The sequence below is a fragment of the Centroberyx gerrardi genome, chromosome 2 (genome assembly GCF_048128805.1).
Source record: "Centroberyx gerrardi isolate f3 chromosome 2, fCenGer3.hap1.cur.20231027, whole genome shotgun sequence".
Lineage (NCBI taxonomy): Eukaryota > Metazoa > Chordata > Actinopteri > Beryciformes > Berycidae > Centroberyx > Centroberyx gerrardi.
The window spans coordinates 24,865,588-24,987,483 of NC_135998.1; the positions used below are offsets into that span (position 1 = coordinate 24,865,588).

Here is a 121,896-nt window from a genome sequence, read left to right on the forward strand (position 1 = left end):
CACACACACACACCCTGGTCTGCAGGGTATTTATCACCAAACTTGGCCTGCTCCTAATTTTCTAGCTGGACCGAGTCGTCACCTGTCTTCGGGCGGTGTTTTAATTAGGCTCAGCAACAGGCAGCAGCGCGGCCCGTCTCCTGCTCAGGAGCCCAGGAACTGTGGGACTGAATAACCTGCGGTAGCCTGTCTCTCCACATTCTTTCCAACTTGCCGCACGGACTGAGGACTGGACTGAGACGCTCTCATAGTGGAGCTGTGTCGCCCCCTGTGGACAGTGAAGGAACTACAGCAGCATCAGTGTGGAGCGGCCGCACATTAATGGGAATGGAGCAGTAGAATCTGGATAAAATCTGGGTATTCTGTGTGGCGCTGGTAAGTACAATTGCTGAATAAATAAATGAAAAGAAATCTCTGGTTAACTCTAAACATAGACTGGTGTAGCAGTGAATGGGGTTTGAAAGTTTTCCCAATTGGACTTAATGCCATTTTCCACGACCTAAACAAGCACTTCCAGAAACAAACAGGCCTTCACGGCACTTTAAAGCTCCCAGACGCTGTATTTGGCCGTCTTTGGACTGCTGAAGGTGTTTTAGATAGGCTGAGAGGGAGTTTTGATCAGTTTTTAATTGCTTGGTATAAAAGGCTGAATGGACCATTTCCTGGTTCTCAGTTAAATGATTAGAGAGATCAAAGACTACACTAATTGATATGACACACAGTGAACCCAATGAGCACAGCGTCAGGTCAACAAGACACCCGCCCCACCCACAGGAATGTGTGTTTGAGAGCGCGTGTGTGTGTGCCTTTATGTGTGTGTGTGTGTGTGTGTGTGTACACTCACCTCTCCTATTTGAACGTGTGTCTCGTCAACAGACTGCGAGTACGACTGAATGATCTCCTTCATGTGGAGAATGTGGTTTTCTTCAATGTCCTGAAATTTCTGCAACACAGGGGGAAGAAGGGGCGTTATGGCACGGCAACGCAACGTTCGCTCGGAATTAAAAAAAAACGGCACGCCAATAAATCTTCCACGTTTTGTCAGTCTCGTTAAATGGGTGTGAGAAGCGAGATGAGCTGAGAACAGAATGCACTGGAGGAAACTTCGCTTCCTCATTCTGTCCCTGCCACTTCCCGTGTGTCGCCTCTATTTGGGTGGTCTGGAAATCAAGGCACTCACTCACGCACACACACACACATACACATACAGATCCTCAGCACAAGATGTCAATTATCTGGGGTGGGATGTTCATGAGATACATTGAGGGGGGTTCGTTTCTGGGCTCGGCGCGGTAGTGCGGCGTGCTGCACTGGGGGAAAATACAACTCTAAATGCTAGTGTTTACTTCCATCTGAGCCTGGCTCTGGGCTTTTGGGGTAAACCGAGGAGAATGACTATAAATAATCATAAACTGGAAAATCACAGTGTGGACGGAGAGGAAGATGAGCCTTTCTAACCACAAACACACACACACAGATAGAGAGCCGTGCGTTCCTGCAGATAACGCTACACACACGTACACACAAACAAGACTCCGCTTTTGTCATTCCCAACGATAACAGCCAACATACACTCCTCGCACACGGACACACCCACCCACCCACAAACACACTCAGACAAAGGGAACACACATGTAGGAGCCCCAGTGATGTCAGAGAGCACATGTGTTGAGTGTTTATAGCTCATGTCCACATGTGCTGCGTTTGAGATGAGCCGTAGACTGTGATGCTGAGAAGCAACGCTGCAACGCTGCTTTCTCTGGGGGAAAACAAAAACGTCGGGCTAACTGGAACCATTTCTGGTGGCGGGGGCTGCTGCGGTGCGGGAGGATATGCAGTCCAAATTCTGCTGATCTGATTTTAATTTGGAGTTTATCTAATCAGCCCTTCAGATGGATCCAATCAGGGCTTTCCACAATGATTCCGTTAACAGAGGAAAAAACACAATCTGGAGATGTTACAGGGCACGGAACGCGGAACACACACACACACACAAACACACACACACACACACTCATACACACAGAGCGTGTAACACAAAACATGCACACAAGCATTTGACAGATTACACAATGACAGAAAGTGTTGCATACCGCAGAGACAGACACAAGACAGAGTATGTGAACACACACATATAAGTGCATGTATCATTAAGGCGCGCACGTACACACACACACACACTCTCTCACACACACAAGACAGGGTAAATCAAACAGACCAATACCTGTGCAGTTTCTGCCATCTTCTGTTCAAACTCGGACTTGGCTGTGGCATATTTCTCCACGTAGGACTTGTAGGCTTCTGTGGCTTTTTTGGCCTTCACTCCAGCCTGCAAAGAAAAAGAGAAAAAGACAGACGGACAGATCAGTGACTATCACTGGTCAGTACATGATACTGTAGACAATGGCCCTTTGTTTTCCTGGATCAGGTGACAAAAGAGCAAGGAAACCAAGCTGACTTTACCGTCTGAGGAGAAGAAGCTTTTGGGGTTTCTTTTCTTCTATAGACTGGAGGGTTACGGCACCATCATGCCTGTATTGTGATTGTGTGTGTGTACATGTGTACATGTGTGTGTGACCTCCCACCTTGTCCACATCTCTCTGGGTGGCCCCCTCCTTGCGGAGGCGCTCCTGCTCCACGGTTTTGGCATTGTAGATCTCCTTGGACTTCTGCAGGGCCTGGGAGATGGTCTGGATGTTCTGCACCGCCTCCAGGGTGGACGCCACCTCTTCCTTTGTCTTGCAACACACAGATGTCACGAGCATCAGCTAACACTTCATGTGTGTATGTGTCATTTATTTCTCCACTAACTATAGAGTTGTTTCTTTGAATAGTGGTGGATACAAGCACATTGTAACAAACTGGAAGATTCATTGTAGCATAATTGACCTGGAAAGCCCTTGAGTTTTCAAAATATAACAGGTAATCACTGTACAGAGGTCCTTTATGCTCTAGTGAAACATTAACGCTGTTCCTCTGTTCCACTCTTCCACTCTTCAGAGTGTGACACAGTACTGCAGCACAGTACAGTGGGAGCATATTAAAGCTGGCATACAATATTGTATATGACTCCACACTGTACTAGAAACTATTACAGACTACTTCAGTGCAAACTGTAAAGATTCATGAAGTCATTTATGCCTCTGCATCAAATTACTTAACAAGAGAACATAAAACAAGAGACTTGCAATTACTGTGGCAACATAGTAAGCTTCGTCATTATTGTTGTTACTTGTAATGATGACTGAACCTTCCTTCTTACTCATTTTTATTGGGTTGTGGTATGATGTACAAATTACTGTTGTAAACAAAGGATGAACAAATCTAATAATCTATACTGAATGATGTACTTATTTTGAACAGCAATTCCAAAATGGGTGTTTATCTTTTGTTGTTCATACTTTTTAAGAATGCACTGTATACGCATGTTAGCGAAGGAACACAACGAAGAGAGGAACAGCGACTGTAGGGAGGTGACAGAGAGAAACTGCGGCAGCCCTTTTGTCATGGCGAAAGCACACTGCTCTACTAATTCCAAGCCACTGTTTTACTGGCTGTAACGTGTCGTGCCGCCTCACGCATGAGATATGAGCTCATGGTGTGTGTCTCAGCAGGGAGGGATAGAGGAGTGAGGTGTAAAACAATGCTTCACAAAATAACACTGCACGCCACATTCTCTCAAGATGGGGAACAACTACTAAATTATTTCAGGTTTCCTGTGAAGGTGAACTCCTAGTCCATAGTCCATACTGTAAATGTCAAGCTCTTTCTCTCTGAGGGCAAATAACCAGAGTGAGAACTTGGTAAAAAGGAAACGACTGAAAACAAAAACAGAGGTGAGAATGGGTGTATGTTTCAACCATTTCTATGGAATTTAACTTTCCTCTATGAAGGCCAATCTGTGCGGCTAGAAAGGCTCAACAGCTGCCCCGTGTGGCAACACTGGAGCACTGAACTATTTGTGACAGTGGAAAGAAAAAATACTGTTCAAGCAATGGACTGACACACACAAGTGCCCTTACATCTGCCTGAAGGTTACAACATGTCTAATTCTACACCCCTGTACCTTTTTGTGTGCCTTGGCCTGGTCGTCCACGTACTTCTGCACCTCCTTTATAAGCTCCTGCAGCTTTCTCACTAGCTCCAGGTGACAGCTGGCCAGCTTCTCTGTGGAGCTCTTGAACACGTCCCACACCGGAGCAAACGTCCTGGGACACAAGATGACGGATAGAAACGACTCAGAGACGAGGACAGGGCAAAACGTTCACATTAACATGAAGTCATCCTACTCATGTCTATAAAGAGTAGCTTACACTTACCCAAGCTGGGAAAAATTGCCAGCTGACTTGGCAAGTTTGGTCATTGACCTGGCATATGCCTCCTCAATAGTACTCCTAGGACAGAGCAAAACACACACACACATGGAGAATCAATTAAACTGATCAACAACACCAGTTCAGATAATATCAAGTCAATAGTATCATATATTAATAATGTCATAATACCCTTTAAACACCCTGATATTGTATAGTATGACAAAGTTTCTCCAAAAGTGATAGCAACTAGGTTACAACTCAAATAGAGCAAGTCATAGCACAGCTTCAGATCCCAGCACTTGCAGTATAAATGTTTGACCACATGCAGCGTGTGTGGGAAAATAAGTGTGGTTGAACGTGTGATTGGTTCATAAACCTCATGTTGAAGCTGAGAGAATATTCAAGTTAGTGTTTGAATCCCCCGTTTCTCTCTATCCTTCCCTCTTCATCCCGTCTTTCTGCAGCAAAGTGACAGAAGTTGAAGAACTTGGAACAATGTTATAGTGGAGGCCTGAATTATGCATGTCTCATTTAGTCAGCCTCTCTCTGCAGTCACGTCACAGGAGCAAGGTCAGCCAGGGGGAAGCAGGACAAACACACACACACACACACACACACACACAAGAAAGTAAACCCATACATCATGCAAACTCACACACAGATACACATACATGCACATGCAGGCACATAAACACACACACCTCATCTATTACACTTAGTTGCAGGGCCAGCTACTATATGAGGCTGGTCTACAGGAAACAAATGATGTGTATGGATTATGTAACACGGAGTGCACAGAGTGGTTTTCCCCATCAGAGGGCGCCGTGGTGCAGTATTTGAGAGGGGGGAAACCATGAGACATCACCATTAAGGCACACTGTGAAGCCCCAGTGAACCTGGAAGCTAGCACAGCGTAATTAAGCTACCCTTAAGAAATATAAGCAACCTCGGTACAACACAAGTAACCTAATGTCTACCTGGCTGTCTGCCTGTACACTAAAATGCCCTTCTCCTTGAATACTGCCAATCACGTCCCTGAATGAGCACTGCAGACCACGGAGAGTGTTAGTAATTAAGGAAATGAAAAGTCCTAAATGTGCTTCATAACGACACAAAATATGAACAGATCAAATTGTGAAGGTAACTTTTACAAACAGGGAAGTGGCAATCATAAGCGTCACTCCACAATAGAAAGGTGTATTTCAGTTTTGTCAAATCCTTGTAAAAGACACATTGCCATATGCCACAACAGAAGTCATATTGTTTTATTTCACCTCCTAAAACTAGGCATGTAAATTATATTGTGTATTATACACAACAGTGAAACAATCTACAACAATCCACAAAATGAAAAGAAGTTGATTTTCCTTAAGATCATGGTATATTGTTGGTGTAAGATAACTTGTAACTTGTCAACTTTCATCAATAAAACTTTCCAAATATCTTTCAATAGAAACTTGTGGGGAATTGAGCATGTCAAATACTCTACAAAGTATTGATATAATACTTTGGCTTATTGTTTAATGGTCGAAGTGTCTGAGTGATCGAGTACAGACGGTGGAATTCACTACCGAATTCCAGTGGTAGACCTTCTATCATGTGGGAGGTTATAAAAACACACTTCTCACACAGTAACACTCGTCACTATGAAGTGGGAAGAATGTGAAAAGAAACCATTACTATGGTACTATCATGCTGCAGAGACTACAGGTGTGTAACATGATGCCAGTTTAGGGGTGGACTCAGGTGGCGGCTCCATCAGAGACAACAAGGAGAGGTAAAGTTGCAAAGCATGTTCCCAGTCCTGCACCTTTTTTCAGAATTTTGTACTTATTGACTAATTATGTTCATTTATTTCCATGGTTCATTTCTATAATGAGAACAGACTGAAGTAGTTTGAGGAATATCTGTAGCAATCAGGCAAATTGAGAGTGGATATTGGTAGCAGTCTCAACCAAGCATTCAAGCACAATACCAGCAACTACAGCTAAAGGTGCAGAGCCACTTGAGATCACATTTACATAACCAGTAAAGACACACTAGACATCTGCTGAAGAACTAGACACATTAAAAACAGGTTAATGGTTAATGTCCACTGAGCACTAGAAGTGATGCTTTAGCTCTCATAGCCCAGGATCTATGGCCCAGTTTTACACCAAGCAGTAAATACATTATATTTAAACAATGCATAAACAGCTGTACATATCAAACATATGCACCAGAGAAGTCCATATGTACAATATAATGCTTAATTTTTGTCATGTACCCAAGAAGACGTCTGCTAAACTTTCACTTTTAAACTCTATGAGGCATCATTTTAGCCTAGACGGCTATAAACCATTTATATATTTTTAAACAGCTTTTAAATTGCTCAGTGGGTGAGAAAATGTGTTGAATGAACCTGATGCATCATATTGTTTAGAGAGGGCCACCACCTCAGCAGACTGTGTATCCGACTCCAGTGTCTTACCTTTCTCTGATGAACTCTGTTAGCTCCTTGGAGGAGATTTGGCCATGCTTCATGTTGTGGTAGAGAACATCAAATCCATTATTTTTTTCCCCCTGCATTTCAGAGAAAAAAAAAGAACAGAACGTAGAAAGATCAGTCACCGGAGCAGGCAATAAGTCCGGCAAACGAATATACTTCAGTTGGTGTCCCTGTTTTACCATGAAGGCCTTCTCTACAAGCAGCATCCTCATTGTTTGCATGGTTTCCAGCTGCACCTGCAGCAGACTCTGGTCTACCATAGTCACCCTGGCCATGGTTCTGAGTTACGGATGTTAAATACGTTCACTACCGCGCTAGACTGGTCTACGTTCTAACATGTAATGTCAGAGATGGCCAGACAACTGTCTGTTTGTGTGCGGTAACCATGCCACTCTGTAACGGTGTCTGGTTGCACTGATGCTTTAAAAAATGCATACACTACTACTTAATAATTCATATGAAATGGACATGTATTGGTGAGTCCTTTAATGTTTAGGCAAAAAAAAAATCAAACCTATATATGATGATAATAAACAACCAGGCCTGTATGGTAGAGATACAGTGACACAAGCAATTTGTTCAATAAAATCAGATAATCTTGAAGGCCTTTGTCGGACAATACATTTCAAACTGCTAAATAATTAACTCACTCCAGAGGGAAGCAGCACTGCGTTACTAAGCTACTTACAAAATATAATAACAGATGAAGTTAATGTACTTCCAATATCTAATGCCAGGACTGATAAGGAAGTAGGCCCATGCACACTGACAGCTAATGTAGGCTACGTCATCAATCAATCAGAAAGCCTGCAGAATCTGTTCATGTTTCTGAACTTTCACCATTTAGCTATAGACCTCAGATGGCCCTTGCTAGAATGGCTTTTTAAATGTTCTGGGATTGTATAAAAGAAAAGAGCTACAAAAATAATTCCTTAGTCTTCACTATTATCCTGACCCAACTTCAACAATACAGTTGTGAGAAACATCTAGGTAGGTCGAGGCCCATATTTCAAGAAGAAAGACAAAGTTGGTCTTCTGAGCAAAGCTACATGGTTAAAAGCAGAGCCTCAGTTTTTATAACACACTATTCTTGACAAAGCTTCAAGTCAAAGCCTCCTCGTCTCTTCTGAAGCTACGAATTACTTTCATTCCTCATCATCCACCTCTGTTTCTTCATTACCAGGATAGACATCGTGGCTTTAAGCTAGGAAGTGCCCATTGTTGGAATATGGATCTATCGGAGAAAACAGCCAGCACCACAGCTAAACTCTATTAGTGTACAATAGATCACAATAATAGCCACTGACAGAATTAATTGTGCTAGCCAAGTTTTCTAACATTACTAATTCTTCTAATCAATGTTTGGATTTCCAGTGTAACAGGTCTGGCCTATCTAATGTCCAATCAATTCACCCTTGATAAGGAGCACCTTTGTCTTATTACCCCTAGAATGATAGGCAAAAAGCAGTTCATCTTCATTTTTGTCTGATCTGTGTACCAACTTTGGTTCACCTCAACCCGTGACCGACACACAGACGTTTCCTGGTTCCTGGAGGAAGCCACAGTCAGCGGTTTGGTGTATACCATCAGTGCCTCTTTGCAGTGTGCAGCTTTGACACATGGGTTTAACCTTGTTTTCCCACATACACACAGATCAAAGGTCAGGAAAATTTGTGCCAAAATGAAGCTCTGAGCTAGTTTCAATAAGGCTATATTTACAGAGCAAACAGACATAGAGAGAAAGGAAAGCATCCTTGTCTGGGCGACATCTTATTGACCTAAATTTGACTCCAGTGAGCAGCAGACCACTGAGATGTGCTTCCTGTTTGAGCAACACAACTGTACAAAAAACATTTTAGCTTCAGCATCGTAAACGTACGGCTGGCCTGCCGGCAACAAACAGCATGAAGTGCAAACCGCCCCACGCATCAGATATCAAGTGGGGAATGTGACTGTACGGACATTGTAGCCAACACAGTCACAAAGCACTGCTACAAGCACAAGAAACACAAGGTGAGAAACACAATGACAATTTGCCAATCAGCCTACAAAACGGGGAAGTGACGAGAACGAGAGAAAGCACGGCTCCAAACAGAGCCGAGCAGCAACAGGAAGAAACTCCATTCTGTGCAACCAATGTGCTCATGTGGAATGCGATATCAAAGAATACAAAAGAAAAATAAAAACAAACACAGGAAACAGTTCAGGGCGTTTTTACTTAGCACTTTACTTTTTTACTAAGCACAAATGACAAGCATTCATGCATTTGATTCTGAAAATAAATGGTGTCGTCTACTCTTACAAAGCAGCGGCCAAGATCAAGATAAACATTTAGCCTCGAACAAACCTAAAATGCCCCAGGTTTATAAGTGAACTATAAATCCCTTATGAGTCCAGGAGCGAGTTTAGGACTGTACCACTGCCTCTGCAGTGCAACACCAGGGAGAGGTGACAGCAGAGCGCCACACAGCTTCTCAAAGCCCTCATTTGGAGACTCATTGACAAAGGCCCTCGTACGGGGTGATTAATATTCCAACCACACATTGTGAAATTCAGACGCACTCATTACGCTCGGATTTAGACTGAGAGCTTTCTAACCCTCCGCCCCGCCCCGGTGAAAGATAACATGCTGAGCGGTTGGCACACTGATGTCAATCACTGCCTGTGTGTGCAGCGGCAGCACAGAAAGCAACAGAGAGAGCTTCTCATGAACTGACAGAGCTCAAATAAGGAAAGAGAGAGCGAAAGGTGTGTCTGTCAGCTGTCCAAAATTGAATCTGTGCCAATATTAGCAGTGACAACAATAGAACCCAGCACTATTATGTTAAATCCTGGCTGATGGACTGTACTATGTATGACCCACAGAATGAGGGAAATTATGTCTTCTACACTGTATGCTTTTGACTGAAAAGAGGAACGGCCCAAAAACGAGACGATTTACGTAATGGCTGAACATGCCCTAATGCTTCTGCTGGGAACAGTGGTTTTACTCACTCAGACCCAGGGAGTATGCCAGTTGGACAGCCAGCCCCGAAGGCAACGGCAGCACCCTCACTTACTTAATAAACTATAACTTCAGGCTTACGTGTATAGATTGATTTAGGCTAAAACTAGTCTGTTTCTAGCACCTGCCCTGCTAAAGTCCTGTTACACTGATTGAAAACTAGTGAGGAGTGAGACCTCTTTTTGATGTGAACGCACTCTGAACATGAGCGAACCAGCTTTGACTCTAGATTCTGCCACCTAGCCTACTTCCTGAAGACATTTTCACTCCCTCGCATTTTCTAGTCCCAATTCACTTTCTAGGAAATCACCACACAGACTCCTAAGTCAATAAGATATTTAAAGCAGACAATGAGAGGGGGGTAAAAATTCACAATGGTATATCAAATGGCTGTGTTGAATTTCTGTACCATCAAGCCAGAGCCAGAAAACCTCAGACTACTATACTAAATATTATTGTATTCTGTGTTCACACATGAGAATAAGAGTCAATGTAATTGCCAAGTACAACAAACAGACAAGCATTTGTCACACATGGCTGGCACCCTCACTCTGAAATACCACTTTAAAGGATAAGAAGACAAACATGCAGTGCTGCTGTTTATCATGTGACATCTGCCTGGCAGAAGAGGACAGGAATTTATTCTCTCAGTTACAGCACAATACCACTCTCCATATCCTGTGTGTAGCGAGTTAATTGTTTATTGCCTGAAAGCCATTACACTGAAAGAAGTCTGGTTATCTCTCAGTATTATACTGTATATACTTCTTCTAAGAGAACTGAATTCAACTTAGCTTGATCCTCAGTTAGACATACCATTTCAGTGTACTAAAAGAGCGATGTGGTGTTTTATTCAGGAGGTAGTCTGTGACTTTTTTATTTCTCTGATGTAGTAATTCAGTAAACAACACTCTGAGTGCCAAGTAGCCTGTTTGCCTTACCTCTGTCTGCTTTTTGTGACAAATAATGTTAAATAAGATTTAGCAAAAGAAAATTATAGCCTAGCTATTTCCTAATTTGAGCTGAGCAGAAAATGTGTCATGTGATCGTGCAGTAAAAGGTTTAGACAGACTTAGCTTTAGTTAGCTTAAATAAAACATGCAGAACTAAACGTGAGAGTAATTCAGAAAAAAACCCACATCACTGACCAAAACAACTTCGGTTTTAGAGATGCTGACACTTTGGGCCTAACAAAAACAAATTTGTCATGTCTGTTAAAGCCATTGCCTTAATATATAGTATATGCATTCATCATACGATAGCGCAAAATATAAGTAGACTAAGTATTCTTTAGTGATTTGGTCATATAGGCTAATTTCCACTAGCAGAGGTCTGTGCACACACTCCAACAGGACAAAGTCCGGTATCAACAGTCTGCCTACTGAGACGTGTAAGAGAAGCTGGAACTCTCGTTTCCAGGTTGACTGGCTCTGAATGACTGTTTCAGTGAAAGCAGTGGAAAAAAAAACGATCCCCCGCACACTTTCACTGAGGCGTTTAGCATTAAGCAAAGCTTAACAAGTCTCCCTCTCCCCAGACAGACTGTAAACGGTGGCCTGGTGCAGCCTGTAGACCCTGGAGCCCCGAGCACATAGGGAGTAGACAGCCGGATGACATCAGAGTGTCTGCCCCAGGTCATGTGACCAGGATAAGTCTGGGAGCGGTGCACTGAGCTGTCACAACGCATCAGACCAACAGCAACACACACAGGGTATGTGTGTAGCAAAGCACACATAGGCTGGGCTCGGCTGTGGTGCAAACCTAAGTGCAGAAGACCTTGGGTTGGGGATGCAACATCTAATATATGGCTACTGGATAAATGCCGTAACACGCCACTGTCTCATATGTCTCATTATGACCCACATTATTATTATTAACCCACACTAAATACAGTTCACAATGTAGGAATTTATAATTGTTCAAATACAAAATGAATCACAACATCCACAATTCTTTCTGCAACAACGTCAATGTTGACCAAAACCTTTTTCACCCTTGATACCGGGAGAAGATTTTCAGAGATGCGACTGGTTCTCATGGCTCGATCTTTGCTGTAACCTCACAACTCGATCTCAGGGCAAAACTTAGAACACGCTGAACTCTGCTTCTAAAAGACCAAGATGGAAAGCGAGATTAAAGCCCGTGTGTCTAATGTGTTTGGTGACCTTGTTACTTGAGGCTCGGTCGGAGAAAGGGGGCGACTGAAAGAAAAGAAGCCACTATTCTCAGTTTCTTCGGTCTTATTGGGAAACGTCACACTCATAACTAACCACAACTTGTGCAAGGGCGACTGTTTAAGCCCACTTGCGCAGTCTGTAGTGTGAGAACCTATTAGACCACACACACACGACAGACACCAGGGAAAGGAAGGCTGTCCTGGGGCTGTTGGCTGTATCAACATTGTTTGCTTATCGCACTGCCATCTTATTTTCCCATGAGATGCTGGGGGCTAACAGACTCCACATCAAACACAAGCACATCATAGATTCCTTCACAACAGCCTGTTAGTCCTACATGTATTGCCTAGTGCTGTTATTAACCTGACACACTAATCCACTGACTGAGTCATTTCAGTGCATGCGGGGACAGTTTCAAAACACACAGGCCCATATCCTATGAAAACTACCATCTACAAGCCACAGAGGACCAGCCGACGTTTGCATATTTAAAGAAAAAGGGGAAATGGCCATTTGAGGCGCACAAATCTCTTGGCAAAATAAATCTAGTGAGCGGAAATGTTGCAGTGACCCATCAAGTGATGCAACCGTGACAGAGAAACGACACTGTGTTTCCATGTCTGGCTCCTGATTCCCTAAAGCACTTGTTTATTCAGCTGAGGAGAGATGCTGTCCACATCAGAGATTCACGGCGTGGTCACATCCAAGGAAAAGGGGCAAGAAAAATGTCTCAAAAATACTACAGAGAGAGAGAGCGTGGGAGATGGAGAGAATGTGTGTATGTGTGTGTGTATGTTGTGTGTGCGTGTGTGCGTGCGTGCGTGCGTGCGTGAGTACTTCTGTGTGCCGTGCAAAAGTGGAAATACGTCAGAAAACTCAAGATTTAACAGCCTACTGTGTGTGTTTCTGTGTGTCTTCGTGTCTGTAAATGTGAATGATTTGCACTCAAGTCAAAGGGAAATTGGATGCATCTCCAAATGCCGAGTGTGTCCTGCATGTTAAACGCACAGCTGATCTTTGCCATCACTGGATTCTCTTGTGGCTCATCGCAGGGCACAAAGGGCAGATTGAGGGATCAGGAGTGTCTTGGCTCTCCTCTTTTCCATTTAGTTAATGATGAAAAGATCATGGAGTGTTCTTCATAAAATGGCTTTTCAAACTGCCTGGCACTGCTTCCCAGGTTACTTTAAACCCCTTTCAGCCCAAAGACACGCAGGTCAGGTGAACTGGAGACTCTATATTGCCCATAGGCATGAATGTGAGCGTGAGTGTGTTTGATGTAGTATGGTATATAGTATGTAGTATATGTATATGGTGTAGTATGGTAAATGGTTTATAGTGATGTAGTATAGTATATATAACAGGTAGGCTACATGATATGATATAGTATGTAAAGCCCTACATGCTTCTGATAAAGGGCTATATAAAAAAAAAAGAAACTTTACTTGACTTCACTGTCCTTTCACTAACAAGTTCATGTTACCATCTTTCTCTAGTATTCTAATGGAAGAGTTTCCCTACAGACTTCACCTAGAATAACTACACTAAATTACAAATAGAGCAATATAAGATACCAAAGTAAAGAAGTATGACTACAATTCAAACATTACAACCCTAGAAGCATGTGAAAGAGGTCAGCTGAGGCTCTCAGCAGTATACACTTGTTGTTCACTCACTCCAGGAAGCCAGGCCAAAAATATATCCGTAACCGTCTACTAACCACCGTATCACATCAGCTATACATATTCATATTCTGCTGATAATCTACAGCATATCAGCAATAAAGGCATAAAATACAACCTGTGATGTGTTTTGGCAACATGTAATGCAAACTAAAGCTTCACATTTCTGGGAGCTGTGAGTACACCTGTTAATTGACAATAACAAAGCAAAGCAAAGCAAAAACCCATTAACATTTCACTTCCTCAGTCATTCCATTTATCTATGGCAGTTCTCCAAACCAAAGGAAAAAGGGTGATCACAGTCAAAGAGATTACAGCAAGATTAAGAGTTCAGCTGTCTGCTTGTAAGCCTGTAGTGATCGGAAATATGATCAATTCTTAAGTGTATTACCAGTATGTACCTACTACATAGGCTGTAATGGGCAGAAAATATAGTACAATAAATTAGCCGAGGTTTAATGAGCAGTAACGAAATTATAACCTGAGTTGTTATATATTTTTTCATAACATTTCCTCTGTGGTTTTTACAGTTTTGCATAAAGAAATTAAGCAAGAAAAAGAAAGAGAAAATGGTCTAAACGATAGATCGATGGGTAGATGTGACACGTGAAGACAAGATTCACAACCTGAATTAAAGACCGACTACTTTTCAACCTGCTACATTGTAGCCACGTCAAATAATAACCTAGGTGGGGGGGGGGGGGGGTGACGTCTGGGCAGTTAAAAACAAACACTGTGCACAGTGAAATACTGTTATAGACGCTGTAGCATTGATAGTGGAAAACATCAACTAAAATGTGCAGTAGTATCTGGGTGAATTCGTCTTTTAAAACTGTTCTCTAACTCACTAAACATCTGGCCTCTCACTGAAACTTTGTTACGGAAGAAAATGACGCGTCCGGTCAGCGCTGCGACTGACAGCCGAGGCGTCCAATGGCTTTCATGGAAAGGACCATAAACATTCCAATCGAGCCCGTGACAGCCAATTAGCGGAAGAGGGGCGGGTTCTTTGAGATCTCACGTTAGATGGGTTTACAGAGGCCCAATCCCCGGGGTGGCAAAATAATAATCGCCGAGGAAAATTAACGATGGCCAGGGGGTTGCTGACCCAACAAGTCTGGCGGGCACCGGGATACCGGTGCTTTAACCGGAGCAAGCCTATGAACCGGAGGACTACCTCTGAAAAAGTGAATAATCCTTGATTTCTGGCTGACATGAACATGATAGGGAGGAAACATCAGCTAGACAATAATAAGGAATAGCACCGGTGTAAACAAATTTAGTAAAAGCACCACCTACCCAGAAATTCTCTAGGAAGTAGGGCGTAATCATCTTGCTTTATTCCTCTTCGCCGCAACACTTTAATTAGTTGCAATGCAATTTTTATAGACGAAATTGCTCCACCGTCCTCCCCCCGTTTCTGTTGTAACTGCCTTTTCCCCGTTTTCCTCCTCTCTCCCCTTTCTTCTCCCTTCCCACCTCAGACTCCACCTCCGCTCGGCTGCTTTACGTTTCTCCCCCTAGATATTCAGAGTCAGCTCGGTGGAGGAAATAGCGCCACCGCTGGCGGATGGATAGCTAGCCGGAGCGTCGCAGGGTAAACTGTTGCCTTCAAGTGCTCTCCGAAAACTCAAGTTCCTCTGCCTGTTTACCAAGTCGTCGCGTCGTTCATGTGCACCCAGCTCGGAAATGTTGATATTTCCGACTCGTGCTAAAGAGGCCAATATGAATCTCGTAATAGTAAACATTCAATTATAAACATTTTGGTATCCCAGGCCTTTTTGTTTTTATTTGTCTGCATGCAAGAGAGTCCCCGCTAGCGAATTCTGCCCTATACCGTACTCAGGCTTCAATAGCTTTTTACTTTAATTACCGGTGCTAAATAATACCAACGTTGATACACGCTTGTTATGGTCAGCCTGTTGGTACGACCAGCCGATCCAAATGTACGCTCATGATGATAAAAGATTATTAGGCTGTAGGTGAACAGACATCAGTACAAAATCACCGTGCGAAATACTTCCTGACATTAACTGAATATCCCTGCCACTTTTTTCATTGATAGCCTACCTGATTGACACGACCACCCTTATACCAGTTCAACCATCCGCTCATTATTTTTGGATGTTGTCATGAAGGCTACTGAAGATCACATTTACACTGGTGTTACTTGGCTATAAAGGAAAGTATATGTAGATTAAGTCAAAAGTAGGCCTTTAGGCAACATTTTCATCTTATGTGACCTTAACGTTTTCATGCATGTAGGCCTCGTGTGATGTAAAAAGGAAACCAAAGTGTTTTTTATTTTGTTTAATTTCACTACATTATTAGGCTAATGAATAGAAACTGGCTGATGGCATAACCTGCCTAATTAGCCTACCAATAAAGGTCCATTCAGTTGAGCTACTTTTGTTTTTTCAATTATCTCCAGAATTCATTGTCTGAACAGCATCTTTGATCTCATTCAAAACATGAGTTTCATAAAGGGAACTTTGTCATTTCAAATGTTCTGCTTTTCCTCAGAACATTTCTAGTAATGTAGTGTCTCCAATTGCACCAGATTGATTGTATTCAGCAACCTAAGCCCATAATTTATTAAACTAAACCCAATTTGTTGTGTTAGAAGTCTATTTTGGACATTTGTCTTGAAGATCTTTTCAATAATCACCTTGCATGTGGTCTGTCATATCGGCTTCAGGTTTTTGAAGAATTGTACAAAGAACATTTGATTAGAATAACACAATTGAGCCATTTCATTGACACTGTTAACATTGTCTGCAAGGTCAAATGTGGCAGTAAAACCCGGAGCTGGAGTCTGAGATTACCTTGGTCCAATGATGTGAACACAGACCAGCCGTATCGCCCAGACCTGCCTGTTTAAAAGTTGTGAAGGACAGTAAGACTTCAGACATTTTCCCTCTCCCATATTTCCATATAGGCCATGTTGATACATATTGTAGCTGCAAAAACTGCTCTACAGAAATTGAGAAAAAGACAAAACATATTAATGTAAACAATTTATTCTGAACAATGTACAGATTCAAGCAATGGTAACCAGTCACACCCACTATATCATCTTACAAATATTGTTACAAAATTACTACAGTACAATATAGACTCTTTGCATGATCCAAAATATTTGGTGGCCCCAATAGTATTACTTCTTTAAAATTCAGCAGCTTATAAAAAAAATTCAAACCATGTCTATTAAAATGATGTTTTTCTAATCTTAGCGAAAATGATGAAGGCAAAAATTCTAATCAAGTTTCAAGGCTAAATGGAAATCAGAATACAGGAGGAGATGTTTGACTAGACATTCCATTGTATTGGTGGGTGCTTTATAAAAGACAAATTTTCAATAAAGCTTTGTAGAAATCTTCAAAATATCAGTCAAACTTCAATTTGGAAACATTGTTATGCTTATACCAAGCTGTCAACCTGTTTATTTGCTTTTCTACCAGGTGTCTCATTTTTCTTCAAATATATATCTATTGCAAAACACCAACAAAATCTCTTAAAGTATTTGCTCTCAAGGCATTGTGTACACATTAGACTACATATCTACCAAAATCTGATTACAATCACTTTTGACAAAAATACATAAAATATGTGCAAGTTACCATTTCCAATTTATTCTCCCAACTCCACCTTGTAATTGTAATTCTGTGCATGTGAAAGTAAGTGTAAGAGTGAGTGTGTGTGTGTGTGTGTGTGTGTGTGTGTGTGTGTGTGTGTGTGTGTGTGTGTGTGTGTGTATGTGATCATAGCCTCACATGTGTGAGCTAGCAGCGTTGCACGCACATAAAACACTAATGTTAATAAACAACATCCACTGATATCCATTTCGGGTTATGAAGCGGGAGAGGTTTGCTAATCTCATTTGTGAAACGGAGATGGAAAAAGGCATACATATGGAAAAAACAAACAAAACGATAAACAAATCGGAACAACAATAAACACAGACAACCTGAGGTTACTAAAACACATATTCAAGTAGTGAAACACAACTACAATGTATAGCAGCAGTCAATTCAGAAATACAGCACAGTAATGGTGATTGTTTCATTCTGTGTTTAGGCCTATTCTGCTCCAATTAACGAATGGCAGCCCATCATGCCATGAAGCTTCTGCTTTTTTGCATGCCAAACAGCTGGAATGTGACACAGACAAAATCATTTCAACTTCAGGACACAAAGTGATGTGGCACAAACAGGCGCATGTGCATGCACACATGCAGGCCTGCCTCTGTATTCCATGATGCATTATATCCAGTATTCACCACGGTTCAACTTCAACTGTTTCATTTGCTTAGCTTTAGTAGAAAACCACTCGGATAACACTATTTCACAATATGAAATATCTGAGACAGTAAGACTTTTCCTTTTATAGTCTTACAACCTAATTGCATCAAGATACTTATTGCATTATGCAAGGACATTTTAACAGCGATACTTAATTTATTAATGATTTGTATTAACACTAAGCTCATATTCTGATGAGTGAATGAATTTTGAACATTTGCAATTTAAATAAGTGCATGACAAATACTGCAGTTATTACTCTGGCCAGCAGAGGAAAAATGATTGGTTGGGCATAAAAAAAAACAAAAAAATGAACTTCCTATCACTCCACCCCATCATGGAATACATTCAGGCTATGTGTGACTTTAAACACTTCAACACTTTAAAAAAAAACATAAGAACAGAGCAAAGCAAAACAAACCAGGACAAGACCATTGTTGTAGTTTCACAGTATTTCAAAACAATACACACAGCGATGGGGGTAAAAGTTTAGGGAGAACGCTCCAGCAGGTTTGAGTGAAGTTAAAACTCAAGTTCAAGAAAGAAATCCCAGTGTTGCAATTCACTAATAATTACTATGTAATTTTTCTGTAACTTTAAACTTTAATTAAAGCCCCCCTCCCCACCCTCCCATGATCCCCTTCCCAAAATATGTTGGGATGTGAGGGGCCACCAACATGCAAGGGATCAAGCATTCAAGTACCCCACGAAACAACCACTCGGAACATTACACAGTCATCCTCAAGATCATGCTTTTTAGCACAAAAAGCGAAACCAAACCGAGAACAATAGCGAAACCAACCGATAACAAAACCTCAGTACACTGAAAAAGAAACATATTTAAACATTGATTGATGTTCTGTATGGTTCTGACAGCCAACGTCACGAACGTCACCGAGACAGGATTCGTCTCGTCGTCGTACAGTCCAGGAAAAAAAAGAAAGAAAAAAAAAGGATGACGACCACTGCACAGGACGCTAACCTGCGCGCTATCCCCCACCCCCCCACCCCCTTACCTCCAGAGGCTCAGACAATATAAAGCCTTATAAAGCATCTAGAGCTTCGATATGCTCGCTGATAAATGTCCATGCACACAGCACGTCACATCCACAGCACATGACCAAACTGAGAGATTCACTCCAAAGGTTACACATTGATCCACACACCTGGCCCGCCTTCGAGAGTCACAGCCAAGATCTTACATATTGCCTAACTTCTTGTTTGTAAACCCAGTCATGCTACACTACAGTCGACCACTGTAATTCTCTGGTAGAGGACAAAGAAAACTGATAAAACTACAAGGTCGAAGAAGAACCTTATCACAGGGCAATGACAGCTATCAAATGCAAACACACATCACTAATGCTCTACGGCTTCCCACTTGGATGCAGCATGCTACCTATTCCCCCGACTGTTAAGTTGCTCTTAACTAAAACAAAACCTTGTGCTCTCCAGTGACGTAAATAACAGCCTTTGCCCTGCTAAACAATATGAACACTTCATTCTTTGAGACAAAATCGCAGAAATTATCTGATTGAGAACTATAGAGATGACAAGTTATTCTTACTGTGATATGCAGCATTGCAAAATATCTTCTCCATGGTCAGCTCCAATATGATGTGTTATTACCATCGGCTGCCAAGCTATCCTTGTGTTTGAAGACAAAATATCTTATTATTGGACCATAATCTTCATGCCATGCCATCTCCTGATTTTAGAACCATCTTCTGCTTCCCTGGTAGAATTCAGTCTATTTAAACTGCCGCATGCCGTTTACCTCATCTGGAGTGCTGGCTGACATGACTTGATTAAAATGCACATCTGCTATGAAGACTATGTCCTGCAATAACCTTTCTTCGTTAAGTGTAAACTCCTGCTTTCACCAAAACTAAATAGCAAACGCTTTATAGAGTTTTGCAAAGTTGTCTTCATTGTTCCGTTTCAATTTCCTCTCAGTAGTTCAGGTGAGAGCAAAAAAAAAATCACAAAATAAAAACTAAAAAAAAGTTGCTGAATTTGTATAATTTCTGATTGAGATGTGAAGTGATTAAAATAATTTTTTCCTCCCATGATAAGGTTGTTCCGCCAGTCCCTTCCCCCCCTTGCCTGTGCACAGGGGCATCGAGTGCTGCGGCTGCCACCTCCCTCCCACCCCGTCCAGAAGGTTGGGGAGGGGTCCGCACCCCTTCCCTCCCCCCGGCTGGCAGACCCTTCCCCCCAGTAAAGGGTAACATGTTCCCTGGGTAAAAGAGGTTCCCTATATTGGCTCCCATAGTGAATGACCTGTTTGGAAGAAAAAGAGGCAGGCGTTAAGACTATGACACAAAAAATACTGCACATTTAAAAAAAAAAAATTAAAATAAAGCAATGCCACATTCTCGTTCCTAGAGATCAAATCAATCAGCTTTTCAATTTTATTTCATTTTCTATTTCCTTAATTCCCTGGATAAGCAAATGATAACACAGCAGAAACTGACCCCACTGAAGAGGCCCATTGCTATGGAAACAATTACACCCCGTAAAAGGTTGCCAGCCGTTCCTTCAGAGGCATGGGGAACTGATCTGAGAAGCGCGTCCAGTTGTCCTCTCCCACCTGGTTCTTAAACCCGTGAAGGATCTGAAATCAAACACCGTCACAAGTTCAGACCGAGTTAAAGCAGATCTCCGACTCTCAAAATAGATCTTGTGTGTCTGACAGGGTTACTGCAGCTTTGCCATTTTCATTAGTTTAGTAAATGATTTCAATGTTATTTTATTGTATTTTAAATCCGCTTTCCATCTCAATGTAGTTTAAGCTGTAGTCGGATAGTGTTTTCTGGGTAATAGTTGTTTATTTATTTATTTTTTTTATAAATGTTCGATTTTAGTTTAGTTTGTATTGAGTTTTTAGTTTTAGTTTTTCCAATGGTCAGGTATGCAAGGTGTGTTTTGGTAATACAGATTTTTGTACATAATGACAGAAAATTGGTCTTAGTCAAAAAATCATTGAGTAATGCTCAGTTTTTACCTTACAGAACATGTCTCGTAGATCATCGTTTGGATTTACCCAGGAGGCCACTGCATCACAGAAGAATATAAAATCCTGAGAGAGAAAAGGAGGGAGTTGAGGCAACACAGAATTTCAATCATTTCAACTCACACAGCATTTATTAATGACATAATAACCCCGCTGCTCACCTGCACTACACCGCCTGGATTTACACTGATCATAGTGCAAATGCCTCGGAATGCAGAGTCTTTCTCCTCATTGTCTCTTATATTTCGTAGAGAGGTGCACCTGAAAACAAGGACGACCGAATTTAACACCAGACGCATCAGAAGGTGTCGTTAAGAGACAATTTCAGAATAACACTGCATAGATTTAAGCTATCTCTCTCTCAATTGTCACTATAAAAATAGAACAAGTCAGTATATATGAAGCAGCGAACTACACATTTATGTCTCTACAATATATACATAATATCATTATGTTTGTGAGAAATAAACAAATCTAGTCTAATGCTTAATAGTGAACTTGCCATCCTTAATGCTAATGTAGCATACTTTGCTTAGGCAGTTTAGGTCTTGTCTTATTATCAATACTTCATCATACTACAAATAAACATTATTGTGGGAAGATAATGATTTCTTTCATATGGCCTAGGACAGTAGCAACCCAAGCATGCACATCAAACAGACTGAAATAAAATAAATAAACATTTTAACTCACACGACTACTTTCTGTGCTCTTATAATAACTTCACTTAGGCTTTGTCTATGAGCAATGTATTCAGCAAAACCACATCTATAGCACCTTGGAAATATAATTACTTTTTTAAAGATTAACTAGAGAAGGTTTGGGGTAATTCTGGGATAGGCACATGCAGCTGGAGGACTACTAAATGAGAAGGGGATTTGGGAATGCTCTTTTGCAGCAAAGACTGCTCCCTTTCTCTTTTGTTGAACCAGCAGGCATGTGACAATCTGATCCCATGCACCTTTTAGGTTGTTAGCGACAATTAACAATGACAAAAACTGGAAATTAAACAAATTAATGTATAATACATGAAGGTGCTACTGAGGCAAAACAAATCACAAGTAGGACCTAAAAGAGGACAGGGTTAGTCACATGGTTGGCAATGATTACGAACTGATTCATAAAAGAAAACCAACAAAAAAAAAAACAACAGAAACGACTTCTTTTGAGAAAGAGAGTGAGGAGTGAGAGAGAAGACAGGGACAGAGGAGAAAAGAGAGCAACAGTTAGGAGACAGACAAGAAGATAGGAAGAAAGCGGAGAGAAAATGAATTAAAAAAAAGATTGAATAATACACACCAGGGTCTTATAAACTGCTGTAGCATGGGTGCCACCTCTTGAGGACAAACGTAACCAAGACGACCAATTGTTATTGCTAAGGTAACGCAATCACGGTTATACACCACCAAACGCCAACCAAGACATGAGCAATGAGGAGGGGAGGAGAAAAATAAAGAAAAAACAAACAACTCAGAAACATAAATCAACAGAATCTGTGTATGATAATAAACAGAAGATTTCACTAGTGTTGATTATTACTGCCCCCTAAGTAATGGGGAGGAATGTAAAATATGACACTCTAAAAAACAAACAACACGTTTAAGGGAGAACACTTTGACAACTTTGACAAGACATTCATATCAAAAAGGCAAACAATGGCATCCCACTTTAAAAAAATCATATGGATCAAACTGCAACCTCTTAAGTGTGTTATAAAAATTTTGAAATTCAATAGCTTATATTAAAATGTAGGCCTCAGTGTAAGACACAAGCAGGTGTATTTGAGTGGCCTAAACAAGAACAGTTCAATTGGGCTTTCAGAGATTTCTCCCTTAAACTCACAGAGGTTAATTTTCCATAAGAAACAGAAATGTTTTTTTGTCTTTTGAAAAGAAATGACAGATTACTCCAAGCCAACTACATGGAGGGAGACTAGTATCCAGCACAGCAGGTTCTTATGAGGCAGAGAGGAGGGAGGACCTAAGTTTAAGAGACACAAAACTATGCAACATTCTCATTAACAAACAGGCATTTATGAACAGTCCAATGACACATGCAGAAAGCAGATGGTAGGCTCATTAGAAATCAAGTTCAGTGCAGGATCAGCTGATCAGACAAACTGATGGTGGCGCCATGAACTCCACAAATATTTGCTGCCATCCCCAACCTTTACTGTGGCATTACATGGCTCTCTATTCACATTCAAATTTAGTTCCAGTGGTGGACTGGATCTATCGGATGTCTCAACAAATAAGATTATAAGATTTGCACATGGCCGGAACATCTGATTTTGTTTATATTAATTTCGTTCACTGTCTTGTTTTCAATGAATACAGTGAAAAGTTACACAATATATGGTCAAAGGGACATCCAGACATTTTAAACTGCTTTAACGTCAGTTGACTTGGTTTATCTTGAGAACAAATTCATCCTTCAAATCCAAACATTAATACATTTTCATGAAACCAGATTGGCATGATCCACTTAGGATTATTACATATCCTGCACCAAACATTTGCCATCCTTAACAACATTCAACATCTATTGGCAGATATGCATCCACATTTAAAGAACAGTAACTAAAAGCAACAAATAAATAAACTGACAACAAACAAACAGGAACACATCTACAGAGTCCCTACTTTTCCATTATTTAAGCAGGTTACACTTCACCCTTGCATGGGGTGCACAGATAGGGGTTTATTTTAGTCGACTTTGACTCCAAATCACAATTTCAAAACTGAATGTGCAATAACAAGAGCAGAGTGTAACCTTGTTTTGTTTTTTTTGAAGGCTCTAGTCTAGGTGCTACATTTCTCTCAGCACCACAAAAATGCTTTTAGTCGGTTTAGGGATTTCCTCAATCGTTCAGGAGTAGTTATTATTCAAGTGTTCAGTAAATATTGTGTTTGTCTAAAGGGTTTAAGGTAACAATTAACCATGTGAGGCTGTGACCCCACCCGTCTGTCTCACCTACTGTCTATATTCTGCATTTTGTTTCATTTCACTATGCTACTTAACCTGATGGTGCACAGTCAATCCACATCAGTTAATTCCAAGACTGGGCACTTACATGGCTCGCTCGATTCAAGAGTGTCAAAAATTTCACACCGGGGCAAAAGAATGATCAAGCATAATCATACTTGCTTTCATTTTCCTTTAGATCAGTTTACAGGCCACACTGCCAGGTTACAAATCAGTAGCTGAATAGTTTGGATACTTTGGGGAAACCAGCGAAACCTGTAAGGCTCAGAGCTTGGGGGAGGGTTTTTTTTTTTAAACAGAGATTAATGGGCAGGGCAGGCACTCCAGTGAGAGTAGTGCATCCTGGCTGTATGGACCTGTGTGTGAGCACCTCCCTGTGTGTGTGGCGGACTGGCTGGCTGGCTCAGCAGTGCCACCGAGTGGTACCTGTGTTCTCCAGCAGAGTCTTTGGGGTGTTGGGCCTGTTAATGATCTCCACCAGCTGGTGCAGCACCATGGCAATGTAAGGCTGCATTTCAGGCCCTGTGGGGGCAGGAGGAAAGAGGTTATGAAATATCAGATGACTTATCACTCGTGAGAGCATGGCAAATAATATTGTGACCAATGTCTTGAAAGTGAGACACTCACCCATTTGTATAGATATCTCTCCAATTGCCCATGTTGCATTGTTGCACACTGATATTAACTCTGGGTTTAAATTAGTACCCAGTATGGGCATAAAATCAGCTGGAAGAGGGAAAGTGAGCAGACTTAGGAACTGACTAGAGACTGATCGTCAAACAGTGCTTCACCGGAGTCAGCTGCACAGTACATACATACCGATGCACGGTTTGACATGCTGGAAACAAGCCTTGGTCAGATCTCCCAGCAGAGCAAAGGAGCTCTGACGCACCTCTGGCATTTTATCCTGAACAGATGGACAGAGAACAACAAAGGTTAGCAGTGCCAGAGAGTTTGTGTGTACGTTATACTGTCAAGCATTCACAGCTCTCACCTGCATGCACTGGTACATGAGAGTGAGAATGTTGCTACGAGCAACCAGCTGCTCAATGTTGCCTCCCAAACCCTCGGCCAATCCACTAAGGAGATCTAAAGCCACGATCATGAAGTCCTTGTCAGGGGCCTCGTACTGGTCTGGCTGAGACTGGTGAAGCTAGAGGAGCGAAAGAGTAAGAGTTGTATTAAATGTAACATGAAGAGCAGACGTCACAACAGGATACAAGAGGTTGGTTGGCCAGGACAAAGGAATCAAGCTATCAAATTTTTTGAGTTATGTTAAGTTTTTTAAGTTATTTTAATTATTTTTCGAATCAACACTGAATCACATAAGGCAGAAAGTCATTGTTGCACTGCTGTCTGTGGGCTAAAACTTTCAACCATGTTGCACTTGTCACACCCCAATCAGTGGTGTCAAAGCAGCTATTTTGACTTTGACAGCTGATGCAAAACACCTGCTGTGACATCACTGATTGAGGTGTGACCACAAGTGCAACATGGTTGACAGTTTCAACCCACAGATAGCAGCACCTTATGTGATTTAGTGCTGACTTTAAGTACTGCTCTTTAACTGCTGTTCCCATCATACACCCACTGAATTGGTGACTAAACTTAGATTAAATTTACGGTCGAACAGTTTGACTGTTTTTTGACTGACTTACTTCGAGCCACTGTCAACTGTTCTGGCATTTGCAATGCGTAGTGTATGTGTGTGTGTGTATGCAACTGAGGACCCCGCAGACTCACCATGGCCTGAGCGAGGGTCTTCTGGACCAGGTTGACACAGCGCTGGTACACAGGCTCACAGTAGGGCAGGAAGCCACTCTGCAGGGCGGTGGCTACAGACGACAGGCACTGAGGGAGGTGAGCAGGGGGCGGATACAGTGAGTGTCCTGTCCACACACTTTTTAATCATAGGACTTGCGTTGAGACCACTGCTTACTTCGAGCCACTGTCAACTGTTCTGGGATTTGCACAACTGTACTTTAGTAACTTACTTCTAGTAAAGGGAAGAGATCTTTGTCTTCATCCTTTAGTTGGTTCCATTTCTGGATCAGCGGAGGCATCAACATCTGGATGTATTCCTAACAAATAACACAGATCACATTAGTTATTACACCGAGTCTGCAACCACACACAAATTAAGGCATCTATTTAAAGGGAATAAAAGCAAGCAAAGGTGTTATATTATCTAATTAAATGTTAAGTGTGTGATAAGATTTAGTATTTGCAATTATATGCTCGTGAAAACTAGGTTACATACTGTATGTAACCCAGTTTTTCTGGCAGGGAAAAAACAACAGTAGCTATTAGAAGTGTTCCTCCACAGACACCGTAGTGCAAGTCTTTCCCCAATTATACCCAAAGGGCAAATGAGCACTCTATTTTGCCTACTGGATTTCTGCCGTTCTCCTAATATACTACTGCTCATTCCTATTAAGGGGCTACAGAGGAGCTTTCTATCGCACTCATTCACTGCCTTTGGGGAACCTAGGTTACATACATAGCCTACCGTTCCTTATCAATTTGCTCACTTATGCAATGCTTGGTACGGAAACACACCATCATGCCCCAACAAGGCCAAAGAAGTCGACTAAGAGGAGGAGTGTGGTTACATCCTATGAGACTCCACAGAAGAACAGCTTGTACCGTGCTGGGGGCTGTGAGATCAACAGTTCAATCTCTCAAAAATGTGAGGGGAAACCCAGTTGGCTACACAGTAGGTATCTTTCACAAAAACATTAAAACAACACCAAAAAGTGTCAATACCCCTACTGAAGCAGGCAGAGATTTAACCATCTTTGCATTATAGGCTTTAACAGCAGCCTCTACAATGAATGTGTAAAATATAAATGTGAGGCAGAGCAGTTCTGAAAACATAACATAACATAACATAACATAACATAACATAACGTAACATAAACAGAACATAAATGCTTAGCCAAATCTTAAACATTAAGCAAGATGGATATAAAATGAGTTATTAATTATGACAAATAAAAATAAATGCAAAGCCTGGATGCCATGTAGATATGTGCACAGGGCAGAGGGCATAAAGCCTCCTTTCCTCTTCAGAGGCAAAGGGTGGAGGAAGAAAGGCCCCTAGTCTGAAAGCCAATGCCTCATAGAAAAGGCTGGGTACATTAGGAATATAATTTGGTTCAGGGTACAAAGTGACCTTAGATTTGTCTGGTGCAAAAGAGATACAGAAGCGTGGTAGGTACATCTTAATGGTAGAAATGAACATGTTGTCATCACAAAAAAAACCCCACACAAATATGGATGTCAATCATTGGGGCATCAAAGTGAACAATAACCTTTTATAATAATTAATAACTATTCCCGTCAAGATCCAGGACCACAAATTTCAAACTTCTCGCCTGGGAAACTCGACTTCCCCCTTTGCCTGAGTCAGTAGGCCGTTGTACAACAGCAGCCCCCACAGCTTCCCATGTAAGAGTATACTGTGCTCTGATAACCATGGTTACATGATAAACATGGGAACCACACACATGAAGGCACCTTGGCGATTACAGTGTCATGTAGGCTTTTTGATCACTGGTGAGACATTGCTTCCACTCCAGCGGTGTGTCCTTGTCCCTCAGTCAGAGGATCAGAGTGCAATGAGCATTTTCTTTGGAGGTGAAAAGATCTGCATCCGAGAGCATGCAGGTCTCTCCTGAATTATTTTGATAACACCTGCACAGCTAGCCTGGGGACACTTGCTCTTGTGAGTCACAGCTAATTAGCTTAGCAGTAAACAGTAGCTCAGAAAGAAAGGGCCATAATTGTGAATTTGCCCTTTCAGGTATGACTGTACAAAGACTTCAACTATGACGTCTGAAGGTACACTTACTGTAACTAGCACTTTAAAACCAGGGATAACGAGTTAGCAGTATGTGCTACTAATTTTATATGGACTGTATATATATAAATGTGTGAAATGAGTGAAATAGCTGTGTTCTACATACCGGTTTATTGAGATGGTGACCCACTGAGTCTGCAAGTGTTCCTATGGCGTCGTAGAGAATAAGCAGATTTTTGTGCTGGTACTTGCTGAAAGCAAACACCAGTGTGTCCAGGATGAATGCCAGGTAGGGCACTAGCTCTGTGCAAGCCTCCTCCTCCAAAGTGGCAAAGGCACTGGTGAAGAGAGATTAAGATGGGGAGAGGGAAGAGAACATTGTATAGGAAGCAATGTGACTGCAACCTCGCACCGACATTAACACATTTGGATGCATATCAATACCCCGAGGAAGAATATGTGTGTAGAGCACCTACCCAAATATAGTACAGGGTTCCCACTGTGGCCTTAATGTAAAAATCCATGGCTTTTTCATGGCTTTCCATAACTAAGTCAGAGCACTTCCATGATCTAAAAATATTATTCCTTCTTGGTTTGGTAATGTTGTTTTCCAACTCTGAAAGGTTCTAAAGAGGTGAACGGTGTGGCTTCCACTACAGTTGGGCTTGCTGTGGAGAGGTGGCCAGACAATGTATAAAAAACACCATCTGATGCAATAAGCGTGTCAATCAAGTTGTAAAATACATTCTGGTATATTCCTGTAAAGTGACCCATTTGTAAAATTCTGTTATTTCTGTCTTTCCCTGTCAGGAATATACCTCTAAACCAGTGGGAACCCTGGTATCAACACACATAAAAAAGCCCAGAAATGTACAGAACTCAGGTAATTAGTCACAAGCAAATTATCCAGAAATGGCACTCACCTGCAAGCAGCCTCCTGCACACGTTTGTTGCTATCTAGAATACGTTTGAGCAGCTCTGTCATGAGGGGCTTCAGGTGGATATCCGGGGGCTGGCTGACAACCCAGTGGGCGTAGCGGCTCAGGGTCCAGCAGGTGATGGATCGCACCAGGGCCTTCTTGTCCGACAGACACTGATTGAGATGGGGAATAAGCTCGGGCAGGTAGGGGATCATGCCCTGCATGCAGCCTGGGGATGGGGACAAGAACAGCATCTTAAAATCCAAGCAAACATTTCTTCTGGTTCCTTATTCTGGGGGGGAACTGACGTCCCATACTCAATCTGTATTTTCCCACCTCTTTTCTCTTTCCCCTCCCACAGTTCTTACCCTCAGCGATAGCCCCCAGCACCAGGATGCCGGACTCCTTAATTACCCACTCTGGGTGGAAAAGCAGCTCTTTGAGTAGCGGCAGAATGTGCAGCAACAGGTCGTCCCTGAACACGTTGGCCAATACATCCAGCGCTGCCGCTGAACACTTGCCTAACGGGTGGAGACATAGAGAGACATACATACAAACATATATGTGCACAGACACACATCGCACAGACATCACACGAGTACAGCACACACAAACACAAGACACACAAGTTATTAAACAGTGTTCACTTGCTAGTTCTGACTCAGGAGTAAGGGAGATTGTAGAAAGGCAGAAGGGACAATAGACAGAGGTATGGAGACAAAAGCAGGAGCTGTACGGAGACAAAAGCAGGAGCTGGAGGGACTAGATTAGGGGAAGAGTACAGTTCGAGAGAGCTGTGTGGATACAGGCATTGAACTCACGCAGGTTCCAGTCGGAGATGGTGTCATCGTCATCCAGTTCATCGTCATCGTCCTCGTCGTCTTCCTCGATCCCATCGCCCTCATGCTGCTGGGCAACTGTGCGCGAGCGGTGAAAGCGCGGTCTGATGTCCTGCTCGTTGTCAGGGATGGCCTCATCTTCCTCGATGTCACCCTGATGACACACACACACACATTTTTTCCAGACAGTTTAATGTATGCTGCAAGAAGATTATTTTTAACCCAGCTGAACAGTGGCTAGACTGCTACATTGCATGTGTGCAAGAAAAAAAGAAAAATCACAAACAGCATGAATGTTCAATCTGATTGGAATCAGTTAGATTTCTCTTGTCTGAGACATTTCTATAGTGTGAGATCAGCTCAGTTTGATAAGAGTACATTAGTTCTATTAATGGATTATCATCATGCAAGTGAATGTTTTCAGACCTGCCTTCCAGTTAGTGTGCTAGCGGGTTTAAATAAACTACCTGTCTGCCAGAGTGAGGACTAGAAAATATTTGTACCAGTATGTATGTGTAATAATAGTGTGGCTGCTCAGGACATGCCATGGTCAATATGTTTGGTAGCCTCTATCTCACGCCAGAGGTGTTGTTAGTACTAGTGTTTCTCAAAATTAAAACCAGTTTTTCCATAAACCCAGATGCCTCATGTTGCAAAGAGGATGTTGTCTCTTTGGTCAGAGGTTTTTTGTTTCACTTTAGTGAAGAGGATAAACATGTTGAAAGTGATTTCCATAGGCCTTTCACTCATTCCACCATCTGCCATTATGAGAAAGCCTGAAAGCTATAGCTCTGTTTGCTTTATAACACACTGACCGCTGTTCTTCAGCGCAATCTGCCTTTGTGCCATAAAGCAATACAGCACATTTCCCACAAACTGTGCTGTGGCACACAATGTAAAATGCAGCATAGAGGCAGGAAAAGGTGGTGGTCTTGTTTGTTTGAGGTAATTATACGAATGTCTACAAATGCACGTGGCAAAGATTTATTGATGTTGCAATGTAACATGTAGCAGCTTTGAAATAATACAAATGTATTTGTACAACAAACAAACACACACACCTCAACTGAAGTGCATGCCACCCCGAGTCGAGGAGCAATCCATCTCCTTCCAAGCAGATATGTCAATCAGGCCACACAGACTCACCTTGAGCAGAATAATGTCAATCTCGGAGTACTTCATCCCGTTGACAAGCACCGGAGTGAGCCTAGAGCAGGAGACAGACAGGACACATGAGAACAGAGGGCAAGGATAGGTCTGAGCCCACAAGCAATCACTCACACCTTATTTCTGCTGCGGGCACAGATTAATGTGTCAGTGCGGTGACAGCTGTTACAGCTGAGGTCAACAGCTAGGGCCCTTAATCAGCCGCCCTGAGGTGAGGTGCAGGAGATGAGCATCCTGGGACAAGGTCTCCGCTGACTTGCTGCCAAGGTTGCTGCAAATCAAGAGCTTTCAATATCTGCACTGGAGTGTATCGTACACATGTGTATTTATGTCCGCGGGAGTGTTCTTACTGGGAGAGGTGTCCACACAGCACGTCCTTACACACCGGCTGCTCTGCCAGCGTAAGCCAGAACTCACAGGCCTCCAGGGCCACGTTCTCGTCTTGGTCCTGAGTCCTCTGCAGCATGTACTGAGACGCAATAATGAGAAATCTTACTTTATGATATTGATTATGATATTTATATATATATATATGTCATCTTGAGCTAATCATAAAATCCACAGAGCACAAATTCTGTCTCCATCTTTACAGAGCTTTATCCCAGTACTTGACTAAGCCACACTCTCCCTCTTTCAATCTTTCATCAGCCTCCTGTCCCCCACTCCGACCATCTCTATTATCTCCCAGGCTCACCTCTATGATGTTGTGCATGTGTGGCAGGAGGCGGTCCATGCGGACCTCCAGCAGCATGACTAGAGCTCTGCACACATTCTTCCTCACCTCTGGCTCCTCATCTGCTGCCAGGGCAAACAGGTTCTATAGGGGGTGGAGAGAGACCAGGGTCAAATCTCTTCCTTGGATAGTGAGATAATTAAGAAACTGAAGAATTAGCAAAATGTGTAGTTTTGGAATTGCCGGCAAAGATTTCTGTAACTAGTTTAAACCTCTACGTAATATGGCTTCTTTCTGGACACCAATTTATGCTCAAGTTAATACAGTATGCAGGGAAAATACTGTTAAGGCCAGGTCTGGAACTTTGAAAGCTGCCCTTACTTTGCCCTCATTTAAAAAAAAGTGACAGTGCTGATAAAAGACCATTGTATTACAAAATGTATTAATTTGATGCTGTTAAATTTGATTTCATCATGTGCTCATTTTTTTTTGCTCAGCCGCATACACTCTTATTTACCCTGGGAGTAGTCTCTGCTTGTCTAAGATAAGTCATGTGTTTGGCTGCCGGTTAAAAGGCAAATTTCCCACTCAACTTGCATGAAATATGAACATGAAATATTGAAAACTATCAGGTACATTTATTTAAACTTTGGTAATGTAGATATAAGCAAATCCTGACTGTGCTGCGTGTATAAAGATTGGAGAACAGATGGAGTTTAAAGGTTTAAGCTGTCCAATAAGCACAAGCCACGTACACATGTCTGATACTACTGCTGTTACTAACCTGATAAATACAAATATATAGTAGATTACTGTTGTGTCAAGCTGGGTATCAGTTCAACCACTCAGCTTCTTAGTTCAATAGCCTAAGCTATTGGACTAAGATCTTTATTTGGGATAAAATAATTGAATAAATACTTTTTTTTTTAGGCTGAATCTTTAATTCTTGTGATGTAAATGTTTGATACATTTTGTGGATAATGACTTATTGTAATTAATATAATTCTGTAATAATATATTTAAAACATTTCCAGTTTGATTAAAGTCTTCTCTGTGTATAGTATATAGCAGACTGATGCTGATTGCTTAGAGCAGAGGATGAGAGGTAAACCACTGATGACTTCTGAAGCAAGGATGTGCGATGGCCACCTTATATGTCATTGTCATATAAGATACCTGAATGTCCTCCTGTGTGTGTGTGTGTGTGTGTACGTGTGTGTGTGTGTCTCTGTACACATAAATGTGTGGTGTGTTAGTACAATGAGAGGTCAAAATGCACCGAGAGGCTAAGAGGTGAAGAAAAAAATGAGGCGTAAAGATTACAGTCCATTACTGTCAGACTTGCCTCAATGAAGGGATCGATGTGCAGCATGAGAGCCTGAGTCCTGCTGATGATGAACTGATTGACGCAGCCAATGGCATGAGACCTGCAATGCACAGAGGACACTGAAGAACCACAGCAACATGCTTCCCTCACATGTCACACGCTATCAATGCAGCCTCTGTCTCAGTCTCTCCTCCATCTCTTCTGACTTTAGATCTCAACACGGGTAACTCTTCTTTAGTCCAAGGGCCAACTGCATTTAGATAGATTTAAACGTAAAAATGTTTAGACTTAGATATTTAGACTTTTAGTCAGACTTGCCATAGACATCTAAATTTACTTGTTGCATAAAAAATACTCAGTGGAGGCTAATCAAATAATTAATTGCACAGATATGCTCTGAATTGTGGGCAAAATAAGACACTTGCAAGAAAAGGTCTTATTTTAACTTTTCTGACTCAAAGTAAGTCAGTTTTCATTTCAATGCAATTAGGCCTAGTAGTCTGTCAGACTACTCTAACTAGATAACGTTATAATCAGTCTTTGAAACTGATCCCAAGGATCTGGATAAAGTGAATGAGTGCCACCGTTTTGGCTCTGTGATTTATTTCATTAGAAAGCAGGAGCAGGAGGGAGAGTCTGTGACAGCAAACTAATTCTGCAACCATACTTTATAATGCATTTGTGTTGCTGCAAATTCTAACCGATTAGATGTAGTTAGCAACTGTATTATTACAACATGAATTTTCATTGCAATTTTTTCATGTTGTGAAGAAACATTTAATCAACTTAGAGAGCTAGAAAAAAAACAGGGTTAAACAACATTCAATTTCTTTTACACATGTATCATCAACACAGAAGTAAAATAAATGCACAGCATGAAACACTTTGCAGAAGCATTGCATTGCAGTGCTTCTGCCAAGTGTAATGCCAATAGACTGATGCTGCGGTAACAGATTTTCTCATTTGAAATGGACTGTTGGAAAGCAGCACATTCAATGCAAGCGTGATTGAGAGTTAGCTTCATAGTCATTGGAAATGGAAAGTGCAGGAGGAAACTTTACCTAATCTTGGGGCTGCTGTGCTTGAAAAACTGCAGAAACTTTGGGATCATGATGTTAAGAGGACGATCTAGCATGTCACTGTCCAGGATCTCAGCAGAGTCTTCACAGATCTTCTGCAGCGCCCCAAACGCTCCCTGAGGGGGGAGAGAGAGAAGGAGCAAAAGTTAGTGATGAAGTTCCACTGTAAACACACTGCAAACTCGGAAGAATTTATAACTCTGTAATACTACTAGGCAGTCAGAGAGACTGGTAGCATCACTGACAAGTTTACTGTACCCCCAGCTACCCAGATACTACTACTACCACTACTAATAATGTTACTGATCGCTGTAAGGAAATTCTCTTTTTACTCGCCCCCCCTCCAGGGAGGTCAGACTGCAGGGTCAGCTGCAGACCAACGCCTGTGGAAATGGTAGGGATTCAGTTTTTTGCTCAAGGACATTTCAGCAGGGTGGATTCTCACCAACACAGGGGCCTTGAGCCCAGGCCGTCCGGATCAAGGACATTATTTCTTGCTTTCTCAAACAGATGATTTTAAACTTCAGGTTTTGCTAAACAGTGTAACTTTTAGTTTGGTATGCACTGAATAGCATGTAGGGTATCTTTGTACGAGTCTCTGCACAGTACAAGAGCTCAAAAATCCACTCAACTTGTTCATCCATGATCTTCAACAGAATTCATCCACTTCTGCCCCAATGACCTTCAAACACACACACACACACACACACACACAAAGCCTTGGTGCATCTGTATCTCAAGAGAGATACTAACTAGCCTTTTGATTGATAGCAACTACCAATCAACTGCATGCTCACACTTTATATGCTGCCGATGTCAGTCTCCCTCACAAAAATGCAGTCTCAAGAGCAGATACAAGAAAGAGCACAGCATTAACACTGAGGCTGTCTGAAATGTGTTTCCATGGTAACCGTTCCCATACTGGCATTCCTTTCAGATGACTTACAGACAGATACAGCATGGTTTCAGAATATGTAGAGGAGCAAAAGGGGTGAAATGAGACTAGGAACACGAGGCTAAGTCTGTTTCAAGGTCGCCACCGAGAGGGACATAATGCAACATAACAGTGTTCATCAATAGGCAGCTAATGAGAAAGCTTTTATAGCTAGCTAGCTCACCTGCTAGGTGCTGCTGCTAGGAGTAATGTATATATTGTAATGTAATGAATAAACAAAAGATTCAACCTGAGGTCTACCAATTTCAACAGAGGTGGGAGTACATCTTAGAGTGTAAAAAAAATCTTTGTGTGTCTCATTTGCGATAAGACCTGTCTGAATCTGAAGATGTGCCATTGACCATACTATGCTGGTTAATGCATGAGGAAATCGCCACTTTCATAGCCAGCATGGGGGATTTCATTAGAGAGTTCGGGGCTAAAAGATGATTAAGCGACTTAGTTTTTTGTGTGACATAAAAGTTAATATGTGTCACACACTGGCTATGTTTACATGCACACAATAATGAGACTATTGCCAATACTGCAATTAAGGCAATAGTTAACATGATTGTATAAACTGACAATTCTCGATAATAATAACAATACCATATACATGACTGAAGTATTTATTTTGATTATCCAGAGAGAATTGTGGAAATGGGATTTTTTTGGAGGGCAAAAAAAAATCATTTTTTCCTGCCCCACCACTGTTAAATTTAACCAAACAAAAACACTAAAGTTTGTGTACTTATTTTGCAACAGCCTGGTGCTGGTTGCGCAAGATTTAATCTAGGTACCCACATTGGTTGTGGGTATCGTGCAGTGCTTTGAAAATGCGCACACATCCCTCAAATTAGAGGCTGCAGATGGAACGACATACCTGTCCTGCTACCTTTGGCTGGACATAGGGATTTTATCAACCAAAATATATCCTGCAAGCAGTCGTGGATGACAGACATTGATAAGAATCACCCCTTAATCTAGTCCAGTACAGGCTACAGTTACCTTCTACCTGCACTTAACCTGGTGAGCAGGACACATGCACAACTTAACCACAGTTCAAGAAATGCGACGAAGGTGTATACACGTCCTAACTGATGTCTACTCCACATATGTTACTGCGATTATGCTTACTTCAATCAAGAGCATAATTGCATTAACATAATCAGAGTAAGGTGTTTACACGGGCTCTGCCTTACTCGCCCTACTGTCTTAATCGCATTATAATCACATTTTTGATGTGCATGTAAACCTAGCTAGTACACTGTTAGTGCAAGAGCCAAATGTAACAGAAAAAGAGCAAAGACTGCTCTTTCACTTGTGAGTGAGTGGTAAACACGCCAACCATCAATACGTTACTGAATGCGGATATGCACACAAACCCAACAAACTCAAAGCAGAATTTACTATAAGATTCACTTTTTTTTTACAAACCCATTTGTAGTTGGCGAGAGACAGAATAATACCACAGAGAGAGAATGAATGAGTTTGCCTCTTTCATCCCAGACACCAGGCCACAGTTCTACCTTCAGGCAGCGTACACCCTGAGCACGTTCAGAATCACATGCTAGGTGTAGGTCTACACTCTTTCTAGCTGCCTTCCCGCTAACGGCCGTCAATATATAGAGAAGACAAAAAAGTAAAGTAAATAAAATTAAGACAACCCTCCGGATGTAATTGTTGTGTTTTGCAGACACTATGAAAGAAGCTAAATAATGTGTGTGAGGCGGTTATATACTGAATTTGTTCTCGTTTTTAAACACGGAATTGCATCGAGATTGAGTGGCGCTCTCCATGGTGCTGAATAAGCAAATTACCAGGGGCCAGATAAACATACAGCCTAGTGCACGGGTCAATAGCATCACTTCAGTTCAATACTTTTTACATTGAGCTATATTCATCACTCAATTTTCATTTAGGCATGTATATTCACAGTCACAACAGTTGATTCAAGATGTAGCCTATTACTACTCAATATGCTGACATTCGTTTTAAAAAGTCAAATTCAAATAGCCTGCCTATACTTTTCAAAAACACAACTGTGACCCACTGTCTCTGACCAGAGCCATGCAGGCGCATTGCGCGACCATAAAGGACGTTTCAGATTGATCAATAGCCTAATCGACACACTGGTGTACAGATACATTCCAAATGGTTAATTCCAAGAATCTGTGCTATGAAGTAATGACACTTTTGAAGCATTTATTTCTATAATAAAATATTTTTCTACTTGGAGGCTAGGCGCTGGTGACTGTCATGTCTCTGCCAAGCCTAAACGACGCCTATGAGCACACGTGCATGCTTTCAGGTTGGGACGCGGGTCGGGTCTTGAATTAACGGGTTGGGCCACTGGTTATGGCACAGGTGTCCAAAGTCTGACCGTTTTTTTCCACTTCTTTCGATAAACCTAAATGCAACAGAACATCGGTAGCCAGCAAAGTAAACAAGGAAGTGTGTGAGCAACGCTAAAAACTATCAAATGGACTATTGTAACTGAAATGCTGTCAGCTATTTTTAGCTGTTTAACTGCAGTGTGAGTGTTATTGTGTTGAAAGGATGTGTTTTAATCACTTTTTGGGTTCAACTGTTAGAGACTGTGTCTGCCCTGTGTGTGTGTAATGGAGAGCAGCACTCCTGGCGATCTGGAGGTATGACAGTAAGTGACGAAGTTTTGAACACAATCAACCATTTATTAGTTAACATAGAGGGATGTGATCAGCTGACACAGCAAAGCAGGGTGAGGAAAAAAAAAACAGGAGGACAGTAGCATCCATTATGAGTAAGTGAGCAGGGTTGGGAAGGTTACTTCCATTTACAAATACACAGCATCTGATGTAACTACCCCTTGTGCCGTTTTAGGAGAGTACCTACTACTATTACTACTACTACTATGTAGAAACCTTTCTTGGATTTTAAAGGGAAAAGGGTGAGAGTAGGTATGTCATTGAGATCAAGTAGGCACCTCCAATCACAGATGTTCGGTGTAATTAGGCCCACAGCACCTCCAGAAGACTCAGCAATATGTTCTGTAGTCACAGGACCAACCCCGTCCAAACCCACTTTCCACACTAAACGGAACTATATTCATCCACATCCCTGTACCTACACTTGGGCTTGTACTTAGTTCACAAAGTTACCCAATCATTTCTAAACTCACTATCGGTCTCAACGGCGATAGGCTAAGGAGACTGGTTTCTGAACTGCAGAGCGGGCTGTTTCAGAAAAGTCAGATTAACAAATTGTACCAACAAATAGAGGCTAAAGGGACAGCTGACCTGGCTGGCTTCAAAATGTAATAATGTGCATTTGTGTGCCAGCGTGTCAACAGATAAGGGCATACAGATGGGAGTGGCCTTAACGCATACCAATGACGTTGAAGAGTCTAAAATGTAATCCTCCCTTGGAGTCGTGCTGTGGAAGGTCATTAAATGCAAGAATGCAAGTCATGCAGATGACAGCACGCTAGCGTAAGGAGAGGTATGCATTTAGTTAACCAAACGTTTCCTTCAGGCTCCTCATTCGCAAATATGAACATTGTGTTCAAATAAGGCCCGGGACGACAAAGCATTAAAACACATGTGCATTTGCCCTCCAAAGTGGCATCAAACTTCACCCTGACAACACCATCGCAACCACTTCCCAACTGCCATTAATCAAAACAGTAAAACTGCTCTTAGGCAAAACCTATATAAAGCCATCCGCCAACGTTCTAGGCACTTGGCATCCAACACACCTGCTCAAGTCTTTTTATAGAGCACATAGAATGGGGTACAGCATGGCGGCAAAGGGGTCTCTTCCAACAACTGCTGCTCTTAAGCAGCAAAACAAGACAGAACAGGACATGGCATAGTGTGTGTTTGCAATGTCCACTGTTGGCAAGTCAGTCAATTAGGCCCAACTGAAGATGTCATCGCATTCAAAGCTACAGGAGCGCAGTATTTACCCAGCTCACTCGACCCTCGTACCAAATACCCCTCCTCTCTCTACCACCCCCTCTCTCCCTGTCCCCAACAGCAGCAATGAGTTACAGCTCTGTGAGGCTGTGTGGGGGACTCTGCTGTGCACACATGTAATGAGGATAATCTAGTAATAGGCTGATGAGGATAATCTTCATGTGCAGATATAACACACAGACAGAGGAGATGTGGACTGATCAAAATGGACCAAGGCCAGCATGTCTGAGATCCGTATTCGAACGTGTTGGAGCCCCGTCCCTCTCAGCTTACAAGTCGCACGCAGTTCCCTTCATCTGCAGCCCTACAAAATAATGCCAAAATAGGTTTTCAAGTGCAGTTGGCAGCAATGACGTGGATTATTTAGAAGCCCCTATGGCAATAATTAATGCTTTCAAAAATGAGTCTGGCACAGCACAGACATTGCCTTCTCCAGTACATTTACAGGGTCCATCGGGCCTACCGTATTCATCCTGGTTTGTAACCATCTGTTCTCCTTGAAATTCATTTTCACTTTTCTGAGTGAAACTAAAAATAACTATCATCAAGCATTACTTCATTACACCAAAACATGGGGAAAAGGTAGCCTAAGGAAGCATCACTAGCAAACAAGATTCATTTCCACAATGAATACAAGGAAATGAACTAGATGCCCCACAAAATACAACTGAAAGCACTTTCATCAAATTTGAAGTCCAATGCAGCCCAAATCCTTTGTCAGAAAAGGAGCCCAGCATCACCAAATACCTGTCTACTGTGCCTACAGGTGTAGCTACTGCATTCACAGGTAGAATAGATAGGTAGGAGAATGCAACAGCTGGTAAATGCAGTTTAATATGGGATATGGGAAAATAGCACCCCTGATGTTGTTTTGATCAACAACCCTATAAAGCCTAATTTGTGCTATGGGGCAGTAAAAATCTTTCATTCTTACTTTATCATAAAGTATATCCACCATGTCTTTTCAAAAAACTGAGCACATTTGTCTTGAACTTATTAGACTTGTGCAATAAACTGTCAGTTTGTTGACTGTTAAAAATAAAGGCAAAACAAGAGTGTGAGGAAAAAGAGATCCAAGGTGCTGCAAAATAGCCTCGCTTCCTTACCCTGATGAGGGCCATGGGGTCAAAACGTGTTGGGCACATTAAACCTTTCATATGAAATGTTAAATAGAATAAAAGCTTCTTAAAGGTTCTTAATGGTTAAAGTTGGTGTCATTTTCCAGATTGGCATATGAAATTACTGCCAAACTAGCTAGTTGTTATCAGTAGCTCCAACTAATTTGTGGGACGAATTATCTTATTTCACACTATTTTCAAGTGGATAAACACTCTTAAGTAACACTTAAGTAACCATGCAGGATGTTAGCGATTGGTGAGAAGTGCCGTGTGAGGCGGTACTTCCAATCTAAACAAACCCAACTTCACAGTATGTTAGACCCACCTGCTCTTGCCCCTTTCATCCAATGAGGGCTTTCTGTGTGCGCGCATTGCTTCTTTAAAAATAAAATGCATATCGTTTGCTTGTATACTACTATTTTATGCTTACATCTTCGACCCATAAATCTCCTCCATGGATTATGTCACTACATATCTGTGAAGTTTGGATTTGATATCGTAATTGACGAGCGATATCATGAATGGGACTGAATGGCAATTGTGTGACAATGGCTTGTAAACATCCACAGTAATTTCGTGAGAAAGAGAGAGGCCAATCTGGAAAATGAGGCTAACTTTCACCAACACCAGAGGAATCCTTTAACCTATTTTGGAGTGCCTTGAATCTCTTCTTCCTCATGCCTTTAATACCCGTTTTTTCCATAGAGCTCCCAATCCGGCTATCTTTAACATCAAAAGCTAAGAAGCTTTCCAGCCTCCTAACTGTTTTTCAAAAACAGTGTCTTATGAGCAGAGGCTACATTTGGTCACCGTTCCAGTGTTAAGCCTTGCACACATACACCTCAAGATCCTCTCTGCAGAAAATAGCTGACCTAAATCTTAGCTTCTGAATGAGCTTTGTACAAGAGGCTCACTGTGTAGCTACAAGGAGAGACATTTTTGTGTGTATCTTATATGTTCAGTAGCTCATTTACTTTTCCTATGTTTTACAAAAGTTTACTAATGTGACTCACTGATGTGACTCACTGAAAATCATATGGCCATTTGTGCATTACGCTGTGATGAATAACACTCTGGCAGGACACATTTTAAATACTCCTTAGCCCAGCTGAATTTAGCATATTTTCCTGCAGAGAGTGTGTGTGTGTGTGTGTGTGTGTGTCCAACTACTGTGACCGACTCCCCTATGGTGCCTGATGTTGCAGGCATATGCAGCTGACGGTAAATAAATGAGCAGTAGGTATATAAGAGTTTAAGTGTGGGTACAGCACCATCAGACAGATCAGATGTTATTGCTATGGTCCAACATCCAGAAGCCACCACACTGCATTATGGAACAACAATTTTAGGGAGCATGTACCCACCATTCCCATGTGGCAACACTGTAAGTACTTGACATAATCAAGGCTTACTATATCAAGCAAGTACTGTAGAGCAAACATTTAATCAGATAATGCCAGACATCAGATTCACAGTGTTCTGGACTAGACCTGAGGATGTTATTCAACTGCATGTCACCCCTTTAATTCCAGAAGTAAGGGGCACAAGGAGAAGAGGCCTACAGCGGTTACGACCCATCCAATCGAGAGGGTCGATGTGTTCCAGTCTGAGCCAAGCGTCCCTGCTTCTCCACATTCACAGCAAGCATGCCATACTGCTGGACTGGTCCATTAGCACAGTGAGGAGGACAATGAACGGGATGCAACGATGGCATGATAAACTACAGAGAAAATGCCCAACTTGCAGTTAAAGACTGAACACCACTTTGTTGTTTTTGCTGATATGCATATTATGAAAGCTATTCTGGGTAATGGTGTGAGCCAAGTCAGAAAATGGGGTCATGAAGAGAGGGAGAAAAAAAATGATTTCATGTTGAATAATCTGCCGTTCTGGGTGTCGATCCAGCTGTGAGAATGCCTTCAGCTGATCCGGCCAGCAGGACGCCATCCAGATGCTGCTTTATAGTTGACCCAACTCCCTCACTTCCATAATAAATAAACAAATAAACAGACACGCAACAGACACGCCATGTTCCTACGGACAAAAATGTGCTCTTTTACAGGCGCATACACAACCATGCACAACTATGATATAACACATAATCACAAATGTGTGTGCATTTTCTCTTACTCACACACACACACACACACACACACACACACACACACACACACACACACACACAGAACAAAAAGCTGTTGCAAAGACTCATTTTATCTGTTTTGGGGTGAGCTGACTGTAAGACACGACAGTCAGACAAGGAATTTGAAAGAATTAATATTGGAGGAGTTTAAGCGTTAAGCACAGCTGTCATTTAAACCTCTGCATAAGCATCCCATGTTCCCACAGTAATGACAATGTTAATATACAATAATAACTAGGGCTGGGCGATATGACCTGATATCCATATCTTGATACATTGTCACATTTACCTTAATCTCACAAGTCCGATGACCGTCCAAAATCAGCATGTTGCACACTTAACCCGATAGATGATCAGATGAGTCAGAGCCATGGAATGCTACGCAAGCTATGCCTCCAATAGGGTCTGACATCTGCACATTGGCTAGTTACAAAATATGTCTCCCGGCAAAAACGACTGCTTATGGAGTTACTTTGACTTACCGGGATGGTGTGTGTGTGGGTCTTGTCTCTCTCCCTGCAATGTATTCATGATGTAAAAACAAAATATGGGAAAGAGACATCGCTTGCGTCGCACTCCATGGGTCTGAATAGTCAGGCTATGTAGAGATGAGCAGATATATTGTCCTTCTCTTGTGTTCCTAAGTTGCTAACAACTCTCTCAAGCAGAAGTGCTCTCCCCGGGCTCTAAACTACAGGGGCAGGAAGTATATGAGCGTAGTTCCAGTCAGGGTTCCAGTTACACACGCCCAAGCAGAAGTTGTCCCCCAGAGTCTAATCCATCCTGATTCGCCTCTGGGGGCTCTGAGTTACCAAACCTCAGGAGATGGAGGTCGTGCACTGTCGCACACACAAACCTTGCACGGCCACGATGGCCTCACGAGGTTTGGTAACGCGGAAGCTAAATACTATGGAGGAAGATTCGATTTGCATGAAATAATGGATAAATTTAGTGTCGGTTTTGGTAAATTTTCTGTATACCGCCCGGCCCTAACAAAAATAATGATACCTAATGCTACGACAATTACAGTGACACTAGCCCATATATTTTGACAGAAATATCTAAAAGCCATGTTTGAAGCCCAAATGCTGCAATATATACTGCAATGCAATACATACTGCAGAACAGGAACCCAGATCCCACAGTCAAATCTCCTATATCTCCATTGTTAACCCTTACCTCGCATGTGTTGTAGTCCTCTGAGTCCAGCAACAGGCAGAGTTTAGGCAGAAGCTCTGGCCAGTTTTGCAGCTCTCCCTTGGAGGCAATAGTGGTGATGAGGATACCTGTGATGGGGAGGCATCATTACCTTGGTGTAACAGAACTACAGATAATGTACAGATAACACTATGTCACTGACAATACAGATAGAAGAATACAAATTTACATGTCTGTGTGCCAAGTATCAATCCAATGCAGACCTTCTCTTTAATAAATACACAGCTGTTAATAATCCATTTGTATGGATGTACTCTAATTTGGATTAGTGTTGTCATACCAAAATGTTGAATTCTGTAACCAAATCCAGCCAAAGTGATTAGCCAATTCCAAATCAGTATTACAGGCAAAACAAGAACGTGAGCTGCCTATAATGCCCCGCCAGTCACCATGATATTAAACATAACCAGTTATGCTAATGAGGTTATTAAGACAATTTATCCATTCATTAGCATATATTTTTGTCAACATACTTATCTTCACATAACACATAGGTGGTACTAAAATGAACTCCATAAGGCATTACAGTAGTTTCAAGAAAATCAGTTTTTACTCATTAATATGGAAATTTATGCAGCAAGTTGCTCCAAAATCTAATCAGATCATCTACTCTCTAGGTTGGTAACTGTGTACTCTACTGAGGGTATTTACACACAGACAGACACACACAGACATGGTAATTATGCCTAGGGTTGGGTTCTGTTAGCCGGTTCCAAAACGGAACCGGGTAACAGAACGGTAAGGGGGGGCCCACAAGTGCAATGAGTAAGCACTTAACACAGAATCACATAAAACTTATGAGTGCCATGTTTTTGAAAATTTCATTGTCCTTTCTTCCCTAACAAATTAAGTAAAAAGGTTTGATAAGGGATTTGAAAGGACTCGGATTCAGGAAGCAGATTCAATACTGGATTCAGATTCTATAAAATGCTTTCGAAACCCCAACCCTAATTTTGCAGTATCACTTTCATTTTTATTAAGGTCAGTTTACTTTAAACACAGTTTCACATAACATTTTTGTACAATATTTATGTTATACACTTGTGTCTACCCATGCATTTCTTGCTCCGGCTCAGTGCATCGCATTAACGGCAGTTTTAATCTTTAAAATGGAATAGATACAAAAATAGCATATTCTTGAGATTGGCAGAAGCTGAGGCAGAACTCCAAAATTTTTTACTCCATATTTTTTAAAGATGATGCACTATATACCAGTGGCACCTTGCCTCCACCCCATTGGTATTTTTGGCATGTAAAATCATCTTGGCATCTATCTGTTGCTTTATGAGCTAAAGGTGATGTAGGGTTTGATCTAGGCCATGCCACTGGACTAATATCCTGCTAGAATTTGGTCAGTGTGCCCAATTGGCGGCCTTTAGAAATCATGGCTGATGGAAACTCCAAATGAGACACATTAGCTAAAACCACTGCCTACTGTTCTCCAGAGTGCCACAGCTTTTGACTCGATTTCCTGTGTATTCAACGCTTTGTAAACATAAAAAAATTATTTAAGCTTGGGAAAAAAATAAAATAATCAAAAACACCATAACCAGCCCAACATGATATTTGCTTTTGGATTTGTGGGCATACACTAGGCTATTTTCTGAAAGTGAGTCAGACGTTTTCTGAATCAGGAGAAGGGTCTCCTATCACCGAGGCTGCCTGGAATTACGTCACATTACGACACAGCATTAGCTGCTAGGGGCAAAAGGGATGACAGTCTGAAGAGACTATAGGAAGCTAGACTAGTGATAGTAAAGAGGCTGGGTGGCTTTTGGTTTGAAATATAACAAACAGTCTCAGTTAGCTCTTTCTTAGCAAACAGGGCTAAAATTATGTGGATACATATATGGCTACATGAGCCAAAGCCAACAGTAACAAAACTGGAGTTAGCCAACAACGCTAAAACTGTCTGAAGTAAAAAAGCTTGTAGTAAAAGGATAGCATGACCGTTACTGGATACGTTTGAGTTGGACACTTTCAATATCACATTGCATTGGTTGTGTTTCCCTTTACTATAGTCTTTTGTGATTAAGTACAACCTTGTCTTCTGCCGCTGAATTTGTAGCACTTGGCATGTGGCCAATAGTCATGCATGTAAATGTACAGCATATTGCTGTGTTGCCAATCAAAGTTGAATGCAGCAAAACTGATAGGGAGTAAATAAAACTGATTTCTCCAGCAATATATTTAACTAAAAATTAAAGCTTTGAAAGTTGCCGTCAAACATCCCAATATTTTTTGGTGCTCTGTAGTATTGATGTAATTTAGTTAGTTAATTCAGTTCTGCCAATTTCACTGCTCAAGACGTTGTAACATTACTGGTAAAGTTCCGTATCGGCCGTATGTGTGAACAATGGCAGAACATTACCAGCACAAGCACGCACAACGTTAGGACGCTGACGCAGGAAGGCCGATACAACATTCAATGGAACCAGAGGATGCAACTTACCCACAGTGGCCCGGATGAGGGGAGAGGAGTCTCCAATATTTTGGAGACACTCGCTCTTGATGAATTCAGACACACCATTGGGGAAGTTCTGATAATGGGCTTTCACATTGTTCTTCAGTATCAGCCCGCTCAGGGACCGAGTTGGCTCATCTTAGGGGGAGGAGAGAGTAGCAAGGTAGGAATTGTAAAACAATACAATACTGTACATACCTTATGGCTGAGTCCTAATATACATGAACACATAAGAGGTAACAGTGAGTGAGTGTTGGTGCCTCAGTTATTAACTGCCTGCTTCAGTCATTAACTGTTCACAGGATCGCACTGCCATCACATTCCCTTTCCCTCACCCCAGCATGGTGCAGAACATAAACACAAGACCCGTAGTTCTGCTTTCACTGTGTGAAAAATGCAGAGTGCCTGAATAGGCATTGAGAAAACTGGTGCAACTAATTAACCAATGATGAATAGCAACAAGCTCTATCTAATGTTATTTATGAATTTCAACATTTGTAATTACACCGAAAATGATTTTGCAGTGACTAGCTACACAAGTGCCATTAGAAATGTTTGCAACTTGTGAATAACCAAATCTCCTTAAGTATCTGTATAAAAAAAGTGGCAAATATTTACAAGACATGCTTTGGTGGCCAATAAGTGGACTTCCATGGATAAACAATCTATTCCTTTCATCTCAACTAACAGCAGTACTGCAAACGCCATCCTAAAATGTCTTAACTCTAACATTTGGGTCATCTACTGTGCAGACAGTCAGGTCAAGAGTTGAGTGGTGCCAGGCATTAGGTTTAAAATTAGAGTGACCCATATTCTGAGTGCCACATCATCTGTAGCAAAGACGCCATTGGGTCACTCGAGTCATGGCCAGGCAGACCTGTCACTAAGCAGTTACATAAAAGTGACATGACTAACGTTCACACTGTCCAGCACCATCAGAGGAGTGAGGGAAAAAAATTGCAGACAAAGGACTGAAATGGCCGGCGAATAAACGGACAGACTGCTTACCTTCTGATTTCAACTTTGTGAGAACAAATATCAAATAGTTGTTAAAGTCTGGATACTGGTTCAACTGCTCAAGTCTCTGGGAAATGTGGTTGAGGAAGACAATGTGTCGACATTTGGCATGTAAGAACAGCATGCAGTCACAGTGCTACTGTAATCTGTAAGCTCTGAGACAATAACGGCAAAACAGACTTCATTTTAGCCTTGTGGATTGCAACAATTCCAGAAATTTACTGCTAGTGCTGTGCATGTGTGAATGCTGCATGAAACCCACAACGCACCTGTGATCGACACCCATTGGGTTACTTTGGAGCACCTGTTACCTCACCTCTCATGCACACACCACAAGCCCACGTGCACCCCCCAGGTGTCGTGACACAGTGCATGTGTAATTACACATGCACTGTGTTACGACCACACCTGGTGCCACCGGAGATGAGACAGTGGGTGTGTATGTGGTCAAGTGGTGCTGCTGCGTTAGTGCACAGTGGATGTATAGGGGTGTGTGTGCGTGCGTGTGTGTGTGTGTGTGTGTATGTGTCTAAAATACCACATACACCCATCAAGGTGTCACATTTAGGTTAATATGGCAGGATGTATGTCAGTTAGCTATACAGTACATGTAAAAAAGTTAAACATAAGCAAAATTAATAAGCAGGTCAGCAAAATTCAGAAGGGCCAATATCATGCAGCAGTGTCTTCCATCCCAACTCAAGCACTAAATACATGATACTTGTATGTAAACGTACAAGTTGACTTACACAAAATTGCCATTCACAAAGACGTTATAGCATAAGCTACCTGACAGACTTAATAATAATCATGATCTACTGTACATCTTACATAACTGCATTTATGTCTGGGTCATACTACATGACTTTTAGACAGATTTCATGCCTGACTACCATTCCCACTGGATTTCAAGTTTGAGTTCAATGCTTGCCTCTTGATCTACATGGGGCCATCAGCTAAACATGCTTGATTTTTAAGATTTTAATCTCGACAAATCTTGAAGGTCCCCTGTAATGCGAGACGGAGCAAGACACAAGTCTCACAATGAAAACTTGTACTGATTTGATAGCATTCAATTTTCATGTTTTCATTCAAATTTGATGCTAAGCAAGATGGCTTTGGCAGAGAAGTATTGTGATCAGAAAATTATAAGATGACATGGCAATCACTGGTTGCTGCAAAAAAACAGCACTGTATATCCAGTTCCTTTGTCTGTTTTCTATTCCCCCGTGATAGCAGAAGTGTGCATGTTTACACTGTACAAGAATCCAATCATTTCATGTGTTATTCATGCTCTGCCACAGCACCTAGTGTATACACCTTTAACAACAGCGTGACAAGTCATTAAAGACCCGTCTTATGTGAAATCTCTCTGTTTTCAGTCTGACAGGATTTTAACAGTCTTGTAGTCATAATTTCTCATCATTGTCACAACGCTGTTACACTGGATTTGATCATTACGGTCTGCTCTGCCATTTCACGGGTCAACTGTATAGTCAAATCAATTTTCTATTTGGTGATCATCTACTCTACAGTATAAAATTAGGCTCTGGCTATTGCCTGCATTTCCTGTCTTGGGAGGCTTTGTGGCCAATGCAAAGGATGCACAGCAGTAAATGTACAGTGACAATGTAGCCTATGGAAAGGCGATTACAGGGCAGCGCTGGATCCTGCTTCCCGGCGACGCTTGCTGGTCGCGTGCAGGATCGGAAAACAATTAGCATTAGGTCAATCTCTGACTGGCAAGAGAAAAGACGTGAAGCACAGCACAATGCTTTAGCTAACTACATGGGAATACTGTAGCTGATATTGGCGACAAAAGCAAACAGCCTGTCACACCAACCAGTCAGCACCAGTGTGCTTGCTAATAACGGTAACCACGGCTAATATTAGCGGTTAGCCTGTTGAGTCCACCTAGATGCGTTATTCTGCACTGAACACATTAAAAATATACATGTCTCGACATCTAGGTCTGGCCGGGAGAAGGATACTTGCTGGACGGATCTCTGAGTGGACGTATCTGGCGACTGGGACTCTTTCAAGAGCTGTAAAATTTGTTGAAGTCCTTGCTCGTCTGGCTTCCACTCACACTCCATCTTGATTTGCTGCAGCGGAAAAAAAACAGAGTGGATTTGTCATCACATCAGCCAGCGGATCCCACTCGTACAGGCAAATGTGTTTTCAGCAGAGCAGGGACACGTAACATTAGCTAGCTGGATAAACCGTTTTTTAGCAACAGGGCGAGTTTAGCTGTTTTAGACTCAACCGACGTACCCAAGTATAAGTGACTTTATCCTGAAATGTGACCGTCTGTCTGGCTTCTCAGACATGGGCCTGTCAAAGCAAGAACATCCGTTTTCGCAACAAGCTGGAAAGCTGCTGGCCATACAGATTCATGTCGCATTTAACTAGCAGCCTCCTCAGCTGAGAGCGGTCCGGCGGGTCCTAGTGCTAGAGTCTTTTCATCAAGACATGTTTACAAAAGACTAGGCTGGATGTTGTACAGAAAACAGCACAGATATTACTTTTTCTAAACCGTGCGGCTAGAAAAATAATAGGCTACTGTTTAATATGTAGTCTTAAACCGCGGCTTTACTCAAACCTCTCCGAGAGGTGCTGCCTTCAGGTACTGCTCTGAAACTACTACTTCCGCGTCCTCGCGCATTCAACTCTCCCACAACCGGAAATAATAAAAATGGACTCTGCAACAAAATTATTATTATTATTATCATTATTTTTGTGTTGTTAGCTGTTTTATTTAAGAAATCAATTGGCACAGATCTACTGTGTGCTGCTGCAGAAGAATGAAAAGGAAAAATTGTGCATCAGTCATGTAGCCTAATTGACGTGTTAATTATTTTATTACAAATAAAACGTGACAATTAATATTTGAACAAAGATTATAAATAAACATACATTAAACATACAACCACTTACATTAATAAAATACATCACTTTCCCATCAACTGTTGACAACCTCCTTGTTGACAACTCGGTGACCCCACTCATGCCGCGTTCATGGTTTATCGGAATAAGTGTCATCTCATTGCTACAACTTGGAAGCGTTCACATTGGATTTTTGTAAGTAGTTGATTGTATATTACTATAAACATAATTGATAATTTCGATTTTTTTTATTATCTTAGACAGCCAATATCGGTGGATTCGCTGCAGTGTTTGTCGTTTGTGTTGACACACTTCCTAAATTCATGATGCCAGGTGGGAGATATCGGAGCTGATTGTGATCACGCCTATAATAGGCTATGATATCAAGGAAAGGCCAAAGGCGATGACTTGTCTGTCCATAGCAGTAACATCATCAATTGCACATACGCTGTTCCAAATGGCTTCCACTTCGCCTCGCTCCCTACTCTCCTCCACTCCTCCACTCCATTCCTCCCCTCGTCTCCTCCAAGGTACTTCCTGGTAGGAGAGGAAAGGAGGAATAGTGAAAAAGCTTTGGGCCGTACCCCATATTTCCGATAGCTCTTGAAGGCAGCAAGGGATCCGTCTCATTGATTAATCGATGAATTATTATTCTTTTTTTTTTTAAATCTATGGATGAGTCGCACAAGCGGCCTCAGGATGCCGCTGTTTGTCATCTATAAGTAGTAAATATAAATGGATAACAGCGGAAGAAAATGAAAAACAGCGACATCTTGAGGCTCTTCAGGGTAATATATGAATACTCACAGACTGTAATAGACAGTGCTGGGTGTCTCTTAAATATAGGTGAGGCCTACATGGTACTTACATAAACCTATATTTTTTAAAACATTCAGAGTGCTGATCTGAATTTGAGTCCAATTACATGTTTGGAGCAGTTGCAATTTTGTTTTTAAACATTTTTGTAAAAAGACATTCCAATACAAAAATTATCATTTGAAATGTTCAGTGTGCATTTGTGTGTCAAAGTACCCATATGAGTCAATGTGTATTTATTTTCACATGGGTTATATTTATTTTCAGATTTTTGAGACAAATATTTTAGCCTACCTGTTTCATAGTATATAAAAATATAGAAATAATGTCTATGCAATCCACAAATATCCACACAATCCACTAACATGAATCCATCCATAGATAGATAAACCTTTTTTTTTTCCAAAATTGACATGTTGAATCTGTATCTGTGAATCAAATCAAATTACACATGGGTGAGCTAGGTTTATTTACACATTTGTGTGTGTGTGTGTGTGTGTGTGTGTGTGTGTGTGTGTGTGTGTGTGTGTGTGCGTGTGTGTGTGTGTGTGTGTGTGTGTGTGTGTTTGATTGTATCACCACTGTCTGTAACACTTCCCAAAAAACAGCAGCATACAAGTTATATGGTAGTTAGCTATGAGGTTTGCCTTTATTTGGCCTACTTTTGAAATGTGATATAATCAGAACTGTTTAGATTTGCAGATTATCACTAATAGTGATAAATAGTGTTTCACATTGCCACAAAGTGTCAAAAGTGGCTCATACACTTTGGTTAATCTGTCTTTGAATGGCTGTTGAGAGACTGCTGGATGATGAAAAGAGGAATGTGAGAAAAGGGCAGCTGGTGAAGGAATTCTGAGTCACATTTGGTATAAAGTGTTGAGCGTGTTTGTAATTTAGCCTGAATAAAACCGTGTGGTTGAATATTTTTCTCAATAAGATTTTGTGCTGTTTGAATTTTGTATCTTCACATTAATTTCTAAAATGTCCTTTTCACTTTGACTGAATAAACTACTTTGCATAGGTGACAACAATGAAAATCACACGTAAATGCATTTTGAAATCCTATGGTGTACAAGAAAATGAGCAGAAAGTCAAGGGGATGAATATTGTTCCTTGTTCATTTAATTTCTTAATTTTTTTTTCAAATGTCATAACTAATTTAGCTGGTTTAAGGCCATATAGCCTAGTGAAGCATCTCAAAAGTTATTCAAGCTGAGCTGACTGGCCAACTAACCTACATACAGTTTCACACTATAAGCAAATAAGATAATTGCCAATATCACGGCATTAATCTTATCAGGGGTTATGCCTTAAATATATTAAGCCCCTGTATGGGCCTGTATGGTAATACCTATGTAGGTACATAGACCTTAACCACCACTTAATAGCAATATATTGTGTTAGTCAAAGAAGATAAACATACAATCATAATGTTTATTAATATGACATGGCAATGATCACACAAATATTGATCACCAAGTGGTGGTAGCATGCCCAGCTATGTAGGCTATTTGCTACTACACCACTGTTTGTTAGTCTTTTTATGTATAGACTTCATAATTACACCACATGTTCATGTTCTCCCTATAGAGTAGATGATCTGATTAGATTTTGGAACACCTAGCTGCATACATTTGCATATTAATGAGGAAACTTACTGAGGCTGTGGTTGTGGAGAATAGTTGAAACAACCTAGGGATGAGAGAGGGAGTATGGTAGTAAGTAGGACCCATGTAATATTTGTCGTTTTTTCTTTTTTTTTTTTTAGATTTGTTGGGTAGAATTTATTAGTTTAGTTTAGTTTAGTTTAGTTTAGTTTAGTTAAGTTTATTTGTCAGGGACCATGTGCAAAAGAGAACATTGATCTCAGAAAAGAGAAAAGATGCTTTGCACCAGATTATAGCTATTTGCTAATTTCCATCTGCAGTCCCAGGGCAGGTCGACATAAAATACAGCACAAACAATACAATAAATTACAAAGTACAAAAAATCACATCTAGTCACATCACCACATTTCATACACACACTGCACAATATGTGAGATCACATTATGCTACTTTGAATAATAAATTAGTAGTAGCAAAGTAGTAGACTAATGTAGGCATGATTGGTTATTTACAATCCATTTCTGAGCTTTGCGTGAGTAGTAGTAGTTTCACGATTAAACCGTGAAACTACAATTCCGCTACAGCAGGTGGCAGAATGTACCTGAAACGCCTGTCGCGAGCTGCCACAAACTGAAAGCAGCAGCAGAAGAAGAAGAGTAGTTGTGCCCATTATTTTCCAGTGGACGGCAGCAAACGGCCGGGATGTGTCGAGTCTGCCTCAAATCTTGGATGAAGAAGTAAGCACTCCCTGCGCTGCCTCTCAGTACAGAGCAGCAGAGATAGTGGAGCAGCTCGTCCTCAATTCATGTGTTTTATCGAGTTTGTGTTTTTATCACAGTAATAGAAATTTCGGTTAGTTTTTCCCGCAAGGACCGCTTTAGGAAGTCCGAGACGAACGAGGACCGGGGAGAGTTTGACAAACCATCCGGCTGGTCTGGCTCCACTTTGCTTGTTATTTGCCAAGGGAGTTATTTTCAGCTGTCCGAAGAAACATGAGCTTTCTTTTGTGAGTTACATTGGTTTGATGAATGCTTGTTTCTCCTTATCACTTAGCCTTTTTCCCAGGGAATTTCCAGTGGTACACAGCTAGCTAACAGCTAACGATAGCTTACTATAGGCTAAGACTACTTCCTGGAATTGCCTCTAATGCTGATATGATTCGCATTGCTTTTCCATAGATTTTATCATTAACAAACAATAGTATTGATAGAATACTAACATTAACTTCTTAAAATCTTGTATTGTGTTCTGCCATCAAACCTAACGCACCACCGACTGATCCTAAGGCTAATTTAAAGGGGAGGTCCACAGTCTGGCCTGGCTATTTGCTGGTGTGAATACTTTTGTTGGCACAGTCTAGTTAAGCCCCATGTAAGATGAACGCACCTCATCTCGATCCCAATATTATACCAAAGTAACGCGTTTTTTCCTGCATCTTTGTTGCATACATATCAAGCCAGTGTCTGAATAAAAGCCGGAATGGGAGGGCGGAAAAGAATGGCTGAATGCGCCCTCTGGTGAGGATGATGGTGTTTGGTGATGGGAAGGGGACCTGTGTTAAAATTCAACAACAGTCAGTGTGGGATGAGCATCAGTAAAAAAATGTCCTGAATGGTCACCACGTTCACTTTGATCCAAGCAATTCAATGGCGACATCATGTTTAGTATTTGAAATGTAGTCAAACCTATGACATCTTTGTACATAGGCTAGATGCCATCAGAGCATCTCCTCATCTTCATCATCATCACCATCAGACATGAGGGTCCAGAGACACGTTTGATCATACCCAGGTCCTAATGGTTTAATGCTGAGTGGATCAAAATCACTTTTTATATTGTCATGGACACCATTTACTCCAAGCCCTAAGTGTTTGGTTCTATATTTATTCAATAATCCATCCAATAATCCATTGCTATGTGGCAAATGACAGCTTGTATCTTGCCCTTCATAAGTAAATAACTATCATTTCATGAAATTAGTGTTTAGTGACTTAGTGAAAATACTGATTAAAGAAGAAAACTCTGGATTTATTTCAATGTGAAACATGTTATGGTGAGTCACTAAAACTCTAGTGTGATGGGTCATGGAGAGGGATTGAATGTTGTACCTCTCCAAGTGGCCTGATAACTCATTATACACAGAGAGAAACACCTGGTTTTCTACGTCACTGTCCTGCCCTCCCATTCTGATTCTGCCAGGCCCTTCATGCCAACTAGAGCTTGGTAACTTTGTGATAATCTTGGCTTTTTTTTAAAAAGAAAAGTCCCATCATCTACGCCTACATTATCTCATTATTTGTCATCCTATTTCACTACTCCTTTCCTAACCACACTATTTTTGTTCCTCTTTGAAATGTGACTCACAGTGGAAATCGTTCATCCAAGACCTTCAAGCCCAAGAAGAATATTCCGGAGGGTTCTCACCAGTATGAGCTGTTGAAACATGCCGAGGCCACACTGGGAAGTGGAAATCTGCGCATGGCAGTCATGTTGCCTGAGGGGGAAGACTTGAATGAGTGGGTCGCAGTCAACAGTAAGGGCCTTATTTACCTTTACCCCCCTTGATACTCTTTTTTTGTTTTTTTTGTTTACAGTTACTATCATGGAATAATGACTGTACTTCCACACACCTTTTATTTCCATATCCATCAGTCTTTTGCTAGTTTTTATATTTGTATGCCTTGCAGGAATGCTGTTCCTGAAATCTCAATTAGTCCACATGAAGAATCAGCTGAAGAGCTTTTTTCATGGCTAGTGAAGTGAACTATCAGGGCAACTTCTTGGCATTCGCTCTAAGGACCATGTGCATTCATGCTGGAAAAAACAACTGTGAATGTTAAATAGACTTCATTGTCTATACTGTGAGGGCCTTGTTTACTTTCTCTGAAATTGAGACAAATGGCCGGTCAGTAGAAGCCTTATTTCCTCTTGCAAAGAGTTGACTCTAGGGTTTTACAATTTCAGAGGTTTAGTCCCCTGACTCTTGAATAAGGTTTTTATTTAAAATCCTTAACTACAACCAAAAGAGGAGATCTGAGTAGGATTTGAGGTGCTTGAAATTGGATTTGAACACATTTTTGCCACAGGGGCAATGTAGGTCACATAAAACAAGGGGGTGAATACTTTTCTAAATCCGATTTTTCTTTTATTTGAATGTTATGCTTTCACTTAACACACTTAACACACAGTCTCTAGACTACATTGCAGTCTTCAGAAAGAAAAAAAAAATGAATGTATGCATTTGGTGAATGTATTTTGAAATCCCTTTGTAGCACGAGAAGATGGGAAAAGTAAAATGGGGTGAACATTACTTGCTTTATTTACCTGATGTCAACAAATATGTGTAAGCTGTACTCAAAAGTCCCCCCCCCCCCCCCCCCCACACACACACACACACACACAGTAGCGTTAACCACTGTGCTGGCTTAGCTAGGTAATCGCAATACTTGTAATTCCCAATTTCATAAAAGGTTAGTAGAAATGGTTGGGTATTGGTCAGTGTTACACAAGCCACTTTGTTCCCTTCCAGAAAGGGAAGTTGGGACAAAATCACTGTGAACATTGTTGGTGCCATGACATGAGAGTATAGTCAGCAGTAATTTCTGCTACAACCATGTACAAAAGATTTACCATATGAGCACTGTCCAGTAAACAGCTCACCTCCATTTTAACTAAACAATACTGTCAGTGAAGTCTATATCACCTGACTACTTCTGATGTCCTATGGCTCTTTGCATATACTTCTCTATCTAGGTCCTAGGAAAATTTTAAACAGACTTGTACAGAAAAGTATTGAAGGCCACCAAACTACAGCTGTCACTGCACAGTCAACATGTAGGACAGTTTATCGGTGTGAGCGTGGCAGAACTGACAGACCCATGTTCATTTAACTTCACTCTTTGTCCCATGTGATGACTACTTCAGCTAGTTCTCAATCAGTGGTTTTGTGTCAGATTATGAAGCATCTGAAAATTTACATGGTGAATTGGCAATTTGCCTTTTTCACGCTACTATCATAGCAAACAAGTGAATTGTAAACATGCGAATCAGAAATATGTATCTTTCCATATTAAGATTTGTAGCTTTACCTCGTATTCTCGTAATAAGACAGTGATAACTTGAACGAGGTTAGCAGCATGAACTGTACAGCGTGGGCTCTATTGACCAAATCTACAGCGTAGATGACGGTTGTTTTCAATGCATTTTTTCAATGTCAAACCTTCACCTTGCTACATGACCTTTTGAACACAAACATTTTTAGGGAGACTAAATCAATCTAAACAAGTAGAAAAGGGAGCTGAATTCTCTCTAAACCAGACCTACTGCACCTATGCCTCATCTGTTCACTGTGTACATCTGTACAATGTGTTCTTCTTTTCTGTGAGATTAGCAAATAGAGAACCAACTCTAACACTACCATCACTTCAAATGATCTCTCTGACTGATTCTAGGCCAAAGTTGGCTGTGTGCCTCAGGGAATGGCTGATACGCAGTTTGGTCAGATAACTGGAGTGTGTATACAGTTTGGACTGGGGATTGTAACTGGAAGGGTGAAAATCAAACTGTAGGGAAACTTGATTCCAGCTATCCATGCTGGCACATATGTTATTTGGTCTTATGCACGTTAGATTGATTATGTTGTTTGTGCATTTTCAGCTGTGGATTTCTTCAACCAGATCAATATGCTCTATGGCACCATCACAGACTTTTGCACTGAGGAAAGCTGTCCGGTCATGTCTGCTGGTCCTAAGTAAGTGTATGGATGTGGATATGCAAGGGTCCATGTATATATAATGAGAATGTGCCGTTCTGTTGCAAGCAGCAGCCTGATGTAAATGGGGCAGTGAGAAGCTTCTCTCTCCAATCAAAAATATAATTTTTCGTAGATTGAATGAGAAACACAAGATGGTCTAAATAGGGGCAAAATAAAATGTTTATCATCTGTCTTTCCTGTAGGTATGAGTACCACTGGGCTGATGGAACCAACATCAAGAAGCCAATCAAATGCTCTGCTCCCAAGTATATTGATTACCTCATGACCTGGGTGCAAGACCAGCTTGATGATGAGACACTTTTCCCTTCAAAGATTGGTAAGATTTTGTATTGCTTGCCTCTGTTCTGTCAAAGCCATCTTTTTTTGTATGTGGTTCTTATCTTGTACTGCTTGGTCGCCATTTGTACTTGGTTCTGAAGCAACTTATACATACTGCTGAATATCCACTAGGGGTGTGCCAGTCGCGGCTGCCTCATGATAGCAAAATGGGCCCTGAACTCATCAGAGGGTTATAGCTCACATAAATGACAGATTCCAGATACAGGGACTTTGTAGCACATTGTTTGATATGTACAAAAGAAAGTATTACTCCTTGTTACATGGAAGTTGGAGATTTCACTGAAATATTGAGGGACAGACGATACTACTTTTTGCATTAACTGCTATCTTGTTTTTGAGACTTTCAAATTAGCAAAACCACATGGCATGCTTTTAGCAGAGTAGGTCATGTTAGTAGTCACTAATTCACCCACCAGTTGATAATTTGATAATTATGTTTTCATTTATATCTGTCACATGCATACCTTGACTTTGTGTGGAGCCTCCATGCAAATAGTGAGACTGGTCTGCGAACATAAATGAATGCCACTATTTTGAACACCAGAGGGTGCGCGCCCATAATCGGTCACCATCCCACTGGCGCTCACATCTACCAATAACCAGTTGTTTATAAAACCTCCTATCGGCCCTGATTAATCGACCAAACCGGTAACTTGGTCGACCTCTATTTCAGTGATATTTTCAGAGTTACATATTCAGTCATTGCTCATCTTGCTGGCTAAGATGGTAGAGGGCCAACAAAGGAGAGAGGTAGATTTTGCAAACATAGCAACAACTCAACCTCCCAGCTAGCTGAGGCTTGTGCTGTCTGGGGTGGAGCACTGAAGACGGATGACAGTCAGTACAAAGGAATGTCTGAAGCATCACTTGGTACACCTTGGTACAATGAGCCAGTAACTGAAGGTGATCTGCTGCATTGACAGATGAGGGTATCTATTTCATAATTGCATTATTGCCCATAATAGATGCATCTCTGTAATTCCATTTACTGGTAATATCCCTCTTTCCACCACTACCTCAAATGAGTCCTAGCCTAAGTGACGGAGCTAGCCTCTCTCTCCAACTTCTTCAAGCTCAGAGCATCCATGACTTGAGTCCAGCAGCATAGAAAAGGACATGCATGGAATCAGTGACTCCATGTCCTGTTGGAGGTCCATCACCAGCTTCTTTTTATTATTGAATTTGGGCTGCAGGTGTTTCTCTGTACACAATGAGATGAAGCTCTCCACCAGACTTCTGTACTCCTTATCCCTTCACTGATGCACCGTACTCGTGAGGAGTCTTCAGAGAGCTGCACAGTCACAGTGCAGGATTTTCACAACACAATGTGGCAGCTCTGCAGCTCAGATTAAACTGTCTGCACCTGTCATTTGATTGTTTATTTAATATGGCCCGACTTCCCGGCTGGGTGGAGTTCTCCATTTTTAAGCACTGTGATTGGCCCCGATTGGTGTCTAAACACCACCCAGTCGGAAAACTTTGATACAACGAACCGAACCAGTAGTGGAAAAGCATTGGTGAGGGCCAACATGCGGTCTGGCGGGCAGGCGTGGTACACAGTCTTGCAGGTGCGGGCGAGTGCAGCAGTAAAGTGTGCAGGCGGGTGTGGCACAAAAAGCAGCGGGAGTTGGCAGGAGCGGTCTTGAAAAAACAGGCCCGTGCAGAGCTCTAGTCTAGAGAACAGTGCTGTAACAGTGTAGAAGTTTCTTAACTGCAGTAACAGATTAACAGTACATTGGGGTGCTTTTGTGTTAGTCTCTGGCATTTTTAATGCACTTCCCTTGAGTCTTACAAACTGTGGCCTGCCTGTGTGGCAGCCTGTAAACCCCGGCACCATAGGTTTATCCCCTAGCAGGAAGAGATGGTTGATGTTTGAGGCACTAAAAAGATGTTTTAAAAAATCCTTTTGTTCTGTCAGCATTATTCTAGTAAGAGCTTGAGTGATTGTGATCGAGTGAATTTTTGTATATTGATCTGTGTCATTCCATTTCCTGTGTTCATTACTTTGGCCAGAGAAATGTAATTAAAAGCAGTGTTTCAAGAAATCTAGATATTGATATATAGATAATATCTCCAAATGATCAAATTAAATTTGGACTCCTAAGAATCCAGTTATCTGAAAAAGATCTTGTCACCCCTTCTAGCGACTGTGTTAAATGCACTCCAGGTCTTATTTGACTAGGATCTGAGTAACGTTTCTCTTTCTTCCCTTCTTTTGTACCCAAGGCGTCCCCTTTAAGCGAAACTTTATGTCTGTGGCGAAGACCATTCTGAAGCGCCTGTTCAGGGTCTACGCCCACATCTACCACCAGCACTTTGACTCTGTCATGCAACTGCAAGAGGAGGCCCACCTCAACACGTCGTTCAAACACTTCATCTTCTTTGTTCAAGTAAAGAGATTCTGACAAATATGTATTGATTTCGATGCAATGTATTTGATCAGTAAATATTAGCAAGTAAAAACATGTAGGAGAGAGGAGATTTGGATGATAATGTTTGCTCCCTTTCACTTGTCTTTTTCAGGAGTTCAACCTCATTGACAGGAAAGAGCTGGTCCCACTGCAGGAGCTGATTGAAAAACTGACGACAAAGGATAGATAAACACCAATGTAATCCTTCTTTCTATGGTCTCCTAGTTTTGCACAGATACCCACCCCACCCTGGCTGTATGTATGCAGTATATACTATATTTCCATTTGGGGAAATGTTTTTAATAAGGCCAGGAACAAGGAAGGGTCTTGATAGGTTAAGGCACCAGGACTAAGGCTATCAGGGATTACATACTTAATTGAACAAACCACGGTTGAACATGTTGGAGAAAATGGTTTTAGCTCTTTGGACAAATCCCCAGAACTCATGTTATCAGTATTCAGTTATGGCTTACATTTAGGGTAGTATAGACCTATGTCCATTATTGTTATATTAGACTCTGCACAGCTTTTCTTTCACATGGATTTATAACAACACTACACAGGCATTTCCATGCAGTTTGATTTCCATTTCCAACTCAACCACAGGTGGGAGTAGCGCGTAAGCACAGTTGCTGTAATGTAATAGGGAAGTTCTGTAGGTATTATGAAAAGAATTTAGGGGAACCTTTAAGCCACTTCAACAACCAGTCACTAATTACGTTATCCATTTATCTATATAGAAAGAGCTGGATCCTGGTTTGTTAGTATTCAAATTGGTAATTGCCCAAGTCTGTCAATATATCAAAAAGATTCCCAAGTGCCTGGCATGGCTCATAATCACTCTATATGAACAGTGAAGACTGTAAGATAAAGGCCATATACTCTGCTTTGTGAAACCACTGACATGCTTGCCATTGATTAATGGATTGCACCCCCCGCCCCACCGATCTCACCCTCCAATTTGTATGGCTCTAAATTCATGTTTCACTAAACCCCTGTTCTACTTGTCAGTTGGTTCAAAGGACATTTTTTTCTTTAAAGCATACTACTCACCTAGCTTCCTCTTTTCGTTCCAAAATCTCTCTCTTGCCAAGTGCTCTGTGCAGGTTATGATAAATGAATGTGTTGAGAGACATAGAAGTGAGGCTAGCTTCCAGCTAGGAGTCTAACGTAGTGTAGCAGGGACTACAAAAATTATTATAGTGTTTCCCAGTGACATGTTCCTGTATAGTAGTTGGGGGGGGGGGGGGGGGCATTGTTTTTTTTTTTTTTTTTTTTTTTTTCTTGATCCAATCTTGAAGTAGGGACAAATTTTAAGGAAAGTCTTCAAGGCAACTGAAGCCTTGAAAACTGTATATAATGGTCCATATATAGAAGTAGAGAGTTGTGTTAAAAGTCACAACCTCCACTGTTGAAATACTAATGTATTTAATTGGATTATGCTGCATCCCTTGTTATCTAACTAGCCATGAAGCACTTTGAACAACAACAATTTTCCTGACCTCTTCTTTTGCCTGAATGTTTATTCTACATAGACCGTGCTTTGTGAGAAGCTGTACTACGTGGTTGATCATAGTTTGTTTCCTCCCTCATATTTGCCCAAATGAATGTTATTGAATTGCTTAACCACCTCTGAAATAGGCTATATGGCATATACAAGTGAGATTTCTTATGCTTTTGTATGGTCTGAGTTGTGTGTTGCTGTGCTTCAGACAGCAGATGCATGTACTTTTTCCAATCTCAAAGTGTAGTTTACTATGCAATAATTGACACGACGCTCCAAGGGTTACCAGCCGCCTCATTCATACTTTACCCATTCAACATTTTTTTTCCTTTTATAGTGTTTAAATTCGGATGTGTGATAGTAATAGAATTGATTTTCTTTCGGTTTTGAATTTTGTCCAGTAAGACACACAAACAATGACATGAACGTTTTATATATCTTCCTATCTGGAATTTTCAGGAAGGTGTAGGCCTAATCCAGAAATGCAAACGTGTAAATACTAAGGTTAGACCTGTCTTAAAGATAATTTTCGGCAAGCATGGAGTGGTAGCTTTTGGTTAAAGAATGCATCATTATCGAGTCTTTTTAGAGGCCGCTTTCCCTCCCTATTTGGACGTTAACATTTATTTTATCATCCATTTTCGACATTTTCCTCTTCCTTAGATGATTATTATGAATGTTATTGCTCATCAGATATCTGAAAATGTAATAGAGAAACATAGGTAGTCATCCTTAAAGCATCTCATCCTTACGAAATGACCATAGCATAGCCTATTGCCTACAGTTTTTCTCCTTGACTGTAATAACTGATGAAATGTTTGTAAATAATGGCTTGATTAAGGGTTTTCAATGCTACTGAATTGAATTATGCTGTTTACAAGACAAATAAAGGTGGTCTTTGACTCTTTGAATGCTTTGTTGCAAGTCTATATATACACTCACCGAGCACTTTATTAGGAACACCGTACTAATACTGGGTAGGTATCAGCTTTCAGCTCAGTGTCAACCGGCTACCAAAGTGACATCCACCTCGAGGTTGGACGTGTTGCGTTCTGAGATGCTTTTCTGCTCACCACAGTTGTAAAGAGGTTATCTGAGTTACTGAAGCCTTTCTGTCAGCTCCAACCAGTCTGGCCATTCCCCTCTGACCTCTGTCAACAACAAGGCGTTTCCGTCCGCAGAACTGCCGCTCACTGGATGTTTTTTGTTTTTCGCACCATTCTGTGTAAACTCTAGAGACTGTGAAAATCCCAGGAGATGAGCAGTTTCAGAAATACTCAAACCAGCCCGTCTGGCACCAACAGCCATGCCGCGGTCAAAGTCACTGAGATCACATTTTTTCCCCGTTCTGATGTTTGATGTGAACATGAACTGAAGCTGCTGACCTGTGTCTGCATGATCTTATGCATTGCACTGCTGCCACATGATTGGCTGATTGGACAATTGCATGAATAAGCAGGTGTACAGGTGGTCCTAATAAAGTGCTCGGTGAGTGTATACAGTGCATTCAGCCCAGTGCAGTGCAGACAGTAGGACCACGGATGTATTAAACTACCAGTATAGGAGGACCAGCTGCTGTTTCCTGGGCGGAGCCACATCGCTGTAAATGCACCACATGACATCTGTTGCCGCCAAAGTTTTAAACAACATAGAGCGCTTTCTCTTGACGGGACCACAGGCACAGCTGCAACGTCAGCTTTAAATTTGATAAAGGACTTGTTTAATCGCTGAAAATGTCTCCGATTCCAAAGAGAGCCTGCCCCGATCCGATGAACGACTCTATGGAGAAAAGAATAAAGCGAATTTCGATCGAGGGGAATATTGGTAAGTGCAGCATTTCATTTGTTATTGCAAACCTTGATAAATGGCTAGTTGACACTGTTCAAAATTGGCATACACGGCTTCTAATCTGTATATTTCATAATTGGTTGCTTCAGCAAGTAACCGATATAACTTGGTGGATCGATTTTTACCAGGTTGAGCAGTCACACATATAGCGCCAATTGCCAGGAAATACTACAAAAGTCATATGGAGTTTTTGTACGCTGTCAGTAATAATGGTTAACGGAATACATAATGTTAAAAGAGTGTGGAAGTAGAATCTAGCGGTTTACAGTATATGTTACAGAATGATTGAACTTGACCAACTTCCGCATCCTTTATGTTCAGCGGCGGGCAAATCGACGTTTGTGCGCCTTCTGGAGCAGCAGAGCGCCGACTGGGAGGTGGTACCCGAACCCATCGCCAGGTGGTGCAATGTACAAACGAAAACCACTGACTTTGAGGTATTGATATGTTTTTGCATTTCCAAATAATGGTTTTAATCCAGTGCCATCAAGACAGACGCACACAAACACCAATCAAAAGGAGATTAAATGGGTTTAGAGCTGCTTTGTTGTCAGTTTGTTCAGATAGATAGCCTACTGTGTCACATCACAAGACCGACTGTATCTTGGCATAGCAAACACTAAACTGATCCTAAATGAGGAATGAACTGACTCTTCATTATGAGCTTGACTCATATGATCCTCAATCCATTTGGCCCAAGTCCTGCATGCCCTCCTCAGTGGTCGCATGCATTAAACACATAAGACTGTGATAACTGGGTGCGTCTTCAACTGTATTTAGAGTGCAGCTGCCATCTGTCCATTTCCACACTGGTCACTCTGTTATGCTACACACCCAGAGGAACAGATGGCCCCACTCTGGACAGATGAACATGCCACCATTGGCACTAAACATATCTACCTCTCGCTCAGCTGCAGGCCCAGCCTCACCCTCAGCCTCACTTCCAGTGGTAAAACTCACATACTGTATATCAATATCTAATGTAGGTCTGTCACTCAGGTGCTTCCTTAATATATTTCAGCCATTTATTTGAAGCACATCATATCAGTTGTAGCCTCATACAGTCTGTCTAGTGAAGGAGAACAAAAACTATTTTTTCAGATTGTTTTAATTTCTTATTTTATTGTTAATTTGGTATAATGATGAACATATGGAATAATATTTGTATAACGCTAGCACAGAACTTTTTCACTTTAACTTTCTAACATAGTGAGCATCATTGTCTTCAGTTTTTGATGGTTAGATGGTACAAAGCTTGTAGGACTGAATGAGAGTCGAACCCTCTCTATGATGGTGCCTCCACTGCATGACAACATTTCTGTCTCTTTCTATTTCTATCTCTTTGGGGAACAAATGTCCAGGAGCTTCAGCACCCAGCAACAGTGGAGGCACAGAGATTTTGGCTAGTTTGCCAAGTAGCTGGCTGACAGACTATGGGACACCTGATTAACTATTCATACTGTCGACCAATCAGAGCATTCATTAAATCCTGGGTGTATGTGACATCATTGACAGCAGGAAGTAGATTGGAATTCTAAATCTTAAGCAACTGTTTGATTCTGTTGACAACCAGAAGGAGAGTTTTTCAAACGGTGCTGACAGTTATAATGATTTGGGTAAATTTACATAGACAGGTCGTTTGTTAAATCATATCATGGGACTGAGAAATGCAATTCTCATTGCGCTGGACCTTTAAGATAACATGAAACTTTAATGATCGCTGTGGGTAATTTGGTCGCTGCAGCCGTTTAAGGGTCTACAGAGATAGGAATAGAACATACACAGTATGAGGATTGAAGATAAGGAATGAATGTTGTTGATTGCTCATGCTAGTTTTGAACAACGTAACTCGCGTGTGCACACTGCACAACCTCATTAGTTTAAATGTAAAATTAGATTTTGATTAACAGACCTGGTGCATAAAGATGGCTTGGTGAAAATTGGCTTCATCCCACATGGGAAAGCTTGGAAAGTATTCAAATGTCAACCTTGACTTTTCCCAGTTGCGAAATGCTTAGTGCTTGCTGCACTGTTTTTATGCACCTGATTCATTGCATTGTTTTAACCACAAGGTTGCCCAGTCATGTTTCCATAGCATCTTGAGATAAAAATGTGTGCCCCCCTCAGTTTCCAATCCCATGGCCATGACCATCCTATGAGCGTGCGACTCATCAAACAATAATTGCTGGCCATTTGTTATTTTGCACATGCTCATACATTTTTCTGGCGCAATGACGGTGTTTGAGCTTCCCTCTCTCTCAGCTACGGCTCTCAGTGGTAAAATGCTGTGAGCTTTTCCCATGCTCATAAGGCTGAGAGGCCGCCAGTGTTTTATTTGGCTTCTCATGTTGGATGTTCTTTTAATTGCACTTCAAGCGCGCTTCACCATCCTGGCCTGCATGTGTCCACTGATTGCCTAGGCTACATCTCTGCTTGCATTTAGAAGTGAAGTTAGACTGCATTGTATATCCTATACACAGTCCACACTGAACCACTTGTGCAGAGAGGCGGGGTGTATGTGTGTGTGTGTTGGGGGGAGTGTGTGTGTGTGTGTGTGTGTGTGTGTGAGAGGGAGAGAGAGAGAGAGTGAGACAGAGAGAGAGAGATCACACTCAAAAGTGCAGATCCTCCCTCCCACACACACACATTTTAAATACTTTATACCGCTTAGTCATATAACAGCACAAGATTAAAACTAATGTTTCAATGTTACAGTATCATCTGAGTGTCGAAGATGATGTGATTGCAGTATTACTATAGTACTGTATTACATACATTAGGTTACATATGAGAACAGACTGAACAACATAAACTGAATTAGATGCCCAGAAGATGGAAGAAGGGGAAACCAAATGATGGGGAAGCAGGGGATTGTCATAGAGAAGCTGATATGCAGACACACACAAACACAAACACACACACACACACACACATTACACCCCCAGGTTGCCCATCTGATAGAATCCAGAGCTCAGGTTTATCACATGTAAGATGACAAAACAAGAGGCCAAGTGCTTGTTCCCTGCCGCCTTCTCTCTACTCATTTCCCCATTACCCAGCTCACCTCTTTAAAACTGCCTTTTCTCTCCATTTTCTTAAAGAGTAACTAAACCCCAATCCCAAATCTGCGGTGAAGCCTGACATCTAATGGTGAAAAGTAGGGTACTGAACTGGCCATCTGCTATTGGCTGATCTTTGGTACCAGGCGATGTCACCACCAGTTGTGCTCTATAGACGACACTGGGATTTAGTTTCTCTTTTAAATGTAAATTGTTTGGCTTGTACAAATACCTTGACTGCATGCATGCACAAACATACACACACATACACAATGTAGCTACAACTTTATTGTCTCAAGATCTGCACTGGGTCAGTGATTGGCAGAAATTTGTGTCAAACTACAAACAGGTATTGAACATGTAGACACTGAGCTTTAATTTAACTCCCAACTTTAATTTCACCGTCTCACTCTCATCCTAGGAGCTGACCGCGTCTCAGAAGAGTGGAGGGAACGTATTGCAGATGATGTATGAGAAACCCGAGAGATGGGCCTACACTTTCCAGGGCTACGCCTGTATCAGCAGGGTGCGTGCCCAGATCAACTCCACTAACGGGAAGCTCCGAGAGGCTGAGGACCCTGTGCAGTTCTTTGAGCGGTCCATCTATAGCGACAGGTACCAGCAGATATTAGTATTGGTATTAATATGTCCTGAGTCCAGGTTCCATCTCCACTCACGCCTTGTTATTCCCCATGTCCTAGGTACATCTTTGCAGCCAACCTGTATGAAAGTGAGTGCCTGAATGAGACAGAATGGTCCATCTACCAGGACTGGCACGGCTGGCTCCACAGCCAGTTTGGCAAGCACCTCGAGCTGGATGGTATCATTTACCTCAGAGCTGCACCTGAGGTACCCCGTCTAGCCACCCCGCCCCCCCCCCAGCTTCTTTTAGCGTATTGTCATTCATTCCAATCTCGATAGAGTGCTTTTGCTATGGTAATGGAGCTGTTTTTACTTTGACGTTTGAGGAACCTAGACAGCCCAAAGAATTTAAAGAATTGAAATTAACTTAAAAATGACTGCACAAAGAAGTCAATTATCTCCTTCCTTTTGTTGTGTGTGTGTGTGTGTGTGTAGAAATGTTTAGAGAGATTGCACCGGAGAGGCAGAGAAGAAGAGCAAGACATTCCTCTGGAGTACTTGGAAAAGCTCCACTTTAAGCACGAGAGCTGGCTGCAGCACAAGACCATGAGGTGAGGAAACACGTGTGCATGCACACTGACTTTTGGCAGTACAAATGATGTGCGTTTCTGTGAAGACACCAAATGTGTTTGTGAGACGGTGGAAGAAAGGATTAACAATGGCTTAACAATCCAATCAATCTTTGGCATCAATAAGAGGGACTTGATATTCATGCAAAACCTGTGGGGCGACTTAAGAGATTAAAATAGTTCTCCTGATACATGTGAACTGCATCTGTCCCATTAACATGTTTTTAGAAATGGATGAGGCAGGAAACGGTCTGTTTCTCAGGTCCATTGTGTGCAAAGAGTTTCCTCACAAAGATGAATGTCTGTCCTTATAGAGCTCCATCTCCTTAAGGAAATAACTTAAGCAACGTGAAAAAAGGATGTTGCTTCCTGCATAAGCATTTGTTAACATCACTCACCGCATGTCCCATGTCACTCCACAGCACGGACTTTGAGTACCTCAACGATGTGCCGATCCTGACGCTAGACGTGAACGAAGACTTTAAAGGGAATAAAGTCAAGGGCGCTGACATGCTTGAGAAGGTGAGAGACTGTCAAGCCTGCTTTTCAAAATGATGCAATATATCCTAGTCAGCTACTCAAATAATTCTTTAAGATTTGTCCGCATCCAAAATATTCCAATAGGACTTGTACCTGCAACTTAAAGGAGTCAAAACTCCTGTTGGCCTATTCTATTAGACTCACAATCTTATTAAATTGCCCATTATAAATACCCTAAAGTGTTCATCTCAAAATATGATGTGTGTGTACTTTGAGTGTGACCTCTCTCTCTCTCTCTCTCTCTCTCTCTCTCTCTCTCTCTACCTCTCTGTCTCTGTGCTTCGGGTGGAGCTAGCATGGTTTCTACCTGCACAGCTTCTGTGCCAGAAGTTGGCATTAGACAAATACAACATATTGACGTGGTAACTGCCATCATTAAGGCAGTATAAACAGTAATTTGAAACATTAATTTTAATCTTGTGCTGTATGTGACAGCACAAATAAAGTATTTATTTGTGTGTGTTGAGAGAGAGAGGGAGGATCTGCACTTTCAAGTGTGATCTGTCTCTCTCTCTCTCTCTCTCTCACACACACACACACACACACAGGTTTCACTTATGGAAATGAGGCCTGAAGAGCTGCTTATGTAGCAGTTTCATGTTGATGGTAAACACAGGTGCTTTTCATGATTTGTCAGTTCCACTCAGAAAGTCATTAGCCAGAAATGGACCCAGTTACACACACAAAGCTGACAGATTAGGCCCAGCATGAATGACATTACTCCAGTTGGTGCCACTCAGAGTTAAAGTTGGAACTAAACAAAGAAATCAATCACATGATTATTACCGATGTCAGTATCTATTGGAAATGCTAATAGCTTGTCTGTTGTGGTTATTTTCCAGGTGAAAGAGTTTCTAAGCATGTTGTGAACCTCAGCCTCACCTGATGACTATCAGGATCTGGAGAGCGCCCAGAGGACCTGAGGGTGGCTGGAGAATTACTTTAAAATGAATGAAATGCTTGAGCAATTATACATGTATGTAAACCACAGTACTTTGTTTTCTTTGGAGGAATTGTAAATGTTTGTCTTTTAGTATCCAGACTTTTAAAGATTTTATGAAGTGCCGTTCTGTTATGCCTGTTTGTTGTTTATTTATCACGGTATGAGATTGTATGTCCAAGGCTATAAACAAAAGGAAATAAACAGTTGAAATACATACAAGTTCTTTCAAGTGTTTTGGTCTACTTAATGCCATATAGTTAATTACAAGACCATCTTAAATAGGAGTTCTGAAGAAAAAGAATATTTTAAATAAATAAAACCTTTTCTTCTGGGTTTAGTTGAATCTTCGAGATGCTGTGACATTGTATTCATTCCTTATATCAATATAACTGCTATATCTTTGAATCCCAGTCCTAGCCTCCCTCTAAGTCTCACAGCTCTTCCAGAAGATGGCGCTAGTCCCTAAAACAGCAGTCTAGTCAGCATTTTTTTTTTAATTGTAGTGAGCTTGTCTACCTGATAACTCGACTAGGATGTGAGTAAGGTTACCTGAAATAGGTGATTTAATTTTCTGACAATTTGCCTTGAAAACTACAGATATCAGAGTGCATACCAAGGTGAAGCTCTTAAATGTATATTTAGTGGTGTGACAAAGACCCAAAATCAACATGCATCATTTAGGAACTGCGCTTTATATTTTGATTTATAGTTTCATTATTTTTAGTATTTTTCTTTCTTTTTGGAGGTGGGGTGGGGGCAAGTACACGTTACTTTTATACCTAATTTTTAAGGTGGTCCTGTTATCTGGAATACATATCCATAATAAACACGCCTGACTTTAAAATGTATGCTTTGTAATGCATTTCTTATCGATACTACGTTACACAGGTCCAGGTACTGAAGCTGCTGGCATTATATGTAATCAATATTTGTTATATCCAAACACATGAACTGCTTCAAGCTTTGATTCCTTTATGTTTTGCCATTATTTTCTTCTATTATTTTTTCCACATAATGACAATTGATTGATTATTTGATTGACTGGCCGGAATACATGGTGAATGAACACTTGTGAGGAAGCATGACGAGTGAAGATTTAATGCGCCACACAAGTGTAACTTTTTGACCTCCACCCCCCCAGCGGTGGCGTCACGGCGGAGGCGGGATGGTACTTTAAATATGGGAAAAGACACGCTGCGCTCAGACGCGCCTCACACACTTCCAGCGAAATACAAAACCATTCGTTTTCGTCAGGATGTACCTCGGCGTGGTCTGTCTGACAAAGTGTAGCGCGATATGAGTTTTCAGTGTTGCGTTTTGAACTTAATCTGTAGAGTCGACGAAGTAACATTGATTCCTGCGAGATAGTTCCAGCACAGACGAGAGCGCAGTTTTTATCCACGTTGAAAAAGCGCGTCTGAGTTGGCGAAGATTTTAAAAACCGGCCGAAATCGGTCCCAGATTTTGCCTGCTTTTGTACTAACGCAACGTCAGCAGAGCAAGACGGCTGGACGCTGAGTTCTTGGATCATCTTTGAAGACAGAGTTCGTTAACATGAGTTCGGACAAAAGCAAGTGAGTTGACAGTATTATGTTTCCCTGTGAAACTCTCCAGTTAACAGTCTGTCTGGTTATGATCAATGATGCAGTGCACGAGTTTATGCTACTTATTGTTCAGGTGAAATTAGGTAACTTAGTTATCAGGTGAATATCATTCAGCTCCTCCAACATGGAACTGTGCGCATGCAGCGTGTTATCCAGTGTCATTTGAGGATCCTGCTTGTGCGTAAATCTGGTCGTTGAACGTCTCGTGGGGTTGCATGGCACTTGATGGTATTAGACATTTATGCCTTGTGGACTTTTTATTATAATATTCTCGGCAATAAATATTCCCATTCATTTAAGTCACAGTAACGCAAACGCAAAGAGGCTGGATAAGCCGCGGTTGCCGCACCGCTATGTGACTGTGAGAGGCTGGTAATCTGTTTTCCAATGAGCTGTCACTACCAATTAGTCAGACATGCGGAGCGCGGACCAGGTGTTATGGTTTGCTCTGTTGAAAAATTAATGAATAGGGCGGTAGGTTAGGCCGTGTGTGACCCAACTTTCACGGAGCATGCGGTCGAATAGCTGACACCCCCAAAAAAAAATCCGCTTTCAGCGTGGGCCGGCCGGGCATGAGCGTCCAGATTGCGCAATGACATGGATGCCAGAGCCGCAACAGGGTGACTATCCCACGAAGCATGCGTAAATTTGCATGCGCCTGTACGCACTATCAGACTCCTCAACTGTTTGGTAACAGTATCTTCAGCTGCAATGAGTGTAAGGTTAGCTATAATTAAATGCATGGTGTAATTGTTAGGACTAAGCTACAGTATCAGGTATGCTTCTCAGCCTTAACCCCCTCATAATATTCACTAGGTGGGGCGCAGTCCCTCAAAGCGTCATTAACACCCCCTCAAAACCGCGATTAGTGAAACCAAGAGTAGCCTGACAACTGTTTTCAGCGAGTTTACCATTACCTGGGCTGGGTGGGGGCCCCGCCTATACAATGCTGGCAGAAACTGTAAAAAAAAAACAAACACAAGGTGATTCCTCGTTCTTTTGTGCCTTTGTCTTTGGAGTGATTATGAAATCTTGTCACAATGGGGAAATGTTTCTTCTGTTCACATCATGGCATCCATTTACCTGTGTGATTCTTCCTCTTGGCGCTGCTGACTGGAATCCTGTTGCACATGAGTGCTCTTTCTGTACAGCGCCGAACGGAAGATGTGATGCTCTGTGCAATCAGACATCCATGTGTTGCTTCATACCCATTCAAGTGCTTGTGGGAGGAAATTCCACAAGTCAAGACCACAAAGGCAGTCAGTCACTTGCCACAATCGAGTAGGCTACTGCATAAAAGGTCCCGGGTCACCTGAGTATACCTGACATGTATCTATTATCAGTCGCTTCTCTCATTAACGAATCACTACTCTCTGTACTGACTGAGCTATTTTTTAACACCATCCAATTAGATGTACAAGCCTACAAATTATTGCCACCACATACCATACTGCATTAATATAAAATCACCAACTCATTGGCTCTTAAGGCTCATAGAAGCATCGATGTAATGCTGGCTGATGGTGCGCTGTCCTGGGGTCCCCATCCCGAGGCCGAGCTTCAGGCCCCTCACAGCGGACCTGGCCGGTGGGATTCGGTGCGTCATTCTGTAAGGAGATGGGGATGATCCCTTATCCTGAGCTGCTGATCCCGGCTCCTCACGCACCGGCAGGTTTATCTAGTCCCATGAGGTCACCAAGAGCAGGAGAAAAGTGAGAAGTTCACCAAAAACCAGTGCTGGATGGGTGCAGCTGGTTGCTGTGACCCTCGCCCAGCTCTCGTTATTAATCGGGGCCAGAGCAAGGCATTGCAGGAAATGAAAAGAGAGCTCAAGAAGATTTCCAGCATTTACAATGACGTGCGTGAGGAGTTATAGGATCTTGCCCTATCTGCCAAATCTTTTGATATATATAAGAAATGGATGCAGCCTCTGTTGTTTGTTCCTAAAGCACAGCCAATGTTCTTTCCCAAGATGATGGCACACCACCAAAAACAAGTGAATTATGGTCTACTGCCTAATTTTTAGCAAAGTAGAATAGGATCATATTTATGTTTTATAGCTGAATTTTAATAATTACATTCCTGGTGATCAACTCACTAATTGTGCCCTTTACTGACATTAGATTTGCACTAATGTGTGTTGGATCAGGCCACTACTGAAACACTCTTGAGACCCGAACTACTGTCCTGTCTTGACCTTACGCCCATAATGTCTTTGGGATGACAGTGATATGAATGTTCTCTCCTGAATCCTCGAAGCAGAAGCCAACTGTGTAAACAGCTGTATGAGTTGTATAAATTTTCTCTTCTCCACCATTTTTCCAACTATGAATTATGCTAGATAAGCATCCCCTGAATCTCCCTATTTAGATTGGGCAACCTCACTACATTTTATGAATCTATATGTTTATCTCTGGTAATCTTAGTTTACACCTACTGAAAAGTGGGTTCGATTTATTTAACCTCAGATTTTCTGTTTGCCTAACTGCTTGATACACTTGGCTCTACATCACCTCACCACATCCTGTCCATCACACCCCGCTTTCCGTACAAGCCTCATTTGTGTTGATATGGGCACTCGTTCAGAATGGGAATGCCAAACTCTCCTCACTTCCCCTCCGCCCTGGGTGTCTGCGCGCCACCTGTGTTGTGTGGTATGCTCCTCATAAGGGTCTCCGTGTCAGAGCAGTCGGCATGGAGTGATTAACGTGCTCCCAGAGACTCGGTATAGCCAGCAGAAAACCTGCAACATGAGCTACCCATGCTCTCCTGTGTGGCCGGTGGTATTCTGAAGGCCCTCTCACTATGTTACATGACCTGCCTCTACACACACACCATCACCCACACATTGGTACTTTGTTCAAGAACCTGTGGTAGATGTAGTGCTCAATGCTACATGACTGTGTCCTTCAAAAGTTTTCCCCTAAAATAAGGCCTGGTCCTGCAGATCCTTGAAACTTGTCTCCCAAAATATGCATAAAGGTTATATAGGAAATGAATAACTGCATCCAATTGGTTTTCATCATAGCTTGTTCATGAGATTGTCTCCTTGTAGTCTTACTGGGAACAGATATGACCCCATGTGTGCACCCAGCAGCACACATGCTCTCCCTCTGTGTCTGCAGGTGCGAAGATGGGCATTTCACAGTTCCTTCTCAGTAAAAGCTGACTGGCTAAATGGCAAAGTTGGAGACTGTTTTACTAAAATCGTCTGAGGCCAAGTCCCTCATAAAAGACAACAGTGTGACAAAAGCAACTCCGTGTAGCAGATTGTGTTTCCGTACACCGTGTCCCGGAGAGAACCAAGAAGATGCAGTACAAGGAGAACAGCAGAACATCATGAGCAGTTGTACACCTCCCTAATTTACCTCCTTAAAGAAACACAATGGAATCTAGAGCTGAATGATGCCTTTGATCCCTCTCCACACATTACACTGTGGGAACCTCCTTTTCTTTTCTTCACCAACAATGAGAAAATAAAAGGAGGGCACAGAGGCCAGAGGCTAGTCGATCTATTGGTATTGCTTGGGAAGATGGCACCGTGCCAGGCCACTCCTCATCACTTGTTTGATCTGGGAGCTGATGGTTCAACATTATGCTCGCTATCAGCGTCATGCCTCTATCTCTCTCAAGGCCAGATATGAATGGATAAGGCGGTCCGCTCAGGAAATGCAGATGAGTTTGCAGTGCTATCAGAGGAACAAGTTGTATCCTTCCTGACTTTGTTTATTTAGCAGTTTGTGTACACTGCTCCCATCCTCTCATTTCTCTCGCTGTGTCATGTCAGTCAGAGATTGCTCAGTGTTGAAAGAGAAACTGTCTATATGTGCATTCTTGATATACAGGTTACATCAGAATATTTCTTTTTCATCTAAGTTGTTGTGATAAGCCGTGGCAGTTGAACTCCTTCCTCCTCACTGACATGCTTGCATGGTCTCCTCAGTATGCAGTATGGAGAAAAGCATTTATTTACAGACAGACTTATCTACACACAGGCTATCCAACCTGTCTGTGTTTGCCTCAGTGGAGATTGATACAATGAAACAGAAGATACATTCTTGGTGTAATGATATGTAAGCCTCAGGGAAAGAACTTCTTTCAGTAAGAAACATGTGTATGTTCCTTCCTTCCTTGTTCTCAGATAGAGGCCAGCTACATGATGTGGCCTAAACCACCTTTCAGGGCCTGCATTAGCCTCCACTTTGCTGGACTGGAGGAGCAACATTCCTTCTCCTAACCTTCCAGGAAGAGATGGCTTGGTGATCAAAGGAAACTGCATGTCATGTAGCCTAGAAAGGTAGCTCTGACGTCCGGACAAGGAACTAGACATAAGACCTTATGCATGAACCAGGAACCTGAGTACGACTGTCATTCAAAAATCATTCATAATGCAGGTCTGGCTCAACGTGATGATGGGGCTGTGCAATTTATACTTGCTCTCAATGAGAATTTTTTTGATTGTATCGATGTGGGTGCGTGGGAAGGTGACACATGGAGGTCTGTATGTGGGAATGTGCCTTAGCATTACAAAATGCTAATGCACTTGGCCTTTCATTGAAAGATGAAAGCTCACATGCTAAGCTGGTTTTCCAGTATTGCTCTGCAGTTATACATCCATGTTTTTAAACTCTCTCTGCATTCCTTTTCATATAAAGAACTGTTCAACGCAACGTGTATGATGATGATGATGATGATGATGAAGTCTGAAATTATATTGTCATGATGTTATTGCTTTCATTGTAACATGTGGATTGTCTGTCCTCTTTCATTGTCGCGCCACAATGAGAGTTCGACAGGCCCAAAGTAAAAGAGAATTGGTCTGTCAGGCAGATATTCAACATTGTGGGTCGTTGAATAAGAAGGTTGTGAATAGGAGTCATTATCAGGATTGTATTTCATGGTAACCCGACTTTGACCTCATTGGGCATAAAAGTGGATTCTGAATGAAGAGCAGACATCAGTTATTGGATTGTGTGGTGAAAATGACACAGTTAAAACCATTTTGCCTTTAATTAATGAGACGATTTGAATTCATTTGTTCATTCTTTACTTTTGAACAATATTTTTGGCATTCAGGCTTTTATTGGACAGCATACTGTGGGTGGTGATGGGGAAAGATGACAGAGAAAGACATGGAATGACATAGGGCACAGGCTATAAACTGGACTCAAACCCGCGTAGTTGCGAGCACATTGCATGCTTCTCAATGGTGATCCATAGAGAACCTCCTCACAGCAGGCTGTACTAAGTAAGAGCATACTTGTAAAGCCTCATAATGAAACCCGCAGTCCTTTGAGTTGACATACATTAAGTTAAACACGACTAAAGAATGAGCCAGAGTGAGGTGTGTGTGTGTGTGTGTTTGCTCAACGTCACACCTGCCAAGTGTTTGCACTGATCGTGTTCTTTTTGTATATGATCCCCGCCGAAGTCGTGACTTTTGACTTTATTCTCATTGGGGCTTTTTTTTCCCCTCATACTTTGCAGGGTGGAGGATGAAGCGGTCCTGGACAGGGGAGCATCCTTTGTCAAACATGTCTGCGATGAAGAGGAGGTGGAAGGTGAGACAGTGATTAATACCAGCAAATTACCAGGGTGATACACATGTTAAATCATCCGTTTGTTTCCTAACTGCTTAAACTAAACCCAAACACACACACACCACCGTGCGTCATCCCATAATGCTCTCTCCTCAGGTTGAATGTATTGTTTTCTCATACTCGTATCTAAGATGTAGAACACACAGGTTTAGCTGGTAACACTCTCTACATGAAGATGTTAAGTATTGTAATCCTGTCCAGTGCTGGCCATCAGCTAAAGTCATGTAAGGATTGATTTGAAGACGCCCACATGTAATTGCATATGGGTTTATCTCACACATTCACATTTTTCACAGACCTATACTTAAGAGTGCACACAAAGAGAATCACGTCAGAGTTGGGTGTTACGACAGGCTGTGTGTATACACAGTATTAGCTGCAAGATCCTTCACTTCCCTGTAAGAGTCTGTGGTGGAAATCCCTCCTTAAGTTCAGCTCATGTGTGAGGATGTTGTACCTCGGTTTCCACTGTGACCACACATGCAGTGTGAAAGATATTATTCAGAACCCACAAGACATGTTTCAGGCTTGTTTGGTTAAATGGGTAGATAAATACATGGTTGCTTTACAGACAACCTGGGCAGGTAAGCCCACCATTATTTGTAAGTGGAAGTGCTTGTGAGGTCGATGCTCATGTCAAACCAATATTTGAATGCTCACAGTTAATTGAGGATAAACTAGAGATAGCTCTATTACATTCTCTCTCTCTCTCTGTGTCTGTAATTACTTCCTGCAGACATTAAGTCATCATTTCCTGTATGAGCTGCTGTACAGGAAGTAGTTGGCATTTATTTAAATCCAAAGTGTGTCTGCCTGACTGAAGACATATCGCTTCCTGATTGGGAAATGACCAACAATCTGCCAGCAGTCACTGAATAGTTTTTACCTGTTTCAATTTAACACTATAAGCCACAAATTGGCAAGTAGCCTTGTCACTGACAAACACATTTTATATGTCTAGTCATCCTCGATTCAGTATTCCTCACATAAGCAATCCCTGTTGTTTTTGGTCTTCCACTGGTGATACGGATTACCAGCATGCAGGATTAATGTCATTTCCTTTGGTAACTGAGTGTAATCTGACCTGCATTCCTTGTATTGTGTTGTGGCAGGTCACCACACTGTGTACATCGGCGTGCATGTGCCCAAGAGCTACCACCGGAGGAGACGCCACAGACGCAAGCCTAGCCACAAGGAAAAGCGGGAACGAGTTGAGCAGAATGTGGAGGGAGACAAGTCTGACGGGGAGACCGCAGACGAGACCGCGCCCAACATCCTCAAGCCCCTCAGTGAGTCCTGATATAACCATCTGCTAACTGGGGAAATTCAGTAGAAGTATCCGGTGTACAGTCAATGACTTGTGGTATGCACATAAGGAACGGATAGATCATTCTTGAGAAGTCAGTCAAGTCAAGCTGGGTGAAGTCCAGCAGCATTCTGCAAATCACAGTCCACAGGATATCAGTGGCCCTGTAGTTAAGGAGGTAGTCATTCAAATGCAGCGTCTGGAGGGCAGGGTGGGGTGGCAGCCAAGGAAGGAAAAGATCACCGGGCAGAAACCTACAGTCAAATGGCTCACGACTAATGAAAAGAAGGAGTGGGTACATGTTTAATACTGATTTTGAAAATGGCACTAGACTGGCTAATGGCAACAGTTGCAAATAAAATGGGATACTATCTATAACTATGGTCACCACTACCAAATCTCTTTAAATTTGTCAAATTGTTTATCAAGGAAAACGGTGGTAGCCTGAAAGCGAGAGAGCAAATGCTAGAATTTAACTTAGAACAGCCATGCATTTATAGAGAAATGCATAAATTCAATACAGATTGGATCTCGCCCAGATGAAGAAGCAAAACACTAAATGGACATTCGCCCACCAAAGTGGAGGGAGATGCAAAATGCACCAAGACATACAAGATTGTTGTCAGCCCCAGGACCTAATGGAGTCCCCTACCGGCTGTACAGCAGTACACCAGATGTCCCGAGAGTGTTATAGAAGCTTATAAAAGTAGCATGGTAGAAGCAAATAATCCCCAGATCATTGTCTAGAGCAGGAGGAATTCTAATTCCAGAAGAGAAAGTCTTTAGATACATATAGGTCAATTTCAGCACATGTCTCCTGAATGCAGAAGGCCACATTTTCTTGAGTGTGGTAGCATGGAGGCCAGCAAACTACTTGGAAAGGAACAAGCTAATTGACACATCAGTGTGAAAGGCTCCTCTGGGTCTTTAGACCTCTACATCATAATTTAGCATCAAAGTAAATCAGCCAAACGACAAAACGGGGATCTCCATGTTGTATTTCTAGGCCTGTAAAAGGCTTGCTACCACACAACCCTCTGTGGGTAACATTTGATTATGTTTTTTTAGGGCACCAAATATCATAATCTGGTTAAAGCCTGTTTCCAAGACATACAATTATGCTTCACAGCGTTGGAATTTACCTTAGTATGGCACTGCCTCGAAATTGGTATGATGGGCGTCCTCAGTCTCTTCTTTAGTATTCATTATGACAATGGAGGTAACCATTAGAGCATAAAAATGGGTTATAGGTGGGGAAGGGCTGCAGAGAGGGATTTGCCTCCCATCCATCAGGACATGTATGGACAGCAGCACTTTGTACAAAAAGGCTGCTTGCCAAGTTGTATAATAACGTAAAGCAGACTAGGATCAAGGTAAAGTCATGCAAATCAAGAATCATCTTATTTGCTGAGGGGAAGGTAGCAGCCGAAGGATTCTACTCAGATGAAGAGGCATTTCCAGATACAGGAGAAAGCCCGTCATCAGACAAGATGAAACTTAAAAAGTTGATTAAATGATGGTATAACACCAACAATGCAGACAATGTAGATTCAGAGGTTAAGGCGGCATGTGATAAGATGCCTAGACTGCAAAGATAGATCAGTGTCAGCAAGTTGTAGTGTCAACAGTTTGGACTTACACTCTGGCACATGTGGCCAATGACTGGACAAACAGAGAAAAATTAGGGAGACTGACAAGCTTGCATGTTTAGTAATGGTTTGAAGTGCCAAAGTATGGGAACGGGGTCCTTGAGTTGCCTCTATCTAGCCTAACAAACAAATCAAATATGCAAAATATTGGAGTTGAGACATAAGTCTAAAGACACAATAGTAAGGAGAGTTTCACCTTCTCTAGCAACTGGGCAGAAAAGAAGGCGTTAAAGGAGTAATCCACCCTGAAACACTTTGACACTTAAACAGCTATGGCCGATGTGTGTGCATTCCTGGCACCATTTTGTTGTTTGGTGGTGTATTTTTCTTTATTCCCGTGGATAACTGGCCAAATGTAGACGATGTTTAACAGGAGAACATTTTTCAACTATCTAAAATATCAACAGTAAACATCAGGTTTTGGTGTCAGTCCCTCAAAAGCGAAGAGAAAAGGCTTCTTTCGAGACTGACCAAAAAGCATACAGGGAGAAATCCATCAGAAGAGGAAAAGATACCGATTTCTCCATTGTCAGTAGCCTCAATAGATCAAAATGCAATGCGGCCAAAAGCTGTTATGTTTTGAGTAAGGGGCGCGACTCTTGCTTTTTCTCAACTGGGGAAAAGTCACTCTCTTGCCGTTACTAACGCGATCACTAAGCTAGCATTATTGCTACATGTAAAACCAACGGCTGGATGTAAGATCACTGGGCATTGCCTAAAGGCATTCTGTTGGAAACTGAAGCACTTCATCACAAAATAACTCCAGGAATGCATCAAACATGACAGGCCGATGATATATGTAACAGTGTCTGAGGATGGAATTTTCCTTTAAGCAATGGGAACTTAGACATAGAGATGTCATTGGACAAGTGTGATAAGGTCTTGGCACAAGAAAACCTTTAACCAACACCCTTAGAAAAGACTAAATAGATAGTGGAGCAAATACATCAGGAAACTGCAAGCCATGCCAAAACAGCTTCTCAAGCAGGGACAATATATCAACTGGGGAAGTATAGAGAGGAAGAAGCTTATTTGGAAATGAGGAATATGGAGGCATTTAGGATTAGCTTAATTATTGGACCAACCTATGATTTACTGCTATTGCCTTAAGGCCACAACCAGTGGCTAGGTGAAAACCACACCTGCCCTCTGTGCTCAGATACCCTTTCAGAATGTAAAATTGTGAAATGCATGTAGGTATGGTCCAACAAAGTACAGTCCCACCAGAGATAGCTAGTGCCATCTTAAGACTTGACCTGGTATTGTGGTCCATCACACTGTGGGCCGTTTCCTTTATAGAGTCCACTGCTCCATAAGAAACCATGGTAGAAGATGGGATATGAGAAGAAACTTAGGTGCACAGAACTAGGCAGGGTATTTACTGTGGAAGTTGGGTGTTGTGGATTTATAGACGCATCCATAAACTATTAGCAGAGTTAAAGATTCGTGGTCAGGGTTTACGTCAGGCAATAAAGGCCGCTTCAGAAGCAGCATCCAGCGGTTGTGGCTGGAAAAAAGGATGCCAGGTGAGACATAAAGTATCAAAATCCATCTCTTAACTAGGATAGCAGCCTTAGATATTATGAGTACATGGGTATGGTAGCAGAAGGAGGTAGTCCTACACCATTCATAGCCCCTTTTTTATTTAAGTCTGTTTGCTGATGCAGTGTGGTTTCTGAACTGCTGAGTCGACTGTTTCAGGCTAGCAGGGTTAGTCCTCCCTCTAAACTATAATTGTTTGTACAAGGCAGTTTCTGAGCTGCTGAGACGGCTGTTTCAAGCCAGAGAGGCCTGCCATCCCATTAGCCTGTTGTTTTGAAGATTGATGCCGAGTGTGGAAATTATAGGATGAGATGTTATGGCTGTTTGTAAGCTTTCCTATAGATGCATTGTCAGTGTCGAGTAAGTATATTGTAGATGAGTGTAGGTGTGATGGGTGCTGAGTGTGCATATAGAGGGGTGTGGTTCTGCAGTTGAGCCTTCTAGAGGTGTTGTGGGCCTAAATCAGTTGAACATTTTTATAATAACCCGATCTCATACCCACTATCAGCAAAAAAATCAGAAGCTTGGCATTATTAAGCTCCTCCTAGCTGATCCCTCTGGCCAAGCTGCACCTCAGCGCCTTGGATTTAACCAACTAAGATCACATCTTTGTTCATGTTGGTGTCACATTAAGCCGCTGGTTCACGGACTGGCCACAGCAGACAACCACTTCAGTAAATCCTCTCATGCATCCAGCTCCTCCGTCTATTTAATCCTTTACAGCTCATGCTCAGGTGTAAACCAGCCTCTGTGCTTAGTCACCTGAAGACACCATAATGTGATAAGAGTTCTGCTCACATTAATCTGTCTAGATGTTGCAGCAGGCCCTATCTGATTACTGCGTCAGTCAGGCTGGGTCTGGTTATATAGGGCTGCAGCATGTGGTGAACATTTGTTCAGTGGAGAAACTTTCTTACTGTCTTTTATCTGTTTAGGGCCTTTTCCGTTGTTAACTGTGGTGTGTCTTTAATCCAGGCTTTGATGGTAGGCAATTATGTGCTTATTACTCTAGGAGCTTAAAGTTGAGTAGGCTTCATAAGAAGTAACAGTCATGCAGGACAGTGGTTATGGTGGGAATTGAGGTGAGGGGGCAGCTAGAGATTGATGGTCCTCATTTTGAGTCACTGATGGGACTGTATCTCTGTTGACAATCTCTTACAACACATTGGAAGGACCGTCAGACCAGTATATCTATAAAGGCCTTGAAGATTTTATTGACATGATGGCACCTTTACAACTAACCACTGCTCAATTACAGATGAGCAATGGCAAAAAAGTCAAATATTGCTAATTGTACAAAATTCACCACCTCCTGTATTGTGTCACAACGGAAGATGAAATGTCAGTAGCACTAACCTTAGTATAGTAGCTACAGATATGGCCTTCTCCTTACAGACATTTGCAGATCTTCTTGGTCCTGAATGAATGCCCTTGATTTACCCGGGAGCATTTTTATGTGTGTATGATCCAAACATGCCAACGCTTGTGTAAATACAAACAGTGTCGTTGGCTGTTCATCCATAGAGTCGTTATCAGACTGTAAATCAGCAGGCGGTGGGACAGAACTGGAACCAAACTAAACACAGGAGCAGGGTTGAAACCCAGTGCTCGCTCTGAACTGAACTGTGGTTTGCTCTTTACGTTACCCCACCACCACCACCCCCAACACGCACGCACACACACACTTCATCTTCGTCATCCCACGGTATCTCTATGGACGATCTGAACTGTAAACAGTCTGGCATGGTTGAGTGAGAGGGCAGGCCTTGGTGTATAATGAAGCCAGAACCACTGTTAGGATAAACATTTCTCTCCTGTCGAGCAGCAAACTACTTCAGTGACCCCCTGCAAAGAGTTTCATATTAGCTCAGCTCAGCTATTTCCCCTTTACTCAGAAAGGGGGGCATGTTGCCTCTTGCATTGGCCCTAAAACATCCCTTTACCCCTCCACCATCCCTATTAACTATAGCTAACAATGAATAATGTAAGTGCATTATGAGGCCTTGATTGACACATGACATGTTTGAGATGATGTTTGGATTGTGTTCCCTAAAAGCAGCATGTGTGAAAACATTGAGATGGTGGACAAAGGGTGCTTGTTATAGCAGCATGTATAATAACAAATTAGATAATGGTCAGAGGGTTTGATGTGTGGGTAGAGTACAGGACAACATATGCCAGGCAAAGCCCCAACTCAAAACACACACACTCCCAGACAATGCATACACAAACTTCCACATGTTGGTTTTTCCGCTGTTTTGCCCTCCAGCTAAATCCCCTTAATCCTGTTGATTCTGCCAAACCCTGTGAAGCTGTCCACTTAAAAGTTGTGTGTAACCACAACAAAGACCTGGTTTTCATTGATAACACTAGTAGTGAGACTTAAGAGGTGAATGGTGTTGTGTACACCATGTGGCGTCAGTAAGTGGCACGTTAAAAGTCAGGTCCTACGAGTCAGACGGCTAGCTGAAGGAAAGGAGAAGGCCCCGTCTGTCTCGGTCCATTGATGGATCACTTTGATGCCTACGTGTCAGAACGGCTGCTATACAAGATGGAAGAGAAACCAAATGTCTGTCATCCTAGAGGTGTTTCCAAGAAATGCTTCCTCTGTTTACCTTGACCTTCATTTAGCTTAGCCATTGATAGACGTTGGCACTACAGTAGAACAGTCCCAACTGTACTATTTTAAAAACAACCACTCTAAATAAAGCTTGGGTGTGCTGCGTCGGGATTAAAAGGTCCTGTCGCTGTTATGCTGTCTACCTGGCTGGCACATAAACAGAACGCTGCAGAAATAGCCTGTGGTGGCTTACAGCTTAACGTCCACGTTGTCTCATCACTTCACGGTTGCACAACCCTTTCACTTTCCTAGAAGTAGAGAACAATTACAACTATCGCCCTTGGGTGCCTTGGACTTGACCTCAGGGTTCTTGCCGAACATGAAGAATCCTGAGGTTATATCTCAATCTTTTTATATCTCTATGTATCTATTTCTAGAGAGAGAGAGAGAAGGAGATATTTAGATATAGATGGATGGATAGATATTCACAGGTCACTTCTGACACACAGTCTTGTCCACATACCTGCATACCGATGAACCAGAAGTGCCTGGTGAACACAATTTTTCAGAAGGAAGTACAACTTTCCAAATTCTGGCTGGCATTATACGCTCATGGAAAAGTTCTTCCTCATGATGAGGGTGTGTTATCTAAGTCTTTCCTCACAGCTCAAATTCCAGCACTATTCTCAGGGGTTAAAGTTTTCCGTCTCAACGGATTTCCGTCACATGAATTATAGTGAGGCGGTTTTTGAGCTCTCTGTAGATCATAATAAAAATCTTTAGCGGGGGGGGGGCATAGACCAAGTGACAGTGTGTGTTTGACTTGGCCAGAAACACGTGAAGATGCCTGCATTGCCTAACAGATTAACACATCTTTGCTTATCTAAAACACCTACTCCATAATTTGCAGATGAGTAATTCAGATGAAGCACCTAACTGCCTGCAGTCATTTGGAAAGCTAAAAGTAGTGCAGATATGTGGGGAAAAACTCATGAATTTAGCAATAAAAGCTTAATTTATTAAATACTGGACATCATTTTTTATTTCAGTATAAGTTTGCTTCGGTGGACCTCTGTGTTCCTGAATAGTTTATGACTATGAGGATTGTATCATTCTTTTTATTGCAAAAAAAACCACACTTTTTAATCCATAATCTACAGTCACTTATTTGTATTTTAATTACAATTAGCAACCAGTAATTATTATTCCTTTTATTGTGAAGCCCTGTTTACACAGCTTTAAAAATGCCATTATGGGGCAGGGATACATTGCACCATGATCACTTTCTACAGATGTTTATCACAGACTATTCCTATCTAATCCTATTGTTTTCTCATTTGTGGAGTACTTTGTAACACTTAAAAATGCTGTATAAGTAAATTAGTATGAATTTGAAGGTGCTCAAATAATTAAATGTGACGCTTCACAAAAACACATTGTCATGGCTGTTTTTAACGTAAAAGCAGAGGTTCAACTTGCTTAAAAGTGAAGGCAAAATGTTTGTCATGATTTTTATTTAATATAATTTTTTTCCCTGACCCCTGTTGCTTACTTTATCAAACAATGAAAGTCCGCACACTGTAGCTCCCTTTTGTTGCTTTATTTGCACCGCAAAGTCAGTGACGTTTCGAGCACACTGCTCTTCTTCAGACTTGAAAAAAGGTATACAGTCGCCACCTTAAATAGACCAAGCAATTAGTCAGATCAGACCACCTGGGGTAAGTCACATGGTGTGGTGAAGTTCACCATCAAAGTGCAATCATATATCATATCTATATACACATAAGAAACAAAAACAACAACACAAAGATATACTAATCATAATAGTCGTACACATATCAAAAATAAACATATTTACACTATCCATAGAATAATAGAACATCCCCTATGCACAAGTGGAAAAACATCAGGCACATAGCCATCATACACTCAATTGAAGCCAGGTAGTAGTAGTAGGCGCTAGTAGAGGCGCTAGTAGAGGCGCCTCTATACTCTAATACTATAATACTATAATAAATTGCTTACTTCACACTGAACACAGGCCCAGGAAGCCTCAAAGTTGATAAACCCACCAGACATGTATCAGTGACACCATAACAATGAACTTCAATACACTGCTTAGACATTAGCTTTAGTATAAATTTAAGACAGTCAGTTAGGGTTAGGTACCTAGCTAGGATGCACATGATGGTCCCTAACTCTCTCTTGCTTCTTCCTCCCCTCAGTTTCCCCGGCTGAAAGGATCAGGTTTATCCTGGGAGAGGAGGACGACGGCCCCCCTCCTCCCCAGCTCTTCACCGAGCTGGACGAACTGCTGGCTGTGGACGGGCAGGAGATGGAGTGGAAAGAGACGGCCAGGTGAGCAGCCAAGCCCAAGTGTCCAGTACCAGTCACTCACTCGCTCCCACGTTCCCCTCTCTCTTTCTCCTGAACTGTTATACTTTATTTAGTGCTTAGAACATGTGATGATGCCTAAAAAACTCAGTCTTTTGCAGTCAGGTATCGCTCTAAGCAGGGGTGTATTTGAGGAAAATCAAAATTTACGTTGAGCGGTAGCGAGCAGTGTTTATGTACAGTTAAGTGTTTCCTGCTTCAGTGCCCTTGTGCATTCGACGGAACACATCCCTTATGGATATAATTGTGTTTTGCGTGTGTAGGGAAATAGGCCGTCCTCTAGTGAACTCCCAGTCGGGCCTTATCTGATCGAGCTCTGTAGTACCTGCTCTGTGAGACCAGGAAACGGCAGAACCTCCCACATGGTCAGAACAAGAGTAAACGCTGCCATGAGCCATGGGAAGTATTGAATTTGGATATCAGATTGTGGATAGTATTAAGTTGCTTCGTGGTTCTCCCCAAGTCAAAATAATTGGTTATTATTTAGCTCTATAAGGTCTGCATATGGCTTTTTGTTTTTTTACATGGTTCATGTGTCCTGGAACAGGCTGAGTCATAGTGATAGCCGGGCCTGTAATCAGATGGAGATAGTTTTAGTGTTGCAAGTGAAAGGAGGGAATGCCCGGTCAGTGAGATGGGTATTCATTTCTGTTCTGAGGGATTACCTAATGCAATTTGGAGTAATAATTGGGCAGCAGGGTTGCGTTGTGAGTAGGGAGGTAGTTCTTCAACTGGAGCACCAGGGGTTGTCGAGGCAGGGGGGGTGGGGGGGGGTGGTATCACATTATTTGACTGTAGCATCTCCTTAATTAAGTATCACATTATTTGACTGCAGCGTCTCCATAATTAAGTATCACATTATTTGGCTCTTAACAGTCATCTCCCTACATGATCCCCCTATAAATGAATGCACTAAAGCAAAATTACTTTTTTTTTTTTAAAGTCTTATGTGCTTATGGAAGTCAAATGCATATTATGCTTAAACTGTTTAAAGAAATAATACAGTAAGAAAAAATCTTAAACAAGAGACTAAAAATGTCTTTGATGGATTAGTTGACTAAGATGTATCAGCCCTACAGTAGGCTTACACTTCACACCCACACAAATAGATACAGTATATTTTCACATCTGACACAATTTAACACATGCACACTAGTTAGATATAGGTATTGTGTAAAGACTTTCTCTCTCTCTCCCTCTTCAGAGTCACATAGACACGCATAAATAGTGATAAGCATTTACTTTTACCTCTTCTGCCTATACTCTTTTGGGAAGGGAAAGGGGGGTATTTCATGAAAGGGAAGGTAAAAGAACCCCTGAGGCTGATAGCCTCTCCTTGGCCAGGCTCCTCTGCTCGCCAGAGGGCCGGTCTCAGGCGTGTGGACCGTAGCCAGAGGGACACTCTATCCCCACAGGAAACCCCATCCCCAGGCTCAGGAGAATGGCTCTTTGTCGTGGTGACATGAGAGGTATTATTAAAAACACAAACCTGGCCTGCAGTCTTGCCTTCAAGGTTCAGCTATGTGTGGTATTATAAAGACAAACCTTGCCCTCGGTCTTCCCCTCAAGGCTTAGCTCTGTGTGGTCTGAACGTTACCGAGGAGAAACACCTTTTCAACATGCTGAGCATTCTCTCGAGCGGAGTGATTTATTGTATATTTCTACGCCGCCCTGCATCCCGTATGTTTTTTCCCGTGAACTGTGACCAATTCATAACACGGTGGGGTTGTTTTGTAAAGAAAACAGAACCCTCCTTGTCGCCTTTGTTTGCAGCCCTTATTTGTTCAGCGAATTATATGAAAGCCGCTGTTTATGTGCTTTTGTTTCTATTCTGCAGTGACCTTTGCTATCAGTAACCTGCCTGGAAAAAAAACTTGATGCGTAACTTGTGCAGTGATGGTGCACATTTTCTCTTTGCCTTTATTTCTCACACTTTTCTCTTGCTTTCAAGACTGTCAAAAAATTAACAATATTGAAAAAGCAGTTGATTATTTTTACATGACTGTATAGAGAATCTACAAATTTTGGTGCAGCAAAGTTTTGTAGTTTTGTTTTGTGTTTTTTACTTGATTACAATGATTGGTGACAAAACATTTTTCCATTAACTTTCCCCTTCTCACTTAACAGGCAGAAATTGGATGATTTTTGTATACAATCAACCTTGTATTTTGGATATATCAAGTTTTAACAATGTAAGAGCAAGTTCACATTGTTCCAAACGTCACTAGTCATGCAATGACCGAATTTTCTTTCATCTATTGGTAGCCATGTTTTTTTCTGTCTGCCTTCCTCGATGGTTAGACTATGGTCACTGAGCCTGTGCCGGTTAGGGGTTTTGGTCTGAGACTGGTTTGTGTTGCAGATTGTTTGATCAAAGCTCAGTATTATCTGATGCCACTTTCCAGGCTTCAACTTTTGGGTTATCAATGGAAATTGGTGTAATTTATCCCTGCATGCATATTTGTTGGTGTGTCCCGTAGACATGTGCAACAGGCTGCATTACATTCTTAATTAATTTGCACCACATTTAAGCAGCCATATTAATATCATGGAATGTTATTTCTTTATTGTATACAGTCCGAAGTCTTTGCCCTTTAGTGGATTTATAACTATTTTAGCAACTTGATGGTTTTAGGATCAGACTAAGGTTGGTATAGAACAGATGTTAAGTGAACTGGTGTCTGGGTTTCTGGCATCTGGGCTTTTTCTGGAACACCATCTTTGTCTTTTTAAAGTTTACTGGCAGAGCCCAACACTAGCAGTACATCTCTAGCAACTTTCTCTCTCTCTCTCTCTCTCTCTCTCTCTCTCTCTCTCTCTCTCTCTCTCTCTCTCTCTCTCTCTCTCTCTCTCTCTCTCTCTCTCTCTCTCTCTCTCTCTCTCTCTCTCTCTCTCTCTCTCTCTCTCTCTCTCTCTCTCTCTCTCTCTCTCTCTCTCTCTCTCTCTCCCCAGGTGGATCAAGTTTGAGGAGAAGGTAGAGAAGGGCGGAGAGCGCTGGAGTAAGCCTCATGTGGCCACGCTGTCCTTACACAGCTTGATGGAACTCAAAACCTGCATTGAGAAGGGCACCATCATGCTGGACCTAGAGGCCTCCACGCTGCCACAAGTAGTCGGTAAGTCGGTGTGGGTTTGTCTTCTTCTCTTTTTTGTTTTTCCTTCAAAACCTAATGAATATACAGTATATAATTATGTATTATAATGACTCTTTATTCTCTCCTGTTGTCCCTCTAACAGAGATGCTCACGGACAACCAGATTGAGAGTGGTCAGCTGAAGCCTGAGCTGAAGGAGAAGGTCATGTACACGTTGCTGCGGAAGCATCGCCACCAGACCAAGAAGTCCAACCTGCGCTCCCTTGCAGACATTGGCAAGACGGTTTCCAGTGCAAGTAGGCTGTTTTCCAACCAGGAGAACGGTAATGCAGGTGCCAGTTTGGTGCAGCCATTGTTTTTTTTTTAAATCTCTCTTAACCCAATCACTTCTACCAATCCACCATGATTGACATTTAACCTGTAGGGAGGCTTATTTGAAATGTCAAGGGCACCATATAAGTGCCAGTAAACTATACCTATGTAAACATGATGTAGGTGATACTGGTCCATTTACCTGAATTGTGATAATGCAGAATGAGCCTGCTTGTGTGTCCAGCATGTTTGAAGATATGTAATCACTTGTCTGTGTTATATACAATGTTCATTTATTTGTCCAAAATGGCATTTATGATTTATGACCTACCTGAATGTCTTTGAGTAGCAATCTCACTGTTGATGCTTCTCATTCTGTAACTGCATCCTATCACTAACTGCTGTTTCAAATTTTTTTCTAAAACGACTGATCAGTTTTTCCTTCCTGTCTTTTCTCTCCTTTTCCTATCCTTCCTTATTTTCTTCCTCTTTGGGTATACGCTGTCTGTGACTTTCCTGCATGTGGGGCGTTGTAGCACGCAGCCCCCACGAGCATCCTGTGCCTTGTTTAACCCCTCAAGACTTAGAGGAACCATTTGAGGAGGTCGTGAGGAGCTCCAGCATGGGATACCTCTGTAAGTGAGGTCATAGCACTCCTGCTGGAAGGAGCATGAGTAATATTGTTGTATTTATTTAGCATGGGATACCACTGGTGACAAGGATAACTCCCGTGTAGCACAATATACAGCATGTGGCCTGTTTTAACAGGTATAACCTAAAAACGGAATACTGTTGAGCTCTCCTTAGTAATAAGTTGGAGGTGTGTGTGTTCAGCAGCACAAACTGATGCAAAGGAAAGTGGTTGTTGCACTCATCTATGCTTTCACAGCAGCAAAGAGGCAAATACCTACATTCCTTTTCATCAGTTTATAACGTATGCAGCACAATGACAGCACAATGACAACTTTTTTGTTTTAAAGAGGCAGCTTCACTAATTATGCATTAACTTCCAATATACTAACTTAAGTATTATAGCAGCCAGATAAAGCTTAAATGTCATAGATACTATTTTCTGACATTATCAATGACAATGAGAGAGTGAATGGAACATATTTTATGTGGCTGCATCAAACTGGACCAGGTCCAGGTCATTGGACCTTTGGGCCTGTTTAAAACAGAAGTTTTGCATGCTGTACCTCAAATGCCCACATAGCCTGTCACTATGGACTGTTGGCGCAGGAAGAGTTTGTCAGGTTAGCACAATCCTAAAGTTAACATTGTCAGTTACTGTATTCACCCATAGCTGCAGTAGCATGTTTCTGCTGACGCAGAAGCAAGGGAGCTAAGGCCACTATCTCTCCCAGCTCTCCTCTGTCTGGGGTGCTTGAATGAGTGACCATCTGGCATCACTCCTAAAGCTTAAGCCATGCCACATTTAGCTAGGTCCTGATATTTCTGATTCTCTTCATCTGCTTTCCTGAAATCTTGCTGGGTGTCTTTCTTTTCTGGGACTTGTCTTCCATCTATGCCAAACTATGACTCCCTTGAGGCTGTCCAGTCTTACCTTTTGATCCTAACCTTCTCTTACCTGTGCAGGTAGCCCAACCACTACCCATCGAAACCTCACCTCCAATAGCCTGAGTGACTTCTCTGACAAGCCAGAGAAGGATCAGGTAATGTGTCTGTCAACATGTCTATGTATCTGTGTGTGGAGACAGGATTTTCTTTGAGCGTATCTTATGCAAGTCACTCATGACCTAATGGATGACACTTCAGGTCTCCATTATGTGGCACTATGCAGGCTCATGCGTTAGGCTGTGTGTATGCATGAGCTCGTGGGAACAAATGACAAAGCTTATGACAGATAAGACTCTCCCCGCTGTGCAACAACAGTGTGGCCTCAGCAGAACCTCACAATCTCCCATCTTTATTGTTATGTTAGGGTTTCTATCATCTATGCATGCAGTTTATCTTGCTGGCTGCATTAATATCAGGATGCAGTAGCTATATGTAAATAGGTTCCGTGGTCCCCTTCACAGATACCCCATGTACAGATAAAAGATCATACAAGAGATGTTGATTCCTAGTCAGCCCATTTCTTGTAGTTGTAATTGTTAAAGTTAAGCCCAAAGCAGGTAAACTGTAACTACTGGAATTACACAAAGAGCAATAGCTGATGAAAGTAGAGATTTGTCAAAATGGTCCGGCCTTTGACATGACACCAAGGCCTTAGTTAATCATCTCCCCACAACTGAGGTTGTTTTGTGTCACAGCTTGTGTGTATTGCTGAATCCAAAACAGTATAGACTTTGTATCGTCACTTGTAAAGTAGCATTACAATTTAACATTGTAAAGGCAATTTTATATGCTGTAGTAAAGCATGTATATTAGGTGGTATAAAGACGACCTGCAGTTCTAGTGAAGGGTAGGTACCAGTTTCAAGTGATTATATAAACAGTAAAACGCTTAATCTGCAACAGTTTATGCCTTGTTATGACCTCATTTTAATGTATTCCTCTGTTTCTAATGTATTTTAAGTGTCACAACTATCATTGATCATAGAGCTTGTGACTGAGAGAGGGAGAGTTTGTGTGTGATTCCTCCCATTCCTACATCTGTATCTTATAACAGATAATCCTGAGTGGAAAGTTCCCATTTGCATACCGCTGCCACAATCCTATTCGCGCTCTGATGACTTCTAATTTTTCCCCCTCTGTCTGTCATAACAGCTGAAGAATAAGTTCATGAAAAAATTGCCTCGTGATGCCGAGGCATCCAATGTGCTGGTTGGAGAGGTCGATTTCCTGGAGACTCCCTTTGTGGCGTTTGTTCGTCTGCAGCAGGCCGTCATGCTGGGGGCTCTGACCGAGGTCCCAGTGCCCACGAGGTGGAGACCGCTGACTACTAACACAACCATACCAAAACATTGAACCATTAAGTGAACCATCAGATTGAAGTCACATATTACTGATAGTAATCATTTTCTGAGTTTGTGAATATTCCCTTAAGTTTTTCTGTTTCTTACTCTCGTTTAGATTTCTGTTTGTCCTGCTGGGCCCCAAAGGCAAAGCAAAGTCCTATCATGAGATTGGAAGAGCCATCGCCACCCTGATGTCAGATGAGGTACGTTATTTCTGAAATTTGGCAGTTCACTCATTCTGTTTAAACACTCGCTCTTGAGATTGTGCTGAGAGATTGGCCTTGTTTAGACGTGAGGCAGCTGTATTTGTATTAACGGATTAACTTAACTATTTAGGAGCCGCTAGTCCCCAAATAGCAGGTGCCATATGGGTCACAAATTAATGTTGGTTGGCGATACAAGTTCCAAAACACCTCCTGATGAGTTTCTCGAATTGTAAAGCCATTGGACCGATGTGCAATAGGACTATCTCCATCCTCAATCCTCTAATGCAATAGATCTCATCCTGATTAGGCCCATTGGACTTACTGTTTGTGAAACAGAGATAATGGGCATCCTGAGATCTCTGTTGTAATGCGATGGGCAATCCTCTAAAGTGGTACACCCCCCTGTAAGGTCTTTGGAGGACTTGGGAGGATTTTAAGTTGCTGACCTATGTTTAGAGAAATTAAGGATACTGACCCATATCCTTCCCCACAGTCTACAGGCTGTGATAGCTACATCTGTCTCTTCATCTGATCATTATGGGCCCTATTTATGGATCTTTATACAAAATGTATAAAGTAAGAAGTAAAACATTGCATAATGAAGGAAAAATAGTACATTTCTTATGTCATTTATTTCAGTATTTATTTATTTCTGTATTTTCTACTCCATAATATGCTAATAAGATATTTCAGTGGGCATGGTGTCTGACACTCAGGTGTAGCAATCAGCCTACAAGTTCACTGGCTCTAGATAACTGTTCTGCGAGCTAATAAGGAAGGTTCAGTTGCACGCATCGAACTCGAAGCGAGCGGCGTCCAACCACACATTCTTCCACAACAGACTCAAGTTATTGATTATTGTCTCTACACAGAAAAGCAGGTAATCAGGGGAAGCATCATTGTCCTCTGCGGGCCAAATCTCTTAATTCTCTGGATATCGCAACATTAATCATCGCAGCAGATGGCCTGGCCGGTCTTCTTGGCAGTGGCCAACTCATCGCCTGATTGCGAAGTCAATGTCTTGAAGCTGAAGTTTGTTGCCGACAAAGATGTTTTGTTGCCACTCAAGCAAGGCAAATCCAATCGAGCAACGCACCATGACAATGACCAACCAATTGTGTTGGACAGCACCCACATGTGTTTGACTGACACAGCCTCGCTATTATAGTTGGAAGAAATACAGAAATAAATAGATAGGGGAAATAAACAAAATGGAAAATAAATGACTATGCAGTGTCTTACTCAATTATGTTTTAATTTATGCTCAGTGTAATTAATTTATACATTTCCAGATTTCTATGCATTTTTTATTTTTTCATTATTTTATTTTTTTATTTATTAGTTTATATCTAATTATGGTCGATTCCGTCTTCCACATTTACCTCCACATGCACCTCCACTTCTCCTGACCTCTCAGTGTTGTCAGGGAAAGGGAAAACAACCCATAACTTCCTACTTAACCCTGAGAGCGCCTGGCCTGCAAATTCCCACAGGCCTCCATCCTCTCTCGTGTGTCAACTCTGCAGGATAGGAAGCATTTTTCCAGGATTTCCTCGAGTTAAACTTTAATTAAAGCCCTCAGTTCTCCTGTGAAAGTTGGGTCACAGGGACGGTTTATCAGATGTTTGTGTGAAGTTTGAGTAATCAGCCCTGGGTGGCCCAACGCTGTGCCCGCTTGTCCCAGTGGCCCTGGGATTCACACAGATAATGGCTCATGACTTGTACACATGGTGAATGAGTTTACAAATTCATCGCATAGAAGTCTTGGTCATTATCATGATTATAGTGGCGAGGTTGGTCTCCTTGATTTGTGTTTTGATGACATGCTGCACTGCTTGTCCCAGTAATCAAAAGTGAATGGGCTGTGTTCTGCAATAAGCTCTGCAATGAGTCACTGCTGTAGCACATTTTCTGGTTTTACATTACAACCATGTGAGAAAACTGCATGAATAATTTAAAGACATGTCATATGATGAATGATGGGTTGATTAATAATGAAGGGGTTATGTGTGTGTGTGTGTGTTGGCAGGTATTCCATGATATCGCCTACAAGGCTAAAGACAGGGAGGACCTGCTGGCCGGTATCGAAGAGTTCCTGGATGAGGTCATCGTCCTGCCCCCTGGGGAGTGGGACCCTGACATCAGGATAGAGCCACCCAAGTCTCTTCCCTCTTCTGACAAGAGGTACCCTCTAATCCAAATGATGCCTAGTTTGCCTAGGAAATAAGTTCACCTAAATCTATCAAAACTAAATATTAAACTTTACTCAGAAAATCAAGATTGTCGTTCACGTCACCTCTTTTTCTTATGTTTAGTGCCAGTGATAACAATAAACTGTCAGTCAGTTTGTTCACTAGTGTACTTTGGACTGTCACAGGTGTACTATATTGTGCACTGTACATGTGGCATAAAGTATAGAAGATTATTCTCTTCGTTATTGTAGAATTGGCCTGTGATCCTTGCACAGCAGGAGAGACAAGAAGGGTGTGGAACAATAGTTTATCTTTTCAAGCATTCATTTATATATTTACACATGAAATAAAAAGGTTTACTATTGTTGGTAGATTTTGCTGCAAACTGTGATGACCACATGACCATACATGGAATTTGTGGTTGTTAGGCATGAGGCTGAATCTCTTATTCACAAAGCTACCAAATGAATATTACTTCCCTGGTTTCCATACATGCTTTAATTTATTGATTGGGTTGTAGTGACTCTGCTGGTTTTCTGTTCAAAGGAAGAACATGTACGCTGGATTAGAAACGCCTCAGATGAATGGTGACACCCCCCATGATGGGGGGCAAGGAGGAGGAGGAGGGCACCATGTTGGAGAAGAGCTTCAGCGCACTAGAAGGTAAGAAGGATTTAGCCTCGCTAAATCTAATTGTTGTAGATGGAGCAAAAGATAAAAATTGGCATAGTGACGTCCCTCAGATGGTGGCCCTGAATATTTGCAGGGTGCTTTTTCTGCCATGGTTTTTGGCCAGTCATCTCCTGGAGGAGATGCTAATCCTGCTAATTACTACTAACGTAATGTGTTGATGCTGTTTCATGCTGCTGAATCTCCTCTAAATAAACAGTTTGTATTTGGGATCAAGGTTGTGTATGGGGAAAAGCCTTTGTGTAGTCTAACATTGTCATGCTCTTCATACTATTGGATCACTACTTGTGCCTTGTAGCTGAGGGCATCATCATCCTGACAGACATGACTACCATCAACAAAGAAATGCGTCATGGAGTGAAAATCATAACTTGAAAATTGTTATGTTAGTCATTTGATTTTTTTGTTCTGTTTTTGTTTTTTCCGCTAGCCGTCTTAGGGATGATTACAAGCCATGTTATGAGATGCACTGATGATGCATACTAACTTTTATGGCTGTGTCTTGAAGGTTTTGTGGAGGTCTTGTTCTGGACATCAAGCGGAAGCTGCCATTTTTTGCCAGTGACTTCTACGATGCGCTGAATATCCAGTCTCTGTCAGCCATCTTGTTCATCTATTTGGGCACAGTCACCAATGCCATCACATTTGGTGGGTTGCTTGGAGATGCTACGGAAAATATGCAGGTGAGACATACTCCTTTTTTATGTTGGTATTTACTATATCTGTAGGTACGTTAACAAATTTGACTCTGTAGGAATGTATTGCGATGCACATTCTAATGCAAAGGGCAAGCTCTCCACTATTGCTGTATACAGCTGACCAAAGACAAAACAAGTCTTCTATTAACCTTGCACTAGCTGAGCTTCCCAAGCTGTGTTATGGCTGCTGACAGAGCTTAACTTGGGCCTAAGAGATCAAGCCTGACCCAACCCTCCAGTAAAAGTTCTGCCTGCACCCAAACTGACAAAGTGGCTCTCCATGAGCTCACGCAGAACTACATCCCAAAATATATAGTTGTGACTTTAATGGTATTTTTCTAGTGGATGACACACTTTAATGAAAACAGTTATAGAACAAAGGCGATATGTTTTCTGTAACTATCTAAAAGGTTGTAATCGTCAAAACAGACACGTCATAGCCTATAATGAAAGAATTAAGAGTCATACAGAGCAGTTAATGCTGCCTATAGCCTACAATGTGTGTCATGAGCTCTAATGCATGTTGATCATTGCAGAGTAGACTACAGTAGAATGAAAAGCCAGCTTCTTGTTCACATATTCGATTTTGCTTTCCCTAATGTGATTAAAACAGAATGTGATGCCCAAGAACGTACAGCTTAGGCTAATCAGTCTGTTGGTTAGTCAAGTTAATAAGATGTGTGTGTGTGTGTGTGTGTGCTGAGGGCATACAGGGGGGAGGGGTGCAGTAATGCAGGTGCGACGGATGACTCAGCAAAGATAGAATTATTTGCTTTGCTTTGTTTTGCTGAAAAACCAGGTTTTTATGAAGAGAGGTCAAAGCACTGGCTGAGTAGAGCACCTCGCTGTCAAGTGCGTTGTCTAGCCAAGACATTCTCAATGCACTGATCCCAAATCAAGCAATCAAATGGGGCTTCAATACAGACAGACAGTGCACTATCTAATGAACAGTAAAAAAGCTACAGCTCATCTCAGCTGATTAGCCATGTTAATTTAGAGCTCAGTATCTCTCTTTAGAGCTCACACTACACCCATCTGCTGCTGACAGAACTGTGAAACCTTCAGTACAGCGATACTGTAGAGGGCAGTAACATGGGTCCTATGTGCTGAGTGTATATATAAGGTTGTCCAGTAAGGGAGTGACAGAGGTACACCCTTTGGCCTCTCTCCTGGCAAAGGGCTGTATCCTAGCAGAACTGCACAAGGACCAGCCTCGGGGATTTACCCATGCCGTAAATAACCGCAGATCCAGATTACTCAGCCACTGCAGCCTTGTCATGGCTGCGTTTCCAATGACCCTTCCCCCCACCGTGGCTCCTCAATCCTCCGTCACACTCTTCTCCGGTCTGTGCGCAGAGGGAATCCCTGCACTCCTCTGACCTTTCTCAGAAGCTCCAGCTCAACATAGGTCTCAGCAGCACAGCTCTGACTCCCAGTTGTCTCTTTCTGTCGCCCCTGTAACGTTAGGCTTGTAAAAGACACTTAGTATAAACAACTGACATGGCTGGAGCTTGAACAGGCCCGTCCTGATGGGCCAGACTGGCAGCTCTGTAATGTGTATGGGGGAAACAAAGCTTCTAGCTGAATAAGCAGAATTATATCATTGAGGCTGAGAAGCTCATGGAGAAAATACAGTGAAATCTATGTATGCCACTCTGCTGGTCAGTGAAATAACTTGTCTATTGAGCTTTTTTTCCCCCTCCTCATAGTTAGCTGATTATTGGGCCATGCTCACCATAAGAATGTGGTCTCTCCTCCCCTTATATTTTCTAGGTATCACATACTCCCTGAGCTGTATGTAAAGACTGCATGTGTCTTTTTGTGTGCTGTGTTTCAGGGAGTGTTGGAAAGTTTCCTGGGTACGGCACTGACAGGAACGGTGTTCTGTCTGCTGGCTGGACAGCCCTTGACCATCCTCAGCAGTACAGGCCCGGTGCTCGTCTTCGAAAGGCTCCTCTTCACCTTCAGCAAGTGAGTAGATGCTGTTTTTTTTTCTCTGTTCGCACTCGATTCACTCACTCTGAAGTCCAAAAAACAGCAGCAATATCCCATGAGATTATTTTATTTGTTTTCAGAGTTGACTGTTTTCGAGATGATCAGTGTTATGTAATGGCTCAAGCGTAACCACACTCCGTTCCATAGAGCTATCCCACATCGTGTTTAGCTATTCCCCTGAGGACAATAATATTCAGTTTTTTGTCCATTTGCAGACACTGTGTGCCCCCTATAATTGAAATCAAAATAAAAACCTAAAAGGAATACACATAACATGGATAAAGAATGCAAATTCCGTTTGCAGAAGGCTGTTTTTAGGTTTGTGTATTTGTGCTGTATCTGTTTCACTGGATCTTATTGTGATTAAATGTCTTTGCAATAACAGATTGCTCATGGTACAACTGCCAGATGATTGTCTGTTCATTTCCCATGTGTTTTGCCATCAACTTCCTGTCCTGCCTGACTAGGGGACATGACCTTGGTCAGATCAGCTCCCCACATCCTTGTGTAGAACCAGAACGAGGAGACAGTGTAATAAATTGCATTGAACTAAAGACCTCGACTCCCATAATATTGTTATATAAAGAGAAAAATGATTTTCTCTTTAGGCCTGTCATAAAAAAATCAACAAACGTATTTAACCTTAATTTCAATCCATAATCAATTTATTGTGCACCTGAGAAGCCCTAATTTCAAAACAGCTGATTGAGATTAAAGGGTAAAAACAATCAGATTCAGATTAGCCTTTTGCCACTTGTTGAATTTTGCCTTCTCTTTCCTCCTCTGTGCTCCCTTCCTTCCCTCTTGTGTTATGCTAGAGAGAGTCTTCTAGCATTACCAAACACCAAGCTGGTTATGTTCCATTATGAATAATTCACTCTCATTTAATTTCACACTGTGAATGAAGCCCGTCGAGGCTTCCATGTCCTCCCAATGTTTCCATGGCCAGGCTCAGTGGCTGCTGGCTCAGTGACTCAGTGGCAGCTGCATATGTCACAGATGCATATTTTCTAATTCTGACGGTCTCTCCATAACTGTGGTTGTGAGCATTTTACCACTTTACTGTTCCTAAATCCACATTACATCTCCCTACTGGATGACTGTGTTCTTTGGAGGGATCCTCAGAATAAACATGATCACATAATTTCTCTTTGCTAACCTATAACTCCCTCAAGACATCCTGAATGTCACAGAATCTAGGTGCACAGGAGTGCACCTAGAGGACACAACGGTACAGCGAATCCCTGAAGGACTATTAGTCAGAAGGGCAGGAAATCAGTTGCACACCATTAACCACTCCCTCTCTGTGAATCCTTTCCCTTTCCCCAGAGACAACAACTTTGACTACCTTGAGTTCCGGTTGTGGATCGGCCTTTGGTCGGGCCTGTTCTGTCTGGTGCTGGTCGCCACAGACGCAAGCTTCCTGGTGCAGTACTTCACGCGTTTCACCGAGGAAGGCTTCTCCGCGCTCATCAGCTTCATCTTCATCTACGACGCCTTCAAGAAGATGCTGAAGCTGGCCCACTACAACCCGATCAATTCTGAATATGATCCCAACCTTGTCACACAGTATGACTGCCGCTGCGTGCCCCACTCAGATGGTACGTAGCGCTCGCTCCTGGTGTTCTTTCTTACCCAACAGGATGAGATGGGTGCTGGAATGCCTACATGCAACCAGATTACAGAAGGGATTTAACTATTGTCAGATATCACCACTGTGATTTTGCTCCATCCTTTGCCTAAACACACCCTATTGTTGATTGGGTCGGGGCACCATCCGTACCTCATTCCAGTCAAAACGATGATACCAAACATGAAAGTTCAACAGTCATATTTGGTTTTGTCAAATTTGTCAGTGCTGTTACCGTTGCATGTTAAACAAAGCTCACAATTTACTTTGGTCATGTTTACACTGGAGATACCAAATGATACTAGTATGTGTTGGCCTGTAGATACCACTGTTTACTTTCTCAACAGCCCTATCAGTCTCTGTTTAGTGAGCAACTAGGCCAGGACTGTGTTTGGGGTTAAGACATGTTGACACAGATCCAAAATGGCAAGGGTGATAATAAGAATAACAAAAGTGTTCCCATTTTAGTGATCAGATCTTCTTGTTTGCATTCACTAGGTAATTCAACTGAACTCTACAGTGATACTTCTGCCTGGATGAACAGTACTGATTTGGTAGGTCATGCCCCTTTTTTTGAAACTTTGAGACTTGTGGTAGCAAACAGAAAGTCATATAAACTACAAGGCATAAATTAACCGACTTTCAAAACTGTTACTCAGTAATATACGCAACGATTGGTGAATTTACCACAAGAATCTGTTGACAGAGCTGTTTATTTCTATGTTGCAGAGACAATTGAGTCACTATGTTGCCTACTGTACTATGCAGTTAAAGGAACCTCTGTGTCCATGTCTTACAGGTGAATGCCACCTGGGCGTCCCTGTCCAAGAAGCAGTGTCTGAAGTACGGAGGGCAGCTGGTTGGAGAGAACTGCGGCTTTGTGCCTGACATCACCCTGATGTCCTTCATCTTGTTCTTTGGGACCTACACCTGCTCCATGTGTCTGAAGAAGTTCAAGACCAGCCGCTTCTTCCCCACCACAGTGAGTGACAGCAGCCCACAGCCAATCGGCAATTTCCACTCGGTTGTCAAATTCTGGCCCGACTCCAAACGCCACACAAACATGAGACGGGCAGTGAACGACATGAATGGTGAACCAGTTAGCTTGTGTGGCAATTTGAGATCTTCGCGGTGTTCAGCATACACTGACTAAACTGTGACATTCTCAGTTTAGTCGACTAGCTCAAGTGTCAATGAGAGTTGGCATGGGAAGGTCAGATTTCACTCTCTTCACCGTGTTTGAGGAGAAGAGTGACCAGTGGGCTACCTGGTGGGTGAGCAGGCTTGTAGCTCTGGCTCAGATCCATGTAGAGTTGAGTCTCCCTTCCATGTTCTCATCCTTGTTTGGGTTGTAAAGCATAGATATGGTTAAGTTGTGTCATTGCACTGAATGTGTCCCATCCTTTCATTGTCTGTTGTTTGAAAATGCTCAGTAAGTCTATATTCTAAAACATTTCATTTAACATAGTTTGAATTATGTAATACCAGAGGTTGAAACTATTGCAATGTTCTATTCCTAGAGCATTACTTAATTTAAATGTTATTCAATTTGGAGTAAGAGTACTTAAGTAAATCTAGATCACTAAAGAGTTCAAGTCTGTGGTTACTTTGAACAGAAATGTTTATGACTTTTTGGATGTTCCATAATTATCCACCTGTTGTCTGTTCAAGGTTTGGTAACGGCTCCTTTTTAATCATATCAGCAAAGGTTGAATCAATTATCGAAGGTTAAGTCTGGAATGTTTTCTTTCTATAAATAACAGATTGCATTGTACTCACTGCGCTTTTAGTAGTAAAAGTACATACTTTTAAAGGTACTAAACAAAGTAGTGTTTCTCAAAAAATCTAGTTGTAATTAGTTTCCATCTTTGGCAGTTTAGCTACGAACTTCTATGGAGCTACAGATATGTAGCTTGAACATTGATGTAGTTCACTCTCAAACACACAGGCTACCTTCTGTACAAAACATTGTCAATCCTAACGTAAATGTTTACCCCTGCTAGGTGAGGAAGCTCATCAGTGATTTTGCAATCATCTTGACCATTCTCCTCTTCTGCGGTGTGGATGCCTTGGTTGGTGTGGACACTCCCAAGCTCATTGTGCCAAGTGAATTCAAGGTATATACTGTGTGTTGCAGCATTGCTTAGAATAATAAAAGTGAGGCATGTCTGCATATTTACCACACTAACTATGAAATAGTCTTGATTTCACCACCATGTTTGCTTTATAAATACTATGATGCTGAAATCGCTAGGCTGATAAGAATTGTTTTCTCATACAATGACAATAGGCAGCCAGGTGCAGTTTCTCCTGATTACCGTGACAATGATCCATTTTCCTACTAGAACATAAAGCCTCTGTAATTCTTGTTAAAAGCCTTGTGTAATGCCTTCTTTGTAGTTTGGCCAATAAGTGATAGATATCACCTGAAACCGAGACACGGCCATTCTTTGAGATTACTTTACCTAAACGTACCTTAGCTGGCTTTAAGACCCGCTCTTGACGTAGAGGAAGGGAATGATGGGGTAGTGGAGAGGCTACATGCATCAAATAACAGCTTGATTATAGGTGATGTGAGAACACAGAAAGTCTTATAGTTGCAAGCACAGACTCAGCTTTGTCCGACCACAGAGACTAATTCACAGAATTTTGTCATGTAACGATGCACCAGCACTTTCAGTCTCAGTTCAGTGCTAAGACTTATTGAAAGTGTAATAAAGTAACCTCTCTAAATTAGGTATTATGTCTGTCCTTTTTGAGGCATCCATGTCTACGAGACTTGGACTGTGCATATGCTAGAAATATGATGATACATTCAGGTGTCTCTGGTTATGTCTGTGGGTCTATGCTTGTATTCTCTCAGTTTATATTGTTTTTTTTGTTTATTTTCTCAGCCCACAAGTGCACTAAGGGGCTGGTTTGTGCCCCCATTCGGGGGGAACCCTTGGTGGGTGTACCTGGCAGCCGCACTCCCCGCTCTGCTGGTCACTATTCTGATATTTATGGACCAACAGATCACCGCTGTCATCGTCAACAGGAAGGAGCACAAACTCAAGGTCAGTGCTCCACCTCAAATAGTATAAATAATTAAAAATAAATGCATATATTTCACTATTACTCGATATAGGTGTGTACGTAAAGGTCCTCAGGGCATCGCTCTGTCTCTTGATGCATACTTCACCTATATACTTTGGTGTGCTCTTCTAAACCTTCTGCTTGTGGTTTTGATTGCCAGCAAAGTCTTTATTCTTCTGCTCTTCTCCCTCCGTCTCACGTCTCCTCACAGAAAGGGGCAGGGTATCACTTGGATCTCTTCTGGGTGGCCATTCTGATGATTATCTGTTCTTTCATGGGCCTGCCTTGGTACGTGGCGGCCACTGTCATCTCCATCGCCCACATCGATTCTCTGAAAATGGAGACCCAGACTTCAGCCCCCGGGGAGCAGCCCAAATTCCTGGGAGTCAGGTGAGTGGGTCTGGCTGATGGGCAAAGGATGGATGAATTGTTCCTACATGATGGTCTAGAGCAGTGGTTTTCACTCCTGGTCCTCAGGACACAGAGTACTGCTGTTTTTCTATCCTACCAGGTAGTTAATTGCATTCACTAAGCATTCCTAGGTGTAAATCAGTACGTGATTTGACGGCTAGAGTGAACCAGCAGGCTCTGGGGTCCTTAGGACACCGGGTCTAGAGACTCACTGTACCAACACAGGTTTATGTTGTAGATACAACTTATTTTTGTGCATTTGATAAGTTGAATTGCCTTTACAGAAACCAGTATAAGCTGTTTTTCAGTGTTATGGCAGACACAATGTACTATATGTATGCTTGTTTGTGATTTTGTTTTGTGTTTTTCCTTTTTCCCCAATCCAGGGAGCAAAGAGTCACCGGTGTCCTTGTGTTCCTCCTAACAGGACTCTCTGTGTTCATGGCTCCTATCCTCAAGGTAGTGTTCAAACGTCTCCTAATTCCTCCTTGGAAATTTGGATTACTGTCCTCCTCTTTTAGGAAAAACTCCTGTCACCTCCCTTAAATTTAAAATAATTTAAAATCTTTTATTCATCCGATTAGGGACTCCCATAGTTGATGTAATGCGATGTGAAATAAGCATGTTCTTCGGGGCTTAAGCTCAGTTTGCAGCTGAGTGCCTTCTCAAGTTTCCACTCTCTCATTAAGCTGCCGATCAAAAATGTTAAGTCGTTGACATGAGATTGTTGGAGCTGGGACTCCCCCTTGTGGACAACTTTAATACTGGCATTCCTGGTTCTTTGAATGCATTTTCCTCTCTGGGCTGACTGTCATGTAATGTTAATAAAGTGATACTGCACTATAATGACTATAGGGAGGAAACGCTGCTTCAGATGTTTTTTGATGTTTCACACTTCTACATAATATTGCATATTTAGATTGTGAGTTTTTCCACACACCTTGCCAGATTCTAGTGGATTTTCCGTGTGTGTGTGTGTGTGTGTGTGTGTGTGTCAGAGATGATGGAAGGGAACACCGATAGACTTAAAGGACTCCATGCTTGTGATACGTGGTCAGCTAGTTATCCAATCTACACAAATGGCAGCCAAGCCACCGGTCACACTGGTGGTTTCCAATAAAAGAACAGTCTAGCAAAGTTGGATAAGCTGCTTGCGAGTCTATTTTAATCAAACAGCGATGCTAATAATAAACATTCTCATTACCTTTTGTGAAGAGAGTTCTTGCAGATTACAGGATCTCTACATGTTTTCTTGTGTTTTGATCATTGTCATCTGACTGTGTGATTGGCTCTGTCTCCCTTAGTTCATTCCCATGCCCGTGCTCTATGGTGTGTTCCTCTACATGGGTGTGGCATCTCTCAACGGTGTCCAGGTGAGTTGGCCTGACCTGTCCAATGCCCAGTAATACTTAAGAAGCTGTTTCTGCAAACCAGACTTAATCACGGCCTTAAAATAGTCTCTACAAGCCTTTCATTCAATTTCAGCCATAAAAACTACAGCTAGATAACAAGCTAAGTACACAGTTATATATGCAGATCCGTCTTTAACCACTGCCGACAGTTTGCCAGCCTTTTGTCTTGACCTGACCCCAATTTGTCTGTATCTCTGTTGTCAGTTCATGGATCGTCTCATGCTGCTCCTGATGCCAGCCAAGCACCAGCCAGACCTGATCTACCTGCGCCACGTCCCCCAGAGACGCATCCACCTCTTCACCTTCATCCAGGCCATCTGTCTGGCCCTTCTCTGGATCCTCAAGTCTACTGTGGCTGCCATCGTCTTCCCTGTCATGGTGAGAGAGCTTCACGGACACAGACATACACACACACACCTGTAGACATGTACACACACAGACGGCTAAGTCGTAGTAGTCGGGCGTTACAACAATCGGAACTATGTCTCCAGATCTTGGCACTGGTGGCAGTCCGCAAGGCCATGGACTACCTGTTCTCCCAACATGACCTCAGCTACCTGGACGATGTCATCCCAGAGAAAGACAAAAAGAAGAAGGAGGATGAGAAGAAAAAGAAAAACAAGAAGAAGGGCAGCATCGACAGTGAAATGGAGTTTGTGAGTAAACCATTCCTTACCGTTTCACCTTTTTAAGACTCTGCCTTTCAGCGTCTTTCACACTGTTTTTGGCAAAAGGACGTGCGTTTCCAATTGTCTATATACTAGAGAACTTGTTAAAAAGAATGCCAATGTGGATGGCTTGTTTTCATGTGTCCACTGAATGCCTCCAGCCTCCAGTAGACTCTCTTCTTAAAAATGTCTATAAGTGTTAATGATTATCTCCCTCCTCCCACAGTCTGAATATCCCTCCCATGAAAATATCCCCAGTATAAAAATCTCTATGGATATGATGGAGCAGGAGCCCATGTTGGGGGATAAATCTTTGGATAGTGAGTACTAGCTACAAGTGCTGGGTGAAGGGTGCTCAAACTTTCTCTCTAAAGACATACTTTGTCCTTGCTTTTTAGTTTACTGATATTTCAGTGAGCTCTCCCAATAAATATGCATGTTTTATTGTCTTTCCAATGTCATGATGGAGTGAGTCTTCAAAACTCTTCTCTCTGTCACACTTGTCCTTGCTTATGCAAAAATTAAATTTAACAAACTTCAACACCTGTCCTGTCAGATTCTAATATTCAGTATTTTACCTCCATCATCTTGTAACTAACCCTAAAAAGTCAGCCACTATGTTGTGGGACATCACAGCTCTGCAGTGCTTGCTCTAACTTCTCTGCCGGGTTCCTCACTTGAGATTTCAGGGTGCCTGTGAAGTACAGTTTATAATTATACCTCTTGTTCTTCTTCCCCAGGAGATAAATCCCCGACTTTCCTTAACCCGCATTCACCGTGCTGAGCACTACTTTGAGCCTCGTACAGTCGCAGAGTAAGTTAGTGCCAATTTGCATTTTCATCACATATTTCCCTCTATGGAAATGCAGTTACAATGCTGTGTAGCTAGTACATACTATTTGCGATGATTTTAGGTCCATGAGATTTGATACTCATGTTGCTCCCTATCTCTTTCTCTTTCAGTCTAGACAGAGATCCATACAAAAAAGGAATGCCTCAGATTCGAATAGACCTGGAAGCAGAGGATAACGGTTTCTTCTGGAAGAGTCCCGGGCCGGGCTCAGAAACTTCTCTGTAAATGCATTATCCAAAGCTCCAACAGAACCAGCAATACCTGCACAACATAACAAAACCCCACAAACATAATCAGCCTCTTTTATACGATAGTACCGCTTCATAGCTGTATTTTTAATCTCCCTCACAAGTTGAACTGCTGGAATTATTTGTTTTAAAATTGAAACACACTGGTGGTACTGAATTTGGATGAATGGTTGGGTTGGGGCACAGGATATGTTTGATAATTCTTCATCTGCGTGACTTCTTGCAGAAAACAAAAGGGCTTCCCAAGGCCATCTGTATGCAGGCGGTATTGGACATTAATTCCTTATTCATGGACCTATTCATAATTTATCAAACATCGAGCTAAAGCCGTATATTCATAAATCGTATCCAGAAGATAATTTAAGAATGTGTATTCAGCAGTGTTTCAGGCTGTGCTGTTACAGATGGGTAAATCCATCCAGACCAGAGTAACTTCTTTGGAAAGGTTTTTATTTTGCTTTATACATATCAAGAGTTGTTCCCTGTTTTTATATGTTTTGCAAAACACAACAAATTTAACCAGCCTCTTTTATGATAGTACTGTTTTATAGTAGTCTTTTTAATGGAGGATTTAAATTTTAACTACTGGAATTATTTGCTTAAAAATGGAAACATATTGGAGGTGCTGAATTTGGATGAGGTGTTTGGGGGTGTGAGCACAGGGGAAGTGCTTGACGATTCCCCATTTATTTATAGTGAACAAAAGGGCTTCTCAAGGTCATCTGTATGCAATCATTATTCAAAATGAATTTCTTATTCATGGGCATATTAATAATTCATCAAACATCCAGCTAAAGCTATATATTCATAAAACATGTCCAGGAGATAATTTAAGAATACATCTTAACAATGTTTCAGGCTGTGAAGTTACAGATGAGTTAACACCGTCCAGACTAGAACAAATTTTTGTTTTTGTTTTCCTTTATCAAACTCATCAAGTGTTGTCCCCCCGGTTTCCCATTACCTGTATTATATTTAAAGTCTCAGCAAATTGATTTGCTGTTCGAGTCTTAATTATGGGTTGACCATTTGACTTCCCAATGTGTGCAAATTTGTGGATATTCTTTGTGGTTTGTATCCATCCAGCTATCTTTCCCTGTTTTAGGGAAAAATACATGTATTGTACCTGTATGTAGCTCTACCTCTTATTTTATGTAGGTGCCAGGCATTATACATTGAACGCATTTATTGTGCAATTATTTGTGATCAAACACTGATTTATTTTCTGAAGGGGCACAGCATAGGATCTCTAAATCTTCACTTTCTGAGTTCCTTTTGCTCTGTGACACTTAAGAATTTTTGTTTTTTGTCATTATGCAATAATGATGGTGTACAATTTTGCAGAGTTTTAAAGGGTAATTCCACCAAAATTACATTTTAGGTTTTTCCTTAAACAAATTATATTTTCCTAACGTCCCTAAAATGAAAGTTATTTTAGTTATTAGCTCTCTAGATACGAGGAAAATTGCATTTACTGAGATTATTGAAAGATTGTTGTACAGACAGTCATGTTACTATACCAATAAAACATCTTCATTTTTTATAATTGCAGATGTTTTACTATAGGTATGTGAAAGTGACGGTCCTTAAAAAAATTTTTTTCAAGCAATGCAGTTTGATGTTGTTGTTTGCTTGACCTTGATCTCAACCTAAAAGTCTATTTTAGTTGAATTTTCCTTTAAAATGTGATCAAAATTAAAAGCCATTAATGTGAGAATTTTGCAGTCATGGATGAGCAAATTTTTGTTAACTTTTTGTAACTATGTAATCTAGTATGTGTTTTTTATGCAAATCAACAAAGAATCACTGTGAGGCAACGCAATATTGGATTGTGTCTTCCACTCCTGGAAGGACTGCTGCTTCGTAGTGCACATCCCGAGGCTAACGAGTGTCTGCTCAACAGCATTTCACTTTAGAAAAATGGCATTTTGCTGATACAATATCTTATGAATCCCAAATGGTGACAGTTCAGTTCAGTGAGGCAGTAAAATGCACCAGGCTTTAATTTTGCTTGATGGTTCAGATGGCTTTATTGATCATGCTTTTCCAGCTGATTGCAGTATACAAGTAGCTTAAAGATCAATTTAGGATATTGTTAATGAATATCTGAATTGTAACCTGTGAATGTAATTCATCTCAATCATTTGAAATTAAGATTTGTTATTCCATATATGATTGAAGAAAAGGACATGCACAATCAATGCTGTTTTGTTCATGATTTGTAGTGCAAATAAACAAGGGTTTTTTAATTAATGCTTTCACAATCACAGTCAGTCAGTGTGAAACTCAAGACTGTCAAGATAGCTTTAAACCAAAAACACTGTAGTCTTCCATGTTCTGTTTTTGGTTACCTGTGTGTTCTCTGTATATCTTGACTTCCTTTTTCTGGATATGATTCCACAATTAATGTAATTATTTTGATGTTCTGACTTTGAAACCATTTTCTACAAGCATCTTATATGCTCAATAACCACAATTTACTCAGCAAAGAAGCAGATGTCAATGCTTTGGAAATGGTATACTTTTATTGAGTAGAGATTTTTTTTTTTTTTTTTTTGAATGAGAACAATAAAATCATTGAAACTATTCTTAAATACCTGGGTTTTTGTTTAATCAATATAAATGATTGAATGAATTGGGCCTATGCTGCTCAAAGATGATTTGTCTTTTTTCAATAAAATTGCCATCTTGAAATTAATTCATTTCGAGGATGTATTGCGATGTCTAACTTGTATTTTCTTATGTAAATTTGAAGTGATTGATAAAAATACAACACAGAGAATAGATGTAGCCTTTCCAAATAGAAACAGTTTGCTTATCTTCTGAATGCATATACAAGGATACAGGTCAGTTATCAAGTCCCATTTTTATTTTTCATAGACTTATTTTTCATACTTTAAAGGTATTTGATGAGATTTATTGGCTGATGGTTGGGGAGATGTTGATGACAGGTGGTGTGCACATGTCTTTTGAGGGGATGAGCCAAGTCATGGGCCATAGACATTACCACAGCCTACTACAGTATATTTGCTGGGTCTCACAGCAAAGATAAGAAATGAAGGCTGCATAGTTTCCGTGATCACAGGACTCCAGTCAGCTGTAATGAAGCTAATTGGCTCATTACTATGAGTCACTGTGGCCTTGTCATCATTGCCAAGAGACAAGAATCTGTGATAATTGACCTTTCTTTTGGTCTGGAAGAGAACATCAATGGTTTTCACTGACATCTGCTCAAGTAAGTGTTATTGGATATAAGTGTTGCCTGAGTGACTGAATGTGAGCAATGCCATGACTGCCAAAGCTTGGGATGGGATAAACTGACTGACTTTGGTGAGTCCATAACCACATCCTGAACCTCTTGCATGCACTCATCACATAATAGCAGGTACTTCTCAGACCCCAGTAATGGATCCAAGAGATTTGCAACATTACACTACTCTGCTCAATGCTGTGACATTCTTTCATCATTTTTAAATGGAGGTGCTTTTGCATACTGTAATTTAAAAATTGCATGTTAACAAAAGTAAATACAACAAAGGTTTACTCATCTATTTGAGTTTAGGCTATATTTAAACAGCATACTGACTAATAGCTGTTGTATGTGGCAGCGAGGCTGTGTGTAAAGTAGTGTGTTTTGTGAGTTGACCCTTGTTCAGATGGTGTTGAAAAATCCCAAACTGTTAGATTAGATATATTTGGCACAAGGGGGCAGTATCAAGTCATTCTGAATGGAGGAGATGAAGCATTGGACATGGACAGGTAGGACGAATAAATATATCTAGGCTCTCTTTACAGAAGCCCTCAAATGTTTCAGTCACAAAAGGCAAAACAGAACTTTGAAATGAATGGAAATTATTTTTAAGGTGCATCTTTAACAACATAGTAAATACAATATGTCCAAGGCTCTGTACTGACTATGGTCATGTTGACTATTGTTTAATAACAAATGCCAAATCAGAGGTTTTAGAATATTTCATGGTCCAAGGACAAAATTTAGCTATAGCAAGCGTATCAATCACTTAGGGTTCCAAATAGCCCGGGGGCCCCAATATAGAGAGATATCACAGCTCTATATGTCCTATTTGTGATTTGATTGTCCAAGTCCTAAGAGCCAAATTTGCACGGTCTATAGAAAGATTTGAAACTTTCTATTAGAAACATTTGCAGGCTCTTTGCTATAAACTAGGCCCAAACTAAGCCTTAGGCTACCTCATGAGTCTAGCCAGGTAAGTGATGATTCCCCCATAGGATAAATGTAAAAATAAAAATGTGTTATCAAGTTCATCCAGCTAACTGCTTTAGCGTTCAATAACTGCCAGAGCAGTTGTTGGCACTCAACACATCCATCCATCCCCTCCCTCCTTTTACATGGTCTCCAAGGTTCATAACAATGGACTGTGATTATCTGTCCAGACTGTGCCGAGTGTGTCATTTCTCAGTGGAGAGAGGAGCCATTAGTGTGTTTTCCCTCTGGGTGTCAGAGGCAGTTCAGCAAGATCATACTGTCAGCTTTTTCACAACAAAATGTCTGTCGCTAGGCCAAATTCATCATCCATAACCGAGGCAATCATAGATTGGTTACCGGCAGTGTCACAGTTAATAAAACCAATCTATCTTCATGACTTAGCTTTGGTTACTGTCTATCCCTCACTCTGCACTTTATGGTGGTGTCTGTATCAGCGTTCCTCTGAGTCCCATGCAATGAACTTATAATGTTAAAGCATCCTTGTTGTTGCAGTTCTTGCATAGTAAGCATCTTGTGTATGCCTGTGTGAGGACTCAGTGCTATACATGATCAAGAAAAGTTTCTTGGAGGCATCAGGAAAGCAGATCAGTCTGTCCAGCTCAGGGTTAATGGCCTGGCTTAGAGAAACATAGAAACATGTGTTCTCTCAAATGAATGTGTACCATTCAAATAAGGCAAAGAATACATCGTGAAAACACTTATTAAAATCAGTTCTCATGGGGAGCTAACAAGAAGAGGGGCAGGGAAATTGGTAGACAATTTAATGATGAGGTAGACAGAGCAGAAAACCATGCTGAAACTAATTCTCTTTTGGACTCACAAAGCCCATAATTATTGTTCCATTTAAACCTTGAGCGGAGGAAGTCATGGTTATTAGCCAATGATTTTCATAGTGATTTTTTGGTTGTATTATTGTCTGTGTTCCTAATATATTTCTGTTTATAAAGCTGTAGAGTGCATATATTGCAGATTTTGATAAAAGGCTGGTTTACACACTTCAAAGGATGCTGCAATACTGGATATGGACAGTGAGGGGGCTGTTAGAGACAGGAAGAGGGTATGTGATGTCCAGTGTGTTCGTGTGTTGCCTGCATTTCTTCGGAGGGAGATGTTCACCATAGTGGGTAATTGGTCCAGGTAGTAAGGAGTGGATTTTGGTGAAACCTGGGAGTGAAATTAGGGTTTTTGGGCAGCAGAACCAGAGAGACTATAGGAGACGGAGGGATGCTGCTCCTCAATTAGCTAAACTTAAGTTAGCTTACCGTGAGTCAAGATATCAGGCAAGCCAGTGCTGCTAGCCACCCTGTTTGTTATTTTCCGGGGACACCTCCATCTCCGGGTTGTCTGTTGTATCTGCAGCAGAAAATAAATCCGGGCTTTCCGGAGCCCAGAAGGAATCCTCATCTCTCTCCTTCCTTCCTGACTAACAGTGCTACAATAGGCCTACGATTGTATCCATATTGTATTTTAGTTGAGAAGGCCCACTGGCCATGTGGATTATTTCTGTCAACAAACTCAAGGCATTATTTATCTATGACAAGCGTATACCTTAGCTACAATGAGATCAACAGGTATTTGGATAGTAACACATTGTTATGTTTTAGTTCAACGGTCTTATTACGTTGGATGTGAAATTATACAATGACTGTAGGGTCAACATGCAGACTGTTTTATTCATTCTTTCAGCACAGCATAAAAATGTTGAGTTGAGGACACAGTGACTCAGTAAAAGGATGTGCTTTTATTTAGCTGTGCAGCAAGCTACGAACTACCTTGCTACCACTGAATATTACTTTATGCTCTAAGAAATATGTACCTTTTGGTGTTAAATATTTAAAAACATAGAAAGTAGGCTACATAGCAGTTTTACCAGATGCTATCTATCTTAAATCTTTATGCTTAATATCTCATAACTGTTCTCTAGATAGAACATTATCATAACAAGCTCACAAACAGTCAATTTTAGCTTATCAAGTTGATATAATGTTCCCAAAACAATTCATAACATCAAATGCATTAATTTGCTAAATCTATTATGCACATTTGTGAATAGCTGTGTACAACTATGGATAACTGAGAATCTCCAATCCACCTGACTTGCATGTGTTTGGATTGTGGGAGGAAACCGGAGCTCGGAGCACCTGGAGAAAACGTACGCCAAAACACAAAGAGAACCTGCAAACTCCACACAAGAAGGACTAGGAAACAAAACCAGGTCCTTTTCACTGTGAGGCCACTGAACCACTGCACTGCTCCTGCCTGCTTTAATTGGATGATATTTTTAGGGACATCAAATGAACAGGTTAACAAATACAACTACTTGAGAAGTCAGTCGTGTGAAGTCCAAGTGGCGAACCACAACTCATGGGATATCAGTACCACGGTAACTGTGAGGAATGGCCAAGGCTTAATGAAAGGTGGGAATGGGAATCTGTTTTTTTTTCCCAATCCCCTTTCTCCCCCAAATCCCCAATTCTCTTTTTATTATCTTTTGATCCTCTATGGTGCACAGGGTCAGGCAGGTTGCAGTGCCCCTGGAACAAGTGGGGGTTCAATATCTTGCCCAAGGATACTTTGACAGGTCAGGCCACACTGGGAAGTGAACATGGGCCCTGCAGTTGATGGACAAATTCACTAACTGAAAATGACATTAAACAGTCTGAAAGGAACAATTGAGAAACTATTTAAAATTGAGCTTATGAGGATGAAAGATTTGGAGTTTCTGAAAAAAAGAGATCAGGTTCAGAACCAAAGATGTCTAGGCGACAGCAAGAAACTGAATAACTAGTGCAGGAGAGAAGGCACATCAAAAAGCAATATATAGAGGTGTCAGACGTTTAGAAAGAAGGTATCAGTCTGCAAGCAAACTTAAAGAATCCTTTAATAACATTGAGGAGGGCAGAGGATCTTAGGAATGAAAAAATGAGACATAGGAAGGCATTTTACAAGGACAACTTTAAATGTGTCAATTCACTCTTTGCCAAGGAGAATAGCAATAGTCTCAAAGCAGCAAAGCAGGAGCTAGAAACTCACCAAGGGAAAACAGGCAGGAGGCTGGAGGGCATTGACAATACATGGTGGTGGAGAAACAGCAAAAGACTGAAGACATGCTAGAGCAGCTACATACAGAAGGACAATCCAGGCACTCCAAATATAGAAATAAAATCACGAGGAAGAAAAAAATCTTAAAAAGCCTTTATTGTAGTGGCTAAATCATTAAAAAAGCCAACATGTTTCGATCACTATAGGTCTTCTTCAGGGCTTTAAACATGCTAGAGCAGATTCAAATGCTGGAGATCCATAGCCTCCAGGAGTTTGTCAGTAAGCGTAGCTGCTGCCAAAACTCAGGCCAAGCTGGAGGCTGCTCGTGCTATAGAGCTGATTTCCTCAAGAAAGAGCCTGAAGTCATGATTGAAAAGGCTCAACATAAAATCACAAAGGCTTGCATGGAAGCAGCTTTAGCAGCTCTACAGCAAGAGAGAGAAAGGTAGCTGCAGCTGTTGCTGAGACTAAAGATCTGGAGGCAGCAGCAGAGAGTGAGCGAGGAGTGAGGAATTCTACCACAGAAGACCTATCAGAACGTACCTGAAACTACATTGAGTGCCAGTGACTCCTCCAGGGGTTGAGCCATACCCACAGAGGCTATTGTCCAAGCAGAGACCTGAAACACCATTCAGGTGGCATCGCTCTTTTAGAAACAAGCCTCTTGAAGTGCGTAAAGCTTTCCTTAGAGAAAATGGTGTCTGCTTTAGATGCTGCTCTAGTACTATTAATCTGACAAAGAAGGCAAGGCAGACATCAAGTGTAACGACTGTGGCAGTCTTGCATCTAAGACTACCCCCTGCAACATTAACTGAGCATGGCGGGGGTGGAGATGCCGAAGTACGCCAACCTGCAGTCACCTCAAAATGCATTGAAGTCTGTGTAGAGGGAAAAGGCCTGATGTCCTACTCCAAGATCTGCCTGGTAAAGATCTACCAGCCAGAGGACCAGCCAGAGAAGGCAAACAAGGTCTTTGTGACTTGCCATCTGAATTTTTCAAGTTGTTCTGCATCAAAGGATCACGCTCTTCACACCTGTGCCAGTGTGGCTGAGACATTTGGAGGACATGTGGAGTTCTTAGATGGAACAGTGAAGGTGACATTGTCAACATTGATGGAGTGCAACAACATGCCAGATGACAGGGCTGAAATGAAACAAGACCTTTATACATATATGTCAGTAAGAGAGTGCAGCGTACCAGCCGCTCGCTCAGTGCCAGCAGCCCTGTTGCGCACAACCACGCGGCTCACAGGACCTGCATTCCTGTCACAAATGGAAAAAGCACCAGCTTCGGGAGAGGAACTGTTCAACCTTATCAAGCCATACTCAGATGTAGAGGGTCATTGTTATTCCACCGATCTCTCCACAAGTCTTAACTCAGATCTCATTGTTTCGAGCGATTCGCTTCTCAGAAGTCACTGGTGAGAGCCACATCATCTCTAATCCGTACCGCCCACACCTACAAAATGACAGATTATCAAGATGGAAACTGCAGATCATGGCACCACTGCACTAAGCCTTGCACAATGGAGCTGATATAAGCAGCTGCTGTCATTAAGTATGTAAAGAGAGCAGCTGACCCAGATTCACCTTTCCTTTTGACACCAGCCATGCTTCTTACCCAGGAAGCCTGTATCCCTCTCCCCCCTCCAGTTGACTTTAGGGACTCAGACGTATACAGACGACAATGGAAGCAGGTGCAGCACTTTGCCAACACATTCTGGAACAATTGGACACATTATTATATTGCAACACTTTATACCTGCAGCAAAAGGCAAGGTGATTGTCAAAACCTGAAAGAGGGTGATCTGAGCTGAGGAAATGTCAGCTACTATTATTAACTACCTGGACTTACAGTTGGATGGAGACTTGAGTGGAAGCAGCATGGGCATGCATGTTATAGGGAAGGTTACTGTCAAGACTAACCTATTTGCCATAAAGGCAAAACTGATAGTGATTATATAGAGCTTCTGGTGTCCACAATGGCAGCAAGCCATTTTGACTATGAAATTTCACCATGGTACTGGGTTCTATCTCAGCAGCTAAAGAGTAAGCTCTGGAGCACTTATATTGTGAGCACTCACTTTAGAAGAAATGGCTTTGAAAGGCTTAGTCTGGCTTCTGGCTTGTGGTAGTTATAGTTAGCCAATCAAAATTCATCTTGGCACATAGGTTCATCAAAACTGCTGCCCTTACATACAGGAGTAACTATTTCCCCCTTGTTAAAGATTGGCACATTTATATCACCAGATCCATGTTAGCTTATATGTGTTCTGATTGATTTAACTGTTGGTTGGGAAATGCCCTTTCATTTATCCCACTGCTATAATAAAATATGTAGCCTCTTGTGCCTATTCATAGTATTCCCATGATGTTACATGCATTTCCTACCAATATGACGCTTTACAATACACACAGCTCATTGGCTGTGTTTGTCATTTGATTGTAATCACCTGTTCATTTATTACAATCACCTGTTATTTTCCTACCAAGATGGCCGTGTGGTGATGTAACAGAATACTATGAATATAAGCCATTTGTATTTTCCTATGGTCAGCAAATTTGATTTTTTATTTTTTTACTGCTTTAAGCTATCGACTCACTTTCTGGTCTCATCAAATGGCGCTTTTCTTGATGCTTGTTTATATGGTACAGTGTATATGATAATGAGTGCACACCAAATTCCCATATGGCACAAGAAAGAGAGTTTGAATGAATTTCTTAAAAAATATCTCCTGGATAACTGCATTGTTACCATGCTTAAAGTTCTGACCTGTTTTTTGTGAATTATGATTAGAATTTTACTTGATTTAAGTGCAATTTCACACATCATTGTTCATTTACACTGCCTTGACATTTTGTCACAACAACCACAATGGAATTATGTCTTTTATTACTACATCCACAATTATTTCATTAATGCTTTTCTGTGGTTATAACTTGCCCTACAGACACACACACACACACACACACACACACACACACACTTACACACACACACACACAGCCACACACACACACAAACAGACAGACAATACCCTCCCCTCCTCCCTCCTTTTCCTCCCTGCTGCTCCCTGAATGCAGGATGCGGCGGGCGTCTGATCCGGGCGCTGGCGTGTGCTGAGGGACTCCACAAGGCGTGAGTGTTGTGGGTTGGCGTGAGTGGAGCTGGGGTCTCTGTGGGAAATATTCCAGAAAATGTCCTGACCAGAGCGAGCACAAGCCGGGCGACCTGCGATGGGTAAGATCAGCGAGTGTTGGGTTTTGGGGCGGCCCGCTTTGTGGTTGGGGTTTGGAGCTGGGGAGGCTGGTGGTTGCCATATCTGGGAGCTCCATGCCGGTCCCCCCACATCCCCTTACCACAACCCTTACACAGGCCCACACATACATACATGCACACACACACATACACATATGCTGACACACATAACCCTCTCATAAACATACCTTTGTATGACATACATAACACACACAACATATCCACTCAAGCATATCATCACTCATACTTCTCATAATTTGAAGTTAATCTTATCAGCCAAATCTTTAACCCCTGCACAACATGTTCATGTAGTGTCTGCCGATCCATGTTATTGTGTCCCTTTTGTTTTTGTCTTTGACTACTGTTATGTATTTACACTAAATAAACAACTTGCCCTACCCCATAACATATGACACATTTTGATTAGTTGACTGCCAGCTGACAGACTGATTGACTGTCTGGATTTCACATACACGTACATTGCAATTTGTAGTATCAACTAAACTAATTTTCAAAAATAAAGTATCTAAGCATGCAATCTGATTGCAGATACTTCAGACATTACTGTTACATCTCAGATTACTTCAGTATTCATTATTATTAATATAGATTTCCAGAAGACAAACTAATGAAAAAAAAATAGCTGGAAATTGGGAGGTATGTGTGTGTTGTCTAAGTTGGTGGACATGTTCTATGATTAATATCAATGATAATATGATGAGGTATTAGTCAAAATCTTAAATTTGGTTATGGTTGGTATACTATATGTAGGTTCAACATTATGCTTATAACTTAAGGCTATTTCTAACATGTATAGCCTACCAAATTTCATGCATAACCTGATATTGCTCTGAGTTAGAGGCATTTTATGTGGTGTAATCAACCATGTAAGGTAAATATCAAATGGTGTTGGCTTAAAGATAGACCTTCAGAAACACTAGGTTTTACTCAGTAGAGTAAGATAGCCCTATAAGAAAGCAGTAATGGGTCGTTTTGCCTACACCCAAATTTCAATAACCAGCAGTTTATAACGTCCATCATCATTTAACCACTACAACCGTTTGTACATATCGGCTATAAATCATATATCCAGTTCAAACAGCCCCTCAGTACGTGTTGCGCCCACCACACGCACCGCCCATCACATCCCATTCCGGTGAATCTCATCTCTCCTCTTCTGTCACCTACAGCGCTTCATCAGTCCCTGCCTGGCACGCGCCTGAGCGTTACAGGGTTTCATCAGGAAAGAAAGCGCGTTGCTTTGCTCTGAATGAGTGGATTTTCTGTCAAACGGACATACCATCTGAAAGGAAAAGGAAAGGAATACAACTCGAGATTTTAGTAGCCTAACTGTTCTCTGTAAGGTAAGACGAATTGTTTGGGCAACTTAAGAATTTGAACCCATGTAGGCTAATCTACCTCAATATGAAATTGTCACTTTACATCCCATCATCCAGGCTAATTTATTTGCATAATTCCCTTACGTTAGTAGCCTAGTTGAATAAATTGGTAAACTCCGATGATGCATGTATTGTATGTATATGTATATAGGATAGCACAGGGATAATAATAATGAAAAAAAAAAGCTAACACATTTTTGTCAATTTAATTGAACTGTCTCCTCTTGGCATTCAGTAATCGCAAAAGCACTTTCAGTCCTGATACCCAGATACCCGCCATTAAGTGTTTAAAAAAGTGACACGTGCTCTTCCAAATGATTTAGAACAAAATATTTTTTAAAGCGTCATGGGCAACTTATGCCATTGGATAACAAAATTAAAACACCTCTGTCTGATTCCTCTTTGGGAATATTGAAGTTCAGGTATGGATCTTTGGACAGATAATGATTTTTGTCCAAAATATATAGACTATAGCGTTTTGGAATTTAACTGAAACATAAACTAGATGATCCATGTTGAAGAATTTCAAGGAAAATGCACCCTTTGTTCCAAAGCTCTGTGGATAAGAAGCTGCAGAAACAAAACAAAGGAACCATGAAAACAAAAACAAAAAACACGTTTTTCTATAGAGCAATTTTAAAAGTAAAGTTGAAAAAGTTCAATATAAATACTGTATATTGTATATTGTACACTGGGCAGCAAGATGAACTTTGGATTGATGGGCTGAGGAATGTAATAGGGAAAGTGTATATACTCTCAAATGTTCTTCTATACTCTGATTATCTTTAATTTACAGGACTGACAATAGTGAGGGTTACAGTACATTGACATACTGAATGCATTTGAGGCAAACTTATCATAGTGGCACAGTGATTAAGAATGAGAATGAAATTAGGTTTATTCCATGATTTCATCTATGATTATTAATTCAGTATGCTAATATGGGCTATATTGATTCATCATGACATTAATGGCATTGATTCATCAATGAGTAAACCTTTGTCCTATTTTGTTTTTTTCATACCACAAAAAGCCATTTTCACATCAGTTAGGGAGACTGCAGTTTGAATTGACTGTCCATTATGAGCAGTTGTACAGTAGAAGTTGAGCTATAGTAAGTGGGCATTTGAATTAAGAAAACGATTGATTAGACTTAGTACAAGTTCTCTTTCAGCACAAGACATCAAAAATAACTTTAGAGTAGAGTTTTATCAATCACTGGTGTCAAAAATAGGTTGAAGTCAACTTGATTCCTTTGCAGAAAGCAGGCTTCAATATGATTGATGGCCACCATCAGTCTCAGGATTTACTGTTACTAAGGACAGCAAGCACACTTTCAGAATACTCTTATAAAAGATTGTTTTTTTTGGCCAGCTTGTTGTTTGGCTGTTAGAGTGTGTGAGAGAGCATGCACTTCACTGAATCAGCCCAACACACAATCATCAAAAGACAGAAAGATGGGTGTATTGATTTTTGGAGAGGTTCTATTGTTTTATGTTATTACCAATTGATTCCCTCTTCCAGTCTGCAGGATTACACTCTTGACCCTGCTTTGTAATTGGTTGATTTTGTAAAAGAAGGATATCTAACACAAACACAAACACTTGTGCAGGTTTATCTGGAGGTACATGTGTATTGACATGTTGAGCATACAATACCACTCACTGTCTCTCTCTCTCTCTCTCTCTCTCTCTCTCTCTCTCTCTCTCTCTCTCTCTCTTTCTCTCTTTCCCCTGCACAGATCTCACTATGACCCAGAGTCTGGGTCTCAATACTACCTGGGAGGACCAGAACCTTCTCAATTCCTCAAGACTGCAGGAAGGCCCTTTGACCCACCAGAACATAACCTATGTGGATTTCTACCTCCACAAGCCCTCTGTGGCCGCAGTCTTCACCGTCTCCTATTTGCTCATCTTCCTCGTGTGTATGGTGGGCAACGGAGTGCTGTGCTTCATCGTGCTGCGCAGTAAGAACATGCGCACGGTCACCAACCTGTTCATTCTCAACCTTGCCATCAGTGACCTTCTGGTTGGCATCTTCTGCATGCCAACCACCCTGGTAGACAACATCATAACAGGTCAGAGCCATTGAGCACTGCACACCCAAAGCTATAGATGGCATGACCATAGCCTTGAGCTTTCTGTTGACTTGAAATGTTTCACTATAACATTTTGACACTGGGGGCAATGTATCCTATGGCCATAGACAAGGCCACTGTCATCTGACAAATATCAAAGCAGGCTAAAAGTAAAGTCTCTCCATCCCCCAAGGACTATTTTTTTACTGGGACGTTTTACTGGTCCTCATGGACATTCCAGTCTGTTTTGATCCCAGTGGGATTCTCTGTATTAAAAAAAAACAAGAGGAATTAGACTATAAGTCTGAGTCTACGGTATACTTTATGTTGTGACTCTTCTGGGCAAGAACTTTGTAGCTCAACTAACTCTGTTTAATCCACTCACCTAACTCAGTCCTCTGAGTAGAAGACAAGAAGTAATAAACATCATAAAAATAATTCATATTTCATGTATGCCCTTTATATCTTTTGAAGTTCTAGCTTCTGTATTGGCTTTGGTGTGCAAATGGTATAATATTCAGCTTGTACGTTTGTATAGAAAAGAGATCCTAATTCTCGCTACTCTTTAAGAATAAAGCATTTAGCATTTAAGTTATTCAAAACAGTGCCGTTTTTTTTTCCATTTTTCATCCTCGTTTTTCACATTTCTTTTCCTCTTCTTTGCAGGATGGCCATTTGGCAGTGTAGTGTGTAAGCTAAGTGGCATGGTTCAAGGAATATCTGTGTCAGCATCAGTATTCACTCTAGTGGCAATAGCCGTTGACAGGTGAGGGTTATAATTGACTATCATTATTGTGTGTGTGTATGTGTGTTTGGGTGTGGGTGTGTGTTTTGCACTCATATATTATCAACAAGAAGCTCTAAGGGAGACTTCTCTTGCTTTATGTTCTTTGACCAATCCCTTCTCTTGTTTTTGTTAGGTTCCGCTGCATTGTCTACCCTTTCAAGCAGAAGCTAACCATTGCCACCTCCAAGCTAATCATTGTCATCATATGGGTCCTGGCCGTCTCCATCATGTGTCCTTCTGGGGTCATGCTTCAGGTTACCAAGGAGCAGAGGGTCCGAATAGTCCTGGGCCACAACAGCGACACCCGCCCCTTCTACTGGTGCCGGGAGAACTGGCCCAATCAAGAGATGCGGAAAATCTACACTACCGTCCTCTTTACAAACATCTATCTGGCCCCTCTCAGCCTTATCGTCATCATGTATGCCCGCATTGGCTTCACCCTCTTCAAGACTACCATGCCCCCGTCGAGGGGCAGTGGAAGCGGAGTTAGAGGCGGCAGCGGTGGCAACTGGAAACCGAGCATGGAGAATCGTCAGACGATTTCTAGGAAGAAGAAGAAGGTAATAATGATGCTGCTAGTTGTGGCTCTGCTCTTCATCTTGTCCTGGCTACCTCTGTGGACACTGATGATGCTGAGTGACTACGCTAGCCTGACAGAGCACCAGTACCGAGTCATTAACATCTATGTGTATCCATTAGCGCACTGGCTGGCCTTCTTCAACAGCAGCGTCAACCCCATTATCTATGGGTTCTTCAATGAGAACTTCCGGAGGGGCTTTCAGGCAGCGTTCAAATTCCAGCTATGCTCTGCTGACATGGAGCGCCAGAAGACCTATTCCCATCGGATCCAGGGGAACGCTGTGGTCCCAGCCAACGTCCCGCTTCCAGCCCACAGTGGATCAGGCTCAGGACCTAGATCAGGATTAGTGGGGAATGGGAAGTGCTCGTGTCAGGAAGGGGGGTGCTTGTCCAGTAGAAGTGATGTCAAGGAACAGGACCTGATCATGGAGGATCTGGAGAATGTATCCCAGATTTAGACATATTGACACTGTGCAGTGAACTCTGTGTACCATAGACACTTGCAAAGGCACTGGACCTTCAGGAGAGTCATTAAGTGCAGTTCTAGGAAGATGGAAAATAGGCTTCAGAGTAACACATAATTAAACTTTTTTTCTTAGTGAACATACGCACAAGCTCTCCAACATTTGTTATCATGAATAGTTTTGAAATTCCCCTGTGAATGTTCTTTATGGTGTGTGTTTAGCAAAGGGTAAAGTAAGTAAATAGCATTTTTCAAAACTGATGGTTACAAAGTGCTTCACTCGGCAGAGTATAAAAGAGCAACAACAAAAGTTAAAGCCGCACTACAAAAGAGTAATGACAATGAATAAAAATACATATTAATAGATATAAAAGGAACACAGATATAAAGGAACAAAGAACAATAGAATAAACATATTCT

General features: G+C 41.6%; 6 protein-coding genes and 1 long non-coding RNA gene across 7 annotated transcripts in view; 5 read left to right on the plus strand and 2 right to left on the minus strand.

Annotated features, from left to right (window-relative positions):
• fcho2 (FCH and mu domain containing endocytic adaptor 2) overlaps positions 1-15,104 on the minus strand; it is a 41,770-nt gene extending 26,666 nt beyond the window's left edge. The window contains exons 1-7 of the mRNA XM_078286634.1: positions 14,967-15,104; positions 6,787-6,878; positions 4,320-4,394; positions 4,067-4,208; positions 2,586-2,738; positions 2,225-2,329; positions 845-943 (exon numbers count right to left, since the gene is read on the minus strand). Coding sequence (XP_078142760.1) covers positions 845-943; positions 2,225-2,329; positions 2,586-2,738; positions 4,067-4,208; positions 4,320-4,394; positions 6,787-6,878; positions 14,967-14,999 — 699 coding nt within the window. The 5' untranslated portion in view covers positions 15,000-15,104. The remainder of the gene's footprint in view (positions 1-844; positions 944-2,224; positions 2,330-2,585; positions 2,739-4,066; positions 4,209-4,319; positions 4,395-6,786; positions 6,879-14,966) is intronic.
• Positions 15,105-17,253: 2,149 nt separating this feature from the next.
• On the plus strand, positions 17,254-17,597 carry LOC139921738 (uncharacterized). The gene is made up of 2 exons (XR_013507144.1): positions 17,254-17,392; positions 17,435-17,597. It is a non-coding gene; the product is annotated as an uncharacterized LOC139921738 (long non-coding RNA).
• Positions 17,598-18,997: 1,400 nt separating this feature from the next.
• tnpo1 (transportin 1) lies at positions 18,998-48,988 on the minus strand. Its single transcript, XM_071912029.2, has 25 exons — positions 48,901-48,988; positions 48,618-48,731; positions 46,618-46,693; positions 45,598-45,747; positions 43,107-43,213; positions 33,759-33,892; positions 32,716-32,797; positions 31,392-31,514; positions 31,048-31,166; positions 30,677-30,737; positions 29,513-29,684; positions 29,060-29,212; positions 28,695-28,920; positions 27,938-28,109; positions 25,964-26,050; positions 25,713-25,820; positions 24,964-25,122; positions 24,789-24,876; positions 24,597-24,695; positions 24,396-24,491; positions 22,284-22,359; positions 21,146-21,245; positions 20,976-21,050; positions 20,446-20,585; positions 18,998-20,251 (listed from the first exon to the last, which is right to left on the minus strand). The coding sequence occupies exons 2-24, from the start codon at positions 48,720-48,722 to the stop codon at positions 20,478-20,480; spliced, it is 2,676 nt and encodes an 891-aa protein (XP_071768130.1). The 5' UTR covers positions 48,723-48,731; positions 48,901-48,988; the 3' UTR covers positions 18,998-20,251; positions 20,446-20,477.
• Positions 48,989-52,622: 3,634 nt separating this feature from the next.
• Positions 52,623-61,877, plus strand: LOC139921720 (MOB kinase activator 1B). Its single transcript, XM_071912031.2, has 6 exons — positions 52,623-52,944; positions 54,305-54,471; positions 56,595-56,688; positions 56,895-57,028; positions 59,278-59,441; positions 59,575-61,877. The coding sequence occupies exons 1-6, from the start codon at positions 52,931-52,933 to the stop codon at positions 59,650-59,652; spliced, it is 651 nt and encodes a 216-aa protein (XP_071768132.1). The 5' UTR covers positions 52,623-52,930; the 3' UTR covers positions 59,653-61,877.
• Positions 61,878-62,604: 727 nt separating this feature from the next.
• Positions 62,605-68,776, plus strand: dck (deoxycytidine kinase). Its single transcript, XM_071912049.2, has 7 exons — positions 62,605-62,790; positions 63,136-63,251; positions 66,295-66,488; positions 66,575-66,722; positions 66,951-67,066; positions 67,507-67,606; positions 68,467-68,776. The coding sequence occupies exons 1-7, from the start codon at positions 62,700-62,702 to the stop codon at positions 68,491-68,493; spliced, it is 792 nt and encodes a 263-aa protein (XP_071768150.1). The 5' UTR covers positions 62,605-62,699; the 3' UTR covers positions 68,494-68,776.
• A 1,071-nt stretch (positions 68,777-69,847) lies between these two features.
• Positions 69,848-108,311, plus strand: LOC139921728 (electrogenic sodium bicarbonate cotransporter 1-like). Its single transcript, XM_078288361.1, has 26 exons — positions 69,848-70,141; positions 75,659-75,732; positions 76,884-77,060; positions 85,054-85,186; positions 88,175-88,335; positions 88,457-88,636; positions 90,222-90,298; positions 91,355-91,512; positions 91,661-91,748; positions 93,781-93,935; positions 94,490-94,606; positions 95,142-95,316; positions 97,169-97,302; positions 98,656-98,927; positions 99,455-99,510; positions 99,756-99,938; positions 100,960-101,073; positions 101,851-102,012; positions 102,243-102,421; positions 102,829-102,901; positions 103,747-103,815; positions 104,059-104,232; positions 104,346-104,510; positions 104,749-104,842; positions 105,263-105,336; positions 105,486-108,311. Exons 1-25 carry the CDS (start codon positions 70,122-70,124, stop codon positions 105,304-105,306), a joined length of 3,234 nt encoding a protein of 1,077 aa, XP_078144487.1. The 5' UTR covers positions 69,848-70,121; the 3' UTR covers positions 105,307-105,336; positions 105,486-108,311.
• Positions 108,312-119,319: 11,008 nt separating this feature from the next.
• LOC139921731 (neuropeptide FF receptor 2) lies at positions 119,320-121,471 on the plus strand. Its single transcript, XM_071912047.2, has 3 exons — positions 119,320-119,647; positions 120,314-120,413; positions 120,568-121,471. Exons 1-3 carry the CDS (start codon positions 119,320-119,322, stop codon positions 121,469-121,471), a joined length of 1,332 nt encoding a protein of 443 aa, XP_071768148.1.
• Positions 121,472-121,896: the final 425 nt, after the last annotated feature.

What these genes read in the sequence shown, in the direction of transcription:
- LOC139921720 (XM_071912031.2), top strand. An exon ending in GTCATGTCTGCTGGTCCTAA is followed by an intron (nt 56,689 to 56,894) that starts GTAAGTGTATGG and finishes TCTTTCCTGTAG; the next exon opens with GTATGAGTACCACTGGGCTG. An exon ending in ACTTTTCCCTTCAAAGATTG is followed by an intron (nt 57,029 to 59,277) that starts GTAAGATTTTGT and finishes TTTGTACCCAAG; the next exon opens with GCGTCCCCTTTAAGCGAAAC.
- LOC139921728 (XM_078288361.1), top strand. Translation starts at nt 70,122, where the DNA reads ATGAGTTCGGACAAAAGCAA. An exon ending in CCACCCTGATGTCAGATGAG is followed by an intron (nt 91,749 to 93,780) that starts GTACGTTATTTC and finishes GTGTGTTGGCAG; the next exon opens with GTATTCCATGATATCGCCTA. An exon ending in GGAAGGAGCACAAACTCAAG is followed by an intron (nt 102,013 to 102,242) that starts GTCAGTGCTCCA and finishes GTCTCCTCACAG; the next exon opens with AAAGGGGCAGGGTATCACTT.
- dck (XM_071912049.2), top strand. Translation starts at nt 62,700, where the DNA reads ATGTCTCCGATTCCAAAGAGAGCCTGCCCCGATCCGATGAACGACTCT. An exon ending in ACCTCAGAGCTGCACCTGAG is followed by an intron (nt 66,723 to 66,950) that starts GTACCCCGTCTA and finishes GTGTGTGTGTAG; the next exon opens with AAATGTTTAGAGAGATTGCA. An exon ending in GCGCTGACATGCTTGAGAAG is followed by an intron (nt 67,607 to 68,466) that starts GTGAGAGACTGT and finishes GTTATTTTCCAG; the next exon opens with GTGAAAGAGTTTCTAAGCAT.
- LOC139921731 (XM_071912047.2), top strand. Translation starts at nt 119,320, where the DNA reads ATGACCCAGAGTCTGGGTCTCAATACTACCTGGGAGGACCAGAACCTT. An exon ending in GGTAGACAACATCATAACAG is followed by an intron (nt 119,648 to 120,313) that starts GTCAGAGCCATT and finishes TCTTCTTTGCAG; the next exon opens with GATGGCCATTTGGCAGTGTA. An exon ending in GTGGCAATAGCCGTTGACAG is followed by an intron (nt 120,414 to 120,567) that starts GTGAGGGTTATA and finishes TGTTTTTGTTAG; the next exon opens with GTTCCGCTGCATTGTCTACC.
- tnpo1 (XM_071912029.2), bottom strand. Translation starts at nt 48,722, where the DNA reads ATGGAGTGTGAGTGGAAGCCAGACGAGCAAGGACTTCAACAAATTTTA. An exon ending in CTCAGAGATCCGTCCAGCAA is followed by an intron (nt 46,694 to 48,617) that starts GTATCCTTCTCC and finishes CACATTTCCCAG; the next exon opens with AGACTTGAGCAGTTGAACCA. An exon ending in ATCCAGGCGGTGTAGTGCAG is followed by an intron (nt 21,051 to 21,145) that starts GTGAGCAGCGGG and finishes TTTCTCTCTCAG; the next exon opens with GATTTTATATTCTTCTGTGA.